Genomic DNA, 125,473 nt, shown 5'->3' on the forward strand with positions numbered 1-125,473 from the left:
TCAAATGCTGGAAAACAATGTGCAAAGCGTGACGGAAATATGACTTTTCGGTTTGTTTCATAAATTAATCTGAGGAACATTACAGTCTCCTCATGGCTCTGGAGATTTTGAGGCTGTTTTTAATGTGAAAATTTAAAATCTGCATGAAAACAGCTTGATGGAAACACCTTATTACAAGTCAAGATGTTGGCTGTGAAAAAAGGTCTAATGTCTGATAGTAAAACTTACAACTGTGTTTCGCTGACAAACAAGTCACCTTATATTATGCTGTGACACGTGTGTATTGAAAATAATCATGTATGTTTTATGCATGCTACAGTCAACATTTGAATTATTTCCCCAGAATGTGCTGTAGGTTACTGAATGCCAGCGTGAAATACCGTGGCTGTGGCTCGGATGACATTTAACATTGCTTTAAGTAAAGACACCATTTTCTTAGATGAAAGATTGTTTGCGATTAAAGAGATGGTAGATACATTTCACACTGTTCTGTAAATATACTTCCTTAAATTTCTAAAATTCTTGTTTTTTTCAACAAGTGAATGTCTTCTCTATGACACAGACCCATGAGTCTGATTTAATTTGCCTGCTGTAACCTTAATTTTCTGATTTGTGGCTCCCTTGCTTTTAGAGAAGAGACCATCGTTGGGGAGCTCCTTCTCATCCTTCCAGATCCCAACACAGAGAGATCCCGGGCTGCGTCTCAGAAGGCGATCAGGATCAGAGGATCAGGACGAGGAGAGCAAAGAAAATGTGGACAACAGAGCTGGGTCTGATTTAGAGAAACGCCACTCCCATGCCTCTAATGGAGACATGGACATCCCCTAAAACCATGAATCAGAGAGGCTGCGTAGGTCGCTTCTAGTCACTCTGAGGTTTTCTGAGATGGCTGTCTACAATGTGTGAACAATTTGAAAACAGTGGGACATCTGCACTTAAAACTGAATTTACAGTACTACTATTTCTTTTAAATGTTGAATTTACTGACCTCATTTCACAGACGGCGGCAGTTTCAAATATTTAATGAGAAGTTTGCATTTGCAGAACTCACTGCTCAACTAATGCTTTGACTGCGACCTGTGTGAGGCCTGTTCTGGACATAAACGATACCTCAGTGCAAAGAAAATGAGCTATAAGCAAGATCCTGAAAGTACAAAGTACGTTGTGATGTTTAAAGGCTAATAATTACTTACAATACAATGAAGCTCATTTGTTTAGCTCTGTAATATAGACACATAACAATGTTTCATTTTTTAAATATGTATTTTTGGGGGAGTGGAGGTTGGCTTTACTTTGATGAAGACAGTTGGTTCAGGATTAGAGTTGACTGCAATTTCAGTCGAAGAGTATCACTCCTGATAAACAGGAAAGAGAGAGAGAAAGAGAGAACTTCCTGTTTCTACTGTCAGTTAACATTATTGTAAATAAAGGAGTGAAGTGATGACTTAACCTGATTTCTTCCTTTATCTTTACTGTGTTAAATTGAAGCGCCACTTTACAGAATGAACAGCTGAAATAAATAATATTTAAAGTACATTAAATATGTTTTTTAATGACTGACATTTTAATAAAGACCACACAGTGGAACGAGCTGAAGCCCGCACTGCTGAATTTGCAAACTGCACGTCCGCTTTAGTTTTGAATTTGAGTCCACCTCATTTGTTCATTGTCAAAATGTGTCATCACCGACTAATTTGAGGCTCTCACTGATAAAACCACAAGGAAACAGAGACATCCACTGACAAAACGAGCAAACTACATGGGGTGATTTTTCAAAAAAAGTCTCATTATTTACATACTGAATAGTTTTATCAATCCGTTTTAACAGACTTTTCCCCTTTTTGTTTGGTCTATTTTTTATTCTCATTTGCAATAATTCATGTAGAAACAGAAACAATTACCAACCATAAAATAAATAAGTACATTTATTTCAAATATATAGTATTAATAGACTTTTACTTATAGAAGTAGGAGATTCTTATATATTGTCTATATATACTGTGTGGGATGAATTTACCTGCCAAAACATTTGATATTTGTTACTTTTTTGATATTGTTTTCTTTTTTATGGTAACAGAATTACAAAACACAGCTAAAGGTTACAGATTGCACAACCTTAAACTCTACTAAACATTGCAAGTAGCAGATGACTGTAGTTTTTAACTTTCTTGTTTCTTGGGGAAATTGTATTTCTCATATAGCAGCACTTCTAAAGCCATGTAATTATGAATGCAGACTTTCTGAAAACGTTTATTGAAGTGTACAGTATATACCATGGCCAGATTAACCCTGCTAGACTGACCTAATGTAAATAGGATGTGAGACCCACCATTAACACCGCTCTCAGTTCAGTGTGTAGAGTATTCCCATGCTGGAATATTACATGGTCTCAGTATTGCTGTGTGATGATTAGAAAAAAACACAATTTAAATTAGGAATGTGCACCATAAAATAATAAAAGTCTTAAAACTGGATTATGGCACAGAGCTTCTTGTCAATACAGGGCCTAAAGATCAGGTAATAAAGCAGTATGTTTGTTGCCCTGTTTGACCTATTTTTAGAAAGGTAGTTCTGTTGCCAGATATCAGCTACTTTGGTTTTTAGCACAATGTTATCATAACCGATCTGAACTGGTGGCCAGAGCAACAAAATTAAGAATTGTAATAAACCATAGTTTTCCTTTAAGGCCCTTATCACATCCTTTGGTACTGTGATTTATTAGTATCCAAGCAAAGCAACCACGCGGGGGGGTCTAGGCCATAGTTTCTTGCTTTGCTGGTTGGTGAAATTTGTCTAGAAAAATCATTGTATTTGATATAAATTGCTTCTACATGTTTTTGATCATGCAATTCAACTTTATCTAGTGAAAGTCTTTATTTCGACTTAAATCACAAATGTGCCTAAAATGGCTTTAAACTACACGGACAGGCTGTCTGTCTGTCTGTCTCTGCAGATATGATCAAAATCACATACAGCTTTTTTCCGTATCACTGCAGTATAGATCCGAAATGTTGCAGATGACAGAAACAACAGTGCGTGTTAGCCTTAACAGAGACCTTGACTTCTCAGAGAGCTGTTTGCTGCCTGATGTGTGTGAGTTGGGGGGGGCGCTGTGTCCTGGCATGTGACGATGGAGGAGGAGAGGGGGTGAAGCAAAGCAAAGCAAAGCAAAGCAAAGCAAAGCTAGGAACAACAAGGAGAGTCGGGGAGGGATTATCAGTCCACTACGCTTCTCTTCATTTGATATGGTAGCGAACAAAAAGTGTCTAAACTGTTTTCTCTTGAGCTCAGCGGTTTGTCAGCTCGGCTGCCACAAGAAGGCCTGAATCAATCTGAAGTTTATGTTAGCAGTCTGACGTTAGCTCCTGCTGCTAGCTAACTCCTGGTGGTGACTTCAAACAACTTGTCAACAGCCGATCGATCCGGGACGGGACTGTTTTCGCTACTAGTTTATGTTAGCCTTGTTGGCAAATCCTTGTAGCATAAATATCCACTGAACCAGCAGCACTATTGGGAGAGGTAAGCTAAGTTGGCAAGCCAGCTAACGTTGTTTAAAAGCAAACACGGGAATGTGGGTCAGCAACGCTAAAAGCTAGTAGTAGTAGTACCCAGTCAACATTCAAGGTTAGTAGCTAACTAGCTAAGTTAGCTAGCCGTGCCGACACTCTTCGACGACCTCCTGGCATGCTAAAGATACTCCTGATGTTGTTTTCACTTTACGCAGATATAGAAAGTTTTACGATAGCCATGTCTAGAACTTATTCTTCCTTTCATTTATCTTATGCTTGTTAACATTATCTTGTCTCCGTCCTGTCATTGACAGGACAATTCACAGTAATGCTGGCAGAAATTTCCGAGAACCAGTGTGACAGGTTGGCAGCTGGACGACAAGTCTTGACAGTCCTAAGTGGTGTTTTTTCCCCAATGAAACGTTATGGAAAAAAAGCTGAGGTTTTGTCCCGCTTTGGGCCGTCATGTAATGACTGTATTCATACTGAAAACATCAATAACTATTTAATAAGTTAGACGCTGTGGATGTTTGTCAGAGCACAGCTTCATACATGGACGGATTAATCCACTAGGGGGCCCCGGGGCAAATATGTAACCCCCCCACCAACCCCCAGAGCCCCCTCTCCTACCCAGCGATCAACACTGCTCAGTGTGTACATAGTGCATGCGCCCTGTCCCCTTAAAGCACCCAGTAAGTATATCGTGAACCCTACCATGGAACTGAGGAAAACAATAATACAGATGTCCCCCAGCTCCAATAGAGCCAAAGTTTACTTTTTCAGATAGTGGAGAACAGACTGAAATGTTTAGGACACATTCACATCAGACCAGAAACTGCGATTAGCTTAGGAATCATGACTTATGGGACCTGTGTGTACATAGAAACGGGGCCCTTTTTTGTGCCCGGGCCAGCAGGACTGTATTTTTAATTTACATTTTAGCCTCATAGACACATACTTTGATTGGATTGAAATTTGTGAGTTGGGGTGTGTGGTGTAATGCTGCATCATTGTGCTCCTCAGATGGTCCCATTTCCCGAGTTGTGAAGTCTTTCTTCCGACTTCGGTGTTCAAGTGCTTTAAGTCGGAATATGGAAATAACATGGATGCTACTATAAAGATGTGTTGGATTAGCATTATCATCCAACTATGCTGAAACAGTTTGAAGCTTTCCATTACAAAGTTACTTTTGTGTCCCAAAGTTGTTACTGCACCAGTACATTACCTGAAACCAATAAAATGTAGCTTGTTCTGCAAATACTGCTAATAAAAAACGGTCCTAATTAATCTACTTCAATCTACATTGACAGCAAACTAGCCGTTATAACCTAATACACAGCAATAATAATTTTGCACCATTATTTCAACGTTTCTAATCATCAACCATGTTGTCCACCATGTTTAATGTGTATGATGTCGGCAACTCGTGTAGCATAATTTTTCTCTGACTTAATTAGTTATTGTGCCGACTTCAGTGGGCGTTCCCTAGGGGTAGGGGAAAAAATCGATACAGCATAGCATCGTGATATTTGCCATGGCAAAACTGTATCGATACACGGACACCAAGTATCGATATTTTATTAGATAAATTTCAGATGGTACAAACAGAGTAGTGTATCTTCTTAGTTAAACAGATGTTGACAAAGTTTGACTTTAGGGACCTAATTGGAAGTTGGAAAAAGGTAATAAATTGCAATATATCCCAATATATTTAAAATCGCAATAAAATCGAATCGCAACATAAATATTGTGATAATATCGTATCGTTGGTGGTGATTCCCACCCCTAGCGTTCATGTGAATCTTCCCAGTTGGGAAAAAAAATTTCAGTTTATTCTGACACTACATGAAGGCATAATAAATATGTCTACCAACAGAGGTTTTGCCATACCGTTTGTACTGTGGTAGCGTTCTCTTTCACATCTGAGGGTGTATTACCAATGTCGGCATGTTGCTAATCAATGAGCAGGACGGCTTTGTGGCTTTTGTTGGATTTGTATGTGATTTTTGTGGGTGATTAAGTAGCTTTAATCTGTCAGTCATTATTGCTGAATTAGATTCGTCACTGGTTATTTTAATGGTTTCTGTTACCTCATGATATATCTCTCTATATATATGAGCGAGCAAGCGAGAGAGGCAGAGAGAGGGCGATATGGATTTGAAAAGACATATGTCATTATTAACAATTTTAGGCATAACACCCACACAGATTAGTAAAGTGTTGCCTTAAAGTTTGTCTCAATGAAAAACTGGGGTGTTCAGGTTTATTAATGGGTCTGGGGCCCCTGCTTTTCTGTTCTGCTTCCCTAAAGGCTAATCCAGGCATGCCTACACAGCGTGTGTATATCATGTCATAAGCCTATTACTATCAAGGGCATTCCCTGGCTGCTGAAACACAACCAGTAGTAATGGACTGGCTCGGGAAAGGACACCTAAAGAAACACATTGTCAAAGACTTGTAAATGCTGTTATTTCAGTTTCAAGTGATCTAAAGCTAAATAGCTCCACCATATATTCCTTGTGCACAGTGTGCTTTCATGACAAACAGAAATTTAGAGGAGCATTTTGGCTCTGCAAGGTGTTATGACAAGCTTTATGCTCAGTTTGGCTAGTGACACTGTGGTCACTGGAATGGGATTTTTAACTGCTCACATGCTGGATCTAATAGCAAGGCATATGATATGTGGACATTTGAGACCAGTTAAAAGTGTTCTGTTGGTCAGTCCTGCTCTGACTGTAATCCACTTGTTAAGTACACACTGTTCATTTAATATTGCTTATTTAAATCAAAGTATTACATTCTTTAATAGTGGAGCTATGATGGCAACGTGACAGGAGGGAAGCCGCTGAGTCAGCTTCAACAGGAACCATGGAAGGGTTTCAGCCAACTGCTACAGAGCAGCACGACAGGGTGAACGGCTACTCCTCCCCCAAATCCCCACAGGACACGGCTGATGTCAGGTGGACGCCACCAGAGGGAGATTCTGGAGGTTCGGACAGCTGTGGGGGGACAAGTGTGTCGGAGCTGACAGACCTGCAAGAGTTGAAGGCAAGGGAAAGTGAGAATGAGGAGGACAAGGAGGAGAAGGAGGCAGTTCCTGCCTCTAAAGGCCTGAAAGGGGACCAGAAGAAAAAAGAGAAAGAGAGTCTGGATGAGGAGAACAATCACAGCAAGCAAAACAGCAGTGCAGCATCCAGCTATACAGGTAAGACCAAAATCCTGACCTGAAGCATGACACGTTTAGATGACAGATAATTCTTAAGCCTTAATATTCATGTTTTTTTGTTTGTTTTATTTTCATGCAGACCTGTCCCATACCTCGTCACCCTCGCTGTCAGAACAGCTGCGTCTTGGCCGAGAAGACAGCACAGGGTCTGGGATCAGCGTGGAGTGTAAGGTCTGTGGGGACAAGGCCTCTGGCTTTCACTATGGCGTGCATGCCTGCGAAGGTTGCAAGGTAAATGCAGTGTTTGCATCACAGCAAAATAGCTAAGTAAGATTACAAAGGTCAACAACGATAGTTTTGTGCTGTTTGATATGAGTTGCTGAACCGGTTCCGTTGTCTCTCTCTCAGGGCTTTTTCCGGCGGACCGTGCGAATGAAACTGGAATATGACCGCTGTGAACGTTCCTGCAAGATTCAGAAGAAGAATCGTAACAAGTGCCAATATTGTCGATTCCAGAAGTGCCTGTCTTTGGGAATGTCCCATGATGGTGAGAGGGAAAATATGTTGGCATGTTTACTCAATAAATTAGGCTGTGTTAATTAAAATAATTAGGCATATTCTATTTACATATCCAAGACTTGAATGTGTAATGTGTAATTTACTTAGGGTTTAGCTTAGATGGATTTTATTGAATGTGAGGTGAGTAACAAATCTGCTCATTTATTTAATTTCCCTTCTAAACTCCTTTGGAACCTTTTTACATGCATGAAAAATGCTGTTTCTCTGGTATTATTGAGGGGATGGTCGATTTATTTTGATTTACCAAAGTGGGTATTTTGCAAACTTGGAAAAAACAAAACCAGTTATCAGAACCCATCCATATCACTGTGTCCGGAAATACCCACTCAAAATAAGACCAGCATGTCTATGTGTGTCTGCTCAGCGATCCGATATGGACGTATGCCTGAGGCGGAGAGGAAGAAGCTGGTGGCAGGCTTGCTCGCAGAGGAGCTGAACCACAGCAAACCAGGTGGTTCAGACCTGAAGACCTTGGCGAAACAAGTCAACACAGCCTACCTGAAGAACCTCAGCATGACCAAGAAGAGGGCCCGCAGCATCCTAACGGGCAAAACTAGCAGCACCTCGGTACATTCCAGTTTTAGAACAGCTCCTCTGAGCTGGCCAGCCTGTTTCAACAGATATATTGAACTATAAGTTATACATGATCATCATATGATCACAAGAATATTTTGTTCTATCTATTATCAGGGCTTTGTGGCTCTGGTCCTAAACTGCCGGTTGCTTCAAATGCTATCTTGTTTAGAAACTGAAGCAGTTTTGTCCTCCTTTTAGCCATTTGTAATCTACGACGTGGACACACTCTGGAAGGCAGAGAGTGGTTTAGTATGGAGCCAGCTAGTTCCAGGTGCACCCCTGACGAAGGAGATTGGGGTCCATGTGTTTTACCGCTGCCAATGCACTACGGTGGAGACGGTGCGAGAGCTCACCGAGTTTGCCAAGTGCATTCCAGGGTTCGTGGACCTCTTCCTTAATGATCAGGTGAGTTTACTCAGTGTGCTATATGGTGAGATTGTTTGTATGTCGCTGTTTCGTTGAGGTACTAACATACAACCATCTGTGTTTTTTCTGCAGGTGACTTTGCTGAAGTATGGCGTGCACGAGGCCATTTTTGCCATGTTGCCCTCTATCATGAACAAAGATGGGCTGCTGGTGGCCAATGGCAAAGGCTTTGTGACCAGGGAGTTCCTGCGCAGCTTAAGAAAGCCCTTCAGTGAGATCATGGAGCCTAAGTTTGAGTTTGCTGTAAAGTTTAACGCTCTGGAGCTGGATGACAGTGACCTGGCCCTGTTTGTTGCTGCCATTATTCTCTGTGGAGGTAACACTGAAGGGTTTTCTAGTTTGAAGAACGTCATACTTGCTTGTTATGTTCAGGGTATCTGCATGTATGCATTATATCTGATTGCAGGATGTTGGGAGACACTCTCAACAGACTAAAAGAGGGATTGTTTCAACTGTAAATTGTGTATTCGGGAGGTTGTTGAATCTTTTTACTTTTTCAATCAGCACCATCAGACCTGTAGCAGTCACTGTCACTGCTAGTAGTACCACCACTGCTAAGAAGCTCTTACAGGGAAACCCAAACGTGTCCAGGTTGCATTAGTTCAATTAATTATATTATTAGTAGTTATTCTTATATACTGCTGGTTAGTAGTTCGGGAAAAATGTGATATAACAGTAAATAATAAGTAAGTAAGGCCATATCGTCCCTTTTGGTTTCCCATCATACTTTAATATGTGTGACTGTGAAACAGGTGTTACATTTTATTCTATTTGGCAAAATTTTACTTGTGACTCATCATAAGGTGTCCCCTGTTCTCGCAGATCGTCCCGGGCTGATGAACGTGAAGCAGGTGGAGCAGAGTCAGGACAGCATCCTCCAGGCCCTAGACCTCCACCTTCAAGCAAACCACTCTGACTCAGTCTACCTCTTCCCGAAGCTGCTGCAGAAGATGGCGGACCTCCGTCAGCTGGTTACCGAGAACGTTCACCTTGTACAGAAGATCAAAAAGACTGAGTCGGAGACCTCGCTCCACCCTCTACTACAGGAGATCTACAAAGACATGTATTAGTTCTCCAGCAGAGACTGCTTTTAGTGATACTGTTACAGAATGAATTTACATTTATAATAATACACTGCATTCAGTACAAGCACTGTTCCAAGTACGGGAATGGACTTTAACATGATGAGGCAAAGTTACGTGGTAGGGCTAACACAATCAGCAACGTCTTCTCAATGTCTGCATTACCCTCAGCACAGTAATGTGTGTGTGGCTTGTGTGTGTGTGTGTGAGATAAGCATCTGGAATCATTTGCTGCAAGTCCTAGTTTCCCACAACGCTCGCTTAACAGAGAGAATGATATGTTTTCTCACTGAAGCTGCTCCTATTACATTCTAATAGCGAAGCTGACCCCAGAGCAGTGTGTAGAGAGAGCTTCTCCTCGCTCACGAAGCTCCGTGTTTTGCTGTGAAGGGAAAGTATTTCATGTTCTTACACCAGTGGCATAGCTGAAACAGAAGAGAGCCGTCAAGTTTGTGCTGTGCAAGAATTTCTTATGATGCCAATGTCTTTGGTGGAGTGATTGTTCTCAGACTTTTGGTAAATCTGAAGATGCACAAATAGGTTTTTGTTTACATCATTGTCATCATCAGTGACCGCGCTACTTTGCCAATTGGTTTATAGAACACAAACTGGGCTGGCTCCAGCAGTGTAGGGCTCTCTCAAAGCAGCTGTCTGTGCAATACCTTTTTTTTCCAATTTGTCAATAAATGTAGAGATCCAAGTTATGTAGATTTTGTCTTAAAGCCATCTACCCAAGCGGTAACTGCACAGATTTTGTTTCTGAAGCTGACACTATAAACACACAACGCATTGAAGTACAAGGGACCGCATGTTTGTTTTTTTCTTTATTTTGACATGCAAATTATTATGAAATTGCAATTTTATGGTTTTTCTTAGTTTATTCTTTGTAATTCTGTTACTAATTATTTGTAATTGTTGATCATATTTGTAAGGGCAAAATATGAATTATCATCTTGTTTTGTGTAATAAGTATGTCTGCTCTTTCATATTACATGCCTGTCTATTTACTTTAGGTTGTACCAAATATATCGTCAAGCATACCAACAAACTTTTCCGTGATGAGGAATTTGGACTTCACGCCTTCACACAGGATTTACCTAAAACCAGCATACTGTACCATGATGTCATTATTAGGAAAATTGAAGATTAGAAATCAACAGACAGCAACTAGTATCATAAGTCATTTCCGGTTTCACCTAAGATATAACCACAGTCCTAGGTTACTACCCTTCTTGTGTACAGTCTGAGTTGTCTTGTCTGAGACACAAAGTGTAACAGCCTTACAATAGTGTAACCAGGATTCATAATTTTCCAACTCTTCCCCACCCCCACATATTCCCATATATTCTGTAGCAACTCTTTTTTTTTTTTTTTTTTTTTTTCCACTGTACTTTCTTCTGAATGGACTTCAGTATGTGAGCAATGGTGCACACAGTCAACCTTCAGAAGCCTCCTCTTGTGCTCTTATTCTGTCTTGATCCTTATCTACCTCTAATGTATGATCTGTGACATTATTCCACTGTCTCATCTAATCTGACTTTTTTTTGTTGGGCCTTAACTCCTGTTATTGGTACACATAGCAAATTTGATATTATTGGCTGATAGGTGTGGATGGATAAAAATGGCAAAGTACACCAAAAAAGTTGATGTAAGCTACCTCTATGCCTGTGTAAGGATGTAAGGATGGATTTACATATTTGTTCACAAAAACATGTTAAGACTTGAAATTACGTCCTGATAGTCACATGTAACCTATCTAGAGATCTAGTTTAGTTACATCTCACTTATAAAGTTTATTAGAAACATAACACCGATTTTTCTCCATTGTTTTTATTAAGAGGCAGGTTATATGCCTAATACAATGCACATATCAACTTTTTTCACTTATTAAAGTACTCCCTGGTATGATTACCATAGCTAATTAAACGTTGGGTCAAATCGGAATATGTAATACGTAACGTCCACACGTCGACGTCACGATTGTATTGGTTCGTTGTTGTTGATTGGTAAAGGGAAACGGCTGTCAACTATTTAGATACTGAGATGGAGGGTGCTCGGCGGCATGCTCAAAACACACGGAGGATGGACTCGGTCCGTAGTAGAAGTATCTGTAGGTAAGCGGCGCTTGTGTTTTAAGCGGACACATGGTGGGAAAGTAGTAGCGTTGATCCTGAGAAACGTTACTAACTTGCCTGTTGGTGCCACCGACACCCTGTGGTGCTAACTAACGTTATACTTTGAAGTGTTGCTGTCGAACGCGGACGTTATGGCTCAAAAGTGCGTTTTTGACGATCAAAACTTGTCAACAATGTGAAACTAAGTTCATTTATGGCTTTCAACTTTAGGAAAAGAATGGTAGCGTGGAGAGCCTTGCAAACAAAAGGATGGAGTGTATCAAAAGTTATTAACTAACGGTAACTTGTTGAAATATTAGCCGGAACTGTTCAGTTTAACGTTGAGGTTAAGTCAGTTATGGGCAACGGCAATGCCCTCTGTTCTGTATTTTTAGTGTTAGTTATCGCGTTAAATGTGAAACTCATCTATAACTTAGCAATTTTTCGACATAGCTAAGTAGCTAACTAAGTGATTGTTGGTAACGTTTTGCACCAGCTGGAAGCCTCAATTTCCGACAGCACGTAAACACATCTTATTGAGGCGTTGAGGGACCCACAACTATGTGTGAAATGTTATCCCTTTCCAGCTAGCTAAACATTACACAAACTGAAAACTGGGTATTTCTAAATACTGTTACTAGCTCTTTTAATAGGGCAACGGTTAATTGTCTTTTATTTACCTTTGTTTTTTTTTAAACGTTACCTGTTCTGTCCTTAACACTCCACAACCTTGGTCACGTTATTGGAATTTTCCACTCGTTAAACGATACATGCTAGTATGTTTTTGTGTAGCTTTTTATACGATTTTGACTTGAAAGAAGACTTGACTTGGACTTTATTGACTTGGGACCTGAGGCAGGCCTTGCATTGCCTCACACTTATTATTTGTACCTATGCATTGAATGGACCAGGCCTCAGCTATGTATAAACAAACAAACATGGCTTGTGTTGCATTTTTGACTTGGAAAACTTGTTACTTGACTCAGACTTGCCCCAAAAGATATAAAACAGCTCTGCTTCTAACTCAACATGGGAAAAATTCACTTCCGTCCCTTTTGCATTACAGGCGTTTCATAAATGGCTCTTGCAGATTTGGTCCAAGGTGTAATTATCGTCATGAATGGCCAGTTATACCGTCAGCCCAGATATGTAGGTACTTCCAGAAAGGTGGATGCTGGTATGGTGAACGCTGCAGGTAAGCTATTTACCCCCCTGTAAATGAATGAGAAAAGATGACATGCACATATATTTCCTTTGCTCATTCAATATTTTCCACCTCTAGATACCTCCATGTTCTTCAACCTGAAGTTGATGCAGCTGTTGCAGGTAGAAGAGGTTCAATGCCTGCCGTCTCCTCCTCCTCCTCTGTGGCTTACGCTCAACCTGACAGAAGGGGGTCAGAGCCTGCTCTTCTGCAGGCTGAGGTGATGTCCAGGCAGGAATGCCGCAGATCAGAGGTGATGCCTAATGTGTCAAATCCTCAACTCAACATTGGGCGCCTGGCAGCACATATTGCGGAGGAACCATTGCACGGTATTTGGTGTTTTCATGGGTTAAACTGACTTGGGTCAGCATTCCTCCATACTTCACTAACCTTATTTCTTTTTTTTTTCTCTTTACAGATACTCTCTCTGATCACACTGCTTCTTGTGATTCGAACCAGAGCTCTGAGGATGCACAAGCATGTGTTGGAAGAAATGAGCAGGTTCGCTTCGTTTTCAAGTCTTATCTGTCTACAGGGCATATTGGTGAATTAAACCAAATTGAACCCAGGAGGCTTATACTGATTACAAAGTTTCTGTGACCAGGAGACTTCTTCCAGTTATACAACAGAGGATGGTGGAGCTGCTGCTGCGCCCTCTAGTACCCAAGGGAAAGTGGAGGAAATGCAGGCCTACCTCCAGAGTAAAAATGTGACTTGTGGGATCTGCATGGACAAAGTGTATGAAAAGACAGACCCAAGAAACCATGTCTTTGGAATCCTTCCAAACTGCAGTCACGCTTTCTGTTTACAATGCATCATGACCTGGAGGAAAACAAAAGACCTCGGGCCGGACGTGGTTAAGTAGGTTTCAGTTCAACTTTGTCAGATTCAGGGGTCCATTATAAAACATGAAACATCACCACTGACTCGCAACACCTCCCCAAAAAGTTTCATAAATATTTAACTGTATCTGTCAATACCCCGTTAAAGATTTCACTTGACATCACTGTTTAATGATTATTCCTCAGGAGCTGCCCACAGTGCCGCATAAGGTCACCCTTCTATGTGCCTAACAACTACTGGGTTGAAGGTCAAGCAAAGGAAAGGGTAGTCGCTGCCTTCAAAGAGAAATTCAGGTATGGTGTGAGATTCAGCTTTCATAGATGCACTAATGACTGCAGCAGGGCTTAACGCGACTCATGACCTGATGAGTTTTAAAGGAATTTAAGTCTACCCCTTTTATACATCATTGATATGTAGTTCTCTATATAGGTTTCAGTCATCCTCTTAATATCGCTTATCCTGCATGTTTTTTGGGGGGGGGGGTTCCTGAACATGGACGTTTTTAAGAAGTAATTCTTGTGCCTGATGTGCTGTGGGGGTTGCATTAATATCAACTGAGTTATTAATCTCAACCAAGTCTCATCAAAGGTATGTGATGCTACCAAAATCAATCTCCAGCTTCATGTCTCGCTGGAATATGTAGAACTTGACCTTGATTTAAAATTGAGGGGGACTTGTATTAAACAAATGGGATGGTCAAACTTCTTATTGCACTGATAATTTGGCCACTTACACAAATTCTAATAAGCCTATGTTTTTGAAGCGTACAGATTAACTTGGTGATCTAAAACACCTCTTTAGAGTAGGGCTGCTCAATATATCGTTTCAGCATTGTCATCGCAATGTGCCCATGCGCAATGGTCACATTGCAGAACAATGTAATGTCAAGCAAGTCAAATTAACTTAATCACCTCAACTCTCCTACAAGAGAAGTCTGTCTGACGAAACATAATTTACTCCGATTTTAAGGGTTCTTGGATACAGTTTGTTTTTAGTGAGTGACAAGCAGGCTCTGCATGCACAGCGAACAACCAATTGCACTACTGTTCTTGATCAGTTTATCAACAGCCAAAATGGGCCTTGAAAATAAGTGAGGAACAGGAGAAAACCACTGAAACGGTGGATTTGGTTGCAAAAAGAAGCACCTTTTGTAAAGATGCACTTTTTTTTACTTATCATTTAAAATATGTTTACTGCATTAAAGCTTAAAGGATAGTTGGCACACAAAGTGTTAAAACTGAAGATTGTTTTATTTGAAAAGAATTTTGGGGGTTATTTCGTAGGGAAAATGTATGAGGGGGGGAATTAAGGTAATCTGGTGAAAATTCCTTTCATATTGCAATATATGTCACAGGAAAAAGCAATGGCAGGTTTTTTTCAATATCGTGCAGCCTTAATTTAGATCCGTGAAAGTTGACTGGATTTGAGCTGAACTGTGTAATCACGAAGACGGTGTAAAACTGGTACAGAAGTATTGTAGGTCAAAGTTAAGCCATAAAGTAGCTCCTTTGATGCAAAAAAGCACACTAATTGTATCTGATTGGACCAACACAAAATGCATTGAATTAAGGAGGTAATGATACAGAAGACTCATTTCACAGAGCTGAATTACCCTGATTAGGTATTAAAACTATATTTGCAAGCTAGAACTGCACATCCATTATGGTGCTACATTAGTATATGGGAATAAAATGGTGTTTTTTTTTTTTTAATGCAGTTTTCCTTTTAGCATTATGTAAATTTTAATGTGACATTGCTTGAAATCTCAGGCCAATGGTGAATTTTTATGATTTGTGTGAGAAATTGCCACATGCAACTGAAAAGCCTCCTGTCCTCTCATCTCCTGTGATTCTAGTAAGAAAAGCTGCAGTTACTACACGAGATACAGATGCTGCCCCTTCAAAGCAGAGTGCCTTTATCGACATGACAAACATGCACGTCACAGGTCATTTCCGGTAATTATAACCCCTGTTTTATGCTGTCAAGATTTCACCACCATTGGTATACATGGGGCAATGTGCTGGCGTTTACACTCTTTGTTTCTTGATCAACAGTATCCTACAGAAGATGAAGACGATTATGATGGCGTCGACCTTCTTAATCTTTTCATAGCCATGACCCTTCTAGGTGGTGATGACGATGATGACGACTTTGACTTTCCTTTTTACCTTTCTGAGGAGTATGATTTCTGAGGGGGGGGGGGGTTTCAGTCTTTTTGTCAGTGCCTGAAACCACTGAATGTGATGGGGTTTTAATTATAAAACTGGCCCCAGAAGAACACATGGCTGTATTTTGACCCTTCTGTCAGTATTGAAACATCTTGTTGAGAAGCCATGTTCGAGATCAGTGAAATCAACCATGCGCCATGATGGGGCCAAGTGTGTTCAGGTTTTTAATTGCAGCCAGACTATAGCAGGTAATTTTACAGATTAGCACTCATTCAACCAGAGAGGAATCAAATCAGCTGCTACAGTCTGGAAAGGGGAACCTGTACACTTAGCTCGCCACAACACATGGTTTTGGTGCCCCTGCTCTAGAAGTAAGCGCCCTAGATGGGACACTATAACCTCTATCTCTAATGATTGTGTGGTTAAACTGTGGCCTTCTAGTTTGGATTTATTTCCCCCTCCCATGGCCATAGAGTAAAACATGTAGACTGTTAATTTTGAGTGCTTATTTCTGACTTCTGTCTGAGGAATTGTGACCATTTTGATATTTTTAAGTGTTGCGTGGATGGTAGTTTTAACTGTCTATACTATTACCCTCCTTGCTAATGTCCACTAGTGATGGTACCTGTCTAAGGTAACAGCCACAACGCCCCTCTTCCTAGGTTTGACAAGAATGTTAAGATTTTTATTTCTTTTAAAGAAGTTGTACTTGTACACAGAAAATAAAACATTGCTTCACACTGTCTCTCTGAAATGTGTGTCGTGCTCTTAATACTTGTCCAGTTATAAATGGGTTCATCTTTGGTTTGCGAGGATATAATCTAAGCGCTCTTGGCTTTTACCACTAGGTGGCGCTGTGCACTGTACAGCACAAATGTATAGAAATTGCCCTCGCGAAGAAGACATGTATACAAAGATGGCGGGAGGTCAGCAGCAGACTGACCGGGCATCGTGGAAAATCTCACCCCGGAGTATGGACTGTACTGGGTTCTGAGTCGGTTGACGCGCAGTCGAAGCTGCTGGTCTGGTCGCTTCTGTCTGGAGCCTCCGGTGCCCACAGAGCTCTGGGCGTCTTCCACAGGCAGCAGCAGGCCAACCCCGAAATGTCACTGTCTAACTTAATAGAAACATTGTGCCAAGACGAAATAACCGGTCCAGACTCTGAAGCGCAGCCTCTGACTGTGTAAGTAACGTTAACCGCACCATAGGCTGTATATAAAAAGAACCGCACACGTACGACACATTAGGCTCACATAATGTCAAGAAAAATGATATGATAAACAAGAAAGCTATCAAAACTGTGAATTTATGTACTTTATCCCAGCTCCTTTCATTTTGTCTTATTTATTTTAATCTATATTTCTCTTGCTGTGTTTTTATTCCCCTGGCAAGTTCTCTGCTCTGTACTCGTACTGTTTGTCTGTATGTTGTATTGAAGCAAATTTTTTGAACTGAGGGGGGGAAAAAGGTTTAAATAATAAAACGGGAAGGGATTCTTACTTTAATAACATCAACACCAGGACATTAATGTTGAGTGTGGGAACCATGACCACATTACGTTGCATAATTTCTCACATCAGACATGTTTAACTGTGTGCATTTCAACTTGCAACAGCAAATCTCCGTATTGGAAATGTTCCAGTGTGGCATGTCAGTGAGCAGTGCTGGAATTAAGTACATTTACTCCTTGTACTTTACTAAGTATTAACATATTACTCTGCTACGTTTAAGAAAATAAATATCTTATTTTTACTCTGTAACGTATTGTTAAAGCCCAAACCAACGGTTCTCAGTCTTTGGCGTGTGACCCCTTATATAAACTAGTTACTAGTTGGCACCCCATGTCGGATACATTACACCTCAACTTTTCAGATAGTGTCATTTAAATAATTGCTAGAGACCCAAAACGGTCAACCTAGGCACACAAAAATTAATATTTAAGAAGTTAAAACAGTAACTTTAAACATGTTTTTATTCTTTAGTTTTAGTACTGGGATTTTTCTTTGCATCTGATGTGTTTATTGTGCTTTAACATAACACCCTATTGACTTCTGCTTAATACCATGAAATGATCATCAGTCCATAAGTGCTCACATCTATATTATGTCAAATGCCTCACACACATTTTCTTTCCTCACCTAGTAAACCCCTGGTGTGCCTGTTTCCAGCATTATTCAAACATAACCTTCTGTCCTTCATCTACCTGGTGCGCTCTGTTCTTCCTCGGACCGCTGTCCTCCATCTGCTCACGTGCCTCGGCCAGGACCCTCATCCAAGCCCCTGGGTCACTGCTCTGGTTAGACAGCTGGAAAGAAACCTTGGGGCCCATAGTGAGGAGCCTCTGTACACTCCACTGTGCAGCCAGAGACTAGAGAAGCTGTCACAGCGTTTGGCCGGTTTTGGTGAGACTGGAGGATGGGCAGAGTGCTTCAGAGGTCAAAGAGTAGAATCTGAATCGCAGAGTGAGTCTGGTTTATCGGAGCTGGGGACACAAAGGAAAAGGAAGGCCAGCTTTGTCACCCTGGACTCAGACGGTGAGGAAACAGGACGGCAGAGTAAACGGCTGAAGGTGGATGTCTTTGGTAGTGAGCTGCTCGATGCCGAAGAACAGAGCGCAAAAGAAGAGATTTCAGGAAGATTAGAAAGTGATGCTCCAGTAGAAACCCCTGCTGAAGAACTGCAGCTGGCACCAGACAGTGGGTGTGATGCCCTACCTGAACACATAAAGGTAAAGACACTCAAAGGGAAGACAGGATTTATCTGTCCTGTCTGCGCTGAAATGTATTATCCATTTTCATAATTTCACCAATTTAATTACTTTCCATTAAAGAACAGAAAAAGTATGCTGATGGGATCTTTGTATTCATTTTCATCACTCAGGAAACAGTTGAAATAACAAAACTTGGTATGTTTTTGTGTTTGCTTAGGTCGCTGTTTTTCAAATAAAAGAATTACTGGAAAATCAGACAGAGGTAAGAAGAAACTTTCTTTTAGCCAGAACTGTTGGCACAGACTGAGAGTGACTTTTTGTAATACTAAAATCATTATTATTGTCTATCTGCAGTGGGACCAGAGCTCCACAGATGTGTTCAAAGTGCTGAACGAGTGTGACCCCGGCCAAGTATGTCCTCATCATTTTTTTTATCCCTGCATTGAAATATTTAAAGGTGTTTTTAAGATTTTATCCAAGACAAATATAAGCTCAGAAATCTGAGTGAAGATCTCAACAAAAAATGAGTTTAACAAAGTTAGTAGGTATTTTAGAGCTGTTGTATTATGTTGTACATGTGTCACTGATTGTTTAGCAGCTCTAATATAAGAAATAAAGTGGAGAAACAGATTATCCGCTACCACTTACCACCACTTAGTTTAGCTCGTTGTGCTCTACACCTACACTCTGCACAGGAGAAATACCTTTTTTGACCAATCATGAAGCTTTCTGATGAGTTGTGAAAGTACTAACCCACATCTCTACGTCTCCTGTTTAGGTGGAGGTGTTCTGTTGCCTGCTGAGTTTTCCTGACTTACCGGAACAGACTCTGCCCAAACTGTGCAGCAGTATTCTGGCTCCCTCTCTTGACCTCAGCTACAGCACGGCAGCAACACTCATCAAGAGCCTCCTGCTGGAGAAGGTGCATCACTGAATATGCAAAGGATGCAACATGAGTGGCTGTGTTTGATTGTGACAGGATATTGTTTTATTATACCCGCAGGTCCTGTCACTGTCAGAACCGGCATCCAGATGTCTTGTGACTGCAGCGACATCACTGTGCAGCCACTTTCCCAGACCAATGTGCCACGCTCTAATCGGACCAGTTTTAGAGGAAAAGAACATTGGTGAGGAAAGGGTAGAGCTACAGCTGAGGGCAGTAATCATTTATTAACACTGCGTATCATGGGGGGGGGGGGAGTCAGAGTCAGTTTGTTACAGAGCAGCAGCCATGGAGCTGGCATGGATTCGGTGTCCTGGTTCAAGTACACATAAACAGGACAGATGACGGGCTGAGCCAGGACCTTGTTCCTCACCCCTTGGCCCCAACATCAGTTAATCCTTGTTTTGTTATCAGGGAATCCACAGGCTGAGCTGCTAAACAGACTGATAGAAGGCTGCCTGGATTCCCATTACAGACTGCTGGTGCTTCAGTAAGATAAAACAATTAAATTCTGTGTTTACTTGTAACTGCTGTAAAAAGTCAAATAAGCACAAAGTCATAATAGATTCAAATGGTTACTAGTTGTTTGTTGATGGAGTCTTTTACACCCCTCCTACAGAATGACATTCAAAATAGCATGGAATGAGGCAGTGCTCTCCATTATCCACAGCTTGTTAGACTCCAAGGTAATCTCACTGTTTATTCATGGGGAAAGTGCTGCAAGACCACTTAGTCATAATATTCATTGTTATTGAGGTGTCTGTTTCTTTTGTTTTGTTTTTCAGCCTGATTTGAGTGAAGAACTGTTCACACAGTTCACAGAACAGCTCGTGAGCCAGGGTCCTCAATTCACAAAGTCTGTGAAGTTTGCAAAAATGATGCTAACAGTCCTCACCAAATATAGCAGCCATGTAAGTTTGTAAATGTGTATCACACAAAATGGCTGAACAGTTGAAATAGTATTTGTAATCTCTCTTCACAATCTGTTTTTCCAGGTGACTGCTGCACACAAACACTCCCTGTGCGGTTGCCTATTGTTAAATGAGACCTTCCTGAAAAAGTCTCTCCAAGCTGCTTTGAAAAGAATCACACATACATGAAGTTTCATCTGACCTAATGCCTGTTAATAAACCCATTTAAATAAGTGCTTGCCTACTTTTTGACAATATTTTGACTTGAAAATGAAGCACTTCGTTCCACCAGCTTGACACAGAAAGAGTCGAATTTTGTCGGGTCTTACAGAGAAGATTCCAAAATGCTGACTTTTGTGTACTTAAAAGTTTGCTATTACATTCATGATGTGTCCCTGTGTGTGCGTGTGTCAGTGTGTGCATGTGTGTCAGTCTGTGCGTGTACGTGTGCCTGTGTGTGTGTATAACTCAAGGGTGTAGAATTTATTAGGGACTGTAGGGTCATGTCCCTACCAACATCTAATAACTACTGAACTGTCCCAACCATTATTTTGATCAAAACAATTAAATCTAACCACTGTTGTCCGTCAGCATCTAGTCAATGTATTTGGTACGCAAACAGTTAACAGCTCTTGTTCTTTACTACGAGTCCACTGCGTTTAACTTTTGAAAGATTATGTCTTCCGCTCTCCTATGCCTCAGCAACTTCTAAACATCTTCAGCTGGGAGATGTTTTATTGTCCCCACCATCAGTGACATGAAATATCTGCCCTTGGCATAGCTTTACCTGGATTCAGTGTAGCATCTTTAAATACTAAACATAACGTTTTTTTAACATTAAAAACATACATTGGTGGAATGTATCTAAGTACATTTACTCAAGGACTGTTCTAAAATACAACTTTGAAGGAACTCTACCTGAACATTTCCATTTTGTGGTCCTGAAACTTCTACTTAACTACTTTTCAAAGGGAAATATTGTACTTTTTTCCTACTATAATTATTATATAAGTTATCCTGCAGATTCAGATATTACATACAAAAACCCAATCAACTTCAAAAATATGATGGACAGTAATATACCCAATAGTATATAAAGTAATTAGAAATATTGTTACATTGACCATCTTCATCACTAAAATGCTGCTTATGTTATGGCATCTGCATAACAAAATCTGTACTGTATATATTAATACAGCACTGACGGGCCATTCTGCCGCAGAAGTACTTTTAACTCTTTAAGTACATTTTTTTGATAATTCTTCTGTGCTGTTGTGACTCTTAAGGGACTTTTATATTAAGGTATTGCTTGTTTTTCTTTTTTTTTTCTCCAGATATAAGTACTTCTTCAACTGTAAATATTTATTGGGATACTGAATTGTACACCCAGCGGTCTTAATTTAAAAAGACAGGGGGGTTTGAACTTTGCTTTATTGAGAGCATTCATATTTAGTCAATATGTCAGTACAGTCTACAATTCCTTTTTTAGCCATTTATTTCCCTAAATTGAGAACAGCACGTCATAAAATAAGCATAATTCAAACTTTTTCTGTTACGCCCCCTTTTAGAAGCCGTAAAAAGTTCCAGCCCCCCGACTCCAGAAAAAGTGGATTTCTTTAACAGCACTGACGACTGAAATAAAACAAAAGATTCAGGTTAGCAAAGTAGCCTTGATTGCATTAGAGCTCTTCATCACCACATGAATCTCATGCAACTTTAGGTCTGCTCACCGTCCATGCCCCCCTGCAGTGGCAGTTCGCCCCCACAGGGGGGCCCGCCCCCCAGTTTGAGAACCACTGAAATACAGCAAGATATATTTATATTTATTTCTAACCACATTAAATAAGCGACGCGGATTAATAATATTATACAACGTCCTTATTTTTATAGTTTAGATAGATGTGTGTAGTAAAAGAGTAAAAGGAAAAAAAGCGTCGTTTACGCGTTTTGATGACGTCACTAGAAGGCCGCCTTTATTTTGCGTAACTTCCCACGGTACTTCCTTTTCATCGTAGCAAGGCGAGAGGGACAAGCCGCTAAAATGAGGTTAGACACAAGTTATCCTACAAATGTCAAAAAATAAACTGTTTCCACATTTACACTAAGTTGTTTTACCCTCCAACGTCTGTAGTGTTATTATGTTATGCGGCTGTTTTGTTATTTAGTGCAGTTTTTCAGCATTTAGTGAAGCTTAACAGATACGAGCCCGTTTCATCTGCCGGTGCTCAATCTGCCACGCTAAATTTTGGATGTAATCCGCCTTCATCCACCGATTTAAAACGTGTTTTAGAAAACAACCCAACGTCCGATGTGTACATTAGCTCTCCTATATTACATTAATATAAATCTTTCCGGACTTTCTAGCGATTTTATCACCGTTAGTTTGCTGCGATACACCGCGGAACTGGCTTCACTGAGAAAGTGAACAGTGCATTTTCCTCAACATATGTTCTGATATTTTTATGTTACAGTAAGGTTTCCAGGGATACGCTGTATGAAGCCGTAAGAGAGGTCCTGCAGGGCTCTTTGTCCAAGCAAAGGAAGTAAGTTCCTGCGACCAAAGTGTTTTAACCTGAGACATTTGGGCCTTGAAATAAAATGCAGAAATGGGATATTTTAATGAAACTTGCCGTCTGTCTGTAGGTTTGTGGAGTCGGTGGAGCTTCAGATCAGCTTGAAAAACTATGACCCCCAGAAGGACAAGCGTTTCTCCGGCACTGTCAGGTTCGACCTTTTACTGTTTCACCCACCCTTTTCCCTGTGTGCTTCCAGCCCTGTCTGAGTATTTAAGCAGCCTGTGAAATGGCAATTAATTACAGCAATCTCGAAGAGTAAAAAATAAAAGTCCAGACAGGCCAGGGGCAGACATGGAGAAGTACTCTGGGTAGTCTGACTGAGCTGACCCAGCCTTGGCTGGCGAAGGCAAAGCGGGCGGACCCCTACCCTGGGTCTTAAAACATGAGGGGAGGTTTTGAGTGGCTGAGCTTTTTAAGTTCATGTCCTCAAGCCGACCAATTTACGTTACCAAAGAGGTCAGCTGGACACCGGCCATGGTGGTGGTATGGGTAAGAGATTTTCTGTTACACTGTTGAATCAGGAAGGTGTCATTTGGGGAGGGCAGTTTCTTCTGATCAAAGATTATAGAGAAGTAAACCTAGAGCCAACATTTTTCATCACAACTTTGTGTAGTTTATTTTTTTCCCTCCAGTTGCTGTATTGTACAAAACGAGTTTTAGATTGATAATCAGATACCTGTATTGGCCAGAAATGCACATGCCAGCTGTCCTTTGACTGACCACATTGCAGATTATGTGGCTGGACCAACACCCAGAATGCAATCTGACAATTCATCTGTCAAATTATCAACCATACCTGCCTTACTTCCAACTGATGGCCCCTGGGTTTATGTGGTCGTGAGCAGCGTCTTGAACTGATTTTGTTAATCTACAGGCTGAAGACTCTCCCCAGGCCCAAGTTCTCTGTTTGCGTCCTGGGAGACCAGCAGCACTGTGACGAGGCCAAAGCTGCTGAACTGCCACACATGGACATCGAGGCTCTCAAGAAGCTCAATAAGAACAAGAAGCTTGTCAAGAAGCTCGGTAAGAAGTTGACATCATGAACAACCTGACTGGGACGATTGTAGTGGACAGGGTTTTTTAAAAACATCTTGTTTCCTGCTTCCCCTCCCATTCTAGCCAAGAAGTACGATGCCTTCCTGCCTCTGAGTCTCTGATCAAGCAGATCCCTCGTATCTTGGGCCCTGGGCTGAACAAGGCCGGCAAGTTCCCCTCCCTGCTCACACACAACGAAAACATGACTACCAAGGTGGACGAGGTCAAATCCACCATCAAATTCCAGATGAAGAAGGTACGCGAATCTGTTGTAGACATTGAGGTTGTGATAAAGAAATTGATTGTTGCCTTACTGAACAATATTCTTTGTGTCATAGGTGCTCTGTCTGGCTGTAGCTGTAGGACACGTCAAGATGACAGAGGATGAGCTTGTGTACAACATCCACCTGGCTGTCAACTTCCTGGTGTCTCTTCTGAAGAAGAACTGGCAGAACGTGCGAGCCCTCTACGTCAAGAGCACCATGGGCAAACCCCAACGCCTCTATTAAATTTACAGCTTTTCTATCAATAAAATGTGGAGATGCTCCGAAGTTGACTGTTTTGTTGTTTTATTTTTGTCAGATTGAAACTTTGGTTTTCATCGCTTTTTAGCGTTTAATGGTCATGGACAAAATTTTCGAGAGAGATATATATTTGTGCCATCTAGTGAACTAACCCGTGTCTCTATGAAAGCAGGACAGTTGTAATGGAGGGTGTTGCATAAGGTTCTATGTAATATGTCACTGTTTTGGGGTTCCAGCTGGGAACCAAATTGTCGGGTTTCCAAACTAATTTATTTTTGGTAAATGGCTCCGAACAATACAGAACTGGGTGCGTGAGCCGGTTCCATGTTGGTGGCAAAGGAAGTGTACAGGTGTCTACAAGCCCAGAGCATTTTAACATCGGCTGTTTTTGAGTATTGACCAAAACAAGGCTCAGTATCAATACTTTGTGGATTGATCAGCTTAGTTCTGTTGTATTTGGTTAATCTAAAGGTCTTAAATGTTTATATGGTGGTCCCTCTATGAACTTAATGCAGAATAATCCCTCAAATTGTAATTTGACAACCCTGGAGCCGGTTCTGGAGGGATTCAACCTGTGACTGTCTGACCCCCTCCTAATGGTCTAAGGTGTCTTACAGCAGGTCTAATTTTGGACTGATACTACTGAATACTATGATAAAGTTGATGTTATTGTGGGGGAACCCTGCTGATAATGAGATCCCCTGACTCAGCTGACCTGTTGAGGGGGCCTTTTCAAACTGTACAACACAGACAATGCAACACTGTTATACCTCACAGAATACTGTGGTGGTTTCAAATCAGTAAATAAAACTGTTAAATTGAATTTATGGTCAACACCCCCACCAGCAGGTATAGCTGCTATATATAAACCCAAAAATCAATTAAACTTTTAAATGTAGAAGTGCATGTGATTCGTCACTAGGGACAACACCGGCATTTATTTACTAAAGATAAAAGCACAGCAACAGGTACATCCATAGCGACCTGTGAGCCTCTTGGGCGGTCATCCCGCTCAGTTTGACTGTGGATCTCTTAATAGGATTATTTATTCTCAGTACAGGAGAAAGGCAGAGGGAGAAACAAACCAAACACGGACAGAACTTGTGATAATGTGTTTTTAGCAACAATGAGAAATCCACTGTTGACTGTGAAGAGCGATGAACAATATAATCTGTTTTTTACCTGAGTAAGACATTCGGATTATTCTTGTGACGACACAATGGACACTGAGGTGAGTGAAATAATCTTCCAGCTGTCCTACAAGATCCCGTTAAACACTTTGTATTGAATGATTGTGGAGTTCAGTGACACTGAGTGTTTCTGAACTCATTTCAGCCTGATGCAGAGACGAGTAGCTGCTGTCTTGCCACAATGCTGGGCAGTGAGGATAGCGAAGAAGGTAACAGTCACAAAAACGTTCACTGAAGAGTCCAGCAACCAGTATCATGTCTCTAAATTTAAACTGGGTTGTATCTTTACAACAGAATGCAGCCAAGAAGAGCTGCCAATCACAAGCTGGAACGAGCTGTCCATCATAGAGCGCGTGGGCCTCAACAGGTGACACGGTGTAGTATTTACCTGCTATACAATACAGAGTATATTTAAATAACATGATTTGTTTTGACTTTTCAGTAAGCTTTCAATCATCTTGTTTTCTGACAGTGTAGAGATGTCAGAGAAAGATTTGGAGGTAAGGTCGCCCACGTCTCATTCACCATGATATCTCACAGACTACATACAGTTTTTCCTCTTTGTATTGGCCCACATGAACATTTCTGTGTACTTGTATTATCTTATCATATATTACATGCATTATTTGCTCGTTATGCCTGTTGCATGTTGCTGTAAAGGATAGGCCCACAATTTTTCAAGTGGAACAGGTTTGCTTGTTGTAATCATTGCTCCTGTTCACACTGGCCAGCTAATATGAGTCTGCAGCAGTCTGAGTTAGAAAAACCACGCATATGTCACCCAAAGTTACAACTTTTAAAATGATTTTTGTTTTTTAAAGAGTGTAGTTTTTGTTTAGTTTATGCTGAATATCTAAATATCTAGGCAGCAGATGTAAATGTATTATTGTAGTTTGGTAAAATCTTGGACATTTACATGACTTACATGAATTCATGTGTCTTACAATATTCCCCTTCGGTTGAAGTTAAATGTTTTCAGGTTTTATTGTCATTTTAGCCACACGAAATACACTTACATGAAATATTGTTTCTCTTCAGCACCAGAGATTAAAACAAACATAAACATCTGAAATGTAAGGGAGCATTGAAAACCTGAGTGAAAGAATGATACTGTCCTTCCTCGCAGACGGCCTTCTCTCAGATCGCCCTGGCCTTCCGCTGTGATCAGTACACCCTGAAGCAGAGGCTGCAGGCGGAGGAGCACGCCCGCAACCTGGCTGAGGAGAACATCCAGCTGGAGCTCACCAGAGGCAGGGAGACCCTGGAGGTACAGTAAATGACATCTGAAATAAGCCTAAATGGCGCCGCCAGAGAGCAAGTGCACAGGTGTGTTTGTGTGTGTTTTCAGACACTGAAGGGCCTGTGTCTGGATAGCAAGCGCAGTAAGATCCTGCAGAGGCTGGAGCTGTCTCTGGACATCCTCGGTGGGACTGTGGAACGAATCTCCAACACAGCTGAGGTGCTCGGTGCTGTGCACCAGGTACACCGAGGCTCCTCTGCTCCTGTTTTATTTCTGGACGGCTCAGTAGATGGTGGACTGTTGTTTCCAACCTGTGGGTCAGGGCCCTAAAAAGGGTCCCAGAATAACTCTGAGGAGTCACAAAATGATTAAAGGGGTAACGAAAAATAACATTTTTTCTTTCTCTAGTTTCTGCTTTGTCGATGTGAAATACTTAATATTTTCATCTCTTTAAGCCTCAAACAATCTTAGGAGGATAAAAATCACTTTTTGGGTTGTACTGACCACCCTGAAATGTCCACACTGAGACGGTAACAAATAGGCCTGGTTTTATTTGAAGCAGACAAAAGCTAATTATTGATGCACATTAAAGCTAAAACAGTTTGCTCTTTTGTTATGGTTTGTATGGTACTTTTCGTGTCTTTCATAGGAGGCTCGCGTGAGTCGGGCGGTCGAGCTCATGGTGGCTCACGTGGAGAATCTTAGGAGACGACATGACAGAAGCGTGGCTGAGCTGGAGGAGGCCAAGAAGGTGATCCCGTGCAGAAACGTCGTCGACCCCAGAGCATCTCCAGGTCTCTGATTCGTGGTGTTTGTCTTGTTCTGCTGCCATGTGCAACATTTGACTCATCACCATGTCTTGTTCCAGAGCCAGAGGAAAGTGACAACAGAAGGAAAAGCTCTCAGCAGGTACACAGATAGTTACACATAATATGGGTACAACTACCTTTTCGTCACTTGAGTCTGCCTTTTATTTTGTATTCTTTAACTTTTTTCCCATTAGAACAGCAGTCGACGAAGGATCGGTGCATCAGTAATTCCCAGCCAAACCCAGGTAAGGAGGTGTCTTTAGTACTCTCTCCCCCTTTCTTTATAAATGTTATCATCCAGAAACCCAAATGAGTGTCTTCTTCTTTGTCTTTACAGGAGAAGATAAAGCGGGCCACTCATGGAGGATCCTCCAGCAAGAAGTCCTTCTGCACCTTCCCCTCCCTGAGCTTCGAGTCCAGCTTCTCTGCCCCGGCCAAGGACGACAGCTTCTCAGTGGATGCAAGGTCAACTAGAGGCTCAGTGTTCGCACTTTGTATCTGGACCACATGATCAGCAGGTGTGCATCACCTGATTTCCTTTTTTATTCTCTCTCTCTCTTTTTTATTAAAGGCCACTGGATCCAGATGAAACAGTGTCAGAAGCTTCAGCTGCTCAGCTTCCTCCGCAGCCCTCTCCCACGCCCAACCCAGAGTGCCTCCCTTCAGAACAACTGGCCACCAGAAAGATGCAAAGCAAAAAGTATGACTTGTATGATTAAAATATCTGGAACACCACACAATACAACAGCATATTATATTTATATATATTTCTACATTTGGCATTTGTTGTCATTTTATGCTGCCACATTGCATGACTTTGCAGTGTCTGTGACTGATAGGCCTACACCAGCAATTCAGAGAGCAAGTACTTTAAATAACAATAGAGCTTTTTGACTGCAGATTCTTTGACTTCTCATAGCAGGAAAAGCACACATGTAATGAATAACATGAATTAACCAGCCATCATTAATGTTATTAGTAATTGTGGGCTTGGAAACAAAGGGAACTGTGACTGAAAGATATTTAACAGGATATTTTCTTGACGCCAGTACAAACTGCACTCTCAGACGAATCCCCCATTTTTTCCGTGCTTTTGTGACTTTGCATTGATAGTGTCGACTGTCTCGTTGTTACAGTTTCCCTCTGGACGCTTTGCGACAGAGACACAAGGGCAATGCTCCGTTACCGAAGAAAAAAGCAGACATGGAGAAGAAGAGTAAGAATATTCACCGGCAGCTTTCTGTGGGCACGTGAGTCAACCTGTGTTTTTCAAAGCCTTTTGAGCCTCTGGTGATTTTTTTCCACCTCTGGACCAACACTGACTGGCTGCTCTCCTCAGGTACGGCTCTTCGCGGAGACAACGTCCTCAGCCTCACTGGTTGTGTCGCTGTCGCTGGGCGCTCATCTGCATGTACCTGTTTGTGCTTTTCTGTGTCATCACAGTGACATATCTTTTGTTGGAAGCTTTGTGATTGAGCACTTGAGCCATGAACTGGAATACACAGTTATCTGGACGTTAAATTCTGTGTATTGTAAACATCAAGTATGTAGACCAGCTGAAACGCCCGTGTCAGTCTGGAAAGCTCTTTGTATATAAATACAAAACATTTTGATGTAACATTTTTGGTTCATTCATCCATGTGTTTTGAAGTACTTTGTGTTGTTGTTTTTTAATCTGAGGAAATACCTCCACCTTCTAGATAACAATACCGCAAACTTTCAGTTGTAGTTTTTATTATAAATATACAAAAAATATCAAAACTGATACAATCACTTGATTAGTAACAAAACACCAAACTGCAGTGAAAACATTCATCAAACCACCATTAAAGGCATCAGTGATTAAATATTAAGAGTTAATAAAAATTAAAATGTTAATCTTACTTCATGTCAGACAAGTGTTAAATTGTAACTATACATATAAAATGCATTTTCAAAATTTTAATCTCTATGTTACAAGGTGGAAACTTTCAATACAGATAAATATAACATTGTAAGTTATATTAGGAACAGGGAAACCTATTTGAAAACTACTGTAGCTGAATTTTCTGTGCAAAATGTGTGCCAGCCACAAAGAAATTCTTGAAACCACAGCACGTGTGTTTTTTAAAATCTGTTTTTGTATGACGCTCAATTCACCTCAGATGTTTTAGAAACATCTATTAGAAAACAATTTAAAATAAATAAAAACTAGCTTAGCACCTTACATTTAGTTTTAAATTAAAAAGATGAGAGGGAAACATGCTCGCCAGGTTACCGATAGGTTTTCTGCACCATGTCAACATACAATCTCACAGAGAGTCCAAAACCTTAATAAATACAGAGATAAATAGAAAGGAATAACAAACATCCTACTGAACATACTACAGAGCAGTAGAGGTCTCAGCTACACCTGGCTCACGATTTCAGCATCCTCTGCGATGAACCATTGGACTGGAGTCCCGTCTGCTGCTCTCTGGAGGATCACATTACCTGAACCCTGTGGAAACAGTCATTAAATTAGTGTTCACCCAACGCATTCTGTACATAAATATATAATTTAGTGAGTTGTGTCATTCTCAGCACCAACCTGTTTAAATGGAGGCAGATGAGGTGAAGTGGGGCTCAGGGGGCTCTGGTGATCCACGCAGCTTGGCCGTAACTTCTGCAGCTGATTCCTCTGGTGCCAGGACTTCAGCTCCTCCGACACAATCTCCCTGGGCATCAGCCTGATGGCGTGGTTCGGGTACTCCTTCAGTGAGGGCGTTCGCACCAGCCTGGTGTAAGGTGGAGGGGGCTTGAGGATTCTGCTCGGGCACGATGCTCCCCCCTGCCATTGCCTTTGCTGCGGGCTGCGTGCCACATGAGGAGAGGACAGGAAGCGCTCTGCCATGTCCAGTCTTGTGGGGAGAGGGGGCCGTCTTCTGCTGCGGCCCTGACGTGGCTGGGGCTGGACTGACAATGGTTGGTGTTCTTGTGTGAGCTGGAGAAGCTGAGGTGGCCTTTCTTTTGTGCTCCAAAGTGTAATCCGTAAGGCGGCGGGCATAGCTTTGTGATCTCAGTGGGTCCGTCCCTGCCAGGAGAGCTAATATAGGAGGAAGACGAGTGCTCCGAGCTGCTGTCCTCAGAGCTGGACTGGTAAGAGCGCAGGGGAGAGTACTCTGGAGAACGCACCATGAAGTCAGCAAAGCAGCGCCGCTGGGGCAGCCTGGCCCGCCCTCGACTGTTCTCTGAGCTGAGGCGCTCGATGTCAGCAGATAGCTTACTTTTGGGGAGTCTGGGGAGACATATCATATGGAATTATTAAAAATATAGTGCACATGTTTTTATGCTCTGTTTGCATGACTAATGTATCAGACTTCACTGTGTACCTGAAGGACTGGGAGTACTGTCGGCGTACATGCAGCTCTGGGGTGGTGGGTGCGCTGGTGGAGTGGTTGTGACGCAGGGCAGAGTTCTTGATGAACTGGGAGAGAGGAATCCTGCAGCTCTCTGCAGACACCTGGGTTCCTGCTGGACTACTGCACACAACAAAAAGATAATTTGAGATATCCATCCGCTAGATGTTACCCTTACTGTACCTTATACTAACTACAGTGCCTTGCGAAAGTATTCGGCCCCCTTGAACTTTTCGACCTTTTGCCACATTTCAGGCTTCAAACATAAAGATATAAAACTGTAATTTTTTGTGAAGAATTATGAAGTGGAACGAAATTTATTGGATATTTATATACAAACCTTTTTAACAAATAAAAAACTGAAAAATTGGGCGTGCAAAATTATTCAGCCCCTTTACTTTCAGTGCAGCAAACTCTCTCCAGAAGTTCAGTGAGGATCTCTGAATGATCCAATGTTGACCTAAAGGACTAATGATGATAAATAGAATCCACCTGTGTGAAATCAAGTCTCCGTATAAATGCTCCTGCTCTGTGATAGTCTCAGAGGTCCGTTTAAAGCGCAGAGAGCATCATGAAGAACAAGGAACACACCAGGCAGGTCCGAGATACTGTTGTGGAGAAGTTTAAAGCCGGATTTGGATACAAAAAGATTTCCCAAGCTTTAAACATCCCAAGGAGCACTGTGCAAGCGATAATATTGAAATGGAAGGAGTATCAGACCACTGCAAATCTACGAAGACCCGGCCGTCCCTCTAAACTTTCAGCTCATACAAGGAGACTGATCAGAGATGCAGCCAAGAGGCCCATGATCACTCTGGATGAACTGCAGAGATCTACAGCTGAGGTGGGAGACTCTGTCCATAGGACAACAATCAGTCGTATACTGCACAAATCTGGCCTTTATGGAAGAGTGGCAAGAAGAAAGCCATTTCTTAAAGATATCCATAAAAATTCTCGTTTAAAGTTTGCCACAAGCCACCTGGGAGACACACCAAACATGTGGAAGAAGGTGCTCTGGTCAGATGAAACCAAAATCAAACTTTCTGGCAACAATGCAAAATGTTATGTTTGGCGTAAAGGCAACACAGCTCATCACCCTGAACACACCATCCCCACTGTCAAACATGGTGGTGGCAGCATCATGGTTTGGGCCTGCTTTTCTTCAGCAGGGACAGGGAAGATGGATGGAGCCAAATACAGGACCATTCCAAAACATAAAGCAAAATCTACACTGGAATGGTTCACAAATAAACATATCCAGGTGTTAGTATGGCCAAGTCAAAGTCCAGACCTGAATCAATCGAATCTGTGGAAAGAACTGAAAACTGCTGTTCACAAACGCTCTCCATCCAACCTCACTGAGCTCGAGCTGTTTTGCAAGGAGGAATGGGCAAAAATTTCAGTCTCTCGATGTGCAAAACTGATGGAGACGTACCCCAAGTGACTTACAGCTGTAATCGCAGCAAAAGGTGGCGCTACAAAGTACTAACTTAAGGGGGCTGAATAATTTTGCACGCCCAATTTTTCACTTTTTTATTTGTTCAAGTTTGAAATATCCAATAAATTTCGTTCCACTTCATAATTGTGTCCCACTTGTTGTTGATTCTTCACAAAAAATTACAGTTTTATATCTTTATGTTTGAAGCCTGTAATGTGGCAATAGGTCAAAGTTCAAGGGGGCCGAATACTTTGCCAAGGCACTGTATCATTTACACTTTATTAATGATTCAAGTTTTTGATATTATTTCATCCTCAAAAAGAGACACAAACCTCATTAGATTAATGGAAATAATGCCATTTTTAAAAAATGAGTCTAATTTCCACGTCACTGCTGGTGAGCCAGTGGCAGGAGTGCAGCGTTTTTGGACAATCAAGTCAACTTTACTACCGGTAAAAAATGCTGGTTAAAGTTTTAACTGTAACTGGTTTAGTCATGTTGATAGTGTAATATGTAAAATAGGAACAAATCTATTGTTATAAATAATTATTTGTTACATTTCAAATGTTATTTTCTGCAAAGTAAAACAGACACAAACTCTAATTTTACTCTAGTTCAGTACAGTTGCTTATTCAATGGGTTGTTATTACACTTCAGACTCCTACCTGGACCTGCTGTTGCAAGCAGAACGAGGCTTTGTCGCCTTCTGGTAAGGCTGATCCAGACTGGACTCCTTCCATGGAGAATTTTGGATGGGGGAGCGCTCGTGCTCCACACTGAGCTGGCTTGATGACTGCTGGGACGACTGAAGGGTCTCGGCCGACGGCTGCAGAGGGTCCAAGTAGGAGGTGCCCAACACTGGAGGAGAGGGGGGGCTGGACGAGTCCACATCTATGGATGATCACAGATAACATCAAGCAGTCGGTATGAGGCAGGACTGTCGAGTATGCTTTTGTTAGTACTGTATTTTTACTTTACTTGGCCATTTCCATTTTCTGCTGTTTTATACTTCTACACCACTACATTTCAGAGGCAAACTCCACTACAATTATTTACTGTATTCACTAGGTACATTGCAGGCTCAGATTAAAAATACAAAATAAAATCAACAAATACATCATGATGTATTTTTGTAGGTTAAGAAAAGACCTAAATTCACAAGCTACACAGCAGTATATAAAGTAATTTAAATTAGCCCAATCTTTACCAGCTGCAACATTAAAATGATATGCACATTAATGCATCAATACTTATTTAATATAGATTATTTTGAAATAGGCAATTCTGCATTGTGAGTACTTTTACTTTTGGCACTTTAAGTATATTTTGATGCATACTTTTACTAAAGTACTTCTTCCAGTTGATTCCACTGATTACAAACTTCTTTTCATGGTGTATCTAATCAAAGCCTGTTTGTAAGATAGGGGTGATAATCTTCAAAGCTTATACATATAAGCTTATATATATATGTGTGCTTCCCACTCACCATCATCCAGTGCCACCACATCAGACAGAGAGCTGTCATCAGACATGCAAAGATCTGCAAACAGAAAGGGAGCAACATTTTAAAAGCGTCCCTCAAACCCAAGGATGTGGTTATGAGTGCCATGCCCAGTTTGGCCTGAGGAGGGCAGCGTTGTCACTCACCTTTGTTTTGGCTGCTTGAGAGGGTGATGCACGGTGAGTTACACTCGCTCTTGATCCTGTGCTGGAACACAGCCTCCTGTAGTTCCTTCACTTTCTTCTCCTCCCTCTTGCACTGCTGCAGCCGGCTCTTCTTCTGTGGTTTACTGAGGTGGCCCTCCAGGGAGAGTTTCCGGGCCGCCTCATAAATCTGCCGCTGAAGAGCCAAGTCAGTTTCCAGCGCTTGCAACTCTGAATCCTACGACAAAGACATATTCAGTTTTTAGCTGATGAATTGTAGTTTCTTTTGTTTACTTTCTTTATTTCCCCAATGATAATAATAACAAACACTGATGGTGGCTCATACCTGTTTATCCAGATGGATCAGACCTTCGTCCAGCTTGAAGCAAGCTCCAATCCTCCTTCTGACCTGGGGTAGCTTCTCATCGGGCATCAGAGGATAGTCTGAGGGCAGTTTACCCGTCAGCTCCTGTGAATTAAAAATAAAAGTGTTGATTACACAAAAGGAAAACCCCTCATTTAGAGCTGTGACAAAGTTCCTTCTAACTTATCAAATCATAAAATGATACCTCGCAGTGTCTACATATTATCATCTAGAAGCAACTTACTGCCTCCCTGATGCAGAGCTTTCTGAGCTCCAGCAGGCAGAGCTCCAGGCGCTCCTCCAGAGACTGGTGCTTCAGCTTCAGGGCTCTGGTGTGCGTGGTCAGATCCTTCACCGGGGACGTGGGGCTGTCTGGACCTGCAGTCCACACACAGATAATCAGATCAGGTTTTCCTCATCAGGGTTTGTATCAGCCATAGACATAAAACAACTATTCACTATTTCTACTGTATATAAGGAATAGGAATAGGAATTCTTTCATCCCATATGGCATCCCATTTTATAAAACACACACACAAAATGCAGCACAATGGGGCAGCTGCTTATCAGCGCTGCAGCTGGCGCTTTATGGTATATTGTACAGTTTATTGCTGTATTGTTTCTTCTGCCCTTATGCTAACATTGGTTCTTATTAGTATTGAGTTAGTATTAATATACTATAAAAAATATTTATAATAAAGTGTATCAACATCTACAAAATCTGCAAACTAAAGTATTGCATTATTTGTGACGTTATTTCTTCACAATTATCCCTTAAATGTTTATGAATGTTAAAAGTGAGATAGGAATAATTGAGAATGTCATTTATTTCCAGACAAATAAATATAGTGTGACTTGAAACATTATTACACATATTTTCATATCATTACTAATAATGTGTTTTATATTGATTATGCAGCCCTAAGCTATACATGACATATGTTGAAATCAGATCCTGTATTTTTTGTATTTTGTCATGGTGTTCTTACCAGAGTGCAAGATAATCCCACTGTCTGTGTCACTGATCTCCTCTTTACTCTCCATGGCTGTCATCTTGACTATCTGTTATTAAGTTTTTAGAGAAACCTGTTGAAGTAAGCAGATATTGCACAGATTACTAAAAGTTAGATTGATCATGTGTAAGAATATATATTCTCCCGTTGTTTTCCTACCACATGGCTTCATTCATGCAAGCTCCTGCTGCTTTACTTAACAAAAGTGAATGACTGGCGAGTGTCCTTTCACACACTTATCCATGCAGCTCTCCTCCTCCATCTCTTTCTCCCTCCCAGTGCTCACTCACAAAAGAGGCAGACCCCAAAGGTTGACTCGGCACATGTGCGGGGGTTAATCCGAATCGTGGTGCCATGGTGACGGGGCGCGGTGTGGCTGGCTAGGGGAGTGTGTCGCCATGAGGCGTGTCAGAGGGCGTTTAAAGAGCCCGGACTACGAAAGAGAAAGCAGATGGCTGCAGGAATTACCCCACTCATGGACTGCACCTGTTACCCCCGTGCACCCCTCCCTCAGCTCCCATTCAACCAGTGTCCAGAAAACCCTCTGGGGTCTTTTGAAGTGGAAGAATGTCTCAATGATGGGCTTGTCCACGCAGCATCACATCATAAGTTCCCTGCTGACTCCTGTGCAACACTGCCCATTTCACTAACACACTTTCACAAACAGACGAGCACAATTCATGTTTATGGCTCGCCATCCCATTGTTACTGTCCACCGAACATCTGACTGACAATGAGCAAAAAAGATACGCGGAGAGGAACGACAGCAAGAAGAGGAAAACAACAACAGCAACAAATTGGAGATTTAGAGACAAGTCAAGGCTCTTAACACCCAGCCAGAAGGTCTGTGTGTGACTGTTTTGGTGAAATCGCCTTAGGATTTTATTCATTTTGTAGGTCAATCAATTTATTCTGGATCTCACATGTCTGCCACCACAGTAGACTTCTCTTAAAATAGGCCGGCAGATCACGAGAGACAATGTTAAAGGCACTAACATGATTAAAGGATATCATTAGCCGGTCTTCAATGCTGCACATTCATAAAATTATATTTCATGATCTTGATGATTCCTAGAGCAGCCTCTGTGTTAATATAATGTAATCAAAGCTCATATGATGAAGCAAATGATGTGTTGATAGTCAGGAATGATGGGGAGGAGAGGTGACATGAAAACAGACACCGCATGATTGAATGTGTATGCTATGCATAATCCTCAATCATGTCTCCTCCTCTGTGTTTAGAGATTGCTTATCGGGCCTTTTCCTGCAGGGACCAGGAAGCCCCAGAAGCCCATGTGGATGAAATCCTCCTCTAACAGGATATTATTGTGTATCCCATAGGCCTGACCCATTCACCACAGCAACTCATGTGAACTGACGCAGCCATGAGCAGCCGGTAGCACAATGAGGCACAGGCAGCTCGAGTCAGTAAAACAACACTGCAACAAAGGCCCTGTATCCACCGACCGGCCTCAATAATCTGCTGTGGGTGCAATATCTGCTGACAACTCTGCTTCAGGCCCCGCGCAGTGTCGTTGGGCCAATACTGAGACAAGGCTGCAGTGAGAGGTGGAAGAAAAGAACAGCGGTGGGGTTTTTTTACCACGCAAGGTCGGGGCCTGCTGTACTCTCAGACGCACGGCTCCACGCTGCAGCAACCTAAAACTAAAGACGTCAACAGGAATCCAGCCTGGTAATCAGAGACAGGCAGGGTAATGTGGGATTTACCCACTTACACCCCATAACTCTCTGAAGACTTTCACAAAAGTCTGTGGTCGGAGGTCTGGGCTGAGCGAGTGGGTGGGTGGGCGAGTTCGGGTGAAACGGCAGATCTAACTAAAAGTCTTATTGCCAAGAAGGTGTTGCCGTTTGTCATAGCTTTCATAAAAACTTGGGAGTCGTGTTGAAATTATACTCTCAGGGAGAGCCAGAAAACAATACTTTTCTTGATTGAGTGTAACAGGAATAGCAGTCCATTTCCTGCTGGGATAGCTGCTGATAGCACGGTCTCCACCCGGCAGAGTTGATTGATGTAGTCATAACATCTTGATTGCGGCGCATGTCATCACCGCTAATTGCGACTATCTAGGAATGCGTCAGGGACGGGAGCTGGTCATCCCACCCATCCTCGCTCACCAGACCGTTACAGTGCAACATCTACGGAAGTGGGTGTTTATGGCAAGGGATCATGATGTGGAGTCACTGTCTCCCAGACTTCCCCCCACCACCCTTTCCCATGAGCCCTTGGAGCTGCGATCTCCTGGAACGCCGCCACCAGCGCCTTGCTCATTACCACTGTGGTCGGCCCTGGAATTACCGATGGGGACCAGCCTCGCCGAGGAAACAGTGAGGGATGCCTGAAACCAGACCGAGGCCTGCTCGAACCCTGTAATTAAGATTCTCTACTGAATGCTGATACTATGGAAGAAACCAAATGACTTTACAGCATGCCTTATTTCAGAGTCTGATGAAAAGCCAAAATCCATTCAGCAAAATGGATCCACTCTGTACACAATATATGGGCTGCTGGAAGAAAAGCGCATCAATGTGGGGGAGCGGCAGGAAGAGGGAAAAAAATGAAGTGTTATGTTACAAAGCGCGTCACTGGAGTCAGATCTTTGTCTTAAGAAGAAGTGCTGAGTGTGGAAACTACACAGACTACAGCAAAATGCAGACGAGGCTTTGATAACATGGTTAGGAGAAGTCTGTATGAAAGACTCAAATGCTGTCAGCCTCTTTTCTTTGTCAGATCAACACTGTCAAGTAGTGCAGGGGTCTTTGTTTTCCAGCAGAAACAATGCAGGGGTAATAAGCACCACATCAGCCTGCTCTCAGTCACTGGAGGCCATATGCTGGCCAGACACACCAGCCCTGTCACAGCTCAATGACAACGTAAATACAGAGGGCAAGAAGAGATGCTCCATTGTTCTCCACAGGCTGAAGGGCTGGCCGGGGAGCAGGACACCTTGTCCCTCTGAGTCATCACTTCTGGTGCCCCTGAATGGACATTGATGGCCATCTAGGGCCACTGACAGGATGTGGTTACAGCTTTTCACCCACAAGTGCCCACTATTGACAAAAAGAACGGGGGGGGGGGACTCCAACAACATAGAGGTGTTGCTTTTAGCACCACAGTAGCACTGCATGTCTGTCAGCATGAGGACTGTAGGAGATTGTGTTTATTCTCCTGCCATGGGCACACAAACAACTGCCACCAACCAGCCCCACATCGTTTAGAGTTGTTTATCTGTGAAAGCAACCCCTGCATAATCATGGTACAATACTGAATAAACTGCAGACACTCAACACGGGTGTTTCATTCGTCATAACAGCTTAATCTGATAGTTGTAATACTGAAGGGTTTTAACTCTTCTATGTAACAGTTTTTTAATAGATATGGTATTTTGGTAAGAAGAAAAGCAGTGAAGGAAGAAGCACCTTTCAGATCCAAATTACTTTGCTAAATAAAAATGGCACTACCACACTATTAATACATTCCATTATAAGTCCAGCATTTAAAATGTTATAGAAGTAAAAGTACATATCAACAAGATCACAAGTAAATGCATCATATTTTCTTTATGTTTTGCATGAAAAATTGTAGTATGTTATGTAACTATAGCCAAATAATATAGTCAAATAAATACAGTGAAGTAAAAAGTACAATATTTCCCTGCTGAACTGAAGTGGTGTCCACGCAGAAAGCAGCAGAAAATACTTGAAATACTGAAGTTAATTTCATAATAATACCTCATGACTGTAGTCTAGTAAAGAATTTGAGTAAATGCACCTCGTTACTTAGTAAACACCAATCACAATGAACTTGTGCTTTGTAAGTGTTTCTCTTTTTAAGGATTACATGCAGCCCAAAAAGCACATTAAGTGAAACTAATTGATCTGGACCGATTCTCTAAAGTTTACCGACTTACAGAAGCATCCCTCACACACTTCATCTTAGCTTAATACTGGTTGTCCTAATGTCGCTGCTCCGTACCCGTCCGGTGGTTTAATTTTATATAATGTTGTTTACAGTACAAAAAATCTCGTGTGCCTCGTACCTTACCTCGTTGCGTGTTTTCTGCTCCTCTACAGCATCCTTTCAGGACTGCAGGAGTTGTTCAGACTTCCTCTGGTCAGATGTGAAAGTAACGCTTGGGACATCTGTTTCAGTCGACTCCACTTTTCGAGTGAGGGGGATTAACTTAATTGATTTTTTGCTAAAGTATTTCTATGCTAAGTCATTTCCTCTTACATTTGCTTTAAATACAGTTTTTCTCTGTGTATACTCTCTAAAATGTATTGTCTTCACTAAAATACGTTTTTAACCGGGAACGGTAAATATTAATGTGACCGGTGATCTCCCCGGACTATTTCAAATGGTTTGGTCCGACGCTGCTGACTTTTCAGACACTCTGTATTGACACAGCACGCGACTCGCTGAGGGGGCTTTTAATTTGCAACGAGGCACAAAAGGAGAATGGCCGGAGGAAGAGACAAGTTTTGGTAAAACCAAGGACAGCTGGCAAGTAAGTAAGTGGTGGTGCAGAACAAGACAACACTCTTCCTTCCGCCATGATGATGAAAAAGAGTAAAGTGTGATGTTTGAGCCAATTTACAGCACCCACTCATCCATTACCAACCAGCCAAGAATACATTAAACCCTAAAACACAGCTACATTGCAGACATATGTTGGCTACTTCTGATTAGCATACACAGAATGAGATTTATTTATTTGGTCTACTTGTGCTGAGGTGAATATTTTATGGTGAGGGATGTTTATTTTGATATTTTATTATTTTTGCTTACTTCTTAATTGTATAATGTGCAGTGGTGAAAAGTAAATACTCTGTTACAAGTAGAAGTCATGCATTTAAAGTACAGAAGTAAAAGTACAGAAGTGTTAGCATCAAAATATATACCAAAAGTAAAAGTTTAAAAAAATAATGCAGAAAAGCCCACTTCAGAATAATGTTTAATATATTGTTGGACTATGATTATAGACGCATTCACATGACTTTAATGATGCATCTGCATGCAAAGTGGGGTCAATTTCAATATATATATACATGCATATATTTATATATATATAATTATATATATATGCAATATATTACTTTGTATACTGGTGGAAATCTTGTGTATTTTCCCTTTGGAATCAAGCCTTATCAATAAAATATCAGAATATATTGATTATATTTTGTAGCATTATTCAGAATCTGGAAAACAACTAGTCATTTAAATTATAAAATTAATGTATACTATTTGCCTCTGAATTGTGAGTTAAAGTAAGTAGCATAAAAGGGAAATAATCAAATGAAGTACAAGTACCTGAAAACTTCTACTTAAGTAAAGTACTTGAGTTAATATACTTAGCTACTTTCCCCCACTGTACTCCACTACATTTATTTGACAGCCAGTGTTATGAGTTACTCTGCAGATTAAGATTTCAAAGGTTTAATTAGAAAATATTATGTACTGTTACACATTGAGCTACCCAATACTACAGTATATAAAGTAGTATGAAGTAGCTCGACAACGACCAGTTACAACATTTAACAATCTAAATTAATGAGTATGTTTACTTTTGATAGTTTAAGTACATTTTGCTGATTATGCTTAAGATATCTGAATGTCTTTCTTTGTGTATGAGTTGTGTTACCAAAATAATCTAAATGTAATTCTGAAATAACAAACAGACTTCTTTTATTTGCCTTCAGCCGGTGGCTTCCCTGACCATCCCAAATGTCTGCAGTGCCTTAACCAGGCCCTTGGGTATTCCTAGCCAATATATCCTGAAAGGCCTCCTCCAGATGGCCGGTGCTTTCTCCTCTCGTCCCGTGATGGAATGAAAAGATCAGCTAATTAAATGAAGTCCCATATCCATGTGAAAGACCCGCAAGAGTCCTCAGGGAGAAGAGCTGCGTGCAAATCAATCCCCGGTGCTTTGAATTGTGTCCAACAAAACAACACATCTCTGCAAACCATAAAGTCTTTATTTCCACAGCACACAGACACACTAAGAATCAAAAGTCATGACAGAAGCAGATAAACAAACATATTTGTAACAATGGGGGATTTCTAGTGATAGAAAATAGTTCGGTCAATCACACACAATCCCATAGCAGTCTTATAGAAAGTAAAGAATTAGAGTGATGCGGCCCTCCCACTGAGCAAACAATAAAACAGTTATCAACAGTCTCATGCTCCTTTAATCAAGGAAGAAGCACGATACGTTGATTTAAAAAATATACAATATAGAAAACATAAAAAATACCCAGCCTCTGAACAGTAGTAGCTTTCCGTTGATCCACATAATTACGAATATAAAATTAGCACTTCCTTTCCCCCATCAGAAACAAAAATTTGACAGCGTTTTAAGAAGACATTGCTAAGTGTGGATTATGTTTCCTGATATGCAGGATTCCTTACACAAATGCGGATATTTCAGAATGCAATTTTAAATTCACTAACAGATGTGTAGTAAGCTGGTGCCTCTTTTTTTTTTAGAACTCAGTAGACAGTGAACATAAAGATAGGGCCACTATGGTGAGATGCTGCAGGGGCTGATGGGAGCCTTGGGGCCTCACTGCTCAAACGTCTGTGTTCGCCTCAGGTTGTCCTTCACACGGACAAACTCTGGGATCTTCTCTTGGTTCTCCCGCTGCCTGATCTCTTCCTGCTCATACTGGAAAAATAAATAAAGGACTAGTCAGTGTTTGCATGGGGAATCTAAAGAGTTGTGAGGTGATTAATGGGGCAGACAGAACTAAAAACAAAGTTCTGCTACACATTTGTTTTCATCTTTTGGACTTGTCTCTAAGCTTTGCTTTTTTGGTGAAATATTGGATACTTTTAGTATTGAACCATTATTCTACCATCTGAAAAGTAGAGTGGGGAAATGTTTGTGCTTTGTGTTTTTAAGCTTATCGTATGTTTTTTCAAATGTACACTAAATTTAAAAATGAACAGCACCTATATATTTCCCTCTGGAATGTAATGAAGTCGACATATAGTGTAGTAGTAAGGCAAAAGTACCTCATATGTGGTCCTTGACTAAATGTACTTATTTACCTTCTGGCTTTGACCCTTAAAATCAAAGCCTTGTGGTAACACTAACAACAACACCTGTGTGTGTGTGTCGGCCAAAGTGAATTTAATAGTGTTTTATAATTACTTCGTGAAATGTCTCTTAGCCGTTTGTTATGAGTCTCTGACCTCTTCCAGCTTCTGCTGCCTTTTGCGGAGCTCCGTCTCCAGATCTGAGGGCCGCCGTTGTGCCAGCTCCTCCTCCCTGTGCAGCTCCAGCCTGCGCTGCTCCAACACTCGTTTCAGCTCCGGTTTCTCCTCCAGCAGCAGGCCCCTGCATGGTCAGTCAGATGTCACACTCACTCACACACACACAAAGTGCTCTGTTTCAAATGCTGACCGCATTAAGACCAGAGAACAGTGTCGTTCGACCTCCTGTACCGTTTATGGCTGAGCAGCAGCTCCCGGTGCAGGTCCTGGTGGCTGGGAGTCTCCACTGAGGAACCATTCAGTCTCCTGGGCTGAACCATCTCGTCACCACTGAAGTCTGCTGTGGACTGACGGTACAGTGGCGGGTGGCCAACAGAGGTCTCTGAGGAACACAAAACAACTCATAATTATCTGGTGACCTCAACATTTAGAACAAATAGATTAATTAAATATTGATTAGTGACATTTCAGTGATACAATCAAATATTCCAAACCACAGTATCATCAACTGTATGTGTGCTTGTTTTAATATAAGAATATATTTTATACATTTATATAATACATTTTTAGTCTAGCATTTGTGTGTTCAAGTTACCTTTTTTGTGATGTCCATATCCTGGTTTCTGTTGGTTAAAAAGTGTGGAAGAAGTTAGTAATTTGACAAGTAGATGATATCACATCCAGACATCTTAACATTGATGTACTAAAACTGGTATGTCAAATCATCTGCTTTCTTTCCTGGATAGATGGTATAATTAAATGCTATAAGAGCTAAAGCGACAGTGCCCTCTGTGCCTGTTTAAGCAGGTGAGCTGTGTTTACTTGGAGCACGAAGATGATGTAACAGCTCTGTCAGCTCTTGTCAATGAGACTTTAATGTGGGTTGGCCAAAGTTTTACCAGTAATTTAAAAAAGACAATGATGTAAACATGACGATGATGTAAACATGATGATGTAAACTGCATTTATTATACTCATGCCATAATATTATGGGATGAAATCTTGGCATGACATCCTATTGTAACACAATCAGTCTGATACCTCTGCCACACCCACTGAAACCAGATAACTGGTAAGGATGAAAGGATCACAAAGAGCAAGTAACAGGTGGTAGATGTGACTGGTCTGAACAACCTTTCTCAGACACCAGATAACAGCGTATTTCTGTTATTTCCTGCCCTACAGCTGACCAGAAGATTCCCAACCTCATAACTGTGTTTGGGATTGTGCCTTTTACTGTTCTGTCACCGATATAAGCCTCCAAATCCTGTCCTTCCTCAGGGCCCCTGTAGAGAGGCTGAGCTGGGGGATCACCTGACGGGTGTTTGACCTGATGCAAAGCCATTGTTCCAGTCAGGGCCTGCAGGGCTGGGACGGGATCCAGCAAAATCACTTCACCTAATCTCACAACTTCTCCTTCTGTCTAGATCAGATGCTCTGAATTGAATTATCACCAACTGACTCAAATTTTACCTTCAGAAACATCAACATATGTGTTTGTTTGTTTTATGCAGTGGGACATGAAACCCCCAGCTATTTACAATGGTGAGAAGTCACAACATGTGGCTCTATTTGAGAATATCAGTGGCACATTTAGGTAAACATAAAAGGCAACAATGAATACAAGATATACACACTTAATAAATCTTGATAGATTTCAATGTGGATAAAAACTTTGATGACAACACACTACACATTTCACCTGAACTAAAGCATTTTTATAAATGAATGGACTATAACTTTGCTAAATAAATTATAGTGATCATCCTGTTCTGTAAAATAATAATAATAATAATAATCTCATTCAAATTATGTGATTTGATTCTAGATTGTCGCAGTGTCCATAATCTACACAATATGAGGGATGTAAGGTCTATTAGACAACATAGAATTCAAAATAAAACCACAACTGTAAAATCACCAAGGCCACAATGAAGTCAGCTAAACCTCTGACAGATCACTGGCCACCAGACCAGACACTGACCTCTCACTCACCAGACAGGAGTGAAGGCATAAGAAAACATCTTGCACGAACTCACTTTTTTTGCAGTTGACCCCTCCATGGCAGGATGGTGGAGGTCCACTGTTTCTGTCCAGTAACAGTCTTCCTGTTTTAGTCCATAGCTCTAAGAATCACACCTCCTCACGCAGTGTGTCTGTGGTCTGTTCCTTTGCTGCGTCCGAGTCCAGCATGTTGATGAGGGATCCTCGGACTCAATGTGCCACCTAGCAGTAGTCAATAGATGGTAGTAGACGCTGAAATCTTATTACACCATTCAAGATTACCTCACAACCCCCACAGGGCTTAGGACTCTAGCTTAGCTAATTGCAGCCGACACAAATGCAGCTTAAAACCAACCTAGCACGGCACTAGTACCAGTCGACTCCTCTACCACCACAGAGACTCCCAACAAGACAGGTTTTCAGGCACTGGTTCAATACAAGGACAACAATGAGTTGCAGTATGTGGTTTTTGTTTGCTACATTTGAACTCATGGATAGAAATGATCTAAACAGTGCATAATCAACATTTTCAAGACAGTGTTTCTCACAGACACGGCCTTTGTAACAGACAATTTTAGTTTATCTATATAGTTTCTGAGCAGCACCCAGTGTGTGTTTGAACCACTACAGCCTCAAACTTCATAAATAAAGCTTTATTTATGCTTATCACAAGTCTTTATTTGTTTGTTAATTTAATGTGACAATACAGACATATGTTACATAAGTATGAGAAATGCAATATATGTAATGTATAGAGGGTGTCCAGTTAAAGCTAAATTGCAGCCACTTGTTAGGGCTTTGGGTAAAAAACAACTAAACAAAAGAATAAAACAGATTCAGATTCAGTGCCCGACCCTCTTGGGTTTACAAGACACTAAAAGTACAGTTGCAGTGGTTAAACGTTTAATTTCATTACAACAGTAGGTTATTTTACAGCTTGGTTTTAAACAAAATATTCTGCTTTCTCTCCCACGCTTGGCAAATAAAATCACAAAGAAAGGTTCCCTTCCTCAAGCACAACTAAAGTTTTTCAAAATCATCCAGCAAAATAAAGTATACTTATGTATGTCTATGTGCATGAATGTTGCAAGGAGTAGGAGTGCACATTGTCGTCGGATTTTGATAGAGAACCAAAGAAGAAGACATGTATATGACCAGTTGATAAATCTTTCAAGGTTCACATCTTTGTTGGTGTTTAAGACACTGTTACCACTGTATATAGAAAACTTTAAATTTAGATTAAGTAATTTATTTGGTTTGTGAGGCTACTCAAAAATGTAATTGATTGAAAGTTGTTCATAGATCAAATGACATATTATATGTACTTTTTATTTAGCACTGAGTGGTGTCCTTTTCCTGATTCTGTTCTGAGGAAACCAGCATAACAATATGTACATATACATATATCAGTGCAAAAGTGTTCAGAGCAAACATTAGGTATTTTCCAGCCATTAGTCAATTAATAGTCATTCTTTTGATGCTGGATCTTGCAAAGATCACTGCCTTTTAAAATTACATTTACATCAATTAATTTGGTGTAGATGAATTCCTTCCCTACCATATTCTTTCTTTCAGCTTACAAATACAACAGTTCTATTATTTTTTCCTACTGTTTGAACAGACCCCTCTGTTTCATTTATTATTCACTTGTGGAATCGTTATTTGCCATGCACTGTGAAGGCATAAAAAAATTGCCTACATATTTAATGTAATTGTAAAATCATGTTTTGTTTTTGTTTTTTCCCACTATACTTCTACAGTTACACATGAAACCTGTGTTTAGGGGTCACTTCATATGTATAGGCTACTTACATTTGTATTATATTTTTTACTAATGTATTTTTGATTTCTTCGGTGTTCTTATAAACTTTCCTTACTGTAAAACTGTAATTTCTTCGTGTAATTCAAGGAATAAAGGAGAAAAAATAAGAAAAAAAAGGAAGGTATTTTCCGTTGATGACCACATGGGGTCAACATACAACTATTTTCTTCTTTGATTATCCCATGATTCCTTGCGGCTTTTAGCTTTAAACCCGACCCGGATTTTCCTCCTTCTTCATAGTTTGAATGGCGTGTGTGTGGGACCTGTGTGAGTGAGTATTTGGTGATCGCTTGAGTGAGTGAATGCCGGGTGTTTGTGTGCGTGAGTGAGTGTTTATTTCTGTAAAAACTACACACTGATCTTATTTGATTTGGTCAGAGTTTGGCTCTGCTCTGATCAGAGATGATAAGAAAAGCGCTCTCGAGCCTCCGTGGCGATGAGCAGCAGGCACGATTTTAGCAGGGCCTCCACGCTTTATGTTGTGGGAAGAGATGATGAATTGATCAGATATACTAGATCTGGGTGAGTTTGGGTTCATCTCAAGCTTCACAATGGACAATGAGTAAATAAGCGATTCTGATCTAACCACAACAGAAACCCAGCCTGGAGCCCTGGACGGTTATTTGATCGTTTTAACGGCCGCGTTCTACTCACGAGACACTAACGTTACAAGATGTCGGCAGCTTTTTATTTGTCGCTAGAATTGATCAAACGTTTCAGCCTACAGCCACCGAAAAGTGGAAACTAACTGTATTTTACCCGATTTTACCATGTGAAGTACTTTTAGAGCTAATTGAACTGAAGTACAGTCAACTGAGACTGTTCCTCGTAAGATAAGTTCACGAACAAAACATTTTACCTGCAATAACGGCGGGGATACGGTGGTTAATGTTACTGTCGTCATGGTTACTTCACAAGGTTCCTAGACGTTCCTAGCTTATGCTTCAGTTAAATGTTACGTTTAAACTGTCCAAATACTCACACGCTCAGATGTACATTGAAAGTAGGCCACTTATTGTACAGTACCCTCAAAGTTTTGGAACGGTAAGGCAAATTCCTTTTTGGTTTTTTTGTTCGCTGAAGACATTTGGGTTTAAGATCAAAAGATGAGAATGAGACAAGAATTCAGAATCTCAGCTCTCATTTCTTGGTATTCACATCTAGATGTGTTAAAACATAGGACATATCACCGTTTGTATTCGACCACAGAATTCTCAGGTGAGCAAAAGTAATGGAACAAATAATCTTAATAACATTTAAAATAACATTTAATATTTGGTGGCATAAACCTTGCTTGCAATAACTGCCTCAAGCCTGCGTCCATCGACATCGTGAAACTGTTGCATTCTTCATTTGTGATGCTATTCCAGGCTTTTACTGCAGCTTCTTTCAGTTCTTGTTTCAGGGTGTTTCTCCCTTCAGTTTCCTCTTAAGGAGCTGAAATGCATGTTCTATTGGGTTAAGGTCAGGTGATTGACTTGGCCAGTCTAAAACCTTGCACGCTTTACCCCTGATGAAGTCCTTTGTTTTGTTGGCAGTGTGCTTTGGGTCAGTGTCCTGCTGCATGATAAACCTCCTCCCGGCTAGTTTCAATGCATTTCTCCCTAAACTGGTAGACCAAATGTTTTTGTACACTTCTGAATTCATTCTGCTGCTACCATCATCAGTTACATCATTAATAAATATTAATGAGCCTGTTCCAGAAGCAGCCATGCACGCCCAAGCCATGACATTACCTCCAGCATGCTTCACAGATGAGCTTGTATGCTTCGGATCATAAGCAGTTCCTTTCTGTCTCCACACTTTGGCCTTTCCATCACTTTGGTAGAAATTAATCTTGGTCTCATTAGTCCATAAGATTGTGTTCCAGAACTTTTGTGGTTCATCTCTGTACTTCTTTGCAAATTTCAATCTGGCTTTCCGATTCTTCCTGCTGATGAGTGGTTTGCATCTTGTGGTGTGGCCTCTGTATTTCTACTCTCTGAGTCTTGTTCGAACAGTGGATTGTGATACCTTCACCCTGCACTGTGGAGGTTGTTGGTGATGTCACTTACTGATGTTTTGGGGGTTTTCTTCACAGCTCTCACGATATTTCTGTCATCAATTACTGTTGTTTTCCTTGGCCGACCTGTTCGACATCGGTTGCTCAGTACACCAGTAGTTTTTCTTTTTCAGGACATTCCAAATTGTTGTGCTTGCTATTTCCAATGTTTGTCCAATGGCTCTGGTCGATTTTCCTTCTTTTTCTGCTTTTCTCCCATAGACAGCTCTCTGGACTTCATGTTGGTTTATCCTCTTTAACAGGAAATTCAGCCTTTATAGGTTTGAACCAAGGATGAAAACTTAAACATTCATGCAGAGCTATTTAATGTTTGGACAATCAACCTAAAAGGCAACACCTGGGCAACAAGAAACATCTGCCAGTCACATGCTCACTGGAAAAATGAGTGGGTTCAAACAGGGTGGTATGTCCTGAGTTGTTTAACACATCTAGATGTGAGTACCAGGAAATTCTGAATTCTTGTCTCATTCTCATGTTATGATCTTAAACCCAAATGTCTTCAGTGAACAACATAAACAAAGGAATTTGCCTTACCGTTCCAATACTTTTGGAGGGGAATGTATGTGTAACTCTCCTCCTGTCCACACAGGTTGTGAGGATATCTATTAACAACCCCCCCCCCCCATATATGCAACTTAATTCATCTCTCCCATTTTTCTTTTTAAATAAATGCAACTGTATGTATACACTGATTAGCCAGTTTCTCAGGTACACCTAGTTAATTTGTGACCTGTTGCTGATTGCTTCCCCGCCCCCATTTATAACTGACTGTATTCTCTCTAGTAACAGTAATAGTAACAACAAATTAGATTGTACATTGGAAGTGGGTGTATATTTGAAATACTGATAACTCCTGTACACACACACAACCTCACATCAAACCTGCTAACTGATATATAACCAGGAACTATTAATTAATAAAGTAAATTACACATTCTCCCTATGTCTTTATTAAAAACATTAGATTGTGGTGCTTTATTCAGATATATTTGTTTATATAATATTTGTCAAACATGTCCAAAAGAATTGGAGGAAGTCAATTTCTCTGTGTGAAATTTCCCTATTAATAAAAATAATTATACAATGAAAGTTTGTTTTCATTCATGGCTAGATTATTCAACCTTCCCTCTTCTAAAATTCTTAAGGTCCATCCAGAAGATTTTTTGTTTCTTTTTACTCTACATTGTGTATACTTTATTGTCAAGTTGGGATTTTGAGTACATCATTGCAGTATTTTCTGCTGAAATACATATACTATTTTAAACACATGCGATTATATTATTACAGATTCAGATATTGAAAAACTAGCACTTGAGTCTCGCGATAATGAACGATAGTTTGGACAATGACGTCAGTCTTTGTGTATACACGTGACAAATTTGATCCAACCGGCTTTCAACAACGACTCGGTGAAGCGCGCGATAGTGAAAGAACGTGTATGTCGTTCCTTGTCAGGACAAGGCTCTGTTTTTATTAACCATGGCTGAACCCAGCAAAAGACGGAGAGGCAGTAACATTAACAGCAGTTCACAGACTTCTAGTAGCAGGGCAGCGAACACGTTCATAGGTAGTCAGCCTGATTTAACCGGAGGAGATGGCCGTTTTGTGGAGGGATCCATACTTCGCCTCACCATGAAAAACTTCCTGTAAGTTAACGTTACTCCACCTCAGCTGTTAGAAAGCAACACAGAACAACGTCTACAAACCAAAACTCAACTCCAGCCTATAATAATAATAACAACAATATGATGGAGCCTGATGATAGCTAGACGGCAAAGCTAGCTAGACATGCTAACGTATTTACCCTCTCAACATGTAGGGAACGTTAGGTAGATTTATTGTCACAATATAACGGATTATATAGTGAATTCTATTAGAGAGACTTAACCCGTAGCGTTAACTTGTAAAACAGATATATTCACACTGTAACTTCAATCACAAAATCAAGTCCAAATCAGTTATTTCAAGTCCAAGTGAAGTCTCCACAACAGGTCATAATGGTTATTCGCTGGCTATAATTTTCACCTTAGAATATAACAAAGTGCCAGTTTATCAGGTACAGCTTGTTGCTCCAGTGGTGGAAGAAGTATTCAGATCCATTACTTAAGTACAAGTACCAGTACCACAATGTAGAAATACTCCAAGTCCCAGGTGAATACAAAATCCCACTTAAGTAAAAGTACATAAGTATTAAGAAAAAGTTTCAAAAGTAAAGTACTCACATTCCCTGTAGCTCACATATTATATATGTCATTATTAGATTGTTAAAACTTATGCATCAATGTGTAATTTTATTGCTGCATCTGGTCAGAAGGTTCCCAACCTAGGCGCCTGGCCCCTCCACAGGGTCACAAGATAAATCTGATTTGTCTGGATATAATTATTGGGGGAGGAAAGAAGGAAACATTATCCTAATAAAATTTGTATTTATTTTATGGACTTTTCTCCAATCCTTGATTTAAAAAAAATTAAATATTGGATCATTTGACCTCTTTGGGACTCAAACAGTTATTGAAATGAAACCTTGCCAGATGTTTGAGGGCAAGTGTCTCATTAGTGGAAATGCGACATATGCAACATGATAAGGTCCCCAATCAGACTCTGCTTTTCTTTTAATCAGCCACAAGTAAAACAGTTTGGGAACAACTGGCTTAATATGATTTTATGTGAATTTTTAAGCTGAAAAGTACCTAGTCTATATATAGCTTTCAAATACATGTAGTGGAGTAAAAAATGCTACAATACCTCTTAAATGTAGTGGAGTGGAAGTATAGTCTTGTCTCATGATCAATTTAGTCAGTAGATGACACCCTCAATAGCCACACTTGTTAAATGTGGTATTTGCTGTATGAAATGGCACTGATAGCTGAAGAATTAAGGTTTTAATTCATAAAAGTGTATAAAGTTTGTGTTGAATGTTATTGAAGGTGGCTTTTATTTCATACGAGGCTTCCAACCGCTGCTATAAAACGTAGCAGAAAAACCTTAAATATGTACCCTGTACTCTGACAGGACCTATGACTACTCTGTGGTGTATCCTGGACCTAATCTGAACATGATTGTCGGAGCCAATGGAACTGGCAAGTCAAGCATAGTGTGTGCCATCTGTCTAGGTCTGGCTGGCAAGACTGCTATCCTGGGCAGAGGCGACAAGGTAAACAGCGTGTTACAGAGTAACAAAACCACTGGAAGATTCACTTTGAACATGTTCAGACCTTGATTTCTTTCCAGAAGACCAGCTAGTAAACTTGCATGCATGATTTCAGGTTAATGAATAGGTTTTCAGCTGATAGCAACAGCATGAAATAGGTGATGTACTTTCTAACATACTGTTATTTGAATGTCTTTTATTGTTCTCTTGCACTGCATGTGATGTTTGTCTCAGATCCCTGCACCTGTGTCAGTCTGTCAAATTATTATACAGTCATGTTAGCTGACAAATAAATTCATTACTATTCTGATGACAATGACTAAAAGGATTTTTTTTTTGTTTCTGTAGGTTGGGCTCTATGTCAAACGCGGGTGCCATAAAGGATTTGTTGAGATTGAACTGTAAGTCATGTGAAAGAGTTTGCAGTTACATGCTGTTACTTTACTCATGGCAAGCTATTAGATTTGTTAAATATATTTTTGTTGCATTTATTCGGATATTCCTGATGAATCCATTTAGCAATCAAGACACAGTATTTTATAACTCAGCATTGAGCAATAAAGCTTGACTTGACTTGATTTAAAAAAAAAATACAGACAGTACAACCTTAAATGATACTTCTATTTTGTGTGCAGTGTTGCATCAGCCATTGTATGACTTTAGGAATAATAACATTCTTGTCAATTTTCCTTATGTACATCTGATTGTAGAATTAAACCTTTTGGTTGTTATTCCAGGTACAAGAAAGGTGGTAATGTAGTGATTAACAGGGAGATACATGTAGAGAACAATCAGTCGTTGTGGATGCTGAATGATAGACACTGCAACCAGAAAGCAGTGGAAGAGGAGGTCAAGGCTCTGCATATCCAAGTCAGCAACCTCTGCCAGTTTCTGCCTCAGGTATGTTCATGACACACCAAGATAAGGCTGCACAGATGCAGTGAATTATGATAGGATATTTGCACAGTACAGGCATCATTTGTGTGAGTGCCTTATTACAAATATGGCTTATAATAAAAAAAATAATGATGCATATTAATTTAAACATAGCTTTCAGTATACAAGCAATGTGTAGATGTGGAGGACACATTGCTTACTTAAAACTTAAAAATAATTCTATCGTGTCTTAAATGTTACCCCTAATAATGCTTTCCTAACTGTTTTCCTCCTTTCCTGTTGATGTGTTGGTTTGTCCTTACAGGAAAAGGTGGGCGAGTTTGCCAAGATGTCCAAAATTGAGTTATTGGAGGCAACCGAGAAGTCAGTGGGACCACCAGAGATGTACGAGTACCACTGTGAGCTCAAAAACTTCCGTAACAGGGAACGAGAACTAGAGGTAAACATAAGGTTGCAACATTGTTTATTTAACTGTTTCCATATATTCCAAACATGTAAAGGTAGCACTGCAGACGTGACGCTCTTGTAGGTTTTCCAGTGTGTTGATGGTTTGTTTCCCTTTTAGAACATCGTGAAGGAGAAGGCCAGCTTCCTGGAGAAGGCCAAACAGAGGAATGAGAGGAACAAACATGATGTGAACCGTTACTATGAGAAGAAGAGGCATCTGGACATGATTGAGTTGCTTGACAAGAAGAAACCATGGGTGGTGAGTGGTGGAAATGAAACGCTCTGTTACGGAAGGAGAGTTGAACCGAATTCTTCTGACTGTGTTAACGCTGACTCTTTCCCTCTGGTGCTAGGAGTACGAGACAACCCGGAAGGAGCTTGAGGGTGTGAAAAAAGAGCGAGAGGAGGCTAAAAGGCAGCTTTCTGCTCTAAAGCAGGCACAGGCGCCCATGTTGAGGAAGATCCAGATGATTGACAACCAGCTGAAGCCCACTGAGGCACAAATAAAGGCAAAGGTGAAAAAGCAAATTGCTCTCTGGTAAAAGAAGAAATGTGGGCAAAGAAAACGGTCTAGCCAGGAGTAATTAAAATTAATTAAAAACCTTTTGAAAGTCAGTTTAATATTCGTAAAGGCTAGTTGGGATGAACACTGGAATGGTATGCATGTGATATGATGATAACTATGAGCTCATTGTTTTTTAGACTGTCGCCATTAAAGAAGCCTCTCTGAAGTGCAAACAGAAACAAGATCAATTGGATCGAAAACACAAGGAGGTGAGGCTGCACTTTTCAGAAAGTAGAAGAAAATTAACTCCTTCAACGCTGATGATATCTAGTTTATGTTGTCGTCATCTACTGTAACATGAAAATGTGAGGAAGCCAATTGCTTTTATCCTGGACAAAACTCAATAGTTTCCAGTTTGATCGAGAACAAGGAGAAAAATATCCTGCATTTGAAGTCAGTTTCTTTTATTTGCAATATACATTTATTATCATTTTTGGAGAAATAATTGAACTTCATATTTGTGAGTGAACAGTACATTAAACAGAACATTTTGTGACAATGTGAAGAATAAAATAAACAGAATGTTCTCTCTTTGTATTTTCCATGGTTTATGCTCCTGTCACACTTCACATTAATTCACGTTAATTGCTTTAACTAATTACACCAACAAAAATTTATGTCCGAAATCATTTCAGTTAATTTACCATTTGAAAGATTTAATTATTATTTATTATTCTTTTGTTCAGTGTGCCTTTTATCACAGCGTAAAGGAGACCTTATCTGCAGCTGTGTGTTCGTGATAAATTACAACTCTCCCTGTTCTGCTCTGTTCTGTCCTGTACAGATTGATGATATTAAACAAACGCAGAGACTGAAGCAGATGGAAGAGGAGGACCACCAGAAGCGAATCAGCAACACCAGACGGACCATTGAGGACCTGAAGGCAGAGCTTGCCAAAGTTGGCGACCAACCAGACGTGACACCACGAATAAATGAAGTCAATGTCGAGCTGAGGCACATCCAGGTGGAGAGAGCCAGGATCGAGGGGGAGAAGTCCGACCTACGTAGGGAGAAGGACAACCTCTGTGCCGAGTCCATAAGTGAGAGCATGAACCAGTTAAATAAAACAAAGATGTAATGATTTAAGATCTGATGCTCCTCACAATGGCGAGTGTCATTCAAAGGCCGCCTAATAGACTGTTCAAAGTCAGAACACCGAATGTGAGTATGTATGACAATGTTTGTTTATTTTTATTGCCAGTGTTGGAGAAAAAGCTCAAGGATATGAACAACATGATGAATGCCAAAGAGGAGAAGCTGCGGGGACGCCACAGGGACACATACACTGCCCTCCAGTGGCTCAGACAGAACAGAAAACTCTTTGAAGGAAATGTCCACGAGCCCATGATGCTGGTGGTGAGTACCATGTGTTTAACACTTAACTTTAACCCCACCTCATTTAGCATTTATAAGCAGTATATAAACATTTGATAAATGGTTTATAAACACAATAAGTGTAAATTAAGTAGGTGAAGTGTTTATCAATTGATTCTACAGCTGGCTCCCATCATTGACTTATCAGAGTCGGCTCTTGGAGCCGAATAGTTTGCAACCGAACCATCACTAGTTTTCCTAGATGAAGTAACAATTGTTGACAAATATGGTCCTTATATCTGTGTACAACTACATGTAATAAACCATTGATTCAACGTTTATATAGTGCTTATAAATGTTAAATGGGGGCTTAAAGGTAAGTATTACCACAATGGGTACATATTCACATAGGATGACTGAATAAGAGAGGTTTTGGGATTTTATTTTTTTTAACCTGGGGAGAGATCTTCTTTCAACAGGGTTTTTCACAAAACACTTGAAAAACTGTTAAAGACCCTTCTTGGGACACCTTCCCACCAGAAACGTAAGTTTTGCTAATTTGACAGCAGTCACTGTTGTGGTTTATGACGGTCATAGCAGGCTAAATAAATAATAATTATTAGTCATTTAGCTGACGGTTTTATCCAAAGCGACACACAATTGCTATGTATAGGTATAGGTTCCACGCCTCAGGAGCAACTAGGAGTTAAGTGTCTTGCTCAGGGAGACATTGATGGATGTGTTGCAGCGGGAATTGAACCCAGGTCTCCGGCACCAAAGGCATGTGTCTTATCCAGTGCGCCATCGCCACCCCGCTAATCCTTTCCTCATTCCCCAGATCAATGTGAAAGACCATCGCTTTGCTAAGTACGTGGAGAACCACATCTCGTTCCACGATCTGCGGGCGTTTGTCTTCCAGAGAAAAGACGACATGGAGAAGTTCATGACTGAGGTCAGGGTGCTGCAGATTCTCATGTTGACCCATAGGATGAAAAAATCTGAATGCAAATTATAGTTGACCTTAACATCAGACAAATCCTAAATTTGTGTGGCACATCCAGTAATCGCCCTCCCAAAAAAAGAAATGTTGTTTTATCTGTCCTGACCCTCAGGTACGTGACAAGATGAACTTGAAGGTGAACTCCATTTGTTCTCCCGAAGAGTCATGTTCAAAGCGGCCACCATCCCGAAATATTGAGTCTCTGAGGTAATGACTTATTAAATCAACATAAAATGTGTTTATTTGTGTACATCTGCTTATCTGCTTATTTGCCTGTACGTTTTTTTAATATATACTTTATTTAAAATTTTCTTACTTTTCATCTCTAGGCGTTTTGGGTTCTTCACCTACCTGCGTGAGATGTTTGATGCCCCTGATGAGGTGATGAGTTACCTCTGTCACCAGTACAGGGTGCATGACGTCCCTGTGGGCAATGATCAAACTAAATCCATGATTAGAACGGTATGTTCCTCTTCCCACGAGTTCTGTATATAGGCACCACCAATAAAAATGACACAATCGCCTCTTTAATTATTTTGACCTAGTGCCATTCGGGGAAATGTCAGAAGGTTGCATTCTTTGATTTGCTGTCAAAGTTGCTGAATTAAATTTTTCATTGGTTTGTGTTTTAATCAATGAGGCATTTTATTAGTCTTGATTTAATTCCGCTGCGGGTAACTTCAATCTAACTGCGTATATTTTTCTCACTTTTTATTGAAAAAGCATCTCTGCTCACCTCAGTCTTGTGTCTCTGTGTCCCTGTTTTTTCTCACAGGTAATTGAGGAGCCCTACCTCAGGGTGTTGTACACAACAGAGGAGAGATACACATTGAAGAGGTCCTTTTACTCCAACAAGATCAGCACCAGTAACTCCGCAGTGCATCCTTCCCAGTACCTCACCATCACCGTGGACGCTGAAGAGAAACGGCGGCTGGAGCAACAGATGAAGGTATGGGAGAGACAAATTTGAGTGCACACAGCCCAGACGCTTTTCTTTAATAAATCTAGTATCTATACAGTACCTTTTTAATTGTAATAAGAGTTTAACTGAGGCTGAACTGTTAACCCCCACTGTGACCAGGCCTGTGGGTTGAAGCTACGAGACACTGATGAACGAATGCAGGCCCTGCAGAAGGAAGCCGCCGCACTGGATCGTCGTGACAATGAATTGTTGGCGGAGAAGAAGAAGCTCTCTGAACTGAAAGGCAAAAAGAGACAACTGGAGCAGAAAATCAGTACCAAACAGGACAGGTAAGTTAGCTCAAATAATCAAAAGACCCAACAGGCACAGAATTTAAAATGTTCCTCTGTATTTTGATTTGTATATTGTCTAATTTTAGAGTTGTGTGAGTTTATGTTCGAGTTTGAACTCCCTCTTTCCATGTGTTTAGTCTGAGGCAGATGGAGCAGAGTGTTATCGACCTGCGAATGATCGAAGAGGATACTAAAGAGAAAATTGCAGTTGTCAATTCCCAGAAGGTGTCCATAGTCGCAGCGTTCATAGCCCAAATGAAGGTATGGATACATTAACTTGTATATGACCTGTGTGTGACCGCTTTGCATTTGGTGGCTGTGGTAGGATGACATTAAGAGTTTTGATACCGTCTGACTTTCTTTGTGCCCTTCACATCCCTTGTCTCTCGTCATCTGTAGCTGAGAGCCAAGCTGACTATGGAGAAGGTGCACCTGGCCTTGGAGACGGTGGGGCTGACAGCTGAGAAGACCAAGCTGGAGAATGATTGTAGAGAGGGCGCCTCTGAACTCAAGACGACTGATGTAAGTGTTACACACACACACACACAAACACAAACACAAACACAAACCTTTTAGATACATCTAACTCTGCTGGAGTGTCTGTGAAATTAACTCCTGTATTTCATGATCAGCTCCTCGCTCTGTATCACTGGCATATGCTAACTGTCCGTGTGTTCCCGCAGCAAAAATGCATCCGTCTGGAGCAGAGGAAAGCCCAGCTGACGGAACAATGCAAAGGCCTGTTGAAGAGAGCGAAGACAATCTGCAGAATGCAGTCTGATGAGTCACTACCTGAAGACCTGCGTAATGTCAGTGAAACAAGCCTCCCCCCCTCTGTGGAATAACATGCTTGTCATGTGGTCCAGCCTTTTCTGAGGAGACAATTTGAGCATATTAGTTTATAAAATATTCCTGTTTTTTTTTTGTTTTTTATTAATTAATGCAGGCTTTCACCAAGCTGCCTGACACGCTGGACGAGATTGATGCCATGCTGAATGAGAGCAGTCCAGATCCGAGTGCTTCACTGGCCTCAGTGAAAGTGTAAGAGCACATGAGAATCAGCTGAGGGTTTAATGTTTTTTGCTTCGCTGGGTTTTTTTTGAGTATCCTCAGAAATAAGTTAAGTTATTGCTCCTATTGCACTTGTGGAGTAACGTGTGGAGTAATGCTTGGAAAAACAAAAGTCTTGCTAGCAGTTCCTCTACGTACACAACAAACTCCCTCATTTCCACTCGCCTCTCATGGGATTTCAGAGCGAGAACTTTTGTTCCCGGTTTAAAAACAGGGTGTCAGCAGGGATCATTCGTTTTCCATGATGTTGTCAGACACCATAACAGTCTGAGCCTGTTGGTGGCAAAAAACAGAAGCACTTTATGTGGATGTAATTTTGACAAGCAAAATTGCCCCCAAGGAAAATGTTGCTGCTGCCGGCTGAAGCCATCTACTGCACGGATTCTAAAATGTTATGTACCTACTAGTCATTTTGTCACCAAAATGTGTGAAGGTTTAAAAACACAGAAATGATTCTTTTAATTCTCTCTGTTTTAAGGTTGTCGACGAGTACAACAGGAGAGAGCAGGAGATCAAAAATCTGGAGAAAGAGCTGGAAGATAAGAGCAACGACCTGAACGCCTACCGACAGAACATATCAGAGGTACACTATATGTCGCTGCCGTGATTCCTGTATGATTGTTTTGTGAAGAAATATAGTTCATTGTAGGTTTTCTTAAATGCCAGCATGGCCATTCTGTGTATAAAAGTGTGTATAGTGATATCTGTCTGTGTATCGCAGGCTAAGGAGCGCTGGCTGAACCCACTGAAGCAGCTGGTGGAACAGATTAATGGCAAGTTCAGTGATTTCTTCCGCTCCATGCAGTGTGCAGGAGAGGTTGATCTGCACTCAGAGAATGAGGTAAATACTGAAAACAACACACACAATCTGACATCTCTGGGTCAAAGGGTGATTTCAGTCGTTTCCTTTTAATTCATGTAAGCTCATGAGGATTGCTCATAATTAATCATTCATAGACGATTAAGAGGTTGTTGGTATTTGTAAATGGTATTTTAATAAGAATTGTAATTATTACACCATTTAATGACTGCTGTCTTTCATTGCAGGAGGAATATGACAAGTATGGGATCAGAATTCGGGTGAAGTTTCACAGCAGCACTCAGCTCCATGAGCTGACGGCCCACCATCAGAGTGGAGGAGAGCGCAGCGTCTCCACAATGCTCTACCTCATGGCCCTGCAGGAGCTCAACCGCTGTCCTTTCAGAGTGGTGGACGAGATCAACCAGGTAGCACTCAAAACACACACACACACACACACACAAAATTGCTTTTTCTTTTGGGAGAATATGAACTGAGCATTTAGGGACAGGGCTAAAATGTGAAACTACAAAACATTCTGAGAGCATGACCTGTCCTGAGTCCAGGAAAAGGGATTTTGCATCTTTGTCTCACATTGTAGGGATCAGAAGCCAAACGAAAGGTGCTTTTATAAATGGTCATGTAGTGGTGATCTAGGGTCCAAACTACACCAAAAATGAATGAATCACCGTTTCCTTAGCCCTTAATGAGATGATTAGGTAGCACTTCTTCAGACGATAAAAACGTTCAGTTTGGCTACAGCGCTGTGAAGGGCTAGTCTAGATGCAATGTTATGGTTGTGTATTGTGTTCGTTGCTGCAGAGGAAATAAAGTTCCTGTTTATGAACGCCACAACAGTGTCTCACAACTATCCTTTATCAGCATAGCGGTCCAGACTGCTAGTTACCAGCTATGTACTTTACTATTCTCTCTAGCACTAAAACGATCTTCGAAGAATGGTTGATTGTTTAAAAAAAAAAAGAATGCAGGAATTATGTTTTACATGGGTTTGTTCTGTTTTTTATGGTTTAACAAATTGAATTTGTTATCCAAGCACATTAACATAGACAGATTTGGCAGTACCTGGAGTATTATACTCTCCTCCTATGTTCAAGGATTTTAACATTTTATATATTACAAAATTGTGTAAATATCGATTCCTTTTTTTACTTTAATTTTTTTTCACTTGCTTGAAAGCAAAAGTTAGTAGATTATTGATCTCTTTTGTGTAGGGAATGGATCCTGTAAATGAGAGAAGAGTCTTTGACATTGTTGTCCGCACCGCCTGCAAAGAGACAACATCCCAGTACTTCTTTATAACACCCAAAGTAAGTGTTTGTACCTTCTAATGAGTGAGTGTTCGGATGGTAACAGGAGATTGATCTCACTGAGTGTATGTGTATATCTATGTATCTGTGTAAGTGGCTATAATAAATATTTTTATATTAACCACGGATCACATGATTAGTCGACGTGACAGGTGTCGCTCATAGTGATGAGACAGACAGTGAGTAAGAATTATCACCCAACCCTGCCTTTCTCCTCAGCTCTACAGAGCGTTTTAACCATACACTGTATGACAGAAATGGACGTAGCCACCGTGACATCACCCACTGGTTTATGGACTACCGTTTTGAAGTTTCGAGTTTGTCATTTTGACGGTCACCATCTCGTGTATGTTTTTTTTTTTTTTTTTTTTGGAAGCAGACGTGACCGGATGTGACCACATTTGGACGAGAGGGTGGAGCTAGCTAGCTTGGTTAGCAAGCTGCATCTGCAATTCACGTTAACTGTGAGCTTAACTGGGATGCTAATTTTTTCTAGCAAAAAACAGGCTCAAAACAAAATGTACTTACCGGATAAAATGAACAGCTGAGTCCTTACAATCTCTTTTAGTACAACCGACCATTGAACAAGATATTTTTAAGCGACCAGATTATTACAATCAACTTCCATGAATTGAAAACAGACTGTGAAAGCTTCAGAGCTCTTAGAGAAAAACACAGATAGCACCCAAAACCAAGTTCACTGTTAGTTAAATGTACATGGTACCATAATTTACAAAATGAACATGCTGTGTTGGAAAAGACTTGAAACAAGCGATTGAGACCATAAACTCATCAGGAAAGTGTACTGAGGTAATACATCAAGTGAGAAGTAGAGTCATTTTGTCATTGAGTCCAATGCAGTCTGACTTCTTTTTGCAACCAGTGGAGTTGCCCCCTGCTGGTTGTTAGACTTAATGCTTGTTTTTAACATAATCAGCTCACTTTTAAGGCCTCACACATGATTATTTTGGTTCACTCTCACCGCTCTCATCAGCGTTGTTTCCAGCCACAGCAGGCAGCTATTTTCAGTGAAAATGCTCTAAAAACCCCAGTGCGCTAACTGTTCAGCACCAAACAAAAGACAGACAAACATAGTGGAGAATTTAGCAGGAGTTGGTGGGGACCAAAAACAGTGTTAAATAGAGATTATTGGACTTTCATAAGAAGCCAGAAACACAACTCCATATAAATTCCAGTATTTGTGTCTGCTGGATATGAATAAAAGCAAACAGTTTGCTCTATCAACTTGGTCAATGTTGTGTTCAGGGCGTTTCTGTTGACCCCAAGTGACCATAAAATCAGTTATTGAAGGTTTTAAATGTTTTGTGTGAAACTGTATAATGTTGCTCTTCGTTGTCCTGAACACATCCTGCTGTGTTTGTCTTCAGCTGCTGCAGAATCTTCAGTATGCCAAGGAGATGACCGTCCTTTGTGTCCACAACGGCGCCCACATGCTTCCCCCCAACAAATGGGACGAGAAGGCTTTCATCAGACAATGTCTCCAAAGAAAAGCCAGGGCATGAATCCACCAGGCCGCCCTGTCCTGCCTGGAATTCAATTAGTTCCCAGTTCAGTGAGTTCAACATATCTGGCTGTGAAAGTTGAACTGATGTTTTTCAGGTAATAGAGAGCGTATGTTTAGCTGTTCTGTTTCAGATAGAATATGCTATATTAACTTTGGAAAGAACATTTTAATTTTGCTCTGTTGAAGGGTCTGTCACAAGTGCAACAATTTGTTTAAAGTAAGGTGGACATTTATAAAACAGGTTTATAGAAAATAGAAATATGCATTGAGCACATTTGTTTCTCGCTTTCACATTTTTCTATTTATGCAGCAACATGTTAACTCTTTAGATACTATAAAATATGTACAACTGTTTCATCTCTTCCTCAGCTGTTGACATGCACGTTTATACTGTATATTTGAATAAAATATTCTGCTGTTTCTGCTCTACATGTGTATGTTAATTTATTTAGAATATTGATTAAATATCTGACACCTTGTATGCTTTGCTTGAATACTGCTTCAGTACGCAGTGCTATATGAAGAAGTTTCTGATATTTTCTGGAAAATAAATATAAGTTGCATGCGAATTTAAATTTCTGTTATTTTGACCAAATGCTGTAGAAAACAGGAAGAACAGGGCCATGTGTCTCACATGTGTCATTGTGCTTAAATGTGTAGGCAATCTGCACAGAAGTGAAATCTACAAACAGAAGCGCTGTTGTGTCTTAAAAGCCAAATTATGCCGAAATATACCCACATTTTGTACCTTCATTAGATATCCATTTAAATCTCTCTGTAATGTGACAGACGAGTGAGCTAAGTGTTCATGCTTTTATTCCACTGTGGCAGTTTTTTTTCAGGGTTTACTGAGAGTTTTGTGGTTAAAGTGATTCTGAAATGATGCTTGGAGTCTTAAAGGAATCTCTTTTTTTTTGCAGTCTGTGTGGTCCATGAATAACTGTTAAGTATTCAGAGGACATTTGGAAAAACACCAGCTGCACAAATATGAACTGAAAGAACTAATTTATTTGCTTATTTGCAGAGCTCTGAAGGTAGCAGTAGCAGTTAGAGATAATAGTACTGGGAGGTTCTTGTTGAATAGAAGCTGCCGTCATTCCCCCTGGCGTAGCCCTTGTTTGTCATTTGGGGGGGGCATTGTGTTGATATTTGGGAAACACCTTGTTCCACACAAAACCAGCTTCTCCCCCGACTCACCGAGTTTATATTGAAGTCAGATTCCACCAGTCTGACATTTTAATCAGAAGTATTGGGCTTGCTAGTGTTAGTTTCTCTACACAGATATGCTGCAATGACTGGGGCTCATAATAAAACTGAACTTCACTTATGCTTCATTTAATGCTGTAAATGGAGCGCCTCTGTGGGTCGATCCACACTCTGATGTCTTTCTCTTGTTCCTTTTCCAGCATGTCCTGCTTTAAATATTCTTCTTTCCTGTAACAAAATGATAAATTAATGTGAATTAGACTCCTGAAATGTCACTGCCAACACATGGAAGTTGTTCTGCCAGGCCACAAACTTAACATCTCAAACACTCACCTTTGCTCCTCAGAGATGGTCTCCTTCTGGTATAAAACCTGGTTCTTGCTCCAGAAGAAGTCCTTGTGGTGATCGTAGACAGACTTAAGTTGAAAGTCGAGGCTGTCGTTTTGACCCTGAGGTTGAGAAAAGAGTGGTGCATTCAAGGTCCTGGCTTTTTCCTTGAAATATTTCTCTCATTTCATAAGTGAAGGTTAAAATCATGGAGGTTACCTGAGGCTCATAATGCTGAACACTACGCCGGGTGCTGGCCAAAGTGGCTGTATCATGGAGGCGACTCCAGGGTTCCTCAGTTTGGGCGAGGTGAGTTGGTTTATCAAATGTTTTTTTCTGCACAATTGGAAAGGAGAAAAATGAATTCCAAATATACAAAGCAATTGTATGTAGTAAGCCAGCAATGCCTGAGCTCAAACATGTCACACAAGCATGTTGCTTTAGGTTACACCTGTAGTGAACAAATACACTTGTGAAACGTTTTATGCAAAATTTGAAGTGCTTGGAAGTATAGTTTGGTTACATGAGAACTCAGTGAGACGACAGCTTTGGTAAATGTATTTGGGGGATTAGGATAACATCGTAGTTTAGTCAAAGAGTTAAAATGGTAGCAAAAATGTCCAGAAGTATCTGTGTGTTGCAGCATACTTACATACTCTTTCCACAGAGATAACATTTTTACTTTATTAATATTTATGATAATATGAATAATCTTCGTCATTTTGTCTTTTAAGTATTTGATGTGTTTAATTGCTGCACAGGAGAGCTGCTTTGTCATTTTATTTCCGTAAGGCCTGATTACCAGCCAGGCAAGGTCCCATGGGACTCCAAAAGAAGCTGGCTTGTGGTCAATTAATTGTGACTTTTTGGGGGATATGGGAATATGCATGCTTAGGGTAGGCTACTGCTGCATATTCTGTTCTGTATATCCCTTGGCCATGTAATATTTCAGCATGGGGATAATAGGAACCCATCAGCTCAATCAATCACCACCAGTAACCTGACAACAAAAACAGTAGATGATGTTCTTCAAAATAACACGAATTTACAGTATGTTGGACATCTGGCCCTTACAGGCAGTTTGAAAAGTGGGGAAAAGAAAAATATATCAATAGCCTGTTCACCCTGCTGCCTTCTGGGAAGAGATATAGAAGTTTCTGCTGCCGCAGCACCAGACTGCAGAGCAGGTTTCCCCCCAAGCTATCAGACTTTTAAACTCAAATTATCCTCAGCACTGCTCCACTGAATATAGTTTATTCCTGTTTACTATATTTATAATTGCCTTTATACTAGACCTTTATTTTATAGCATATTGTCTGCTACGTAGCAGAAAGCAGTTACAAACTCAATTTCACTTTACAACCTGATGTAATGTGACAAATAGGCGACATCTACCTTGTATCAAATATATATATTCGAAAGATACGTGACGTTTAGCTCAGCCTGTAGCGGAACATCAGACAAACTGTAACGTTAATTTCTCATCAGTAGAAAAACCCACCTGCTGCGGCAGAAAGCCGCTGAGAGTGAAGCCGTTTTCAAACTTTGGGGAGGGGAAAGGATCCCGGCCTGACATATTTGATGACAACACCAAGTTAGGTGGCGAAAAAATACAATATGTGCGAACTGTGTGGTTGTTTCTGTTGTTAAAGAAGAAATCTCCTAGTATGTTTACGACTGGGTTTCTTAGCAACCACAAACTTCCGGTTAAACCTTTCAAAAGAAATCGATGTTTGGCCAAGTTTTTCTTCCACATGTTATAAAATAAGATTAGTTATTATTTTATTAATACTTCCGTATGGTAGAAAGGAGGTAGAAAATACAATAAAAGCACTGTAGAATCAATTCGGTATTCTACTTAGATGAATAAATAGGCTAGGCTAGGCCTACACACTATATAGCCTAGAGTCAAATATAATAGCCTAGGCCTAATATCAATTATGTACAATCAAAATGGAGCTAAAATAGAGTCTGTCAGAGATGGGAGACGTTGGGTGCTGTGGCGTTGTGGTGTCTGATGGCAGACGGCACAAATGAGATCCACAATACTTTTGGGCCTATTTGAGTTGGACGCTGTCTTTAACCAACCACTAACCTAGCCTATAAATCATTAAAATGCGTGTAACAAAGTCATGTTTTTTTTACTTGAATCGGCTGACTTCTACATAATGTGCAAATAATACTTGCAGAAGGCAGGTAAAATGCAAAGTCTGCCTATTGTCGCGCATTTAAAGATGACTCAGAGTAAAAACAGGTACCAACCACCTCCCAGTGTTTGTTCAGCGTGAAGCCGCGCCTCCAGCCGCCTGCTGGGCAGCAGCACCTGAGGGCGCAGGTCAGACGCCTGCTCCTCCGTATCCATCACTTCAGCACTGACAGCAGGCGACGATGCAGCGAGGCCCGACACACCTGAGCCACCTGTTACTTTGGCTGCTTCTTGCGCCAGCGTCTGCGGATTTGCCCATGTGCAAAGAGGTAAGGAGATTATTATTGTTTTATTGTGAGCCAGGCTGTTTCTATAAATTACGAATAGCAAACCCATCCAGAAGTGACACTCATAGGTGTCCCATCATGACAATTTCATGTGCATATAAAGGTTTTATCAGGTAAATTGCTTATGGATGAGAAGTAGATGGACATTTACAGTAAATCCAGCAAGATATGAAATTTGTTGCTCTGAGATATGCAACATTTCTGAACATTTTAAAAGGGATCTGACCTAAATGTCTTCTAATGCAAGGAAACCTGTATCATTGGATGATTAAGTTTAGTCTTTAGAATTAAATACAAATAAAGAAAAGTGTAAGTATAACACTTTGGCGTCCTTTGCATATTGTGTGTTGGAAATGTGTTTCTCTAGCAAGTGTTTGAGTGACATTACATTGGTCACTTCCCTTCTGCTTGCTTTGGTGTTATGGTTGTTTTAACTTCCAAATGTTACACTGCTGCTGTGCTCTGCTCTCCCTGCTATATCTGTTTTCAATTTGCATAACAACAGTACTGTTTGATAACACTCAAAACTTTTCTTTTTTATCAGTTTAGTTAGAACTTTGACACAATATGAATGTGGAATTAAGACACCAGTGTTTTTAGTATTTATTTTGAGTCTGTTGAGGCTTATAGATGATGATGATTTAGGGAAGGAGCTTGGGGAGCAGCCACTTTGTTTCCATGCCAGTCCATTGACCTTGAGGCACACTGGTCATTATGTCCCGTAGCCTTGGTTTCCTCATGTTTGTTTAAAGGAGGCGATTCGGCTACAGCACATGTCCAGTTTGATGCATTTTTACATCAGATCCTCCCACCCAGACTCATGTTCATCTGATACCCCTACCACAGCTAATGTAGCAGCTCTAATCGAAAACATAGACCCAGAGGAGGAGTGGTGCTGCTGCTGCTCCTGTGTTTCTGTTAACAATTAATCCCACAAGGCTATTTGTGTGGGCTTGGATCAGTCTAGTGAGTTGCTTTCCTTCGACCAAGATTACACTGTGTGCCCGGTCAGGACTTGTTTCAGAAGGTGTCAGATAACCAAGATAACCTTTTACATTATGTCACAACCCAAACTGCATCATAATGGGTATCTCCAAAAGGTGTCAAAAGCTTCACAGAGCTTCCAAAGCTTTGCACCTGAGCTCCTGCTGTCTCCAAAATCCTGCGACAACACTGAAATGAAATGTTTACAAAAGGATGAGTGAGATTAAAAAGACAGTTGAGACAGCCTTCTGGGCAAACATTAGCCGCAACTTTTGTTTGGAAAAGAGGCTTGCCTGGTTTTGCAAAGAGATTCCAGATGTATAAAACAAGCTCCATTTGCTTCTCACGTGCATGCTGAAATCTTTCTGTGTCTTAAAAGAAGTACATCAATGTATTTGATGTACTTCTTTTAAGTAAAGTGTGTGTGTAGTGCCATTTTATCCAGCTGTGTGAAACTCACCACCTGTGTTTTGTCCCTGCAGTCAGATTATCACTTTGAGTACACAGACTGTGATGTGCTCGGGTCACGATGGAGAGTGGCGGTTCCCAACAAAGCTGACACATGCACAGGCCTCCCAGATCCAGTCAAAGGCACCCAGTGCAGTGAGTGTCCTGCTCTTACATCACTGTTTAAATATTTTCCACACACCCTCCATCTGTATCACAGCTAAATAACAGTGTAAATATTAAATTGTTACCACACTCCATCCTGCATCTGTTCCTTGCTAGCTTGTCCTCATCTTCCTGATACCTTTTCAGTGTGGCCTCTCATTTCTCTTTTTACTCCTTCCTCTTATAGCCTTCTCCTGTAGTGAGGGGGAATTCCTCGACATGCAGTCGCAGGAGTGCCAGAAGTGTGCTGCAGGCACCTACTCTCTGGGCACTGGGGTGGCCTTTGATGAGTGGGACACCCTGCCCTCTGGTTTTGAGACCCACGGGGTGAACACAAACTACGGGGACGCCCACACAGACTGCTCCAAGTTAGTATAGGCCTCACTTGTTTTTGTGTTAAAAGTAGGTTTATTTTATGTGTGTTGGCGTTTCTGATCAATCAAAGCTCTGACTGTTTCTCAGTTTTGAGAAGCTCATCAAACTGTTTCTGCTGCTGATCTTTCTCCAGCTCAACCTGGACTCCAAAGGGCGATTATGTAGCCTCAAACACAGATGAGTGCACTGCAACGCTGTCCTACGCTGTGAGCCTGAAGAAACCTGGAACTGTGTCCTTTGAATATTTCTACCCTGACAGCGGCATTTATTTTGAGTTCTTTGTAAGTGTTTTTAAAATGACTTTTGATTTTGATAAAAATGGTAGTTTTCAGGGAGGGGTATATTTGGTAACTTCTAACTCATTTCGCTTCCTCCTGTAGGTTCAGAATGACCAGTGTCAGTCTACGGACTCTCAAAACCGGTGGATAAAGAGATCTGAGAGCAAATGGAGCAAATACGAGGTTTGTCTGCATGTAGCCAGGGACGGACTGTATTTATGATACCTGCATTTAAAATATGTATTTCAAATACAAAATAGGATTTTGTAATTTGTTTTTGAATGGGCTGATAAAAATGTAAACTGTAAAATACTTTGTGAGAAGTCAAAGTGATGACATCATAAAAAGGCTGCCTCTGATTAGTGCCTACTCAGTAATTTGCCCAGACGTGTTCGTCTGATCGGAACAGAAAACTGATCCAGACCTGAGGAGGAAGGTCAAAGTGAGAAAAGAGTAGTTCTCCAGCTTTGTAGCAGCCGCCACAGTAAACGCTGACTTGCTACTTTAAGCTATGTTAACTTTTTGGGTTTTTGGGTTGTACATGAAAAAAAAGAAGCATTTTGGAGATGTTGTACAACATTACTTTATAATGCCACGAGATAGTGTAACTTACCCTAACCCTTATTGTTAACGTCATTAACATCATCAACAACAATCTGCTGCAACACCATTAAACAGCAGGTTGTCCACCCATCCGGCACTCGTGTTTGTTTTGGCTCAGATGATGCAAAGTACCCCCTTCATTACCAAACACCTACTAATTAAATTAGGATACAATTGTTACTTTAAAACTAACCTTCATCACAGGGATATGTGAATATTTGGTCTTTTATTTGGGTGCATGTCAGATTTATCGCATGAGAGAAAAGCTGCTGTTCTCAAACGTTGGTCACTTGAGTGAGTGTGCTAGTGAAGGGATGGATCAAATAGACCAATAGATGGAAGGTTTGAAGTGATTGCATGGTACTATGGAAAAGTATTTTTAGTATTTTTGAAAATAGTAATTTATTATGATACATGGCGTGCCTGCTGTAGTTTGTAGTTTATTTTGATACACTTAAAATTTGGGTATTTTGTATCTTATTTGAAAATACATTTGATGGATCTTTGCCCATCTCTGCATGTATCATTACATCTGTTGGCATCTGGTTGTCACTTACCTGAGAATTCAGTCCAAAAGATCTCTTATGTTTTTCTCTACCCCGTTTTTCTCTGACTTGTTTTTTTCATATCCCATTTTCACATTCACTCTGTGCAGGTTGAGCTGAACAGTGGCAACAATGTGCTGTATTGGAGAGCCACTTCGTACGCTCTGCAGGCCAGTGCTGTCAAACCTGTGCTGTTAAGAAACATTGCCATCTCCGGTAGGTTATTGTCTTACACGTTTGTTCACTCCTCAACTCCTTTTTCTTGTTAATGATTACAAGTTGATTGATATTTTTTTTTAGGGGTGGCCTACACATCAGAGTGTTTCCATTGTAAACCTGGCACCCACAGTGCAAAAGAAGGATCTGCCCGCTGTTCTCCCTGCCCTGCTGAAACCTACTCCAACAAGGGTGCCACTGTTTGCCATCAGTGTGAATCAGACACATATGCAGGTATGCACATTGCTGTCCACCCTTTAACTTGACATAATTCTTGTCTAGATTTACAACCATTATGCATTTGCGTGTTGCCACACACATTCATGCAAAGCAATGTGCATGCAAATGCTGCATTTACTGCTTAAGTGATTTTAGTGTGTGTAAGGTTTGCCTTATCACTGGATCTTAATGTGAGCTGTGTGTTTTCCCTCGTCCCCGCCCTCTCTTTCCTCTGGCTTGGTTTCTGTTTTTCCAGAGGCTGGTTCCGGGACCTGCAAACCGAGACCTTCATGTACAAACAGTGACTACTTCTACACCCACACTCCCTGTGACTCTGAGGGAAAGGTAATGCAGAAAATGGCATGGCCTGTGTGGAGGCAGCATTTATGCAGGTTCAGTAGGGTGAACAGAAAGAGAGAGAAAGAGATTTAACTTTGAATATCCTGCTAGCAACCATCTGGTGTAACTATTAGGTTTCTTTAAATATGCATTGTCTGGACTGATTGTGTATGCCCACAGAGCCACTGATGGCTTTTATCATGTATTCATGTCTGGCTTGCCGTGTGTCCCAGACCCAGCTCATGTACAAGTGGATCGAGCCTAAGATCTGCAGTGAGACCATCGAAGGAGCTGTGACACTGCCCGCATCAGGGGAGAAGCAAACCTGTCCCCCATGTAACCCGGGTTTCTTTGTCACCAACTCATCCACCTGTGAACCCTGTGACAAAGGTTTCTACTCAAACGGAACAGGTGCAGGATCAGTACACTCCTCACACTCTATCTTACATGCATGTTAGACTGCTTACTTTGTACTGTCATACGTGTGCACTTACCAAAGATGCTGATCATTTGACACTTAATATCAAGTAATATGATTTTAACAAAAGCTTATTTACATCCTTAGTGCTAAAGGGAGTCTCACTGTTGTGAAATTGTCCAAAATAGATTACACTTCTTGACTGCAACTGCAGCCTGACTGCAATATTTAAAAGAAGTATATAAAACTGTGATCCAAGTAAAGACACAAATAAAAACAAAGTGACCAATTAGAATTCATGTTTTCAGCAAAGATGTGTAGCAAACTGAACTGTGCTGGAACAAGTACAAAAAAATTATCATTTAAAATGGACAGTAAAGAGTTGGCACTTAAGGCTGTAAATGCTGACATTTATTCGATAACTGGAGCTTTCCTATTGTCATATTCAAACTTAATGCAAACCCTGGTGAATATGCCGCAGAGTTAGTTGTTTCTCAGAACAAGGACAAGAAACATAGAGGAAAAAAGGGCCTGGAACAGCCTTTAATACATTTAAAGACACTACTGTGTCTTCATCAGGGTTAAAAAAAAGTTTTTGTGTGCTCTAGATTCAATGTTAATGTCCACCCAAACAGGCACTGCCAATACATCACATGTTTTATTTTCCAGCTTTCTAGTAAATGTATACCCTGCCTTAATAACACATTATTTACTCACAGCGTGTACCAAGTGCCCTGTTGGCACGGAGCCAGTGTTGGGTCTTGAGTACAAATGGTGGAACACGATGCCGAGCAACATGAAGAGCTACACCTTCCGTCGGGAGTTCGGCGACACTGAACACAGCACGGGTGAGATACAGAGGGGCACAAGAATTACTAAAACAACCAGAGGTTGAAGGATAGCACAGATAGCTCCCAAAAAGCAAATTATCCAGGGGTTATAGAGGGTATGCGTTGATGTCACTTCCCCTTGGACATACTGGACTGAGTGGCAAAACATCTGTTACCATGGCTGCGTTTACCAAACTGCGAGTAAAACAAGTGATTATTTGCTGAAATTAAAGGTAGTCAGACTCGACAGTGATCCTTACAGCTTACCAAAGAACCAGTGGTCCAGCTCTTTCCCATGTTAGATGTGTTGTTTGTGTTTTAGCTGATTCAAGGTAACACTGCTGCTCGTCTTTCTGCCACTCAGTGAGCGTAACTGTGTTCTGTGACGTCATGCCCATACCCTCTATAAGAGAAAAATGTAAGGACAAAGTAAAATTCAGGATGTATCTATCATAAAATACCAAACAAAACAGCCCCAGCATTTGACAAAAATCTTCAAGTGCAAATATCCAAAAACTGGACCTTCAGTTAATATTATTTTGTCAAACCTCTATTTCCAAGGTCAAAAATGAACTTAAACATTCAGCCTCTGCATTACTTATGGTGTTAACGTATGCTTTGATTCTTATTTACAGTATATGTGATTTATTCTTGTCCATCAGAATGAATGTGTGTTTGCATTGTTAAGGGAGTGTAGGAGTGTGTTACTGTTTTTTTAAATATATGTTTGTAATGGCAGCATGGGAGGTGGCTGGAGAGTATGTTTACACCACTCCTGGGGATCAGGACACAGACTACCTGATGCTCACGCTCAGTGTCACTGGATACAGGTGAGGTCTCTTAAGGAATCACACATACAAGTCTATATATGCACACACTGTATCCCAGCTGTAAAAGTTAAATTAAATACCATTTGTTTCCACAGGCTGCCTCAGTCCATGGCCAAAGACAGTGAAAGGAGTGAACTCTCTCACATCACCTTCGTTTTTGAGACCACATGTACAGCTGACTGCAAATTTTTTTTCCTGGCGGTGAGGGAAAAAGTTACAACATTTCTTCTCATATGTATGTGTCAGGATGCATCCATAAAAAGAAGCTTGGCATCAGTATGAATGTATAAGAGGTGAGTGTATTTCTCTGCAGGGTTATAATCAGTGGAGTAATGATGTGGTGGAGCAGTGGAAAGGCAGCAACCGCAAACAGTCGTACTCCTACCTGATCCAGAGCAACAGCACCGTCAGCTTCACCTGGACATTTCAGCGAACAGAGGAATTTAACGTGGTGAGACACAATCACACATCCCGAATATCATTCATTATTTATGACCTTTTAACAGCTTCACTCCCTCAGCCTTAAGTTTTGTTTTTTTTTTAAAGGAATAGGCAGGAAAAAAGTTGCTTTCTCATTCGCTGGTCAAGCAGTACATTTTTATTTTATTTTCACTTCCATCCTTCTCACCAGACAGCCAGCCCAACAGCAATTTATCATGAATTCAAGTTCTTGTCATAATACAAGAACTTAAGGACTCAAAGGCAGACTCGGAACAGTTCAAAGGGGTAACAAAGGGTTTTATTGAAAAGAGCAACGGAAGACTGGGTGGTAGGTTCCAACAGGGCAGAATGGAGAGCACAGAGGAGGGGAGTTTGTCCAGGCAAGATGTGAGCAGAGCGGGGTGTGGCGTTCAGCAGAGTTCCCGGAGGTAGTGTGATCCTGGGCACAGAGAAAAACAGGTTAATCCAGGGAGACACAGAAATTGCAAGGAATCTTACGGAGTAGATAGTTGGCCTTGACGCATGTACCACATGTGTTAACTGACAATCTGGCGAAGAATGTGAGGAGGACTGGGGTTGAAATACTGCAGGAGCTTGATTAGTGGAATGAGGACCAGGTGCGCCGCTGGAGCCAGAGAGTGTAGCCACGCCCAGACAAACACAGACAGGGAGGACAGGGAAGGGGGGAACAAAAGAACACAAGATAGTGGGGAGATTCTGTAGAACCACAACAGTTCTATTCATTTTACAGCTTTTTATATATACATTTGTTATGTGTTTTTCATTATGTTTTCGGGTTGTCCATCAGTCTGTCCTATTCTTGTGATTGCGATATCTCAGAAACGTCTTGAGGGACTTCTTTAAATTGCCACAAACGTCCACTGGTATTAAATTCCAAGGTCAAAGGTCAACTTCACTGTGACATCATAGGCTACGTTCAGACTGCAGGCCTTAATACTCAATTCCGATTTTTTAACCAGATCCGATTTTTTTTGTTTGACAGTTGACATTATTGCTTAAATGTGGCCCATATCAGACTCCAGTGTGATTTTTAAATGCGACCTGAGTCTGGACACTCAGGTCGCATTTAAAAAGATCCGATCTGAATCGGATGTGGACCGCATATGGAAGCGGCCCAATTCCGAACTGGAAAAGATCAGATTCCATGTCACTTGGCCTGTTCACACTGTCATAAAAAGATCAGATCTGAGTCACATATGGGCAAAAAAAATTTGGATTTGGGTCACATTGGCCTGCAGTCTGAATGTAGCCAAAATGTCGCAAAATTGTTCACCCTACAACTCAGGAACAGAATGGGAGACTGTGACCATATTTCACAGTTGGTCAGACGCTGTATAGTTGACTCTTTTGACTTGAAAGTCATTGTGACCTCAAAATAGGTTTTTAGCCATAATTTAAGAATGAAATTGTGTCTTTACTTGAACAGTAACTACCACAGTAAAGACTTTCCTCCATCTCGTTCATTCTGCCTTTCACTTCCTGCCTCATTCTGTTTTTCCAGCGCCATTGCATTCAGTGAGTTTCACCTGCAGCTCATAGAGAGACTTTGCATCAAAAAATGACAGGAGAAAACAAAAACACCACATTTTGTTTAGGTATCCTCGGTTGGATATCGCATAGGCTATTTACATAGTAATCGAGGACATATGTACCTGTTTAGCCAATACAATATGATAATTCATTAATACTAAGAACTACAGATGTGAGATGTGAGACATCCTGAGACATTATCCATTATAAAGGTTTTTTATGATTATTTATGTGACTGATGAGGATATGCAAGAAGGCAAGAAGATGATGCACCACATTTAGAGATAAAATTATTTGACTGTAAATGTTTTAAATTATCACTAGGATTTGTTATGAAAGACTGCAGTAGCATCATGTTTGCTTTTTGCTTTCACAGTGAATTTGCTTTTGTACTGAACTCTAGAGGGCAGTCTGGGGCTGTTTGTCCACTTCTAAAAAATCTGAATCAACTTTGTACATGTACTTCATGAGAACAGAGTAGAAAGTGGGAATAATAGAAATTCCTGCTTTCCTTGTATGTAGAGCAACTCAGCTGCTGAATGATACCTTGTGTTTCTCTTCCCTCAGGAGAGGAAATACAGTGCTGATGTTGCAAAGATCTACTCAATCCACATCACCAATGTGATCGAAGGCGTGGCCTCTCATTGTCGTCACTGTGCCCTGAGTTCTGGTAACGAGGGCTCTGCCTGTGTTCCCTGCCCACCGGGACACTACATGGTCAATGGGACAGGAGTGTGTATGAGCTGCCCGCCAAACACCTTCATCAGGGCCGATCAGCCAGTCGGAGAGGCTGCTTGTGTTCAGTGTGGACCAAACATGAAGAGTAACAAGGTAATGGGAATACAATTCTTTTTACTGAAAAACTCTACATACAAAGCCCTGACTTGATCTATCATTGCATGGATGTATGCAGGGCTGGTGAGGGTTCTTCCTGGGAATTTGTTATTAAAAAATTACACTCTGGGTTGGGTGTTTTAAAGGCTGCTTTATTGTATTTTTTTAAGACTATTCTCGTTCAAGAAGGTGGGGTTTGCTTTGGGGAATTTGGACTTATGACCTCAGCATTTCTTAAACCCTGGCCATGGCCCTGAATGTATCTATATATCTTTATCTCATATGAAAATATGCAATACTTGTTAATGGGTATCATGTCTCTCTTACATATACATAAACACAATAAGCAATTATCACATCAGTAATCAATAATCACAGTTGCAAGACTTTCCACCATTTGAATTTGAATTGTTTTCCACAATATACGTTGGTCTGGCTAAGGTGCTATTTACCTCTTACTTGACTTCTTTTATAATACTTACCAAAAATAAATTGGGTTTCCCACAGCTTGTGCATGAGATTATTCCACCCACTGTAAACAGAATGGATGTACATCTAAATCCCTTCAGGGCCACACAGCATGTATCAGTGACTGTACGTTGGACGTACAGACAGGAGGGGGAGCACTGCTGCACTATGACTTCTCTCCTCTGGCCAATGTCACCGGCTTCCAGAGCAGCCCGCGCTTCACCAACAAAGGCCTGAGATATTTCCACCACTTTAATTTGGGTCTGTGTGGGAAAGAGGTGAGGAGCTGGGATCCTGATGACCTTGGATTTAGCTAAATTTTAGTTTGGCGTGCCTTTTAACGTGATGTGTCTCTCTCTTACAGAGCAGAGTACCGGCCACCTGTGTGGACAATGTAACAGAGATTAGGAGAGAGGTCAAAGGTTACGTATGTCAGTCCACTGTGGTTCCCTCTGACATCAGGAGTCAGACCGTGGTTTCTTCCCAGCCTTTCCTTATTGGTGACTCACTCATAGGTATGAACTGAATGCTGCAGCCCTCTATTGCTCTAAAGGATAGGCTATGTTTGTAAGATTTGTCATTTAAATGGAGAAAAAAGTGTATTAAAATGTCTTGATTTTCATTAAGGGCCTTGATTTTCATTAAGGCCCCCCCCCCGGTGTATCATGCACTTTAAAACACCCTCATCCTCTGTATTTTATGTACACCCACACACTGTTGCAATGGGATGGGCCTCATACTTCATACTTGATAGTGTAGTATCCGAATTAAAGTCATGTGCATCGTGTGATTAAGGGTTGTAAATTGACATTGTGGGGTTGCTATCAAAAAAAGGTAAGAACCGCTGGTTTAAAATGTGTTACATACTTTACATGTCATATATGCAACATGTCTTTTTATTCTGAAGGTGTGACAACTGACACAACCCTGAGTAGCATCTCCTCTCCAAAATGGCTGTTTCCCCCTGCGTCCGGCCTGCCAGATGTCATATTCTATTACAAGTAAATAAGATCACAGTTTTTCATTTATTGTGTTTCATTCATCCACTGTGGTATTTTCAGTTCCATGTTATGTTTAATTTTAAGTAAATATTTGATGCTGAAAGTTTGATCATTTGTTTAATTATTAAATAGAATTAAAAATCAAACATAGTCTTAAAGTATATCACATTATAGAAGTTAAGACTTTTATGTTCCTCATGTCTGGGATGTTTCCAGGTCCAGTGAGACGACTCAAGCTTGTAAACAAGGCAGGTCAGCCACCATCAGACTGAGATGCAATCCCACAGTGGCCGCTACAGACCTCATCACGCTGCCAAGGTTTCACTGTGACCAAGCTCAACTTTTGACCTTACAACAGTTGTCCAGACAGCATTTGAGTTGACACACATACTGAATTACAATAGCCATATTTGACACTTACATGTCACATGCTGAGCTCTGTGAATCTGAACTGTGGACAAAGTGACTCCTTGGAGATCAGATAAAGCTTATAATAATCTCTCTTTCTTTGTTTTTCTCCACAGTAACTGTTCAGAGGGGACGTGTGATGGTTGTACTTTCCACTTTATGTGGCAGAGCCAGCATGCTTGTCCACTCTGCACCAAAAGCCACTACAGAGAGATTGTCAGTGCTTGCATCCAGGGAATACAGGTAATGCTGCACGAGCATAGACAAACTGACTAAAATAATTTTACTTCTTCAAACCCACAAATCCATCACAAGTCCAGCATGCAAAGAGAAATACTTAAAGGTTCTTGAAATTTCAATTATGTCCAACAGAGCATCTTGCATTTCACTTACTGTACTGTAAGTGAGCCAGGGCCGGCCCGTGGCATAGGCGACATAGGCGGTTGCCTAGGGCGCAAAATGTCAGGGGGCGCCGCAAGAGAAGGTTTTGACTTGGCACAAGTCATCTCAGCCCAGCTACTGTGACGCCGGCATACGCCGTGATAGCAATTAAGTGCATCTCGCGGCCCGCGCTTTGAGTTCAGACAGTTGTGGCGAGTAGTGTCGTTGTGTAGAGAATATAAACATCTAAAACCTGAGGTGCAGACTTGCTCTGTTTGGGACTGTGAGCAGCACTTTACCGGAGCTGCTGAAGTTAATGTGTGTGGATTTGTGATGAGTGCTTTCCAGATGGTTTCGGTGCTGCTCTTTTTTTCGACATGTCAGAGAACACAGATGTGGGAGAGATCCTAAATGAGCAGAAAGTTTTGAACATGAGAAGAAAACCTGCTGAAACACAGGATTTATTAAAGTCCAGGAATATATAACTATAAGTTATTTGAGGTGAAAAGGTGCCACATGCACATCCCCATGCAAAAGACACAAAAGAGGAGGGAAGACTGAATCATGCCTGCAGGTGTGCTGACTCAGCAGGGATTTTATTAAATTAGACAAGTTGATCTACAGGAGAAATATAGGCTATTTAAAAACAATAGCTACAGAATGTTGAAGCCTTACTGCATTATATTCTATCCATTTTTTATATTTTGAATTGTCACCTACTTTTCCACCATAAATTGAGGCAGAAAAGGCAGACATTTTCACCAGAACGCAGGAAATGATCCCCAATGCTTTAAATTTTCTGAGGGAGGACCCCCAGATCCTCCTCTTCACTTGACTCATCTCCACTATTGAAACTAAACCAATGCTCTTGCATTTCTAGGAATCTAAGACATACTGCAAGTAAACAGTCTCTGGGTTGACTCACAGTTGGATGGGAATACGTGTGGTCTCCCAATTTAGGCTATGATGTTGAGGTTGACAAGTATGCTGATCACACTTATTCATTATTGACCATGATTACAGACTTGGCTTTTCATCTATACATGCTAAAATTGTGAATTTGGCTGCTGAACGTTTAAAATAATTCTTGAGGATAGGGGAGCGATGGCCCCAACCCCTGAGGTGCACTTTTTAGGGTTGGGCATTAGGGGGGGCACCAATTTAAAATCTCGCCTAGGGCGCCAACATTGCCAGGGCTGGCCCTGAAGTGAGCTACACATACAGTGAAGCACTGGAGCTTGCAAATATAATGTTTTAGCTAACTTTTATGAGGCATCCAAAGGAATGGGTCGACATTTTGAAAAATAGGTTTAATTGCTTTTTAGCGGAGAGTTAGATGAGAAGATTGATACCACTCTCATGTCTGTCCGTTAAACATAAGGCTACCACTAGCAGTCAGTTAGCTTAGCTTAGCATAAAGACGGGGTAAAAGCTAGCCTGGCTCTGCCAAACTGTAACAAAATCAACTTAGCCACACCTTTAAAGCTCATTAATTAAGAAGTTACATCTAGTTTTTTTGATCTGTACAAAAACCAAAGTGTAAAAACTACAATTCACAGTTTTATTGGGGTTTTGTTTCAGACTATTTCTTACGCCTGTTCCAGTCTTCGTATTAAGCTAAGCTAACTGGCTGCTGGCTATAGCTTTATATTAAGTCGACAAATTTTGTTGTATCTATCTTCTCATCTAACATTAACTCTCATGTATTTTCCACAATGTTGAAGTATTCTTGTAAGGTATATACTGAAAACATTAGTCAAGTACTTAACTGATATGTGACTAAGGCAAATCTAACTATCTGCGTGTGTTTCAGAGGACCACCTATGTGTGGCAGCAGCCGTTGCAGTGTTATGGAGGAGAGTCATTACCAGCACAAAAAGTCAGTGCTTGTGTGACTCTGGATTTCTGGCTTAAGTTTGGTGTTTCCACGGGAACGATCGCCGCTGTGCTGCTCATCAGTCTCAGCTGCTATTTCTGGAAGAAGACACGCAAGTGAGTACTGAGCTTTGCATTTCCTTGAGTTTGCTGAAGCACTGATATATCATACTTCAACCTAATCTAATAACATAAAAACTCAAAAAGAAGAAACTGTAATTTTTGTTGACAAGATGTTATACCTGTCACTCTTTGTGTGTGCAGGTTGCAGTATAAGTACTCCAAGCTGATGATGAGCTCTGGGGGTAAAGAGTGTGAGCTGCCCACCGCAGACAGCTGTGCAATAATGGAGGGAGAAGACGCAGAAGATGATGTCATGTACCTCACCAAGAAATCCTTCTTCACCAAAATGAAGTCCTTCTCACGAGAGGTCAGTAACCCCTCCATTCACACATTCATTGAGCTGGGTATAAGGCAACCTTTCATGCTTTTATTCAATGTGTTTTCAGAGGACGTCAGATGGATTTGACTCGGTTCCACTTAAGTCATCATCTTCATGCCAGCAAAGAGAGGACGAAGACTCAGATGATGCTTAATTCAGCGGACTTACAGATCCTTCTACACAGAGTGCAGAGGAAGTGTTTTTGTTTTTTAATGAAACTTTTTGACATCAATGCAGCTTGTAACAGATGGAGTCACAGAAAATAGAGATAGGCTGTTGAGTTGTTGTTTGTATTTATTGCAAATGATATGGGATTGCTAAGGGAGTTTTAAAATAATGTAAAGAGTGACAATTTGATTTAATATTATTTGTCATATGTTGGGTTGCCAAACCTAATCTCACAAGTCTCCATATTGGGGATACTCTGTATTTTCAAAGCCCCATAGTGTATTTCAAAATGATGTAAGAACCAAACTGTGGATAAAGCTGCAGTTGTTGTAGACGTGTGACTGTGTGTACATTTTACTGTGAATGTGTATTTAGTTTATTTCTGTTTCTTCCTCATTTTTCTTCATGTATTTTTTATTAGGCTATCCTGTTTTGTATTAGACTAGCCATCCAGTCCAGTCTTCTAATATTATTTGGTAATATGTGAATTATATTTGCTACAGCTTTTGATAACCTTTCCAGCTGCACCTAAGATTATGATATAATCTTGCTTTATCAAAATCAGAATCAGAATCAGCTTTATTGCCAGGTATGTGTACCTACACATACGAAGAATTTGACTCAGGATTGTACATTGCTCACGATGTGCTCACTTACAATAAAACCATAATAAAATCAGACACAGGCTACAGTATAGAGAACACATATAAACACACTATAAACAAAAACAGATTAAAACAATATTCCTGACACAGCGACTCAGAATATAAATAAGAATATAAAAATTTATTGTGAAACTAAAACATTTTCTAAAATGAAAAAAACATCAACAAAGGTGCATAGGACCTGAGAATGACCTTTATTGCTGCCTTTAGGGGCTTTTTGTAAGATCATAGGGGTGGTGATGGCGCAATGGATAAGATGCCTGCCTTTGGTGTGAGAGACCCGGTTCAATCCCCCACTGTGACCCATCCACCAATGTATCCCTGAGCAAGACACTTCACCTCTACTTGCTCCAGAGGCGTGCGACCTCTGACATATATATATAGCAATTGTAAGTTGCTTTGGATAAAAGCATCAGCTAAAATGAATAAATGTAACATAAAATATAGCAAAGCATGAAAATAATTCACTTGAATACCTTTTTGTTACTACTTTGTTTATATGTGTTTTCATGAGCTATTTATTAGACAAGACAATACCAAAAAGTAAAAGTCTTTTTGTGGTTCAAAAAAATACAAACAGGGCAAATTTTATCAAAAACAAAAATATTTTTATCAAAAACAAAAATATGCACATGTAATAGATGTTTGAAATATTTTACCAAAGAGTGCTGAATATACTGTACATGTCAAGATAAGTTAAACAAATATGTTATTACACATGATATTAATAACCAAAAATGTATCTGCAATTTTCCATGGAATAGAAGTAGAAGAAGGAGTTGAATATTATTTTCACAACACATCCTGGTCCATCAACTATCATAAGCAGTGGTGGAATGTTTTCTCTAGTACTTCTGTTTTATACTTCACTACTACTCTGTATACTGTACTTTTACTCCATTTAAAATTTTACAGACCTATTCTATAAAGTATGGTGTGTCTTTATAGATTAACTTCCCAAAAGAATATCAAATTGTTAAAGATAAACTCCATCATGACAATTTACAACATTAAAATGCTGTTTACAAGTTCATGCATTAGTGAATAGCACCCAACAATATACTAAATAATATTACACTGACAGGGGCCATTCTGCTGCATTATGGCTATTTTTAGTATAAGTTCATTTCGGTGATAATAATTTTGTACTTTCACATAAAGTGAGTTGTTGAATACCAAACTTTTTTCGAGAGTTCTTTTTGTTCTAGTTTCTTATTTTTGCCAGTAGCACATGACCGCAGCATGAGCTTCAGTTCCTTTCGTCTGCTCAGCAATGAAGTTTTCTTCTCGCGATATTTCACGCGATGTGTTGCAAGCGGTTGCAAGTAGGGTGAAATCTCGGGAGCTGTCTGAAAGAAAGCAGAGTGAGGAACAAACAGCTAGAAGGGTTTTTAAACGTGCATTTATGAGGCGGTGGCTCTGCAACACTCTGCAGGAAGGCAGACCTTCAACTTTTGATAACTTGAAGTTATCTAACAAAGACAAACGTTTAATTTAGCTTCTCTTTTGGTTACTTGAGGAAAGTTTAACTCCGCCTGCACGGCTCGGAGTAGCCCCATTTCCGAGCAGAAAGTCAAGTCGGTGGTCGGCAGTTGGTTCTGCAGGAATGTCGCAGAAAGAAAGACCCACGTTTTACCGACAGGAGGTCAACAAGACGATATGGGAAGTCCCGGAGCGATACCAAAACCTGTCTCCAGTTGGCTCTGGTGCCTACGGATCCGTGAGGTAACGCTAAATCACTTTTTAATGTTAGTTTGTGAGCTTGCGTGAAGCCTAGTCACCTAACTTAACCTCCATTCATTTAGACTAGGCCTGTGCTGCAGATGCTAAAGTTAGGTTAGCTCGCCCCGATTGTTGGCTAGCAAGGTGGAGCCACGATGTGCCTTTCAACAAGAAAACCTGTTGACTTGCTATCTGTCCCCATTGTCCACCTGTAAAACGTGTAATCAACCTGTCTAACTTCATATATATTCACACAAGCAACACTGCAGAGACGCGCTCACCTACAATGACGTTGAACTGTTTAATAAAGTCTGCGAGGCTTCTTCTGATCAGTGGGCATGTTGCAGAGACATCTGTATTTCTAATTACTCGCAAACTGCAGCTGCAGATCCTGTTTCCAGAGGCTACTTTAATGTCATTTGGTTTGGGGAAAAAGAGATTTAAATTACATTTTGGTGCAAAGTGCAACAGGTGATGTAATTCGAGTAAGCCAGGATAAGATTAACAGATATTGTTGGGTGTTGTGTTGTGAAAGGATCTCCAACATTTTTTGTTGCAATTTTTGACTCACTACCGTCATATATATGATAATGTGACAATATTTCTATTATTGGTGCCTTCATATACATTTATACATATAGTTTATATTTAATCTGAACTGATATTGTTTCAGAGTAAAATATATAAGTATAGTTGATGAGATGGCAAAAGATATTTTCACTCTTGTAGAATAGTTTAAATTAATTGCCAACAATTGTAATTGTCATTTAGCAAGGGGGGAAACATCAAATCGTTTTAGGCTGTTTTTCTGACATTTTATAAGACTAAATAATAATTAGATAAATAACTGACAGGCTGGGTGAATATGTTAGTTGCAGCCCTAGTCCAGACAGTCATGACATTCAGCCAATAAGACCAGGAAGGGACAGCTTTCCAGGTAACACAAATCCCAAATGATTAGTCTCATCATAACATCAATGTAATTTCAATATATCTTCCAGCTTTATTTAAAACATAACGACTCATCTTTTAGGTAGCTTTTAGGATCATGCCTCTTTTTAAGAAGATCTTGCTGGTAAGGTGGATTGCCTAAATGCTCCTTCATGGCAAACGCATAAGCTTTCACAGGTTAAACCCTTTGCATTGGTGCGCTGATTAAATAGGTTTTCCTGATACTATCTAGGACACAACATTGTAAGCGGTACACTTGATTTAGTGGGCAGATGTTTGTTTGCAAATGGAAATGGGCAGCTGTGCTGTTGCTGGGCAATAGGATAATCTGTTGCTGGTCAGATTACTGTCTGCTCACCAGTGCATTGACTGTGATTGTTTTGTTTTTTTCACTTATATTTTCAGTGTTTACATGGACTCCTAAGTTTTGCTGTGAAACTCTGACTAGTTTATTTGGCAACGCACAGCTTTAATTGGTTGCCCAGCTAAACTGCGATCCATGCTGTTAAGTGAAAAATTCACAGTAAATTGAAAACACTAATAAAAAATACATTTTGTCTCATACATTGACACATACTGTAAATGGACTCCATTTACACTTTCTCATTTTAAACTTATTTAGGCTTTTGAGGTTCAGCACCCAGTTTCTCTCTCTCCAGAAGGCACACTGTGTTGTTGTTTTTGGATTATCTAAATATTTTGTATTGTGACTCTGACAAAAAAACATTGGTATCGGTTGATATGGATTTAAACTATTGGATATTTCAGCTTCAACAACTTGTGTTATTGGCACATCTCTTGTCACACTGGTTTCTTGAGTCTTAGCCGTAGTCATAGGTGTGTGTCCACTGCCCATGAGTATGGTTAGGTGGGGTGAGTGGGAGGAAATTTTGGGTTTGGGACAGTCAGCCTTTAGTGTGCAGTATAGACTGCAGGCAGGCCTGCTCCCATTCTGCTGAGAGATGACATTTTGTGCTGATGTCGCCCTTTTACCAGGCTTCAGCAGCTCTTACTGCACCTAGTTTGGTTTTGAGAGCAAACTCAGCCCATTCTGAGCAGAATCAGCCTACAAATGAGAAGCTCGCTTTTCATTTCAAGTTAATTTCTTGTTCAGTATATTGTCATCACTTGTAGGTAGGGCTGAACGATACACAATAAAAAATCATGGAGTCTGTACTAAGAAAGCATGTTTCCTCATGTCTGGACAATATGATTTGTAGGCCGGGGCGTCTCTGTAGCAACACAAGCTTTTGTCACTGTTGTGACATATTTTACCTTTTGTCAAAAAACTGCACTTGGCAATGTTGCGATTTAGATAATATTTTGATTAACTGTTCAGACCTTAGGCTTTATTCTTTAAATCAGTTCCTGCTGATTAAACTCTTGTATGTAAGTAGGTTTTACGTGACAAGTGTGTTATTGCTGATGAGATTTAAACTTGGATGTTTGCCTGCTATTTTTTTTTCTTTTCTTTTTTTTGTTGCAGTTCTGCATATGATATGAAGACTGGTTTGAAGATAGCTGTGAAGAAGCTCTCTCGGCCGTTTCAGTCCATCATCCATGCCAAGAGAACATACAGAGAGCTGCGCTTGCTGAAGCACATGACGCATGAAAATGTGAGTGGACTTGTTTCTCTTCCCTTTGTTCTGTGTGGTGGTGAACATGCGTAAACAAAGTTTTTTGCAATGCTTAAAAAAGTTGTAGTTTATTTAAGGTTTGAGTTGCTGACCATAGCATTCTCTGTGTTGTTAACTTGACAGTGGTTTTCATATTTTTGCAGGTGATTGGCCTCCTAGATGTCTTCACTCCTGCTACTTCTCTGAAGGAATTCACAGATGTGTAAGTAGAATGTGTTTGTTTAAAATAATTACCTTCATCCCAGGTTTCCTCTGCCCTTTGGCTCAGGGTCACCTCAGCAAAATTTGTGCATAATTAAAAAAAAAAAAAAAAAGAAGTGTTAAACAAACTGCAGCCTGTAGTTTCTCAGCAGCAGACAATCCTAACTGTAGCTGGGAAACACCTGGACACAGGCCAGCTGACCAAACACACTGGAACATTTCTTAGGCTGTCTGTTAGTTGTTCACTCTCTTGCTGCTACAAGAGTTCTTTCACCACCAGCTTTCCTCCCTTTGCTTCCTGCTTTCTGGCTCTGTGGAACAAATCTGCTTTGCTGTCAAACAGGTAGTGATTGTTTGTTGATGTTGAAAGTTGTTAGAAATGGGAAGTGGACAGCTAGACAGTGACTCAGTCCTCAGACGTGCGTGCTGCTTTCCACGTCGTGTGTGGAATGTCAGGCTCTTTCTTTTCCCTACACGCAATGAGTGACTTGATCTCTGTGAATGATCTTGAGCGACACCCGACATAAGAATGTCTCTCAACTAGGGCTGTATTGGTATTTATGGTATTTGTATTGATAGTAGGTTATTTAGGTAATTTTCCACCATTTTAGTGTTTATTCACTACTTGAATAAGCTCCCCTTCTCATCTTCCCACACTTACACACACAAATACACTTACACCTCTGGGGCTGTATTACAGAAACTTCCTAACCAGCAGATCCCTTTCCTAACTCCTTGGTAATTTCTAATAATGGTTAGGAACTGATTTAGGAAAAAGGCCATTACAGATTAACAGTTCATAAGTAAATATTCCTTTCCTAAAGATAGAAAAAGGGTATTTCAGAAGCATCCTAACTTCATAAAATCTTAAATAAACTCTCCTAACTTTAGGATAACTGTTAAGCTGTCCTAACTTTATTTGTCCACCAGGTAGTGTTTGCTAACTCGTTTAATCCACATGGCTGCTCTTTTATTGCTTTTACAAAATCAATAAAATGTCAACAGGCAGAACTTTGATTCTACCGATGTGTTTAATGTCTCATTATATAACATAATGTAAAGGCTTGAATCAACAAAAGGATTCTAATGCAAGTCTTTGATAGGAGATTGTTAAATTCAAGAAATACATGAAAAACATGATGACGTTAGCCCGCAGCCTTTATTATTATTTATTTTACCTTCATGAATAACTTTCCCGAGAAGCATCAACTGGCTGCCAGATAGCCTACGCGGTGATGAATGTGTCCACTATTTTAGCCCACTCTATATTTAATCTCCCAAAATAAGCGTCCTGTGAATTTGGATTTCTCGACGGAGGTTACCAACACCTCTAAGTCATCTGTCTTGAAGTCCAACGATATGTTGTTTTTGCTCCATTTTCAGTGAATGTTTCATTAAAAAATTTGCAAAACACAGCAATTAAAAGCCGTTTAGCTCGGCGAGGGGAGAAAAGTGGCATCAGTTGTTGGGCAACAGACATTTAAGTTGATAACCGATGTTGGATTGAGTATTTAGGATTTCCTAACCTGAGATATAAGATGGAATGAAGTAAGATATTTATCTTACCATCTTAACTTAAGACTTAAGTTATGTGTTAAACACTGTATTTAAAGTTAGCAGAAGCTGTAGGTCTAGATTTTGTAAATATTACACCTTAAACCTATTTTATTGTCTTCCAACTGCCTGTGTCACGTGACTATTTTGGCCGAGTCATGATTGAGGAATCATGCCTGCGAGTTATACTACTTTAACTAACCCAATATTGAAAATAATAATAATGCCCCGCCATATTTGTACATACAGGCAACTGTACATATTCTGCATATACTGGTCATACAACCCTTTTTATATACATATCTGTGTGGAGGAAACCTACTACAGACTCGTATATGGCATCTGCTGTGTGAAATGGCACCCCTGCTCTTTTCCCTAAAGGCCTAAAGGCTTATTTAATTTTTCCTGACTCCCAGTAATACATACCATCTCTTGTGTATTAAAGCTTGTTGTGGCTCCAGAGTGAACTGCTTGAAATCTGATAAATTGTCTCAAGCGATGTAACTGGAGCCAGTGTCAGATGAAGAAGGAAGACTACAAGTTTGAAAGGGGAAAACATCTGGAGGTGTGGAGTTAAGAAGTGGTTACCAAACCTCTGTAGCCCCCTGCTCATCTCTGCTTGGGGCAAGTGGCCCAAGGCTTTATTATTACTAGCAAAACACACTCGAACCTACTACTGAACTCTGCAGTCGAATTACAGTGTGGGTAATGTAGGCGGCATGTTTTGACAAGGGACAAGGAAGTAGAATCCATGGAATATAAAAGGCTTTCTCTGGTTCTAATGCTATTTTAAAAAACTGTCCGTTATGTTATAGAAGTGCAATGCTAAATGGGTCAAGTACCATTTTAATGTGCAGAATTGTTTTTCAATTTATCCCTAATGGGAACAGTACTCAACATGGAAACATATTGGAAATTCTTCCTCACACTTTGAGCAGCGGTGGCTGTGTTTGCTGTTGAAATGGAGATCCATCCTCCGAAGATGCCCCACACTCCTCCCAGATTAGCAAAATGTCATGGAGGACTGAAGGCGGTACAAGGTCACACAAGTAGACTGTGTGGCTCCTGAGAGTAAGGGAAAAATGCAAAGAAAAAAAGAGGGAGAGAGAATTGGTGAGTGGTGTGGAAACTGAAACTCGTGCTGGGAAGTTTTTCATACTACATAGAAGAATAAGTGCTGAGTGAGATTGTCAGAAGGAAATATGGCTCTTTATCTGCTGGAACACTGGAAATATTCTGAATGCATTATGATATCCAAGGAAAATCTCAGCTATGCAGGTGCTTTTAAGTGTGGTTCCCCTCAGCTCTAAAAATAGTCACAGCGTTGTGGTAAGGCTCCTCACTGCTCCAGTCATGCTCCTGTTTCTATAGGAGAGCAGAAAACAGAGGTCACTATTTATATCTCTTCTTTTTTTTTTCCAAGGCCGGTGAACATTTGGAGAGTGTCTGTTTCCTTGTGTGCTGCTGCTAACAAGTTCAAGCGTAACCAGGTGCTATTTTAAGGCCTTGGGCACTGTGTGCTGTGTGAGAATAGAAGAGTATTCATGAAATGGGTATTTGTTGAGCAGCAGACTGACGAAGCTACACATGGCTCTGTGTATTTTGGCTGTAAAACTGCCACTGTGTCCTGCCTGTAGTCTTCTTCCACAAGTTCTGTTGGGGCATTTTAAACAGCTTTGGGATTAGATCTTGAATTATCCACTGTTGCAGTCCCATTAATCCCATTAATCTGGGTTTGTTTTTAAATTACACTCTATTTTGATACTCTAGTTTGAGGGCTTGGCCTTTCAGTCCCTCTGGAGGTGAAGTGAGAGTGAGAAGAAGTAGCAGCTAAACCAGTTTAAGCTCATAGCCATATGGGAAATTTGTTTCAGACTGCAAACAACTCTGGAAAAGTGCAAATATATTCATTCTCATCCATCTGGCTTTTTATGAAGTGAGAAAACATTGGAATACCTTCTCATATTTGTGCCTATTTAAACTGTGATGATTTTTCTTTTGATTGGCAGATATCTTGTGACTCACTTAATGGGGGCAGATCTCAACAACATAGTGAAATGTCAGAAACTCACAGATGACCATGTCCAGTTCCTCATATACCAGATCCTCAGAGGGTTGAAGGTGAGGTTATTGAAGAGATAGTTTGACGTTTTGGGAAATATGCTTATACAGTGGGTACGGAAAGTATTCAGACCCCTTTAAATTTTTCACTCTTTGTTTCATTGCAGCCATTTTCCAAAAATCAAAAAAGTTCATTTTATTTCTCAGTAATGTACACTCAGCAGCCCATCTTGACAGAAAAAAACAGAAATGTAGAAATTTTTGCAAATTTATTAAAAAAGAAAAACTGAAATATCACATGGTCATAAGTATTCAGACCCTTTGCTCAGTATTTAGTAGAAGCACCCTTTTGATCTAATACAGCCATGAGTCGTTTTGGGAAAGATGCAACAAGTTTTTCACATCTGGATTTGGGTATCCTCTGCCATTCCTCCTTGCAGATCCTCTCCAGTTCTGTCAGGTTGGATGGTAAACGTTGGTGGACAGCCATTTTCTCTCTCTAGAGATGCTCAATTGGGTTTAAGTCAGGGCTCTGGCTGGGCCATTCAAGAACAGCCACAGAGTTGTGGTGAAGCCACTCCTTCGTTATTTTAGCAGTGTGCTTAGGGTCATTGTCTTGTTGGAAGGTAAACCTTCGGCCCAGTCTGAGGTCCAGAACACTCTGGAAAAGGTTTTCGTCCAGGATATCCCTGTACTTGGCTGCATTCATCTTTCCCTCGATTGCAACCAGTCGTCCTGTCCCTGCAGCTGAAAAACCCCCCACAGCATGATGCTGCCACCACCATGCTTCACTGTTGAGACTGTATTGGACAGGTGATGAGCAGTGCCTGGTTTTCTCCACACATACCGCTTAGAATTAAGGCCAAAAAGTTCTATCTTGGTCTCATCAGACCAGAGGATCTTATTTATCACCATCTTGGAGTCCTTCAGGTGTTTTTTAGCAAACTCCATGCGGGCTTTCATGTGTCTTGCACTGAGGAGAGGCTTCCGTCGGGCCACTCTGCCAAAAGCCCCGACTGGTGGATTGCTGCAGTGATGGTTGACTTACTACAACTTTCTCCCATCTCCCGACTGCATCTCTGGAGCTCAGCCACAGTGACCTTTGGGTTCTTCTTTACCTCTCTCACCAAGGCTCTTCTCCCCCGATAGCTCAGTTTGGCCGGACGGCCAGCTCTAGGAAGGGTTCTGGTCGTCCCAAACGTCTTCCATTTGAGGATTATGGAGGCCACTGTGCTCTTAGGAACCTTAAGTGCAGCAGAATTTTTTTGTAACCTTGGCCAGATCTGTGCCTTGCCACAATTCTGTCTCTGAGCTCTTCAGGCAGTTCCTTTGACCTCATGATTCTCATTTGCTCTGACATGCACTGTGAGCTGTAAGGTCTTATATAGACAGGTGTGTGGCTTTCCTAATCAAGTCCAATCAGTATAATCAAACACAGCTGGACTCAATGAAGGTGTAGAACCATCTCAAGGATGATCAGAAGAAATAGACAGCACCTGAGTTAAATATGAGTGTCACGGCAAAGGGTCTGAATACTTATGACCATGTGATATTTCAGTTTTTCTTTTTTAATAAATTTGCAAAGATTTCTACATTTCTGTTTTTTTCTGTCAAGATGGGGTGCTGAGTGTACATTACTGAGAAATAAAATGAACTTTTTTTGATTTTTGGAAAATGGCTGCAATGAAACAAAGAGTGAAAAATTTAAAGGGGTCTGAATACTTTCTGTACCCACTGTATGTTGTCCTTCCTAGAGTTCGATGAGAAGATTGACACCAATCTCGTATCTGCAGGAAGTCACTGCGCCCAGCCAAGAAATAGTCTGGCACAAACCACAATCTGTAGTTTTTGCACTTTGGTTTTTTTGTGCAGATTAAACAAACAGGATATACCATGCTAAGCTAACCGTCTCATGTCCATGACAGACAGCTATGAGAGTGGTATCAACTGTCTCATCTAACCCTTGGCAAGAAAGCGCATTGTGCAAGTGCATTTCCCTAAATGTTAAATGAATTAGTGGTTTCAACATTGTAAAGCAGTGCCTCTGACATCTTATGTAGTGGTAAATCAATACACATTTAAACTGATAATGTAATTTCATGCACATGTTCTCCTCCATCTCTCTCTCCAGTATATCCACTCAGCAGACATCATTCATAGAGTAAGTGCATGTTAACCTTTTTTTTTTTTGTCGGACAAATGTCACTTTGCCTTTGACCTCAATTTGGTTTTAAAAAAAACAAATGTGTCAGGGTTTGACATCTTTCACTTGGCAGAGTTTGGCCTGTGCCTTGTGCAAACACTGAAAGGGAAAGGAAGTCGTAAACAGCACCTTTACTTGTACATGGTGTTAATGGTGCAATGCTTTTATTTTAATGTTAACAAATAGGGGCCAGATTATCTTTGACAAATGAAAAGTTGCTAAATTTCTCATAACATAATTACAGATGTACAGTATATCCAAAATGATCGCCTAAATTTAAATTTACATTCTCTTTGCTCCCTTAAGGATTTGAAACCCAGTAATCTGGCAGTGAATGAAGACTGTGAGCTGAAGGTAAGTGACCTGCAGCTCTTATTTAAACATTAAATCCACCATTGTCAATATTTTGTAAACAACTCTGCTTCTCTTTTTTTTGCACTTCAATTGCTCCCAGATTTTGGACTTTGGTTTGGCGCGGCACACAGATGACGAGATGACCGGCTACGTGGCCACCCGCTGGTACCGGGCCCCAGAGATCATGCTGAACTGGATGCATTACAACATGACGGGTAGATGACTTTCTGCATGTGTACGTCATGATAGAAGAGTTGTTTGACAAGAGTCTCTTAATGTTTGTGCCCTGCTTTTCTGTGTTACAGTGGATATTTGGTCAGTGGGTTGTATAATGGCAGAACTCCTCACTGGAAAAACTCTGTTTCCTGGTACCGACCGTATCCTTTTTTCTTTTGAGCTGTGCAGAGCTCACATAACTAGTGAGACTCTGAGACACCATAACAAATCAAACAGGTTGGCAGTGTTGTGGAAGTTCTAGTTTATTTGTTTTGCTAGCGCAGTAGCAGAAACTAATGTGCAAGGCTTCTTTTCTGTCCTCTCATGAAAACCAGCTTTTTTGCTTTTCTCTGACAACATGACGCTGCCTGAGGCATTTTTATATTTAAATGTAACACAGATAGTACCTGTTTCCACGCTTCCTAGTTCCTTCTAATGTTTCCACTAGCATGCTTCAACTCTTCTATACCGTCAGTATGCATTGTTGGCTCTGGTACAGTTTCTGCCTGTGCCACTGCCAGCCTTTGTACGGGCCTATCAGTCTGTGCTCAAGATCTTTCCCTTGCCCTGCCAGTGTTTTCAGACTTAACGGCTGAGCTTGTAAGGGCTGTCCGCTGCCTCCACTTTAACCATGTTGTGAACTGTCCACAGGTTACATTTCTTCTCTCCTCTGCGCAGACTTACTGTACCTGTCAGCCTTTTTTCTTTTTGTCGCATCTCATGTGTGAAAAACAAAATAAATATACAGGTGGGTTTTTTTTAAGTGACGTATGTTTCACAAGGAGGATGAAGATTAACAGTTCAGATTACAAGTTCTCCCTTGTCCAGCATCTGGTCTTCCTTTACCGTGTGCCGGTAGACATTGATCAGTTGAAGCTAATCATGATGCTCGTCGGAACACCAGGGCCTGAGCTCTTGATGAAAATATCTTCAGAGTCTGTGAGTTCACAAAGTTATGCAAGGTTTTTCTCTAACCAGTTTTCTGCTTAAAACTTGCCTCCTCCACAATAACTTGTTGTCTGCAACCTATCTGACAGCATGTCTTCCATCCTTCAGCTTTGTGGGTTTGAGTCGTACCCTCTGCCTCATTAACTGGGTGAATTAAGTTACAATTGCCATGCTGTGATTGTGACACAGGGGACTGAGCTCTTGCTTTCACTGATTGGCTTTAATTATTGTTGTCTCTTCCCTGCCAATCTGCCAGTCCTTTCCTCTTAACTTTTTTTTGGTCACATTTTCCTTCAAAGCTTGAAGTTTGCTTTTCAACATAACATTGTAGCGCATCTGGAGTTCAGCCGCACCGTGTTAAATTGAGAAGCAGCTTTTTAACCAACTCTGCTCTGTCGCTATACTCCCCTTGACACAAGCTTCATAGATATAAACCAGCTTCAGCAGATAATGCGTCTGACAGGAACACCCCCAGCATCTCTAATAAGCAGGATGCCCAGCCACGAGGTGAGCAGGATCCACTGTTGCTTTTTACTAGACCACACAGCAGACCGGGGCGAGAGGACAGTCAGACCTGCTGTAATTCGCCTTTTCTTTGCTTTAAAGCAGTGCAGCTCTTGGCTTAGTATCCTGTGTTTATCTTGAGCCATACTACAAAATGGACAGATTTTTTTATATATATATATTAGTGTATGTAAAAATTATAAAAGCATTAATGTTTGATGCCAAGATTAAACAGTGTAAGTCTTTATTAAACTTAAATGGTCTTAAGTGATAAGGCAATGGAGATGTTAATGGCCACACAAATGAGCGCTGGGATGTAACGATGGCACCATCACTCAGTTGACTTTGGTCAAGTGGGATGTTAGAAGCACCATGGCCTCTAAGGACACTATCAGGGATTTAAGATTTTAGTTTTCCAGTTTAATTGTAGTAATTGTGTGGTGTCTAACACGCTTGCTGCATGTGATTTGTAGCAGTGATTGCAAGAGGTGCCACTGAACTCATGTTTTTTTTTTCTGTGCTTGTCATTTCACTTGGGTAGTATTAAAATGTCTCTGCAGAGTTAAACATGCACACTGTGTGCAATAGCTAGGCTTACTGTTGGTGATACAGTAGTTACTAACAAGATTTTCTGTGTGGAAGATGCTCCATTCTTTGATTTTTGGTGCACATTTCTTGAAACCCCATCTTGCTTCTTTCACCATGTTTTTGTGTAATTAATGTTATTTTTCATTAATTTCAATAATTTCCAGCCTGCAGTCTAAACTTTTCTGTTTACACCGAGAATCCTTTTGTTATTGCCACTGAGTCTTCACACGAAGACAAGGACAGCACAGTCTTTTCCATTTCGCGGGAACTTGGTTCTCATTATTTTCAGTTTTTAATTGTCAAGGGAAAAAACTTTGTATTCATGTATGTTTTGTTTAAAATGGATAAAATACTATTAAAATAAAATTTAAAAATCGTGAAAAAAATGTGATATTTGCAGTGTAAACCCTAACTGTTCAAAATGGACGGTCTTGCTGTTGTAAGGCAACAAGTCAAGGCTGTCAGTCTAATGCTTGCTGCGAGCTAAACGTAGGGGGTGTGTGTGTGTCTTTGACTGCCTACGTCTCACTTCAGGCAGTCAGAAATCCTGTGGTGACAGACAATCAGATCTAAAAACTTAGCAGAAAGTGTTTAACTAATCTCTTTATAAAACGTGGAAAACAGTGACCCTGAAGTATACAACAGAGCCCTTAACCTTATATACTCTCTGTAGTATTTATATACATTCAGGATTGTGCTATACAGTGTAGTCACATCTGTGAATAGACGTGTAATAACTGAGCAGTTATCATTTGATGCAGGTGGCTGCGTTAAACGGTATCAGCAGCATGAAAACGTGAGCGTTGTGAAACAGGCGGTGCTGAATGTGAGCGACATGTTGGTACTAGTGTGAGCTCACATTATGTGCTTTTCCAGGCCAGGAACTACATCAGCTCTTTGCCACACATGCCCAAGAGGAGCTTTGCTGATGTGTTCATTGGTGCCAACCCTCAAGGTAATACCACAAAAATGGCTTTCCTCAACATTGACTGTATTGTGTTATGATGCAGGGCATGCTACAAGTCAAGACACTAGGGTTTTTTAATGGATCATAGACCATAGTTTTAGATGTAGCTCATTCGCGTGTTGACATGTTTTTAAGCTGTGGACCTTTTGGAGAAAATGCTGGTTCTGGACACAGACAAGCGGATAACAGCAGCCGAGGCTCTGGCTCACCCCTACTTCGCTCAGTACCACGACCCAGATGACGAGCCTGAGGCGGAGCCCTACGATCAGAGCTTTGAGAGCCGCGAGTTGGAGATTGAAGAGTGGAAACGTACGTCATTTTCCTAGACAGAAATTATTGGAAAAACTAATCCGTAGAAATCTGATCATGTGCTTGTTTTCTGTAAAGGTAAAAGTTGTTACTGTATGCCGCACTGACACGATAGAAAACCTGATATGCGCTTGAACATTTTCTCGTTTCTTGCAGGATTAACCTACGAGGAGGTGTCCAGTTTTCAGGCACCGATCTTCGATGAGGATGACATGGAGTGATGAGACATGCTACCCACTTCGACCCCAGCTTCAGACAATTTGTAACAACCTCCAACATGTGCATTAGTGTTAAAGAGATGCCTGCCAACATTTGTCAGTCTTTATTAACCGAGAAAACATTGTCCATGATTAGCTCTTGTAAGGAGATCATTACCAGCACAGGGAAGAGCTTGACCAATAATCATTATTCTTATTTATGAACCACTAATGTTGATGATCTGTTGCTGGGAAATTTCACTTCTTGCCAATCTCTGAAATAATGTATATTCTTCAGATCTTTTTTTAAAAACAATTTAGACTTTCATCACTGTGACATTGAGATGCTGAAACACCTGGACCTATAGCTGTGCTATTTTGTGTTTTAAAATGTTCTATAGAGTAACTTATGAATAAGCTTTTGCGTCTATCAATGGAAAAAGGATTATGCTAGTCTACCACTTACCCTGCCGAGTTGTCACATTTAGAACTGGGTCGCGTGTATTCGGCTATTGCCATGATTGTTCCTATATTTAAAAAAAGAGATAATTTGAAGGGATTTTATATCTGTGACAGAAGTAGATTTTTATGTTTTTAGGTATTTGACAATTTGAGAATGTGCCTGTTCTGTGTAGTCGGCGACCTTTTTGTGCTCTCCAAATGCATTTTACACATTTTAGTGTTTATTTTGATAGTTTTAGATGCTCTGTGAGACTCATACATATGTCGGCTACACAGAAAAAGCTGAGCCTCTGCTGTTTAAGGACAGCGCTATTCAACAAGGCACCTAAAATAGGAAAAAAAAAATTCATGGGTACACGCTCTGCTCAAAAATATGTAAATATCTGTGCCATATTCTTTAAATCTCTGACTTATTGTGGTTATGTTATGAAGCAATCACTTTTAGTAAGTAAATCAGTATTTTGTGTGCGTTTGTGAGAGTGAGTTCTTGGTTTACAAGAATTTTAAGTGTCATGCTAAAATCCTCTAATAGAAATACTGCTTAAATGTGCAAAAGAGGCATTTCGGATGTATTTATACTTTGTGGAGGTGGTATTTATAAACAACAATCGAAAAATCCCTTAAACTATTTTCAGTCCAGCAAAGTAACTACTATCTTCAGTCCTTTGTTTAACAAAATAAAGACTTATTTTCAAGAGACCTGTGTTTTTTTTCTATTTCCTCTACAGCATGTTTTATTTCCAATTTTCCAATTTTTATCAGTTGTGCCACTCCTCAGTGATTTCACTTGAGAAATAATGAATGAATTGATGTCTGATTTTGCCTAGTAGACAACGATTTTTATTTTTCATTTTGAAAGTTCATGATTCATTACCCCATTTACTTAATGCAAATTTTAGACTTTCTCTCAAGCACCAACAATGAGGACATACAGCCACTGTATTTGCCCAGTTTAAGCATTCTTGAGCAAAACACTGATGAACAGAAAATCTCGAACCACAGATCGGCTGTTCAATCACAAACTTGGTCTCAGAATAAGTGTCTTTGCTTTTTAAAGAAGTCTTGAGTGCACTGTGATTGATCTGCGTGCAGGAGGACAGATGGTCGCTGCATTTTTGTCTATGGTTAAGCAGTACTTTTCAAATGGAAAATGAATGTTGTCTTTATCTAGTTATTTTACTTAATTGCCGTATTGTCATTTGCCAATGTCAAATGCCCATTCATCCACAATTTTGTAACACAAGGTGCTGACAAAATAATGCTAAAATTATAGCCTGCCCTGTTATATGGCCCAGAGCCCTTAAATCAGGCGATAGTAACTTAAAACAGATATATAGTTTTAACATATAAGTTGGCCCAAAAGTAACAAGAAATTAGTACAGAAAAGCCAAAGTTATGTATTTATGGTATTTTAAAAATGGCGTCCTGTTACAGTTTGTGACAAGTTTGTTTTTAACTGTATTAACCACATTTAAGGGATACTTGCCATTAAAAAAATAAAACGTTATGCATATATATATATATATATCAGAATAATAAGAATATTACAAATATATCATGTTTAGACTTTTAAATATTTATTGACATCAGCCTCAAGAATCCAGTCTGTCCAATCACATCACATCACCTGCCCAGTACAAATGCGGTCGTGTCAAGACGAAAAAAGACCATCAAAAAGTGGTCTGAAGACTGGTCTCGAGTACTACAACACTAGCAGAAAATATAATGAAATATACAAATCTAAAAATCTAAATATAAAGGAGTGTGTATATGTACAGTATTAACAGAAATATAATGATAGCCTAAATAGTAGGCTATTAATGCATTAGATATGAATACCAATAATGAGTACTGGTAGAGTTGACATGGCATGGGTTCAAATACAAATATAAGGACTGTAGATATGTACAGTATTTTACTGTATTAACAGAAAGGTCGTAATAAATAGTAAATTAAATACTAATATTAATAATGAGTACATATGCAGTAAAAGTTAAAAAGGCAAAAAAAATAGTACTATCACATAAAATACTTCTTTATAAGGCTGTTCACTGTCTTGACACTGACTAATGTTAGCTTCAATATAGTAAAAACCATAGGTAAAAACCCATAAAACAAAGGTTTGAAGCCCAGGTGAACGCCAGCACAACGAACCAGTGCGCATGCGTGGAACATTCGATCACTGGTGGTGTAGCTAACGGCTAGGCTACGAATCCAGCCAACATGGAGAGAAAAGGTAAACCTTTACACCGACACGCTGCACACTGTATTTCTAATGTTAGCCAGTGTGTGTGCTGACACTGCATTTGATGCTCCTCCACAGTCACAAATGTAAAGTTTAGCCGAGCTGTATATATTCAGATGGTGGATTAATTGAACGGGTCTGTCACGCACTGTTGAGCTGGAGCGAGCTACGTTAGCTATTCAGACATTAGCTTTAGCTTCAATGGGACATGTCAGGATTATCTAGCTGCGTGTAACACTCAAGCTCTTTATATTTTACAACCTAAAACACCGACAACATTAACCCGCCGTTACTGTGTTAACCAACCAGCTAGCCACCCGAGTGTGTGAAATTACTTAATGCCATAACGTTATAGTGTTTTGGAAGAACGGTTATTGTAGCTTAGTGATGTAACTTCACGTTAGACGGCTTCCCAAATCAGCCCGGGTCACTGGCTGACCGACAGATGCACTGCAACGATGATCTAGATATTGGTAGTTGCAAATATGACAATACAGTGCATAATGACTGAGTTTATGAGCTGTAGGGTGAGGTAGTTGAATTCTTTGCCTCAGACATTGTCATCGTTTTTTTTGTCTCGAGTGTCAGCTAGACAACAAACGGCCACCAGACAATGGCAAAGTAATTGGTTACTGATGTCTTTTTGTTGACAGTTCTAGCACTCCAGGCGAGGAAGAAGAGGGTGAAAGCAAAGAAGACCGTCAAAAAGTGAGTTCCACCCCCCTTCAGTTAAAGCTTGTTGTCTCTTCATGGTGTACATGGCACCTTCAGGCATGCATTTTGTCAAGTGTACTCAGTCAGAGGTGGTTGTTTGTTGCAGGTTGACACATGTGCTGTACATGGTCTAGACCTTCTAGCTGTGAAACGGACTCAAGCTCCTTGACTGCATGCTTGCCCTCATGCTTCATTTTGTTCTGTGCACGATCCGAAGATAAAGAAGTGAAAGACTGACATATCTCAAAATTATTATGACATTGAACACTCTGGGTTGGTTTCCATAGCTTTCCATTTTTGAATGGGGCACTACCATTATTCATTCGACAGATGTTTTAATAAGATATGTTTTAGTGAGATATACGTTGTTAGGTATCTGTATAGAGTATGCAGTGCTTGAAATAAACTGCCTGTTCTGTACTGTCAAAATTTATGAATGATTTGCATTAAGATAATGCAGCATTGAGGGCTCAAAACAGACCACTCAAGCATTGAGCACCAACACTGATTGTTATGGTGTACCTAACAATCTACTAATCATGCCATCAGCGGCATCCTCCGGAGTGTTGCATAACAGCCTGTGCTATATTTAAAACCACAGAATGAAGAAGCCCACATCAGTCCAACGAAGCATGGTGTTTAAGCGAAAACCCCACTATTGCAGATACTCACTGCCTGACAGTGTTCTCTCTTCATGGCTGAAACTGGCATGTCCATTAGACAGAAGATTCATATGATCCTGAAGAACTAAATATAACTTAAAACAGTACAGTTGCATGCCACAGTTATCCTCGCATGCTGAGCACTATATGTATAGAAGAGAAAACGCTCATTTCTGTTGGAGTGTAGGAGATTAGCTCTGAATCAGTTGTCACGATGAATATATGTTTAATGTAAGCCTTTCAGGGAAAACGCACATCGGAAAAACCTGAGTACTAGACACACTTTTGCCTTTACACATAAAGTGTGAAAAAATATGAAAATTACAACATCCATGTACCATGTTTCATGTAAATATGACTAATTTGAGTTGCGTCTGGCTCCACATTTAAGTGATAATATTCCTTTTGGTTCATTGCTATCTTCATTCTTCAAAGGTCACTGAAGAGCTGTGACTGAGTATGAGAGTTAAGAAGATTCATTATTTACGCCAATTCTGATTGCTTCACACAAATGGGTTAATAATGACAAGATTTGCAGTAATGCAAGTGTAGCGAATGCATATCAAATGGTAAAAACATCATTAGAAAGTCTGATTCATTTTGGTTAATTCAGTAATCGCAGCAGTTTGTTCCGTCAGTGCTGCACAAACATGCGGTAAAACCTCTCTGCTTCAGATAACAGTGTCTGGTTAGTAGGTTGTAGATTACGTGGAAACCAGCAGCCCACTTGTGTGACACTATAGAGCAGTTTAGGAATTTATTTGAATGCGATTTGTGCTCTCTCAGCTTCCATGGTGATGAGCAGCCTTAATCACCTCTGTGGAGGAAGTAACATCAGGCTGTTTGGCTTTCAAGTTAATATTAGCAACTGAACTGTTGACACAGATTATAGGATGTTGTGTGTATATGTATGAACCATTTTAGATCCTGGTTGTCAAAAATGCCCTATTGTGCTTGGTTGAAACGTCGGAACAGCTATATATTAATTTCACATATAAAAATATGTATGACTTAATATTAATATTCAATAGTAATATGTAAGTGCATTTTATGTCTGTAGTTGTCAACAAAACCATGAGCCATATTCTTCATATCTTAATTTTTGTTCAGTCTTCTATGACTTTCTCTAGATGTACTTTCTCTTCCATCTGACAACCTGATAACCTGACATAATGACAATATGATTGAGATTTTGTAATTGCGAGACACCAGTAACACACGGGCTTTTAGCCAGGCCTTATCCTTAATGATGATGCATGTATTTCTTTGTTCTTTAATGCAGCTGCAGTTTTCTTGATCTGGATCATGATAATTTATTATGTACCAATACCAAGTACTAAAGTCCTAATTCAGCAGTGTTTTTCAATTTGCCTAAATAATGTAACATAACATACATTGCAGACTGAACCTTAAATAGGACTGTGTTAAAATGACACATCAGCTGAAGAGCTATGCATAAAGACATTTCTGTAAATATTGCTTATATAGAATTGTATTGTGGTATCTATAGAAGGAGCAATTTAGAAGTTCAAACAAATTGGCAGACACTCTTTACTTCCATCTGCGCTCCATTTGCACTGTTTACTGTTTTTGCACTGTTTTACTGTGTTATAAGTTATTTTAATTTTAATTCTGTTCTAATATAGGTTTAATGTATGTATGTTTCGTATGCTACTGGATACTTGATTTTCCCTCGGGATAAATAAAGTATCTATCTATCTATCTATCTATCAGATAGGCATCTTTCTATTTGCTGAGCTTATGGAGTTCAAGGTCATTCGAATTACAGAACATTCTGAAGGGTGTTTAACATTAAAACTTAAAGTTTTTAAATTAAATGTTTTTACATACAACGCTTTCTTTTGGTGACATCAAGGAATGCATTTCAAATATTTGGACAGGTTGTTGGTAAGAGATGCTGTGAAAGTTCCAGCTAAAAAGGACCTTGGTATTCTGCCAAGAAAGATGTCAGGGATGTCATGTTGTTTCTAATGAGGTCTATCATGGTTGGTGTACTTGTCCATCAGACAGCCAGCCAATCCCAGAAGTCGACAGCAGCCGCAGCTAGAAGCCTCGCCTCAGGAACCCGAGGAACCTGAGGAGATTCTCGGCTCTGATGATGAGGAGCAAGAGGACCCCAATGACTACTGCAAAGGTGAATCCCGTCTTACTTAGTATGTTTACATGCCCACTGTAAAACAGTTATAGAGAATAACCAACATTTTGATCAAAGTTTTTGTTTTACTTGCAGTCAGCAAACCTCTCCAATAATGTTTTCAGTCCCTCCAGGTTTTCACTGGGCTTTTTAGTCATTGTTGCATCTAAAATGCCTGATTTTTGCTGCAGCTTTTCTGAAAAAATTGCGATGAAAGTTGCAATGTTTTGGGGAATTTGTTTTGCACTGAAATTGTGGGAATAAGTCAAGTGTAACTTTAGAATTAAAGTTGAGTCATTAAACAGTCCCTCCAGGATTTCGCAGCCCTAGCCCTAACCGTGCATATTTAATCCAACTTACCTTGATTCTTTAAGCGCTTGCAATTGACCGGGATGCAACAGCCTGATTTGTCTCATCTGACGTACTCCATGTGTTTCTGCCACTCTCTGAGTATGTTTTGCGGTGGCAAAGTGTTTGTGAATAGATGATTGTTATGTTCGACCACAATACTACATGTTTTGCAAAGAAGATCTGGATACTGTTTCACAGTATTTATTTATTTTTTTCTGTGTTGTTTTTTGACGGCAAAAGTGAGATGTTGGTATCGCACATGTCTGCTGTGTCTTATAAACAAGGAAGTGACAAGCTGACATATGACAACGTTTTGTGGAAAATGGCGATGATGGGTCAAATATCCGGAAAAGTTGCGCTGATTGGTAAAAATTGCAAGTCTCGTTGAATTCAAAGGGATTTGTTGAATTTGTTTTAATAGTAGCAACATCATGAAATCCTGAAGGGACTGTGTTATGCCACTTCATTAAAATAAGATAACCCGTTCGAGGTGTTTTATATGACAGTTAAAATAACCAGAGTACTACCTGACTGTCTGGACATTTGAAAAAACAACATGCATTTTCTTCTCATCTAGGCGGCTACCACCACGTGAAAGTAGGAGACCTTTACAACGGAAAATACCATGTCATCCGGAAACTGGGCTGGGGACACTTCTCCACCGTGTGGCTCGCCTGGGACATCCAGTACGAAAAAATATTTACTGCATACTCTTACTGCACTGTTTTTTGTTTTTGAGGCCTGAAGTTGGATGCAGATTGAGTAGCAGCTGACTGTGAGACTGTTGTGGTAGGACCTTGTACGGTGCTTCCTGTTTGCGAACGTTACTTGCTCTGTGGTTGCAGGGTGAAGAGGTTTGTCGCAATGAAGGTGGTGAAGAGTGCGGAGCACTACACGGAGACGGCAGTGGATGAGATCAAACTCCTCAGATCTGTAAGTAGCTGAGTTAATTACACACTTTTGTGAATTGGAATCACATCCGGAAGCACAGTAATTCCATCAGCGCAGGCACATCAGTCACTGTTTTGTAAAAAGACTATCACAAGGACAACAGGACCTTGTTTACACTGTAAGCCATTACAGACTTTACGTAATGTTTCACATACAGTACTGCGTTCGAACACTCAGCATTTTAGACATGTGTGTTCAAGCAGTATTACATGACTATGAGACACGTACGGCAATCCATTATTGGCTCAGTCTAACTTTAGTCGGTATAAATCCTGATTGTTTCGATTGTGCTCTTCCTTCTTTGTCCCCAGGTAAGAAACTCAGACCCCAATGATCCCAACCGGGAAATGGTGGTCCAGCTGCTAGACGACTTCAAGATCTCTGGTGTCAATGGAACTCGTATCCTTTACAGCCAAATATCGCTAATGCTTCCTGGTATGTTTTATGGCCCAGGTTTGATCCATTTAATAGCTTCCTACTGGAAAAACTAAAGCCTGTGTAATTCCTAGAAAAATACTTTGTCAAAGAAAAGGATCAATCTGTCCCCTAGTGTCAAATTTAGCTGGAGGAGAGTTTGCCAGAAACAAGGTAAACAACAGGTGATTGGTGTAGTAAATGGAGCTTTGTGTGTCCCAAACAGACCTCCACCTATCACAACGCGTTGGCTTAGTAAGATCCCCTGAATGCCACAAGGATTGCTGGAGCTGTAATATGAGACTCTGTAACAACGCTGTAGTGTTTGCACTCCTATGAGCTGCCCTCTTTTCAATATAAATAATGCTACTCCTCCTGTAGGTAAATGGACCACAGGGCCTCACATTGTTTTAATAAATTGTTTTCTTCTGATGGGATTTTTTAAGTTTGGGTTTACCTGTATTGCACTGTTAATATCTTAACTGCTGCGATCATCAGATGTCTGCATGGTATTTGAGGTGTTGGGGCATCACTTGTTAAAATGGATAATAAAGTCCAATTACCAAGGGCTGCCCCTGCCGTGTGTGAAGAGCATCGTAAGACAGGTAACCTGAGACCCGCAGTGTCGCGCCTATTGTGTGCTGGTGACTCGTGATTAAGGTTCGCTTGTAGCTTCTACTAGTTTACAAGGGCCAGGTAGCTCCCAGGCAGTTTGACAGGTGGAAAACAGTCAGGGCGGGGCATTGCATAATTGAACATACGGACAGTTAGAAAGTTAAACAAGGCTCTTAACATGACAGATCGAGTGAGATAAAAAAAATGTTCTTTTTTTTAACTAATTGTGAACTTTGTCATTCTGACGAATAACTGATTCAGCAGTATATTACAAAAGACTCCATTGAGATAGATTATATATACACTGTCACTAGGTATTAAGTATATTATTTACGCGTGAATAATTGATTTTACATTGGATATCTATAACAATAGCTAATTACATTGATTTTTTTTGTATTTTTAGTTAGCTCATTATCTAGATTTGAGTTTCTATGAGGCCCATATGCATCAGCCTTTTTATTCCACATATTTTAACTGGAAAACCAAAAGAGACGTAGAGAAAAGGAAATTGAAATATTAAAAAGTGTTTATTTCAGTTCAAATATACAGTAAAGCTTTTACAATTAGTCAATTACTCCCCATTCATTCATTTTCCAGGTACTCCAAGGCCTGGACTACCTGCACACAAAGTGTGAGATCATCCACACAGACATCAAGCCGGAGAATATCCTGATGAGTGTTGATGAGCCTTATGTCCGGAAGCTCGCAGCTGAAGCCACAGAGTGGCAGAGGGCTGGGGCGCCTCCCCCCTCTGGTTCAGCAAGTATGAGACGGACACAAACACACACATACAAACATATATGTTCACATGTGCATTCATGAGCACAGCTTGGTAACAGTTTTTGACTCATCTGATTTTCACTTTTCAGTAAGCACAGCACCTGCTCCAAAACAGGTACAACCTTTTTATCATTTACTTTTTGCACAGGACGGTTGCCTCCCACATTCTCATTATAACACACATTTTAAGGCAGTCCCACTGATGTGCTACTGTCCATGAGTGATATTTTATTTCTTATGTTCATCCCTGACAGACAGTAAAAATGTCCAAGAACAAGAAGAAGAAGTTAAAAAAGAAGCAGAAGCGTCAGGCGGAGCTGCTAGAAAAGTGCATTATGGACCTGGAGGAGATGGAGAAGACTACAGAAACAAGAGAGGAGGAAGAGGATGAAGATGAGGACCCGCAGTCTCCAAAGGGACGGGCTTGCGCTCCTCTCAGACAGGTGTCTCTTCTCGAGCTAGGAAATGAGGAAACGGAGGGTAAGAAGCCAACATCACACGAGTAATGCTTCTTAAACTTTTTTTCTTATTGATTAAAGTTCTGAATAAAATCCCTGGTATGAGTCATCTGAAAAGAATTTCCCTCTGTCTTCTCCTGATTCTTTCGAATATGTTGTGAATGCAGATCTCATGAGGGTGGGGCCCGAAGGGCTGTCAGAGTTGAACTGTAATGGCCATGTGGAGGTAGACCAGAGGCAGTCCCAATGGAGGGACGAAGACCAACACAATGGCAACGCAGAGCCCACAGAGGAATGTGCCAGTCAGGAGGAGCAACGCAAGGAGTCCCTTGTTCACCCCATCTGCAACGGTGTGGACTCTGCAGATCTCAAGGAGCTGGATGCAGAGACTAAAGACAGGGGTGCTCACAGAAGTGGAGTAATGGAGAGACACCTTCTCGCTGGGCTGGAGGAGGGAGAGCTCGAGCAAAGCATTTTGCAGGACGACGGTCCTGACTGTCAATATACAACCCAGGAAAGCCTGAGAAACGGTCAGTCAGCCAAAATCAGTAAATCTACTAGCTGTCCTCTGTGGCTGGCTTCGGAAGTTTAATAAGGGCTCAGCCATGGGAACTTTGAAATACTGACCGTTAGGCTCTTGTTTTATTAGATGTTTAGTCCGTCCTTATCTCTCTTGTGTCTCTCTCTCTGCTCTGATGTAGGCAAGCTAACAGCAGGATCCCTGTTAGTTAACCCCCTTGAGCCACTCAATGCAGACCAGATCAAGGTCAAGATTGCAGATTTGGGAAATGCCTGCTGGGTGGTGAGTAGCCTACTAATGACCTGAGGGATTGCCTGATTAGGGATGACGTCTCCCAGCTAGGGACATATCCAGTGTCATCTAGCTACCAAAATAGAAATACTTAAATCTTCCAGCTCTTTGTTTAATGTGTGGTATTGATCTAGATTTAAGATGGAATCGTAGATAAAGTCAGATACAGCTCTGCTAGTCCTTCAGGCTTCTGCAGAGTCCACTCACAGATTTCTAATTTTTTAATATATTTCTCCCATCATAATGGGACCCAATCTGTTGGCTGTGGCATGTACACATGTTATGGAATCTTGTTTGTTCAGATGTTTTCTTATCTCCCTCTCTCAGCACAAGCACTTTACAGAAGACATCCAGACACGGCAGTACCGTTCCTTAGAAGTACTCATTGGTTCTGGATACAGCACACCGGCCGACATATGGAGCACAGCCTGCATGGTGAGAGACTGCACGGACTATCAGCTATCGCCCTGTTTCACAAATACTTGGATGTACCTTGAAAAGACTTCAGTAGGGTTGTGAGAGTGTAGCAAGTGATGTGAGGAAGTAAATATTTCCCCTCGTACAGTCTGTTCCTGTTTTTATGATTGTTTTGTTGTCTCCTCAGGCATTTGAGCTTGCCACAGGGGACTACTTGTTTGAGCCACATTCTGGGGAAGATTATTCAAGAGATGAAGGTATTGCTGGGACTTCCTGTTCTTTCTCTGTTGAATCCACTTATGACTTCACAGCATTAATCCTAAATTTGATATTTAGTAGTATTTTGTGAAATGTATGCTTCACGGGTAAGAGACATTTAGCATGGGTGGTAACATTTAACAGTTATTGCTACTGTGAAAAGCTTCATGATGTTTTTCTTGTTAAATTGGCCTCCATTGGTGTTTTATTGCCATTACAAATGATTGAAAACATCCACACATCTAATGAGAGTTTCACAGTATACCATGCTTACTGTGTACTAGTTGTGGCCTTCACTCCAGCTTATTGTGCAGACTGCACAGTAAGTTGGAGTCCACTTGGCTTAAATTTCCACAGTGTTAACACTTAAATGAGGTACTCTCATTGCAGTGATTTCAAATTTAGAAGAAATGTAGATGTGAATCATGAAATGATGAGTGCCAGCGTTCCTGTGGTTATTTCCTCTCTAACAGCTCAAACCACATTATTTTTTTTGCTACACTGGAGCCGGGGCCATCGCTCACTTCCTTGCTCATCTTTTCTTCACCTCCTCACTCATTCTTCACATTTCCTTGTTCTCCTCCATATGCTTTCTTTACGTTGGTATTGGCTTGCTGTTTAGCTCGAGGTGTCTGTAGTGACTTGCTTCTGCTGCAACAAGTTTGGTATTTGCTAAGATACAACCTTCAGTTTATTGCTGCATGCCCCGCAGCTATGAATTGGCTTTTTGCACCTACAGCACATGTTCTCATGAGGCTTTTGCTTAATGTTCTTCCACAGCTTTCTCTGTTGTGTTACTGGCTGAGACTTGGATCATCACTCATACTGTATCATAATCTGCTGTACTCACTGTGGCTGTGCTTTAAGCCTGATTTTCAAGCTGATTCAGTCTTCATGGTTTGTTTGCCTATGTGAAAGTTAATGGCCCACATGTGTTCAAACTTTTGTAATAGCTTTTGATGTGGAAAAATAATATAGGCATCCCATACTTGTGCTTTTTTGTAAATACTAGGCTGTCATCATCCATTGTTTGTAATACATCGTTCCACACGACTATTTGCAATCTCTCCCCTGTCCCCTCTCTCATTTGTCATCTCCTCCTCTCTCCAAACTATAACCCTCTGACTTTCTCTCTCCCCTCTCCTCCTCTGATGTGCCTCATTCTCAGACCATCTTGCTCTCATGATTGAGTTGCTTGGTAAAATCCCTCGTCACTATGCTCTGAGTGGGAAATACTCACAGGAATACTTCACCAAGAGAGGTATGCTACCCCTCTGCCAATGGCTCGCTCTGGGAAAGGTGGATGGGAGACGAAAGGGGGAAGGCTCCTGCCAGCACAGTCAGCACATTCAGATCTAACAAATTTGTCGGTGTTTGCAGGCCAGTGAGCAAAATAATCAATACAGACCAATAAATATTGAACAACACTGTGTTCACTGATGGCACTGTTCAAAGTGTTCAAAACACTTGGAACAGTGCCATCGATTCAAGTGTCGGTAGTTCTGCCAAAGATTGCCTGGTAGAAGTGCATTTAGGACCTCTTTCGTTGTAGCCAGAGGACTTGGCTGGACACTTGGTACTGTATTGATCCTCATAGGGGAATTTCCCATTACTTTTTTCCTCCACAGGGGAGTCAAGAGTGTAAAGTCAGCCACAGCAGTGGTTTGATTTTAACTAATTTAATTTGCATTTAACTTAACTTCAAAGGAGTCTCTCACACTATTTTCCCATGTTTTGTGTCTGTGTGAGTAATTGGGACAACAATTTTTGAAATTGGTCCAGTATTGAGCGCAGCAGTCTGCAGTCTGCAACAGCAAGACTATTTCAGTAAAAGGCTGTTTACAAATCTCAGAAAGAGCATTGTCCACCCTAATTGTAGTATGAATTCGTCACCAGCAATATGAGATTTTTGTTCGTGTCCCACCCTGTGTCTCTTTGACTGCCATGGCAAATCTGAATCTACTGATTCTTGAAGTTTAAGAACCTTACAGCTCTTGTAATGTCTGGTGGCCATATTTGATAACCTGATTCCTAACTGTAGGTCTGTGCACCCCAAACGCTGCAATAATCTGGCCCAAGTGTGCATGTGCTGTTAGCCCGACCCCTCTCTACCTCAGCCCTCTACACACACACCCAGAGTGGGCCTGTGACTGGGACACTGTCTGACAAATCTGTTGTTTGTCTTGTCTCTGTCTTCCCCTCTCCTCTTGCAATCGTCTGCCCTTGTAGACCATATAGCGCTGATCATTGAGCTGCTGGGGAGCGTCCCACGCAAACTCATAATGAACGGCAAATATTCCAAGGATTTTTTCACCAAGAAAGGTAAAAAAAGAAAAAAAAAGAAAAAGAGAAGAGAATAAAAGAAGCAAGCATCGGTGTCAAGATTAGAAGAGGTTCTCTGTCTCTGGTCTAGATCATGCCATAGAGATTTTCATAACTTACTTTCATAACATAATTGTCATAACTATTTTTACATATGTTTTAGTTTTTTCACTTTTTATTGTTAAATTTCCTACGTTAGATATTGCTATTCAAAAGAAATACCTATTTGGAAACACATTTACGGTTAATAAAGTATATTATAAATTATAAATATTGAAAGTATGCCTAGATATTAATAAATGTTTTCACAGATTTAATTACCTTGTTGTAGTGAAGTTGCACCGCTCTGATATAACGCTGTCTGACTGACTGGTCGTCTGCAGGTGATTTGAAACACATCACCAAGCTGAAGCCGTGGGGCCTGCTGGAGGTGCTGATTGACAAGTACGAGTGGCCCCGTGAAGAAGCAGAGTGCTTCACTGACTTCCTGCTTCCCATGCTGGAGCTGATCCCAGAGAAGCGAGCCACGGCCGCAGAGTGCTTGCGCCACCCCTGGCTCTCCCTCTAGTGGGGCCCTCAAGCCATTGCACCTCCCTTCCCTCTCACCTTCTCCAGAGACTGCAACAGATCACTTTCCAGTTTGGGCATATCAGATGAATATTTATTTCTCTTTTTGTTTCGTCGTTTTGGGTCTCTTATGTTCTCATTCTTGAACTAAAGCTTCTGTGTATGTTTGGCTTGTATTTGTTGGTTCTTCTCTTGGCGCGGTGACGTCCAGAATCCAGTGGAATATTTTACTTTTATGGTTATGTTGGCTCCAACTGCTGTGCGAACGAAGCAAACCTGTTATTGTACTGCTAGTGACTCATCCTTGTTTGTTACACTCCTGCACTAAAACCCAAACAAAGCAAGGATATGTAGCCTTTATTGGTCATTTTTGTCCCCTTTAAAAAAGGACCCGCTATCACTTCTATTCTCGTGCATTTTCATTAGTGCTGTGTTGTTGTGTGTGTGTTTTTTTTTTTTTTTTTTTTTTTTATTGAATAATTTTATCTTTATATTACACATGTAAGGTAAATATTTTGTATTTGTAAAGTAGGCTTAGGAAGTTGCACACTGGGCTGACATTTACACTGACTGTGTATTAGCATTTCTCCAGCAGACTCTAGTTTCTTACAGAGAAGCCCACTGTCTGATAATGTAGGTCATATTATTTAGCCATAACAAATCCATTCTCACCTGGTATTTAGCGTGGTGGTTAGTTAATTAGAATAAATTAGATCTTTCATTCTAATGGGAGGCTGGTATTCTCATACACTTATTACAATTCAGGAATAGTGTTTTAAAGGTTTCAACAAGATGACTATGTTAAGAAGCCCAATTTAAAGGAAAAAAAATGTAATGAAAATAAACTGTATATATCTGTACCAAAGACTTTGCCTTTATGTATATTACAGTTATGTACAGTTTTTAACAAATCTTATATCTTAGCTAAAATTATTTAGCTGGGTAGCTGTGTTTTAATAAAGCGTATGAAAGATGTGTTCTGTATGTATGGCCAACTGTTCAATAATGTCACTGTTTTTACCATAGAAATGGTGAGATCTGATGTTATGTAATGGTGTCCCAAACTGATCATATTTTAAAGTAACCTATGTATCTGTTGAGGCCAAGGTAGAAAAAACAAAATTTACATCAGTGTGAAATTCAAGAGCAAAGACTTTATGTGAGCTGTCAGTTTAAAAAACTGTACAACACACCATACAATAAAACAGATGTTCATACAGCACAAAATGACTGTCACGCTTGTTTCTGTGAGTTTATTAGGTGTCTGACATGAAGTACAAAATAAAAAACAACAGCTCTTGTGAAGCAGTAAAGAGCTGTTAAATTTCAATTAACCCAGAGTCGATACAACTATGAAAACGGTTTCACTTGAAGCAAATCAAGACATTTCAAGATGCCTGTTCATCACAATCAAAGTACATCTGCATCACACGGTGGTCCTGAAGGTTTGTGTTCATCAGGGGTCTCCTGTAAAGGAGGAGAAAACACTCTCATAGATACCTTTTTATTTAATGGATTCCAGACACTGGGTCTACCACTTTACAGCATTCTCTTTCCCACTCTGAAGCACAGACCTTGATTCATGACTAGCGCATCCCTTTTTAACTACTGTAATGCCCTTCTCCTTTTTATACCCACTCGGCTGTTTAACAGACTCCCGTATGAACAGAATCTGGCTGCAAGAGTTCGCTGCCACACGCGATCCCATCACGATGGAAGCACATCACCCCTTAGCTTCGACAACTGAACTGGCTCCCAGTGAAATACCACATCTACTTTTAAGTAGTTAATGTTTATAAATCTCTCCATGGCCTAGCACATCCAAAACTTATAAAATCTACTCCATCTCTACACACCTTCGGGCTCACTACGTTCCCCTGATGCCCATCTACTCTCTCCAGTGTGCATTTGTTGGTTCTTTTAAATTGAAACTGAAACCTCAGGTTTAGATTAGCCTTTCCTGGTGCTTCGTAATGTCAATGTATTTTGTGTATCATAATGTTTCTATTATCAGTGTACTTGCTGGCTTGTTCTTGCCACTTCTGTCTTTTACTATGTATAAACTGTATTACCTGGTTTTTGTAAAGTGTCTTTGGGTGACTTGAATGGCACAGACAAATAAAATGCATTATTATTACTAAACTAACTCCTCAATACTGGTTATTAGACATTCAAACTAAAGTTAAATATATGGAGAAAACTTCTTTAATAACTTAAATGATGGATATGAAGCTTAGACTTAATCCCATGAGCTGACGTTTTGGCAACAGTATGCTGCCTTCTGAGCTTTAAGGAAAAAGCATAACATCATATTTGTAGCCTTCGGGGGCAATCGGATGAATGAAATCATCTAAATGATGTAAATAAAGCACTGAATTAAAATAATACATACAAAATAGTCAGTAGGTCCCATTCTTAAATCTGTCTTTGTATATGTACAAAACTTCCACTACTACGAATTGGTTATGCAAAAAATGCTGCACTATAAAAAAAACAACATAGTACTATTATCAGTAGCCCCTGTGTTTTCCCCACTGTGATAAGTCTGCTAACACTAACCTGCTCCCTCCACCTCAAAGTCATCTGGCAGCAGTTTGTCCTGCCGGTTGCCGAGGGTGAAGGACAGAAATGCCAGGAGGAGGGCGTCCAGGATGCTGATGATGGCCAAGATGTAGGCCCAGCGCACCGTGCAGTTCCCCAGGCTGTACTTATCTGTCTTCTGGCCACACATCCTCTTCACCTCCGCAGAGTCCCAGCCGTCCGGGTAGATCATGCAGCCCATCACCATCAACACAGCTGCGGGGGAAGAGGGACACTGAAATGGCGGAGCCTTGCAATAATTACCCCTTGTGTGCTCTTACTTTGATAAATAATTATTAGGGAAGTTCTTCTGAGCCCCCAGTGCAGGATAAGGCCTGATGTAACCCCATAAAGTGCCAAAGGTTTTCATTTATGATGCAGCAGGGCAAAGGATGCTCAGCGGTGCTGTTTGCATGATGTACTGTTATGAAAGTTCTTAAATGTTAAATGCTCTTCATCTGGTAAAGTTTCCTCTGGGTTTTTGCCGTAGCTATACTTCACAAACCTAGATTAAGATCAGAATTTTGCATTCATTGCAAGTCATTGTCAAGTTATGTACAACGGTGGAAAGTAAGTAAGTAGATTCATTTGAGAACTGTACTTAAGTAAAATTATTTATTATTATAATTATTTACATGCTATGTTACTTTATATACTATATTTAGATTTAGTTACCAGTTACTTTACAGGTTTCATTTTATATAAAAACACATGATTTGCTTATATACACTGTTAGTGATTGAACTCATGGCTTCCATAGTTTTTTTTGTTACTTTAAATATATATGTTGATAAAACTGTCATATTGGTAGTAGTGGTGAGTGCAATGGATAAGAAGCATGCCTTTGGTGTGGGAGACCTGGGTTCAATTCCTCCTGTGACCCATCCACTAATGTGTTCCTGAGCAAATGCTTAACCCCTAGTTGCTCCAGAGGCGTGTGACCTCTGACATATATAGCAATTGTAAGTTGCTTTGGATAAAAGCGTCAGATTAATGTAATTAAGCAGGATTTTGAATGCAGGACTTTAAATCCATTACTTTTAATGTACATTTTTGTGTTGGTATTCTTTATTTTATTTTATTTTTTACTTATAAATGATCTGAATGTTTCCACCACTAGTATAGGCCTTTACCATTTATCATAGTTTCCTTGGCCCTGGTATGTTTTAGGTGTGAGTTTAGACCAGTTAACAACCCAGCAACACCTGATCTTGTTACATGTAATCAATCCTCCCTCAGAGGTGTCAGAGTCTGGGTTGAAACTGGATCCCCTATTGGCATCCACAGTGAAGAACAACACATTCAATACACACACACGCAACACCTGAAACAAGAGAGGTGGAAAGGTGGCTCACGACAGGATGAGTTTATCACCTCAGAGGCCTCACTCGTCCTTCAGACCCACTGCTTCATTTCAGAGTTTTAATATTCAGGTGCTGAACTTCGGCTAAGGTTTTGTGGAAGTTTCATGACTTTGATAAATGTTAAATGTTTATTTGGACAAATGAACCTTTATTTGGATAGCAGCTGTAAGGTTTTACAAAGTAGAATTAATAAAAAGTTGTGGAGTAACTTCATCGACTGTGACCTTTGACCTTGGTCAAGATAATAATCTTAACTCTTAAAGGAATGGGCTTTTCTTTTTAAGCCTTCATCTTAAACCCAGTAGACATTTTGGTGACATAGTTACAAAATCAATTTCCACAGTATTTTTCACACAATGCTTCAATATCATTAATCTGATAATATTGTAGATATTACTATTCATGTAATACCAGTTGATGTCTAACCTCCAAGTAAATCATTGGCATTGTAATCTTCACTCAGTTGTAAGTTTAGTGTCAGTTCTGGACTACAAAATAAAGTGTAACCATAATGTAACCTACAAACATAATTCAATAAATACAAAATGATGTCAGTTTCTTTACTTAAGTAGAAGTAGTAATGCCCCAATGTAAAAAAAAACCCTCCATTACAAGTAAAAGTTCTGCATTCAAAAAGTACATGCAGTAAGTAATGTACTTTAAGTATCAAAAGTAAAAGTATGCAGAAAGGAGCATTTCGTTGTGTTATATTACATCAGATTATTATTACTAATGCACTAACATGTGAGTTAGTTTTAATACTGTATATGCTGTTGGGTACTTTAATCATTAACTACGTTTTTATATAAAACATCCATCTGAACAGTAATATGTAACTGTGAAATAAATGCAGTGGAGTAAAACATATCATATTAACCTCTGAGATGTGGTAGAGAAGAAGTAAATGGAAGTGCTGGAGTGAAGTACAAGTAGCCTATTTCAAAATTGTCCTTAACTACAGCACTGGAGTACATGTAGCCTTCCTTCTACCACTGAAGAAACCGCACTCCTCCTCACCTGAGGCCAGCTGCATCCACGCACAGATCCTGTAGACGTTCCCTGCGTTGCAAAAGAAGAACAAGCTGAAGCAGACCATGGTGCCTACCACCAGCAGCACGGAGGTGCCCACGAAGAACATGGCGGTCCTGAAGGCCGGTGAAGGGATGGAGCCGAAGTCCAGCGGGCTGCCCTTGCAGGTGAGCTCCGAGGTGAGGGCGTTGCCGATGCAGTAGTGGAAGAGGCCGAAGTACCCGGCCTGCGGGGTGTTGATGCTGTCCCCGATCCAGTAGGGCTGGATGAAGACCACCATGGTGATGATGACGAAGCAGATGGTGAACACGGCCCACATGACGCCGATGGCTCGGGAATTTCTCACATAGTTGGTGTGGTAGATCTTAGCAGCCTCCTGGGCTGGGAGCAGGTCCATCTTAGCAAGCAGAAAAGAAAAAAAAAAGGTTTTGTCGGACTTTTCCCCCTTAAATATTCTCTATCTTCTTTAAATAAGTGAACATTTTTCTGATCAGTTTTTATACTCCATCCATATGTCCTGAGTCGTTAAACGCACACCCACCTGTTGCGACCGTGCAGCTGCTTTGCACTGAAAGGCTCAGGATTCAGCACCCTGGACAGTAACCTCTCCTCTCTAATTAGTGACGTTGCTCTGACGACACTTAGAGCTGTCAAGCAATGTGGGATCATTCAGGTGGTGGAGAGAAACAAAATACTTTCTTTACTTTAATTGGGCTGCCCCCCCATGCAGAGCTGCAATTTATTGAGTGGCCTAATACTCTTTTTGAAGTAGGATTGTTATTTCTCCTTTAAAACGTTGAACAACAGAATAATCAACACTATCAGGAAACTCATCCATTCAAGTTTATTTGCCTTTAATATAAAACGAGCATTCTGAGGACTGGCCCTTTTCATGAGGACTACTTCAACATATTTACTTTCATCATTTAAATAATCAAAATGAAACACAAAGCAGTATACATAACTAGGAGGTTTAATTAAGCACGTATTTAGAGTGGAAACAACAACCAAATAGTTTTTTGTTTTAATCGAGTACAAACTTCACTCCAATATTTTTAAATGTCATTGTGTGATGTTCAGTGAGCGTCTAAAAACCCATGGATATGGATTCTGCCCGGCAGTTTGCTGAGGTTTATGGTGGATACACAGGAAGGAAAAATAAAGGTAGTTCAGCTGTGTTACTGTGAGCTGAACAACAGAGAAGGCTGAGTCTGGTCTGGCTTAGAAGCGGTGTAGATGGGAAAAACCTATCACCACGTATGTGGGAGCTTCAAATCACACAACATACTTGCTTGATACCAAAACAGAGATCTAATGGTGGTGAGTCAAGTTTTTTTCTGCTCTCTCAGCCATTGCTGTTCAGGAGACTGTTTTTTTGTTAAATAGCCCCTCTGTGGCCCCTAAATGAGCATATTCAACACCATCATTCAATTTTAGGTAGAAACTGTCAGTCTTAATCACTGTGTTTTAACAGTTTCCTTTAAAACAACACATCTGGCTTCACTCCTCGCGCATGTTTTCTTTCTGCCGTTTGGGATAACAACTATGGCTCGAGGCTGACAGCCGGACAGAGGATGCCACCATCTGTATCCTTCACCCTCCAGTCAGTGTTTATAACAAGGAGCTTGAGGGCCTCCTACATGACACTGCGCCATGTGTAGAAAAAAGTATTTGGGGATGAGTGGTTGTCCCCCAGGAGATCACTGACGGCTCCCTGCAGCTCAGGAGGGACAATCTGCTGCCAGTGGGGGGTAGCAGAGAGGGAAACTAGAGAGAGAGAGAGAAAGAGATGGAAAGGAGACTACAGTTTAGATAAAAAGACTGTGGAGGAAAATTGTGGGGGAGCTGTTTTTGAACGCTGCTCTAATGAGGCGTAATCCCTCATACATGTGACAACTCTGAAGTGTTGGACTTGTCAAGATTTCATCAAGCCTTTTATTTCTTCAGTGATGTCTTGAAGAGGAGGCGTGGTGCAAACATCCTGGCAGAAGATGGAAAAAATGTTTGAAGATGGTCAGTGCATCAAGACTTCATGCACACACAGACAAACCTTCCACTTTTAACCTCTTCATTTGTCTTTTTTTTTAGTTTTCTTCCAGGCTTGTTTTAAAGTCAAAATAATGAAAGCCTGTAGTGATGTGAGGGAATTAGGGAAATCCAAAAATGATTCATGCTGCATTCAGAACTCCTTGTTATAAATGAAAAGATAAATCCTTGACCGTCTGCTTTTGAACCAGAGCAGTGCTGCCGTTTTACAGCTCACAGATGAAGATGAAATGTCAGGATAAGATGCAGATGTTAACACATGGCGGGTAATAAAACATTTCTAAACCTCTTTTGATTTTGTTACCATTTTTTTCCATCACAGACTGGATCTGACATTAGCAAAAGGATGAAGGTGTTTAACCGTGTTACCATTTTATCACCTTGTTACAAACAAAAAACACCCGGTTGAATTTAAATAACATTTCTCTTTAACTTTTACTGAGGAGAATAAAACATTGTTTACATTGGCTTTTAATTTCCTAACCTTTTAGATGTTTTTCTGTACTGCAGAGAGGAGAGAACTTGTATGTTGTGCCACAAAGCAATCCAGCAATGTTAGACAAAATTGAAGTTGATGGTACAGCATGTAAGACTGGAAATTGTCTGCCTTCCCCAATCAGCAGTGAAATTTGCTACATTTGGTAATGTTAATACTGATATGTCACTTAATTTATAGCGCTGAAGTATTTAACTTTGAAAACCATCCATCTGAATTGATGTAGTCTGAATTTCCCTCTTTAAAATGATCAATTTCAAGTTGTGTGATTTCAGTAGCTTTTATTAAATTCCTTATTGTATTGTTGTTATGTTCAGATCTGAATTTTATATCTTAAATTTTAGTTTCTAAATTTGACCATTTTGAGCAGCCTGAAGACTTGAATTCCAAACATTTAACATTCAAATCAATTTCACTTATTCAAATAAGTTTCACTCTGTTATCGATCACTCAAGCTCTTTGAGGAAATCAGTTGCCTTAAATCCTTTTAGTAAAGTCAGCTTGTGCAGGTTAACAGTGTAATGGCTGCTAGGTCCAAAAACTGTGTCATGGTAAATGAGAAAATACCCCATTCATCTCACAGAAACACAAAGTCAATAAAACAGTTTCCACAAGAAGCTTATAATAACTCTGTCATCAGCTATTTTCAGCTTACTTCATGGTAATTTTGACAATTTAACAATGACAATTTTCTTTTTTGTCTTCCTATTTACAGTAATGCGCACTATGCTTGGCCATGGTGGTAGCTACTCATCAACCTTCATCATCCATCAATTATCAGCCATGGTGGCTGGTTTATCCTGCAAGGGGCCCCTGGGACAGAAATGTGATGAGGGCTATTGATCACTTTTCTTGTAGTGCAGGATTTATTCAGGTACTGCACAAATTGGAGGTACTTACTTAAGTATTTCAATTTCATGCCACTTGATAATTCTACAAAAATCTATAGCAAAATCTTTAGTTGGCAGCTTTAATTAGTTACTTTACAAACATAGGTTTTACACACTAATACTGATGACTCTATAAAATACGACGCCTTTTTAAAGATTAAACTACATCAGTAAAATGCTGCTTTCTTATTAATGCATCAGTAATAGCAGTAATCTAATGTTATAACATATAATAGTATAACAGTCATAGGGGCCATTTTTCTGTGGAATTAGTACTTTTTCTTTTGATAATTTAAGTACAATTTGACAACTGACACACAGTGAAACTGGGGCTCAAAGACAGTTGCTTTGCGTGGTTGGCAAGCCATCCTAGTCGTCACCCCATCGAGGCAGAAAACTGACAGAAAATCAACCTAAAGCTCTGTCTTCTGAAAGTCTTTTACCAGACATGTAAAGGTTATGTGACATACACTGTGTTCATTTGGGGCATTTGGTGCCTTTATTAAACAGTAAGTAGGTGAGATGTGACAGGAAATTAAGGGAAAAAGAGAGGAGATGTTTAGCAGCTGGACTTGAATGGGATGTTGCAGTTACATGCTTCAGTCATTGCCTTAGACCCCTAAGCCACAAGTGCACCTAAAAAGTGTCTTTAATTCATGGTTATTACCTGTCTTGAAAGTGAGTGAACAATGAATGAAACACCTTTAATTGCTGAAACATGTACAACATCAGGATTGACTACCTGAATGTACTGTATGAGAGCCAGAGCTCTTCTGCCTTGCCATTATTACACCTCGAGGAGCCAAGTCTGTTTGTTCAATAATTCCTGAGCCTTCACTGCAGTTCAGAGAGTCAGTTAAAGCCACCTGCCAGTTTCCTGTGCAGCAAATTCACACGTTGAGAGGCAAGCAAGAGAAAAGTAAGTAAGTAGGTAAAGTTTATTTAATACAGCACTTTTCACAGAGCAAGGTCACAAAGTGCTTCACAAAAGTAAAATAAGAGGGGTAGAACTGAGTGAACATTTATCACCCGGCTTTCTGCAAACAACATATCGGAGAACACAAATAAAGTGAGGGATACGTGGGTTGCTGTGTCTCGCAGTGAAAGACACTGAATAGATGGGCACATGACGGGAAGTATTGTTATATAACTAAATCTTAAAAATAGCTTGTAACTGTGATTTTATTTTTAAAGGACACAACTTAACATGCGAGTACATGTTTCATTACATCAAGATTTCTGAGATGGATCAGCTAATATTTGTTTTTTATGTTATGCTATGTAATGTTCTTAAACCTTAACACATTTCTAATGAGGAGACCTTACATTTGTTTATGAAAGCAGCTAATCAATATGTTTATACAGTATTAACGGTGGATTACATGACTATTTGTATGTGAAATCCAGCTGCAAAATGCCAAACACTCTCTGGTTTCTGCTTCTCCACTGCCACTGTGAGGATTTGCTGTTGTTTGTTTTGTATCATTGTAACCTGAATATCTTTAAGTTTTGGACTGCTGGTTGGACAAATAAAAAATTTAATAACATTACCTAGTAGGACTAGTGATGGACATTTGATTACTGATGGACTGTAAATTAACATTGCATACTATGTTTTACCACCTTGTTTTAGCGTTCTTGTCAGGGCAATGGCTGTTCATGAAAACAGAACTGACATGGTCTGCATTGTATTTTTCTTTTATTTGTTTCACTTGTATACTGTATTGATATAGTTTAATACATGTCCCTAGCTACACATGGACTGTGGATTCATTTGGGGATGGGGGACACTTGGTGTGCAGGTGGGGGGAGGGTTTGGGCTGGTTGTTGGGGTTTGGTTGTGTCTATAACTTTTTTTCCCTCTCTCCCTCACCATTCCACCTTTTCATTTCCCTTCCTTCCCTTCTGGTGGGGCTCAGGTGCGAGCTTTTCCTTTCTTTTATTTCGTATTCAAGTGACAACTTAGATGAACACCCCTAATTCACAAAATTCGGACACCAGATCTTGTATCAGGTTCTTGAAGTGGAATGTTAAAAGGTGTGAACTTTCTGGTTAAATGGTCAAAAACATATTCTCCTCTTAAACGTTTAAACACTGATATGGCATTCCTACAGGAAACCTATTTAGGTGATAGAGATCAAATCAGACTATGGTGTCCATGGGTGGATGAGGTTTTTCACTTTCAATTCTAGAGGTGGAGGGGTAGCAATTTTGGTTGATAGAAGAGTCCAATTTTCTGCCTCTAAGATTATAGCTGATAAAAATGGCAGATACTTGATTATTGCAGGCATTCTATTCCACAACCCTGTGTTGTTGATCAATATATATGTTCCCAATTTCGATGACCTGAGTTTCTCATAGACCTCTGTCTTTGTTTGATGTTTATGTCACAATTTTGGCTAAAGCTTTGGAGATTCTTCTGGTTATCATATCGGAGGAACAAAATGTTTTCATCAAACCATTTTTTTACATTCACACACTCTTGAATGTGATTTTCTGCTAACCCCTGAAGTTGTGATTTCACTTGATGCAGAGGAAGCATTTGATTGGGTTGAATGGAATTGCATTTGCAGTACCTTAAAAGTGGCCATTGAACTTCTGTTGCATTAAGATCTTCCTCCCATTTCCACAGTGTCTCCTGTGCTAGTGTCGAAATGAAATGGTTGTTTTATGCAGATGAACCACTTCTATATGTATCTGATTATCATTTCAGGGCTCCTTCTCAGGTTATCAAGTAAATCTTCTTATGGATGAATTGTCTCAATCTGGCTTAGGGAATGTGACAAGGCAGAAGCAAGAGATTTACTTAAAAGTATGATTTATAAAAACTAAAGTTAACAAATGAACAATAAGGTGTTATCACAATGAAAGCAGTGCACGGTTGAGGCATATGTGCTATGGAGGTGTTGCAGTGCCAAAGCAAAAGAAGGCGACACAGAGTAGACTAAGCTGTAGGGAGAGGCAGAGGCAAGTACATTTTAATTCACTTGCCATACCTAATTTCTGCTCTACTATTGGTCAGCACAGCCAAAAAGAGGAGTGCCATTTTACTTTGCGTATATGACTGTGTGCTCCCGCATTTAGATAGATAGCACCTTCCTCCCAATCACCAGGGTCGTTATGATAGGTTGGAGGTTCAATCATGTTCCTTACCTCCCCAAAACAGTCCCTCCGGCTTTTACAGGTAGCCATGTGGTGCTGTCTACCCTTGGGATTTAGTTTCAGTTCAGATGTCATTTTAAGTTTGTCAACCTTCACCATGATGCCTGGTATCATGAGTCATGTTTTTCTTTTGTAAATTCAGAAGTAATTATTTAACTATCTTGACAAAGGTTCTGGCAATCGACATTACGATTTACCCCTTTATGCAGTTACTGATTCTTCTCAATTTAATTCTTCTCAGTCAGACATATTGGCCTTTATCTCTCTTCTTTCACCATATTTTACTTCTATGGAAATCTCCTAAGGCTCCATCTATTTCTCTGTGGCTTAGGGATTTTATGTCTTTTCTCAAAGACAAGATTCTCAGTGTAAGGCAGCTCTGCTAATTTTTCCATAAATGTAATTCTCCTTTCCCCTCTGCTTTTTCTGTATTCCCAATTAAAAGACTGATAAAAACCAAAACTAAACATATGATATACAAAGCATTAATTGGAACAATTGACAAGTAACCATGAAAGCAGAACTCGAGGTCCAGGGGAGGTTTAATGGGATAATTCATTTTCATTGTTAATTTGATTGTAAAAATCAAGTCAAGTCTATCCCAATCAGAGCTAAATAAACACCTTTCAGTGTTGTTCTTGGTCACTGCCGAACCTTGTCAACTCTAATGAACAGAAAAACAAATCAAATCAAATACAACACTAAATACCCTCTACAACTCAACTCACTGCTGGATGTGACCTGCTAAAGAGGTTTTTCAGTGGAGTGCATATGTTGTAACACAACATATACATAACACAACGTGACGTAGACAGGCAGTTGAATTGCAGCACTCTTTAAAAGGACATCTTTGAGTTTTCACCAAGCTGAGACAAACCACTGCAGATTGTCATCGCTATCTGCATCAATGTATGTCTGGATTCGGTCACAAGCCATTAAACCTCCCCTGGTCCTTTGTAAATGGGCAAGTTCTACTTCCTTGGTTCATCATATTTCTCTCTATAATCTAATACAAGGTGTGTGAGCTGCTGTAAAATGGCCTGTGGCACTTCTAATAACCTTGGCAGCTTTATTACATTTATAGCCAACTTTCATCAAATGAGCGACATGCTTATGCCTTAATGTGATTAAAGTCTGCTGCTGAGACGGAAAGCAGAGTACATCATAATGTTTTCTGGAAATGTGACAGACAGATAGTCAATCATCATCATGTTATTTTTGCTGTATTACTGTTTAATGTTATGTGACTTGTCTTCCTTCCCACCAAAGCACCCGCCTGCCTTTGTAAAAGATGCTGTTTTCAGCCTTTGGATTCATAACAGACAAGCAGTTCTCACCATACTCCAGTAGATTTGCGCCAGTGCCAATTAGAGATGAAGAGGCATTTCATCTGGATGTTAACCATCGTTTAGTCAGGCACTGATTTCTTTTATGACTGGCCCAGTGGAAGGTGCTGCCCATTGATTGTGGTTTGAGGTGAATAATAGGATTTAGTTAGTCTCTACTTAATATTCAGTTTAATAAACCACTCCAATCAGTATGCAGGAGGGTTGATGCAGGAGGGAAAACTGTCTCCAAGCGTATCTCTAGTATCCCTTAATTTCTATAGTTTTAATCTCATTGGCCTTGTGCGTATTGAAATATCCTTCCAAACACTCCCTTGTGTTTATCAGTAACCTTGACCCTTGTGGCTTTCTTTCCCTGCAGCAGGAATGTTTGAAGATAATGAGCTCTGTGAGTTTAGTGCAATGTTGCAGCAGCTCTGCCCTGGACAAGGGACGAGCATCCACATTTTTGTGCTCCTCCCAGAGCAACAGCTTGTGTTCACGAAAACAACCCAAACCTCATCCTCCCCTCCCTGATGCCTGACCCCACACTAATGTCGTCTCTCCTTCATTACGGCACAGCAGCTTCATAGATGCTTGTTCAGCCGACTCTGAGGCCAATTTTCTTTCATCCAGTCTCTGTTAGAATCAGCGCGGTTTGGCAGGCGAAAGCAGGAGCCGATCCAGACCTCAGCCGCATGTTGTTATTTCAGACAGAGAAAAGAGCACAATGGGCTTTCACACCAATGTATTTGGGATAACTGAAGCATCTGCAATGGTTACAACTCTTGGAATGCATGTTTGATGTCACACTAATGAGATGTTTTTTTTTCTCCCACTACAGATGCTTTGCTTTTGTGCAAAAAAGAGTAAATGAAACCACAGGAAATGCCTCAAAGTGTTTTTTCTGTGTGTGTGTGTGTGTGTGTGTGCGCGCGTGCGTAGTTTTGTTCAAGCTCCAATTTATTGATGAAAAAATATTTTATTAGCCAAGATTGTCCAAGAGGGGGCAGTATGCCATTAAGCGTATTGAGCCAGGTCACTTATTAAAATGTATGCACAGAGGATGGATTAAGAGTGTACTCCTCCCATACTTCCACTCAAACAAACAATGAAAGGCACCTTCCTGTTCAGGCATGTATTTACATACAGTGTTTACAAAGAGTCTCTTGAAATAGGCAGGAAATTTTATTTAAGAAATCATTATTAGACATACTTTTTGAAAGTCCTGCAATGTTTTCTTTCTTGCAGGGTATGCCTGCGTTATCTTTTGATGTTGAAAAGGACCCTGGGTGTATTTTACATAAATCCTTTGCGGTGTAATGTTCTTTGAAGAGGCTTCTGAATCCTCCAGTGTGACTGTATTAATACACAACATCTTCAATCAAATTTAGTTTCATATTCAAACGCCTACTTAAAAAGGCAATCCCTCAGCGCCTCACTGTCTGTCCTTCTTCCTCATTTTGAGTTGTGAATAATGTGTTTATTTCCTGGATGTCTTGTATGCACCTCTTTATTTATGGGATTGAAGCCCAATGTGTGTGTGCGTCTGTGAGAACATGGCATCAAATGTGAGATAGGGGTCATCATTCAGTCTTCCTGACAATGAAAACGCCGCTGCTGCCTCTCCCAACACAGCTGCTATTGGTGCAACGGCACCGGCTTCATCACCAACCTCACACACGCTGCATGAGATATCAGGTAAGGGGGCAGTTATGCAAGGGCAAGCGTGACATGGAGGCATAGGGGGGAATATCATCATTATTCTTTCCTTTCTAACCTCTCCTGAATGACCGGAAGCTCTGAACTTTGATTGCGTGTGCATACTCTTGCTTGTATAAAGAGGGCCTCCAATGATTAAAGAAAACACACCTATAATTTCAATCATGATGTGAGGTGCCCTTTTGAAATGTCACCATCAGTATGTCTGTCAAGTGCCCTGAACAGAGGCGAGGGCAGCCGCCACACAACAATGTATGTTCTCACTCTATTCCTGCAAGTGCTCATTTAGTTTTAGAACGATTTGTCATGCTAAATGTGTTCACTTTTAGATTGTGTCTGTGAAAGTGTGTGTTTTGGGTCAGCATACATGTGCAGGTGACACACCAGCAGTGACTTAACCTTGTAGCAGAAGTAATAGGAAGGAGGACCCTCTCTGCCACCCCACCATCCCGACCGTAAAATTTGGTGAGGCGATGCTGCAAGAGCTGTGGGGAAATTCTTGCTGTTAATTGGACTGTGAAGGATTTCTACTGCAGATTCAGCCCACTCTGCAAGTTCACACCCACCATGGATTGTGAAAGGGAATTAGTTTACAGCATGTCCTCTATTTCTCTCTCTCTCTGTGTCTCTGCCCCAATACCATCCTATAATTGTATTCAGCATGCACTGCAAAATATTCATAGTGTACATGATTTACTGTCACCATGCAAGAAATCTGTGTAGTTTACTGTTTTGTAAGCTACTAATGGTAAATGATGCAAGGCATGCACTGGCAGTCGTCTCACAAGCCACTTTAGAAAGATACTGTTAAAGGAATAGTTTGACATTTTAGGAAATAAATATGAATCTAGAGCTAGGTATTTTTATTTTTTTATTTTTTTTTGTTAGCTCAGCATGTAGACTGGAAAACAGCTAGCCTGGCTCTGTCCAAAGTGAAAAAATAGCTTGCTATTTAAAGGGGCTTTATATCGGGGTTTTTTTGGATGAAAACACTTATCAGCTTTTTTATTGCCTATTTGGGAATGGGTTGTAACCTGACATAAAAATGAATCACACATAAAACAAGTGGCTTTCTGGTAACATAGTAATGTGGCTTGCTTGCATTAATAACTGTAATATTAATAATAATAATAATAATATAACTGTTTTGGAACTAGTAATCCCTTACATTACTAATTACTATGAAAAGTAATAATATTACAGTAATGCATTACTAGTCATAGAGGCACAAGCAGATAAGAGCACTAAGTTACTGCCCAACACTGCCGCTAGAGGCCACTAAAGACTACACCTGGTCCCTTTAACTCATATTATCTAAAGAAAAAATTGGTTTTAGTTTTATGGGAGTTTAGGTACTGTGTTTGTTCTTGGCTGGGCACAGTGACTTCAGGATGTGTTCCAGTAAAGTTAAGAGGTACTGTTTGGCAGATTTTGTTACCTTTGAACAAGGCCATGCTAGCTGTTTTCCCCTGCCAGAGTTGCCAGATTGGTCAACTTTCTATGTGACTAGGCCATTTGGGCCATTTCCACCATTGAATATTTTGGCCACATTCCAATGAACTGACCCCTCCTCACCTTAATAAGTATTAATGAGATTCACAGCTCACTAGTTTGACTATTATACTGATAATATAATCGCTTTCAGCAACAGAAAATAAAAGCTCTGAGTATATGTTTGAATAAAAACCACATCCAAAATCCAAATAGAAAATGTAATAAAATTGGGCTACATTTATGAAACTGGGCACGCCGGATGCTTTGAATGGGTGCTACTTGATGTCAATTAATTCTGGCAACACTGCTTCCTGTTTCCAGTCTTTATGCAACGATAACCAG

The 125,473-nt window shown here is 40.4% G+C and overlaps 13 protein-coding genes, 1 long non-coding RNA gene and 1 other non-coding gene across 21 annotated transcripts in view; 11 read left to right on the plus strand and 4 right to left on the minus strand.

Annotated features, from left to right (window-relative positions):
• Positions 1 to 1,536, plus strand: part of LOC119906019 (differentially expressed in FDCP 6 homolog) — a 9,128-nt gene extending 7,592 nt beyond the window's left edge. For both annotated transcript variants that reach the window (XM_038723489.1, XM_038723488.1), the window contains exon 11: positions 632 to 1,536. In XM_038723489.1, the coding sequence (XP_038579417.1) occupies positions 632 to 828 (197 nt within the window). In that variant the 3' untranslated portion in view covers positions 829 to 1,536. The remainder of the gene's footprint in view (positions 1 to 631) is intronic.
• Positions 1,537 to 3,122: 1,586 nt separating this feature from the next.
• Positions 3,123 to 11,146, plus strand: ppardb (peroxisome proliferator-activated receptor delta b). Of its 3 annotated transcripts, none has more exons than XM_038722721.1 (8): positions 3,123 to 3,248; positions 6,319 to 6,714; positions 6,815 to 6,966; positions 7,084 to 7,222; positions 7,619 to 7,821; positions 8,029 to 8,235; positions 8,329 to 8,572; positions 9,079 to 11,146. In XM_038722721.1, exons 2-8 carry the CDS (start codon positions 6,378 to 6,380, stop codon positions 9,324 to 9,326), a joined length of 1,530 nt encoding a protein of 509 aa, XP_038578649.1. In that variant the 5' UTR covers positions 3,123 to 3,248; positions 6,319 to 6,377; the 3' UTR covers positions 9,327 to 11,146. The 3 variants fall into 3 exon arrangements, with proteins under 3 accessions (XP_038578649.1, XP_038578647.1, XP_038578648.1); XM_038722719.1 differs by having other exon boundaries at positions 3,143 to 3,519; XM_038722720.1 differs by lacking the exon at positions 3,123 to 3,248 and having other exon boundaries at positions 4,337 to 6,714.
• A 164-nt stretch (positions 11,147 to 11,310) lies between these two features.
• mkrn4 (makorin, ring finger protein, 4) lies at positions 11,311 to 15,779 on the plus strand. 2 transcript variants are annotated; one of them, XM_038722722.1, is made up of 8 exons: positions 11,311 to 11,452; positions 12,519 to 12,647; positions 12,735 to 12,985; positions 13,075 to 13,157; positions 13,261 to 13,517; positions 13,685 to 13,792; positions 15,355 to 15,454; positions 15,554 to 15,779. In XM_038722722.1, exons 1-8 carry the CDS (start codon positions 11,382 to 11,384, stop codon positions 15,689 to 15,691), a joined length of 1,137 nt encoding a protein of 378 aa, XP_038578650.1. In that variant the 5' UTR covers positions 11,311 to 11,381; the 3' UTR covers positions 15,692 to 15,779. The 2 variants fall into 2 exon arrangements, with proteins under 2 accessions (XP_038578650.1, XP_038578651.1); XM_038722723.1 differs by lacking the exon at positions 11,311 to 11,452 and adding an exon at positions 11,590 to 11,615.
• Positions 15,780 to 15,857: 78 nt separating this feature from the next.
• On the plus strand, positions 15,858 to 20,465 carry fance (FA complementation group E). The gene is made up of 11 exons (XM_038721906.1): positions 15,858 to 15,887; positions 16,516 to 16,850; positions 17,810 to 18,395; positions 18,595 to 18,639; positions 18,732 to 18,788; positions 19,156 to 19,299; positions 19,381 to 19,504; positions 19,735 to 19,810; positions 19,940 to 20,006; positions 20,106 to 20,231; positions 20,316 to 20,465. The coding sequence occupies exons 1-11, from the start codon at positions 15,858 to 15,860 to the stop codon at positions 20,418 to 20,420; spliced, it is 1,695 nt and encodes a 564-aa protein (XP_038577834.1). The 3' UTR covers positions 20,421 to 20,465.
• Positions 20,466 to 22,165: 1,700 nt separating this feature from the next.
• On the plus strand, positions 22,166 to 24,398 carry rpl10a (ribosomal protein L10a). Its single transcript, XM_038723594.1, is given in 7 exon segments — positions 22,166 to 22,277; positions 22,703 to 22,774; positions 22,875 to 22,955; positions 23,682 to 23,830; positions 23,927 to 23,944; positions 23,947 to 24,098; positions 24,181 to 24,398. Coding segments are annotated over 7 exon segments (648 nt in total). The 5' UTR covers positions 22,166 to 22,272; the 3' UTR covers positions 24,352 to 24,398.
• Positions 24,399 to 27,453: 3,055 nt separating this feature from the next.
• On the plus strand, positions 27,454 to 27,819 carry LOC119905364. Its single transcript, XR_005444810.1, has 3 exons — positions 27,454 to 27,590; positions 27,665 to 27,705; positions 27,800 to 27,819. It is a non-coding gene; the product is annotated as an uncharacterized LOC119905364 (long non-coding RNA).
• A 1,503-nt stretch (positions 27,820 to 29,322) lies between these two features.
• Positions 29,323 to 39,564, minus strand: inavaa (innate immunity activator a). Its single transcript, XM_038723810.1, is given in 11 exon segments — positions 29,323 to 30,084; positions 30,175 to 30,482; positions 30,485 to 30,861; positions 30,956 to 31,105; positions 33,086 to 33,311; positions 33,907 to 33,960; positions 34,068 to 34,302; positions 34,411 to 34,533; positions 34,673 to 34,806; positions 35,418 to 35,514; positions 39,500 to 39,564. Coding segments are annotated over 10 exon segments (1,764 nt in total). The 5' UTR covers positions 35,482 to 35,514; positions 39,500 to 39,564; the 3' UTR covers positions 29,323 to 29,991.
• A 1,945-nt stretch (positions 39,565 to 41,509) lies between these two features.
• On the minus strand, positions 41,510 to 45,102 carry zgc:195245 (uncharacterized protein LOC565483 homolog). Its single transcript, XM_038723853.1, has 5 exons — positions 44,718 to 45,102; positions 43,274 to 43,301; positions 42,910 to 43,060; positions 42,658 to 42,802; positions 41,510 to 42,127 (listed from the first exon to the last, which is right to left on the minus strand). Exons 1-5 carry the CDS (start codon positions 44,739 to 44,741, stop codon positions 42,026 to 42,028), a joined length of 450 nt encoding a protein of 149 aa, XP_038579781.1. The 5' UTR covers positions 44,742 to 45,102; the 3' UTR covers positions 41,510 to 42,025.
• A 1,631-nt stretch (positions 45,103 to 46,733) lies between these two features.
• LOC119906302 lies at positions 46,734 to 47,089 on the plus strand. Its single transcript, XR_005444969.1, has one exon.
• A 2,878-nt stretch (positions 47,090 to 49,967) lies between these two features.
• On the plus strand, positions 49,968 to 62,346 carry smc5 (structural maintenance of chromosomes 5). Its single transcript, XM_038722724.1, is given in 25 exon segments — positions 49,968 to 50,212; positions 51,579 to 51,720; positions 52,066 to 52,118; positions 52,455 to 52,617; positions 52,919 to 53,053; positions 53,180 to 53,320; positions 53,415 to 53,576; positions 53,764 to 53,835; positions 54,411 to 54,666; positions 54,828 to 54,982; positions 55,779 to 55,892; positions 56,053 to 56,147; positions 56,270 to 56,402; positions 56,716 to 56,889; positions 57,022 to 57,191; positions 57,332 to 57,455; positions 57,594 to 57,716; positions 57,878 to 58,003; positions 58,141 to 58,189; positions 58,192 to 58,235; positions 58,744 to 58,848; positions 58,987 to 59,106; positions 59,313 to 59,492; positions 60,297 to 60,392; positions 61,781 to 62,346. Coding segments are annotated over 25 exon segments (3,234 nt in total). The 5' UTR covers positions 49,968 to 50,045; the 3' UTR covers positions 61,916 to 62,346.
• A 478-nt stretch (positions 62,347 to 62,824) lies between these two features.
• Positions 62,825 to 65,491, minus strand: cunh1orf194 (chromosome unknown C1orf194 homolog). Its single transcript, XM_038722728.1, has 4 exons — positions 64,952 to 65,491; positions 63,670 to 63,786; positions 63,457 to 63,572; positions 62,825 to 63,351 (listed from the first exon to the last, which is right to left on the minus strand). The coding sequence occupies exons 1-4, from the start codon at positions 65,204 to 65,206 to the stop codon at positions 63,249 to 63,251; spliced, it is 591 nt and encodes a 196-aa protein (XP_038578656.1). The 5' UTR covers positions 65,207 to 65,491; the 3' UTR covers positions 62,825 to 63,248.
• Positions 65,492 to 65,718: 227 nt separating this feature from the next.
• elapor1 (endosome-lysosome associated apoptosis and autophagy regulator 1) lies at positions 65,719 to 81,606 on the plus strand. Its single transcript, XM_038722725.1, has 22 exons — positions 65,719 to 65,925; positions 67,410 to 67,530; positions 67,727 to 67,907; positions 68,048 to 68,195; positions 68,295 to 68,375; positions 69,451 to 69,556; positions 69,641 to 69,790; positions 70,032 to 70,120; positions 70,348 to 70,525; positions 71,252 to 71,380; positions 72,102 to 72,192; positions 72,288 to 72,393; positions 72,506 to 72,643; positions 74,752 to 75,015; positions 75,588 to 75,764; positions 75,851 to 76,001; positions 76,394 to 76,487; positions 76,704 to 76,805; positions 77,012 to 77,138; positions 79,090 to 79,268; positions 79,416 to 79,581; positions 79,661 to 81,606. The coding sequence occupies exons 1-22, from the start codon at positions 65,839 to 65,841 to the stop codon at positions 79,745 to 79,747; spliced, it is 2,952 nt and encodes a 983-aa protein (XP_038578653.1). The 5' UTR covers positions 65,719 to 65,838; the 3' UTR covers positions 79,748 to 81,606.
• Positions 81,607 to 81,741: 135 nt separating this feature from the next.
• mapk14a (mitogen-activated protein kinase 14a) lies at positions 81,742 to 95,999 on the plus strand. Of its 2 annotated transcripts, none has more exons than XM_038722726.1 (12): positions 81,742 to 82,151; positions 84,586 to 84,715; positions 84,880 to 84,938; positions 88,501 to 88,612; positions 90,684 to 90,713; positions 91,062 to 91,109; positions 91,210 to 91,324; positions 91,415 to 91,486; positions 92,185 to 92,264; positions 94,242 to 94,320; positions 94,468 to 94,641; positions 94,798 to 95,999. In XM_038722726.1, the coding sequence occupies exons 1-12, from the start codon at positions 82,033 to 82,035 to the stop codon at positions 94,860 to 94,862; spliced, it is 1,083 nt and encodes a 360-aa protein (XP_038578654.1). In that variant the 5' UTR covers positions 81,742 to 82,032; the 3' UTR covers positions 94,863 to 95,999. The 2 variants fall into 2 exon arrangements, with proteins under 2 accessions (XP_038578654.1, XP_038578655.1); XM_038722727.1 differs by lacking the exon at positions 92,185 to 92,264 and adding an exon at positions 92,701 to 92,780.
• A 1,414-nt stretch (positions 96,000 to 97,413) lies between these two features.
• srpk1a (SRSF protein kinase 1a) lies at positions 97,414 to 110,253 on the plus strand. Of its 2 annotated transcripts, none has more exons than XM_038722730.1 (16): positions 97,414 to 97,536; positions 98,199 to 98,253; positions 100,949 to 101,076; positions 102,005 to 102,113; positions 102,273 to 102,360; positions 102,690 to 102,777; positions 103,291 to 103,397; positions 104,008 to 104,173; positions 104,280 to 104,305; positions 104,445 to 104,670; positions 104,816 to 105,178; positions 105,350 to 105,450; positions 105,787 to 105,894; positions 106,064 to 106,133; positions 107,303 to 107,395; positions 108,840 to 110,253. In XM_038722730.1, exons 1-16 carry the CDS (start codon positions 97,524 to 97,526, stop codon positions 109,022 to 109,024), a joined length of 1,926 nt encoding a protein of 641 aa, XP_038578658.1. In that variant the 5' UTR covers positions 97,414 to 97,523; the 3' UTR covers positions 109,025 to 110,253. The 2 variants fall into 2 exon arrangements, with proteins under 2 accessions (XP_038578658.1, XP_038578657.1); XM_038722729.1 differs by lacking the exon at positions 107,303 to 107,395 and adding an exon at positions 108,364 to 108,456.
• A 14-nt stretch (positions 110,254 to 110,267) lies between these two features.
• On the minus strand, positions 110,268 to 114,424 carry lhfpl5b (LHFPL tetraspan subfamily member 5b). The gene is made up of 3 exons (XM_038722731.1): positions 113,985 to 114,424; positions 111,583 to 111,819; positions 110,268 to 110,490 (listed from the first exon to the last, which is right to left on the minus strand). Exons 1-3 carry the CDS (start codon positions 114,391 to 114,393, stop codon positions 110,480 to 110,482), a joined length of 657 nt encoding a protein of 218 aa, XP_038578659.1. The 5' UTR covers positions 114,394 to 114,424; the 3' UTR covers positions 110,268 to 110,479.
• Positions 114,425 to 125,473: the final 11,049 nt, after the last annotated feature.

Source organism: Micropterus salmoides, unplaced genomic scaffold (assembly GCF_014851395.1).
Source record: "Micropterus salmoides isolate LMB-PRFRI ecotype aquatic unplaced genomic scaffold, ASM1485139v1 Ms_hic_scaffold_16, whole genome shotgun sequence".
In the NCBI taxonomy this organism is placed as follows: Eukaryota; Metazoa; Chordata; class Actinopteri; order Centrarchiformes; family Centrarchidae; genus Micropterus; species Micropterus salmoides.

What these genes read in the sequence shown, in the direction of transcription:
- ppardb (XM_038722721.1), top strand. Translation starts at nt 6,378, where the DNA reads ATGGAAGGGTTTCAGCCAACTGCTACAGAGCAGCACGACAGGGTGAAC. An exon ending in GCAAAACTAGCAGCACCTCG is followed by an intron (nt 7,822 to 8,028) that starts GTACATTCCAGT and finishes TCCTCCTTTTAG; the next exon opens with CCATTTGTAATCTACGACGT. An exon ending in TGCCATTATTCTCTGTGGAG is followed by an intron (nt 8,573 to 9,078) that starts GTAACACTGAAG and finishes CTGTTCTCGCAG; the next exon opens with ATCGTCCCGGGCTGATGAAC.
- mkrn4 (XM_038722722.1), top strand. Translation starts at nt 11,382, where the DNA reads ATGGAGGGTGCTCGGCGGCATGCTCAAAACACACGGAGGATGGACTCG. An exon ending in TGGTATGGTGAACGCTGCAG is followed by an intron (nt 12,648 to 12,734) that starts GTAAGCTATTTA and finishes TTCCACCTCTAG; the next exon opens with ATACCTCCATGTTCTTCAAC. An exon ending in CTCGGGCCGGACGTGGTTAA is followed by an intron (nt 13,518 to 13,684) that starts GTAGGTTTCAGT and finishes ATTATTCCTCAG; the next exon opens with GAGCTGCCCACAGTGCCGCA.
- fance (XM_038721906.1), top strand. Translation starts at nt 15,858, where the DNA reads ATGCGCCATGATGGGGCCAAGTGTGTTCAG. An exon ending in CCCTACCTGAACACATAAAG is followed by an intron (nt 18,396 to 18,594) that starts GTAAAGACACTC and finishes GTGTTTGCTTAG; the next exon opens with GTCGCTGTTTTTCAAATAAA. An exon ending in TTTAGAGGAAAAGAACATTG is followed by an intron (nt 19,505 to 19,734) that starts GTGAGGAAAGGG and finishes TTTTGTTATCAG; the next exon opens with GGAATCCACAGGCTGAGCTG.
- zgc:195245 (XM_038723853.1), bottom strand. Translation starts at nt 44,741, where the DNA reads ATGGAGGGGTCAACTGCAAAAAAA. An exon ending in AGGGGTCAACTGCAAAAAAA is followed by an intron (nt 43,302 to 44,717) that starts GTGAGTTCGTGC and finishes TTTAACCAACAG; the next exon opens with AAACCAGGATATGGACATCA. An exon ending in ATATGGACATCACAAAAAAG is followed by an intron (nt 43,061 to 43,273) that starts GTAACTTGAACA and finishes TGTGTTCCTCAG; the next exon opens with AGACCTCTGTTGGCCACCCG.
- cunh1orf194 (XM_038722728.1), bottom strand. Translation starts at nt 65,206, where the DNA reads ATGTGGAAGAAAAACTTGGCCAAACATCGATTTCTTTTGAAAGGTTTA. An exon ending in GCGGCTTTCTGCCGCAGCAG is followed by an intron (nt 63,787 to 64,951) that starts GTGGGTTTTTCT and finishes CCAATTGTGCAG; the next exon opens with AAAAAAACATTTGATAAACC. An exon ending in TTCAGCATTATGAGCCTCAG is followed by an intron (nt 63,573 to 63,669) that starts GTAACCTCCATG and finishes TCTCAACCTCAG; the next exon opens with GGTCAAAACGACAGCCTCGA.
- elapor1 (XM_038722725.1), top strand. Translation starts at nt 65,839, where the DNA reads ATGCAGCGAGGCCCGACACACCTGAGCCACCTGTTACTTTGGCTGCTT. An exon ending in ATTTGCCCATGTGCAAAGAG is followed by an intron (nt 65,926 to 67,409) that starts GTAAGGAGATTA and finishes TTGTCCCTGCAG; the next exon opens with TCAGATTATCACTTTGAGTA. An exon ending in TGGGTCTGTGTGGGAAAGAG is followed by an intron (nt 75,765 to 75,850) that starts GTGAGGAGCTGG and finishes TCTCTCTTACAG; the next exon opens with AGCAGAGTACCGGCCACCTG.
- mapk14a (XM_038722726.1), top strand. Translation starts at nt 82,033, where the DNA reads ATGTCGCAGAAAGAAAGACCCACGTTTTACCGACAGGAGGTCAACAAG. An exon ending in AGATCCTCAGAGGGTTGAAG is followed by an intron (nt 88,613 to 90,683) that starts GTGAGGTTATTG and finishes CTCTCTCTCCAG; the next exon opens with TATATCCACTCAGCAGACAT. An exon ending in TGAAAATATCTTCAGAGTCT is followed by an intron (nt 92,265 to 94,241) that starts GTGAGTTCACAA and finishes GTGCTTTTCCAG; the next exon opens with GCCAGGAACTACATCAGCTC.
- srpk1a (XM_038722730.1), top strand. An exon ending in GCAAAGAAGACCGTCAAAAA is followed by an intron (nt 98,254 to 100,948) that starts GTGAGTTCCACC and finishes CTTGTCCATCAG; the next exon opens with ACAGCCAGCCAATCCCAGAA. An exon ending in TGAAGAGCATCGTAAGACAG is followed by an intron (nt 103,398 to 104,007) that starts GTAACCTGAGAC and finishes TTCATTTTCCAG; the next exon opens with GTACTCCAAGGCCTGGACTA.
- lhfpl5b (XM_038722731.1), bottom strand. Translation starts at nt 114,393, where the DNA reads ATGGACCTGCTCCCAGCCCAGGAGGCTGCTAAGATCTACCACACCAAC. An exon ending in GTGGATGCAGCTGGCCTCAG is followed by an intron (nt 111,820 to 113,984) that starts GTGAGGAGGAGT and finishes CTTCCCCCGCAG; the next exon opens with CTGTGTTGATGGTGATGGGC.